This window comes from Schistocerca cancellata, chromosome 9, assembly GCF_023864275.1.
Source record: "Schistocerca cancellata isolate TAMUIC-IGC-003103 chromosome 9, iqSchCanc2.1, whole genome shotgun sequence".
Taxonomy (NCBI): Eukaryota; Metazoa; Arthropoda; class Insecta; order Orthoptera; family Acrididae; genus Schistocerca; species Schistocerca cancellata.
Window position 1 is genome coordinate 498,003,741 of NC_064634.1, and position 144,179 is coordinate 498,147,919.

Consider the following 144,179-nt stretch of genomic DNA (forward strand, 5'->3'; position numbering starts at 1 on the left):
TTCCTGCATAAAAAATTTCAGGATGGGTTTCGACATGTCAGATTGGATCGGTTCCTTGTGAGACCCGCAGCGCTACAATGATATAAACATTAAAACTGAACAAAATACAAATTTCCAGTCCACATGACCCCACCATACCAGTTACGGGTCAATATAACAGACAGTAATGTTGGGAGAGTTGTATTATTTTCATTCTAGACTTCTCCTTCTTCCTCCCCACCATCCTTGTTAATGTCATGAATCATCAGACAAAGAAATTCCATGCCAAATGGAAAGTCATTACAGGACACAAATCTCGTATTCCTTTTGAAATGTAAGAGTCCTGTTCTCGGTCTAGGGCTCAGTATCTTTCTTAATTTGGTCTTCAGTCTGTTTATTGGCAAAAATATCCTTTCGATACCAGCTTATGAATAGGATAAGCACAACAGTGACATCACCATGGCAGATAACTTGGGGAACATAGGTATCCCATCTCCCCATTTCAGCTTATGGACAGCATTTCAGAATTCAGTGCCAATTTCCTGAATGTCATTTTTAACTAAACTTGGAAACTTTGATGAAAGATTAGCAAGAGTCACAATTCTATTGTCTCTAATGCAAATTGGGTAAAGTGGACCCAAATCTTTTAGAATATTATCACTGAAAGGAAACCATTTGAATATATGTTGAGCGCTCTCACTCAAAAAGTCTAAGCATCAAACTTCGAAGTTCTTCAGTCAGATCAGTATTTTTATTAATTTTCACCGTCATCTTTGTCCTAAATACAGTTCATCAAGCTTATGGATGGCATTTCAGAATTCAGCTGGATCTGTACTATTCTGTCCTACCTGCATTTCTCAGAACCCTCCATGCAATGCCAATTTCTTGAATGTCATTTTTAACTAAACTTGGATAAAGTGGACCCAAATCTTTTAGAAAACTATCAGTGAAAGGAAACCATTTGAACATATGTTGAGCACTCTCAGTCAAAAACTCTAAGCATCAAACTTCAAAGTTTTTCAGTTGGTCACAAGTCAGATCTATATTTTCATCAATGTTCACCAAAACCTTTGTCCTAAATACAGTTCAACAAGAGTTTTAAAATGAGTAGGATTTTGAAACTGGACTTTTTTCGTGGGGTTGATTCTAGATAATTTTCCTTCCTGTAACATTCTAACATCATTTTCAATGTTGCCTCAACATCCTGATACATGGTGTGGACTTGAAGAGAATCTGATTGCATCTTAAGATTAACTGTACTGAAAACAAAACCCAAAAAATTAAGAAAGTGTATTGTAGTATCATCATTTCATTTCTGCAGACTTGTGTCGCCTGTCAGAAATCTGTCATTAGCCACAACATCAATGAAAAACAGTTTCAGAGAATAATCCTGCTAAAGAAGCCTAGATGGAACCTTATCTAAAGAGAGACTGCATGTCTGACTGGGATGAAGCAATTTGTGCTGTTTCACTTTTACTAAGTTCTGAAACTCTTTTAGTTAACCAATATATTTAGGTCTACGCTGGAAATAATTATACATATCCCTCACTAGGTCTTCTATGCATTTAGGAAGGGTTTAAGCAAGTATAGGAAGTACATAGCACAAATAATGGCAAATGCATTTCATCATGAACAGGTCTGAAATATCTTGCTCAAACAAAGCATTTGCTGCATCTGCTGCAAAATCAATAATATTCTCTTTGTAAGGAATGTTAGTATCACAGAATAACTTCACAGTCTCCTCATATAATGTATGAGTAGTGGCATCAGTAAGTGGAATCAGTCCAAGAAAGGCATCAGTCGTTTCATTTCCTTTAGTCAGAACATATACTGGCAAACACAATGTTTTATGAACCATGCATCTGTTGAGTCACCAATAGTGAGGCTAAATTTATTTGTCTTAAACATGCCAGTTAGTTTCATAAAACTTGCGTAACATTAGACATGATTCCACCCACATGTGTTATGACACAATGAATATCTTTTGCTACTTGTAAATCAGGACACACTACCTAAATGACTTTCAGTAAATATTCAATAGCCCAAGGTGGTAAGCCATATTCTGCAACAAAACTACGAAGACGAGTTTCACTGGCCTTAACTGTGTCATGTAATCTTAATTTGCCACTAACTGATGACATTTCAGTAAGTTTAGGTTGTCTTTGCTGGGCACCACAATTAATCATATGCTTATCACTCACATGCTCACTTTTTCCAAACTTAATTTTTAGATCACAATCACATCTTTGCCAATCGTTAAACACTGTTTCTTTTTCCCACTGGGAATTATATTTTGTAACACATTCTACCTTTTTGGGTGCTGTCACCACAGGTTCAGAATTCGACTTCAAACTCATATCCAAACGAGTAGGGCACTCCACTACTTTGCACAAATTATGGTGTCACCTGGTAATAGTCACGAACTGCCCACTCCATTACACATGCTTTGTTGCCCATATGCTCCTTTGTTGAATGGGCAAAAGTTTGAACACACCAGCTGGGCAGTGTTTGTTTTTCATGGTTTTGCTGGCCTTTGCATCCAAACAATACTGTAGTAGTACTGTGGTAGTAATTGTTAACACAAGGTATCGTTGTGATCGAATTGATAGGTATGCGATATATAGCCAGTTGCACAGGCTGATCAGGGATTAACTTGGAGTGCACATTCTACGACGCCATTTTATTCCCTGGTTAGTTATTCCCAGAATAGTGTTCATGTCAAGTTAAACAGGCATCAACTGAAGAGTCCTATGAGTATTTTCACGTACGTTTTTTCATATTTACTTGGTAGTTTTTTGCATAACTAGTGTGTCAAACATGAGTGATAAGTTACAGATCGCAATACTATATGCTTGAGGGTATCATGACGTTGGTAGACACTGTGAATGAGATCAAGAGTGTAGCAGAAAACAAAAAAACTGCTGCACTCTCATTCAATGAAGATATTAGTGCAAAACATTTAACTAAATTGGATGGGTTCTTATATGTGTAACAACATAACGATCTAACTTGAAATTAGTTTAATTATCAGATATTTGTTGTTTGCCCACTAAGAGATCTTTCTAGATATCCAAATAAAGTATGGAAAAAAATATGCAACAGTTTCCATTCGTAAACAACTTCACTTAGATCTACAGAACAACTACAACAGACATACTTCTGTATCTTATTTCTTTTCTGAGAAAGAAACACGTAAATATTATGCAAAGTATTTCATAAAGTTGTCGACAGAAGGATGCCACAATCAGTTAGGTTCAGGTGCAAGCGATACTAGTCCATCAAATGTAAGTAGGCATGTAATACCATAAAAGAGGATAAAATGAATCATCTGGGGGGTAAAATCGATCACTTGCGACTTTCTCCATATTGAGTTCTTATCTTTGATAAATTTTAGTATTTCAGTAGATTGCAACAGTAGTTCACAGATAAAATAGTAAGCGCAACTTTATGATTGAAAAAATTCCACTACAATTCGTTGAGATTAGACTAGATTCAGTTTTTTTTCCATAGACCCAAAATGAGATAATTCTCGTGCAAGTGGAGCATGTCAAAAAGTCTAATGTAGAAACCATAAAACATTTGGTTTAATACTTACTATCCTACCTTCAGATTACTGCCTCGCTGCTTGAGTTAATCTTTCGTCATTTACTATACATTTTAACAAAAGGAATAATGTAACAAAATAATTTTATAACAAATAATAAACAAAAACAACTGATATTAACCATTAAAACCACAACAAAATGAAATATGGAGATCTGCATATGGTCATGTTTTGGAAGAAAATGAGCTTGGGTTCATGTGATTGACAATGGACGGATGACATCAACCATCAAAACTTCCTTCCTGAGAAACCTTGATGGTGTCTTGATGTGACGATAGACTCAAAATGAGATAATTCTTGGGTGTGGAACACATAAAACATTTGAATATGTTCCTGATCATTTGTCAGGAGATTGTCAAAATAGGTGAATACATTATAGTAAACTGGAACTGCTAATATTTACAGAATTTATACACTGTCATAATGAAACACTGTTATGGACTTTTGATAAATTTATCATACCCAGAATACCTACTCTTGACTGTTGTAACCAAGTGCTTTCAAACAGCAATTCTGTTTTCCTTAAAGCCATCCGATAAAGAAAGAATTCTGTAATAAACTATTAAATTTCTGGTCATTTGATTTCTTAAGATAACCTCAAAATCAGTCAAAAGTCGTAAAATTTGATCGGCTTTGTCCTCTGTTATGGTACAGAAGCAACTGTGGAATGCAGTCTGCTTCATGAAATAAATTATCTTTTCAGTCTCTCCAACAAACTGTGACAATGCAGACGTCATGGCGATTGATTTGGCTGAAAATTCTTTGAGGTGTTACTTGCTGTTGTATTTACATTTTAGAATAATAATTCATTACAGCAGCAATGGATGTTCTACAGAAAACACCCTTGCAGAATTACTGAACACCATTATGCATCCACTTTTGCACTTAGTAATTGGGAATATATAAATCCTATTTCTATGATGTGGTGATTATTAATTATATTGTGGGTGTATATGAAGAATCAGATGCCAACATTCACAACAAGCAACCATTATTTTTTTATAATCTTGTTGTATAAATGTATAATTGTACATATCAAACTGAAGGTGGTTATAGTATCTCACCCTAAATGTCCAAGGACCAGGAACTATTTCATACATAATTTTTACTTGTCCAATCATCTCTACGAGCTACATGTAATGTGGGAGGGAAGGGGAAATAACTGGAGGCGTGACACCTTCATTGTGTTGTTCCTTCTTTCCCGCAGTCGTCTCAGCTTTGGACTGTAACTTGTGTTTTCAGAATAAAAATACCTGTTTTTAAATGTTAAATAATTAGCAGAGTTTCAGACAGTGTTGTTTCAGAAGTAGCTTTGACCAGAACCACAGAAGGAAGAATTGTAACGGTAAAAAAATAAAAAAAATAAGTAAACTCAAAATTAGGATCAGAAAATAAGAACTAAAACAAATGATTTCAGAATAAAAATGTATTAATCCACATACAGCTGTTCATTTTATTTTCATTTAATTACATCAGAGAACAGAATTTAAGAAAACTGCCTCTTCTGCATGTTGTCCAGGGTCATACAGTGGTGATCCTGCAAGCTGTCCCCCTGCCAATACCAATGAAGTCTCCAATGGACATAAGAAAATCACCAGAGGCTAAATATTTGAGTGTCCATAATAGACAGTTCATTGGTGGAACATCTGAAAAAAATAAAAGAATGAGATGAGGTAATTCAAGAGAAATTCAAAAACTGAACTTGTCAGCTACTCCGTTTACTGTTATGATTGTGTAGATTCAATAACTAAAGATTCCTGTTAGATGAATGAGAAGTACCTATGCTCTTATAACTCAAAGATAACAGTTATTTTATGATGGATGTGGTCATGTGGATAATACTAATAAATGAGAAATACAACAGCTATCTGGTACAGATTCAAAACTGACTTTCCTGTTAATTTTACTGTGTTAAACTGAGCTTGAGCAAGACAAATAAATTATATGTTTATGGGAACAATGCTACGTGGTGGATAATTTTGTTGCTCTGAATCATTCACTGTAAGATGGAAAGTTGCTGTCCTAATGGGAGACAAGAGTGAACTGTCCTAATGGGAGACAAGAGTGAACAGTATTTTCTGTTACAGATATGGTTGAGTGAACTCTCGACATTATGTACTATCGAACTTTTTGTTCCATCAAACATTTATAATAAGCCATCAATTTCAGAAAAAATGACACTTCACACAAGTACAGTATAAGGTATTTCAATTTAATTTATCTTCAGTTTGACATAAGGCCGGACAATGAAAATAAATTGATATTCAAATAAAGTTAAAAACATAGTATTCCAGGCACTCCTCCAGATGCTACCACTGTACAGATTCAGTAACTAGATCACTGTTCTGCTCTTATAAGATACATATATAGTTATTATTTTAGAATAAATATGGCGAGCCTTGTGTGCTTAATCTTATCATGTTAAACTTATCCTGAGTAATCACAAACATTTCACAGACTTCACTGAATAATAATACACGGGAGACAATGTTGTTGCTCCCAAGCATAAAGGAGCCTGTGGTCCTAATATTTTCACTAAAAGGCGGAGCGTTGTTCTGACACTGCTGTGGTGTTTCCAAGAAGGGGGCATTCACAATAAAAAACAGAGTGGAACACTATTTTCTGGTATTGACGTATTGTGTCCGAGTGAAACAGGTATACTACTGTTTTATCAAAACGTTTTGCAACACGAAACTTCGATGTTTGGTCTAAAACAGAAAAAGCTGTGAATAGAAATAGTACAAATAACTGCAATGGTTTTTCAATATGGCGCTGACTGTGAAATGAAACTAAACAGTCCTTTTCACTACCGCAGCCAGTGTAACACAAGCCAAATAAACAAGACTATTGTTGCACGAATCGTCATTTTAATGTGCCTGATTTATATATAAATAACACGAAGGAATTCACAAAGTACTGAAATCAAATGCATATTACTACGGATACACAGTATTATTTAAGAAAACAGACAAATAGTGTCACTTATCCGTCATATCCTCCAGCTTCTCGCATACAAGACTGACAGAGTTTGAGCGCAGGATAGTTCTTGGAACTAAACGCCTTGCAGATTCCTGAAATCGTGAATTACCAGGGCCAGGGAAATTGCATGGAGGAAGACGAAGTACGGTTTCCTTCGATAAGCGAAATGTGAATAAAAATTCGGAATCGGCGTCATCTCTCTTTTTTCTCCTTCCTCATTCTCACGATTCTACAACCAGCCCCATAGCAAAATTATTTGTTGCTATAAAGTTATACCGATGAATTTCTGTCTTAATATGAGAAAGAGGAATTCTATGCAAGGTAATTATTTTTGAATGGGCAACAAATTATCGTGACCCAAGCCAATCCTATTCGAGATCTATCGATACCATCAAAACAATGTTGAGTGTCAAATGTTTGTGCGTACTGTAGCATGTTGTTTATGTTAAATACTATTTGAAAGAAGATGCGGCTAACTTTACAACTTCTGCGGAAGAAACTTCCAAGAGGACACATATGGAGAGGGTTTGTGTTAATCGCAACATGTAATGCAATTGCCTGCCCCTATCACTAACTAATTTACGATTGTTTCTGAGCTGGTATTGTTTAGTAAGTTCTGTGACTTCAAAAATGAGTTGTGATTGTAGGTTATGAGTATCATATGCCATTGGCGCTGTGGCATGAGTATTCGGTAGGCAATAAAAATGCACATTCGACAATGATCCAGGGGGAAGTAGCCCTCCTACGTAGATATCAACATTTCGTAACAGGCCACATACATTGTCAGAAAATATATTCATAGTGCTTCAGAGATTTTGGCAGCTTTGTGAAATCTCTTAAAAGCTAGGTGTGTAGTACCCACACGGCGGAAGGTGGATTGCAGGTACAAATGTTGACATACACATGCAGGTTGCACAGAAACCACCCTCCTCGACAAAATCCAAGCATCAATGGAAGTAAACCATATTTACAGATTATGTAGAAACTGGTATCATATTAAAAAAAAAAATATCACTTCAGACTTATTGAGATGTTTCAAATGCCAGAAATGTGTGAACACCTTTATATGATGTGAATGTGTTTCAAAAGACAGAATATACAACATTGTTTTCTTATGCCTAAAGAACGGCATGCTCTGCTCCTGAGTTGTGTATTGACTGTTTGGGTTGATAGCCAGTGTATAAAAGGAAATACTTTTATCTTCCCACAGTTGAAGAAAATAAAAAAAAACGAAGGTGGCTTAAGTTCATCTAATTTGAGGTGGTTACGTAGATAAGGAGTATATAGAGGGTCTATACAAGGGCGATGTATTGGAGGACAATATTATGGAAATGGAAGAGGATGTAGATGAAGATGAAATGGGAGATATGATACTGTGTGAAGAGTTTGACAGAGCACTGAAAGACCTGAGTCGAAACAAAGCTCCAGGAGTAGACAACATTCCATTAGAACTACTGACAGCCTTAGGAGAGCCAGTCCTGACAAAACCCTACCATCTGGTGAGCAAGATGTATGACACAGGCGAAATACCCTCAAACTTCAAGAAGAATATAATAATTCCAATTCCAAAGAAAGCAGGTGTTGACAGATGTAAAAATTACCGAACAATCAGTTTAATAAGTCACTGCTGCAAAATACTAACGCCAATTGTTTACAGACAAATGGAAAAACTAGTAGAAGCTGACCTCAGGGAAGATCAGTTTGGATTCTGTAGAAATACTGGAACACGTGAGGCAATACTGACCTTACGACTTATCTTAGAAGAAAGATTAAGGAAAGGCAAACCTACATTTCTAGCATTTGTAGACTTAGAGAAAGCTTTTGACAATGTTGACTGGAATACTCTCAAATTCTGAAGGTGGCAGGGGTAAAATACAGGGAGTGAAAGGCTATTTACAATTTGTACAGAAGCCAGATGGCAGTTGTAAGAGTCAAGGGGCATGAAAGGGAAGCAGTGGTTGGAAAGAGAGTGAGACAGGGTTGTAGCCTCTCCCAGATGCTATTCAATCTCCATATTAAGCAAGCAGTGAAGGAAACAAAAGAAAAATTTGGTGTAGGTATTAAAATCCACGGAGAAGAAATAAAAACTGAGGTTCACGGATGACATTGTAATTCTGTCAGAGACAGCAAAGGACTTGGAAGAGCAGTTGAAAGGAATGGATAGTGTCTTGAAAGGAGGATATAAGATGAACATCAACAAAGGCAAAACGAGGATAATGGAATGTAGTCGAATTAAATCGGGTGATGCTGAGGGAATTAGATTAGGAAATGAGTCGCTTGAAGTAGTAAAGGAGTTTTGCTATTTGGGGAGCAAAATAACTGATGACAGTCGAAGTAGAGAAATGCAGATTGGCAATGGCAAGGAAAGCATTTCTGAGGAAGAGAAATTTGTTAACATAGAGTATAGGTTTAAGTGTCAGGAAGTCGTTTCTGAAACCATTTGTATGGAACTGAAACATAGACGATAAATAGTTTGGACGAGAAGAGAATAAGAGCTTTCGAAATGTAGTGCTACAGAAGAATGCTGAAGATTAGATGGGTAGATCACATAACTAATGAGGAAGTATTGAATAGGATTGGGGAGAAGAGAAGTTTGTGGCACAGCTTGACTAGAAGAAGGGATTGGTTGGTAGGACATGTTCTGAGGCATCAAGGGATCACCAGTTTAGTATTGGAGGGCAGCATGGAGGGTAAAAATCGTAGAGGGAGACCAAAAGATGAATACACTAAGCAGATTCAGAAGGATGTAGGTTGCAGTAGGTACTGGGAGATGAAGCAGCTTGCACAGGATAGAGTAGCATGGGGAGAGCTGCATCAAACCAGTCTCAGAACTGAAGACCACAACAACAACAACGTAGATAATGCAAAACTGTTGAATCCCTTTGTTTGCAATATCTTTCCCAGTTAGGATGGGGATAGTGTGGGTGTTCATCAGTTCAGATTGCGGTCATTGACAAAACAAAAGATAAATTGTTAGTGAGCCTATTACATATGCTGAATGAATTAGTTACAAACAGAGTAGGGCATACCTGAAAAATCGTTTAAGACACCAGTGACCTTGGGGGACAACTCCTTAAATATATTGAGGTCTGCTCGAGCAGCCAATTAGATTCCATCAGTTGCCACCCTATTATACAAATGTTGAAGGGAACAGGGAAGACGAAAACCTCATTGAGAAAACACTGCTGTATAATACAATGGAACATGTATGGATTCAGAACGTGTGTGGAGGAAATGTGTTAGTTCAGACATCTCACCTATGAAAAAAGGAGATATTTTGAAGTCAGTGATCCTATCCATAGAGGTTACAAATTTCCCAAAGGGCGTCACTGGGTACAGGGCTAAGACAAGTGGCCATCTGTGGCATATACCACTCGATGTGTGTGCAATACAAGCACCATTGAAGTAGTTGCTACGAAAATGCATGTTTCCTGTAATCTTATGCAGTGTTATCTCTGCCGTCTAATGAAGTCTTGCTTTTGTGTATATGACGTTATATTACAATCATTTCGCTACTTTCTCAAACCACTTTTACTTGTAGGAGATGTTGATATGTATGTAATGTATTAATTGACTGAACTTAGGGGAATGTAATGATATGGTATGTGAGGTCATAGTGTGGAAATAGGATAACAAAATACTGGAAATACTTGTTTTGTGTATACATTAAATTGTCGAATGCTGTCACACAGTAGTACAGCCAAGGTCTAGATTATCTAGTGATTTTTTTTATTGCTTACTTTTTTTATTCTGACCCAGATGAGGCCCGTAAGACAATCTCTTATATATAATAATAATAAATACACTGCTCAGGTTTGCCTTTGGATCATATTGTGTAAATGCCACAATATTTCATCGATGCAACTGCTAGACTTCTTCAGGTGGTGGTAGTTGCTGCTGTCACTGCTGCAAGATGCAACTGATGATAATCACACAGTGGCGTCGAAATTCATGACAGGAGCAGGCAATATGCATGCGCAGGAAGACACTCGCAGTTAGAGGAAAGCGGCATTCAGTCATTCCTAGTGCTCCCAGCTGGGAACCGCCGAAAGATGTTCCGCATGTGACGTGAACAATGATTGTGCTGCTGGGCACTCCTGTAGTTAAAATCTGAATTAAATTTTGGCAGTGCATTGTGTTGAATCGTGAATCGGAAGTTCTTACTTTCCCTGTTCTGGTTTAATGCATTCCTGTTGATAAGATTGTCTGCTGTATGGATATTTAGGGCCATAACAACACAGTCCCAGAAAGATGACACTAAAGATAAAAGTTCTGTCTTTTCATAAAACATCCGATGCTCCATGTCCAGGCAATGCTCCACTATCACTGATTTATCAGGTTGCCCCAGGCTTGCATGACAATGGTGTCCGACGCAACGTTCTTGTGTAGTTTGGCAGATCTGCCCAGTATAACATTTTCCACAGTAACACGGAATCTTATACGGATTAACGGAAACGTCCGATTCCATCCGTCTGCTTTGACCAATGATGTCACCAATATGGTGGAAATGACCATTCACAACTACTCCCATATCACAACTATGACATCATTACGTAAACATGACAACAAACACAAAAATAGATCAGAAAACCATCAAACACATATTCCTCCAAAAATATAATGAAACTACAGCAACTACTGGTATCACACTATAAGTCTCAAAACTTTCACCACCACCACACTTAATCCTACCAAAAAAAAAAACTACCTAGAAAATCAAAATTAGAATCGAACACTTACTCTTGACCTGTTATCCTTACAACATATCCACATATAGCCATTCCTGATCTGAGACGCCGGAACTTTAGTGAGCCTCATTTCTTCACGACACACTGAACGACTTCAGCCAACAGACCAAATAGCTGAAGAAATTAGAGACAACGCACTCCCCCATCATTGCCGACAACCGAAAACTACTGACCTTGTTAGCCATATCCATATCTACCAAAGACATAAACAAAGCGATTTACCTAAATTCACACACGACTAACAGAAACAAAAACTACAATAACATCGACATAACAAAACCAAAATTGTTAACTCACTAAAAAAATATTCTGCTGAAAGCACAGTCACCACCAATACCACACATGTGCAATGCTACCATGCAAATTAACCCCATATGCCACATAACATGCTAACCATAAACACACCACCAGAGAGAACCACCGACCGCAACAATACGCCACCTATAAACGTGCCACACATGCAAACTAAACCAAAATCATCACCTAACACACATCACATAAACACACCACCGGAGAGCTCCACTGATCACATCAAAATGACACCTACAAACACGCCACTCCCACAAACTAAACTCGGCGCCGTCGTGACATCGCACACCACAACAGCCTTACGTCACGGGTCAAAGCTGACGGTTGAAATCGGACGCTTTGGTTGACCCTCTTATACATGCCACGATCCTAAGGCTAAGGTTGTCTTTCACTGAGTACAAAAATTCCTCAGTTTTGCTGGAGGCCGAAAAACACACCTGGCGTCATAATTTTTGAGGATTGTTTCTACTCCTGAAGATGTGCTGCCAAATAAGTCAATAATGCTGTTGCAGTGGGTACCTCCACATCTTTTATGTTCCTGCTTTGAATTTGCTTAGAATGGAATGCATGGTGTATCTGTATCTGAATAGCTATTCTGTTGGAATACAGTTCTTACGTGTTGTAGCTCACTATGTAGACTGTCGGTATCTGAGACCACATGTGCTCTAAGCACCAAAGAGAGTAAGACTTTACTGTGTTGTGCAGGATGTTGACAACTTCTGGCCTGCAAATATAGCTCTGTGTGAGTTGTTTGCAATATACTTTATGTCTCAGTGTACCATCGGCTAATGGAATGGAATGGTAAAATGCCATCTTTTTCCACTTCCATCTTGCTGTTGTATTCAGCTCATGAGAGGAGAACTGTGGCATTCCCCTATTCAGTAGGTAAAATAACAAGGGGTTTGTCCCCTCTTCTGTGTTGCAGATGCTTCATTTTTTGCTGAGCTGATGTTAAACTATCATGGTGGAGCTCTTGTTAAAATTTGGCAGGTCTCTCTCTTAATCTCTTCTGCAATATCAATGGGAAGCTTCAATGTAGCTTGTTCTATGCCAGCCATGATATCACGGATTAGACCTGTCCATGATGTTAGTGCATAGTTCAAACCTTTCTCAAACACTGCAACTTCTGCATTGTCCAGGATTCTGTCTGTGATACTAAACACAGTGCAGTGATGTGGTGCACTCCTTTTTTGTGACTGGGCCTCAAGACTAGTATACTTTGACATTTGGTGAACTTTGGCTTGTTGTTTTGACCACTCAACAAGTGTTCAGTCCCAGGATACAGCTGAGTGTTTCGAAGAGACCTTCAAATACATTGATAGTAATTTCATGGACACCATGCACATTTCCCGTCGTGTGTAACGTGTCCTCTCTCACACAACAGGAAATTTATACAACTTAAAAGGCACAACATCAGGTGTGTTTTTTGGCCATCAGCAAAATTTTGCCTTAGGAAAGGTGGTGTGTATAAGATCCCATTTCACTTTGGAATATCTTGTGTTGTTTTACTATAAGACGGAAATTTTATCCCCAGCATAATTTTTCTGGGACACTGTTGTTAAGGAGACCATATGTATCTGTACAGCAGACAATCTTTTCAACAGGCATGCATGTTTTCAATGAAGACTACCTGGAGTCCACCACTGGGTGCCATTACATCAAGAGGAAAACAAGAACATGATTCAGTGCAACACTTTGCTGAGATTTAATTCCGCTTTTAACCACAGGAGTGTCCAGCAGCACAGTCATTGCCCACGGGCGGAAGAATTTCCTGCGGCTTCCAACAGGGGACAGTAGCAGTGCTACTTTCCTCCAACTGCGAGCGTCTTCCCGCACACACTTACAGCGTGCTCCTGGCCTGATAAATTTAGACTCTACAGTGCGATTATCATCAGTCACCTCTTGCGGCAATGACAGTAGCTACTACTGAAGATGTCGAGCAGTTGCATCGATGAAATATTGTGTGATTCACATAATGTGATCCAGCGGCAAACGTGAGAAGTGTTTTTGCAACAGATTCATCAGGAAAGCCTGAAAAGCCACTAATAATAGTAATAGGCATTTAGAATGATACAGATTAGCTTAGCACATTTGAAAGCATATTTAGTATTGTCAGAAGCAGAATGGATAAAGGAAGAGGAGCAGTTTCAAATGACAGTGAAAGTGGCTGTTAGGAAAGAACAGAATATAAATTGATATCTCTGCTGACAGGGGGTAACAAAAAGTTCTGGGGGAGGGGGACTGGGGAGAATGAGGTGCACAGAATGTAGGAGAGGTGGCTATTCGGTAGGTGGACCATTACCTGTTCTTTGAACTTGAAGAAATTTAATTTATATTTTGAGGAAGATTGTTCCTGATTCAGAAAATGATTTAGAAAACATTGGAGTGCTGTTTGATGGTATGGAGAGGATTTTCCTTAAATGTTAAGAATGAGTATTTTAGATCAAACACGGAGTAGGCCTATATATAACACAATAGAGGTGTTGGAGTTGTCGACAGGCACGTAAATGAATTTGGAAACTTCACTAGCTTTAGGACTTTGTGCACCCCCTCACACACACACACACACACACACACACACACACACACCTTATCTTATGCAGCTCAGCTCGTAACATAGAGATGTGGTTGATTGCTTGTTGTATGTGACCACTTCCCTGATTGGTTCAGTCTACAAAAGAATGCTGTCAAAGCAGATATTCAGTAGGGAAAATTGCATACTGTGCAGTGCACAGCAGGATTTTGTGAGGAGTAACATTAGTGATACACCAGGCTGATGTGTCTGACCCAAACTCCTCAGACTGACTTCAGAGGTAGCATGAAACAAGTTAAGATTAGACATCCTTCTCTGTGGCAGTTGTAATGGCAGCATCTGTTAAGAAACTTGTAGGCTTTAGTTTTACAGTGGTACAGACACAAAGAACAATAAGAGGGCCAGACAAGTGTCTCAGCAATTGTTTCTTGATGCAATAACTTATTTCATTAGTTGTTCATCTGGGAAGGCATAGGGAGTATTTCTATCAAATGTTAGGTCACCAATAATATTGGGTACTGAAGCAGGAGTGTCTCCAAAGTGCACCTGGTGATATAACCAGAAACTGACATTACCACCACTCAAAGACAGGTTCAAGTTTTCCATTACCTTTGGCAGGTAATGGAGAGGGGTAGTTGGTACATCCATTCCAAAAACTCTAACTAGTGTGGTTGCTCAGTTTCATTGAGAAAGTTGGATTCTGCATTCTATTAGGCCAGGGAGACTACATCCCATAACGAACTAATCCACTACGATGTGGTACGCAATAATAAGAAACAGGCAGACTAAATCCTCTTAATTATTTTTAATAAAATTTGGCTTACTGGAGATCATGGGCCCTCTTCTGCTACTAGGGAATGACCGTAATTTGCTCAGTAGCTGAACAGAGAACTCATTAGAACATATGATCAGCAAAAATCAGAACTAGGTCAACTAGAATCCAAGAAATAATGTAACTGCTTCCCGTGTGAACCTATGGGTCATTATGTTTCAGTGCTCGGTTACCTCACCCTGCTGGAGATGGCAATACAACAATCTTTCCTTTGCACATAATACTGCATAGAAGTTTTTTTAAGGCCTATGACTTTTCTGTGTCCTTGGACAGCTTCATACAACTTTGTATGGTCCTTTGACATGCAATTTTTTAAATATCAAATTTGTGATACCTTCAGATTCAAACAAGAGATCACAGCTCAATACAGATCTATTTCATGTATGAATTGGTCACTGCAGCAGTTAATGCTATCAGCCATGGTTCAGTCTCAATGTTCATAGCTTCTGGAAGATGTTGTTGTTGTTGTTGTTGTTGTCGTCGTCGTCATCGTCTTCAGTCCTGAGACTGGTTTTATGCAGCTCTCCATGCTACTCTATCCTCTGCAAGCTTCTTCATCTCCCAGTACCTACTGCTGCCTGCATCCTTCTGAATCTGTTTAGTGTATTCATCTCTTGGTCTCCCCCTACGATTTTTACCCTCTACGCTTCTCTCCAATACTAAATTGGTGATCCCTTGATGCCTCAGAATATGTCCTACCAAGCGATCCCTTCTTCTAGTCAAGTTGTGCCACAAATTTCTCTTCTCCCCAGTTCTATTCAATACTTCCTCATTAGTTATGTGATCTACCCATCTACTCTTCAGCATTCTTCTGTAGCACCACATTTCGAAAGCTTCTATTCGCTACTTGTCCACACTAGTTATCTTCAATGTTTCACTTCCATACATGGCTATGCTCCATACAAATACTTTCAGAAACGAGTTCCTGACACATCTGTACTCGATGTTAACAAATTTCTCTTCATCAGAAACACTTTCCTTGCCATTGCCAGTCTACATTTTATATCCTCTCTACTTCGACCATCATCAGTTATTTTGCTCCCCAAATAACAAAACTCATTGACTACTTTAAGTGTCTCATTTCCTAATCTAATTCCCTCAGCATCACCTGACTTAATGTGACTACATTCCATTATCCTCGTTTCGCTTTTGTTGATGTTCATCTTATACCCTCCTTTCAAGACACTGTCCATTCTGTTCAACTGCTCTTCCGAGCCCTTTGCTGTCTCTGACAGAATTACAATGTCATCGGAGAACCTCAAAGTTTTTATTTCTTCTCCGTGGATTTTAATACCTACTCCAAATTTTTCTTTTGTTTCCTTCACTGCTTGCTCAATATACAGATTGAATAACATTGGGGAGAGGCTACAACCCTGTCTCACTCCCTTCCCAACCCCTGCTTCCCTTTCATGCCCCTTGACTCTTACAACTGCCATCTGGCTTCTGTACAAAATGTAAATAGCCTTTCGCTCCCTATATTTTACCCCTGCCACCTTCAGAATTTGAAAGAGAGTATTCCAGTCAACATTGTCAAAAGCTTTCTCTAAGTCTACAAATGCTAGAAACATAGGTTTGCCTTTCCTTAATCTAGCTTCTGAGATAAGTCGTAGGGTCAGTATTGCCTCATGTGATCCAGTATTTCTACGGAATCCAAACTGATCTTCCCCGAGGTCAGCTTCTACCAGTTTTTCCATTCGTCTGTAAAGAATTCGCGTTACTATTTTGCATCTGTGACTTATTAAACTGATTGTTCGGTAATTTTCACATCTGTCAGCACATCTTGCGGTATTATGGCAATAATATGATTGGAATGGGCAGTTAGCACGGGTTTTATATTTGCCTTGTAGACATGTTCGTCAGCTGTAATTTTTTCCATTGCTCTACTTGTGCACAAAATGAGGTTGACCTTTATTTGAAAAATTGTAACGTTTCTGGGTTCTACTTTTGATGAGGGATGTATGTACAAGCTTGCTACACTTGAATGATTAAAAGGTCAAAGATATAAAAACACGGGATACATTAAATAACATCAGCCACGGGTCATGGGTGAGCAGACCAAACACCTATGCTCTTTTTCTTCAAGACTGTCTGCAGTCCCATCTTAACTTTGGATGCAAGCATTTTGGCTCATGTAGACTAATACTTGAAAATCGTATATCCTGTACACCATGAGGCAATTAGTGATGGAACAGCAGCAAAACTAAACAGTGCAATTCACAAACCATATTTTGAAGCTAGTAAACTGCCATTTGGCTGCAGCTTCCCATGATGCACCATGAATGCAGGACACTGTTGACCTCTTGTCACTAGCATTTACCACTGTTGCTTGCCTGAGAATGTAACAAATCTTCGTGAAAAGACTGGCAGCAGTAAGACCATTAGGGATGCATGTGAAGCAGGTGCTGATAGTTTTAATTTGAAATTTTTGTTTAGAATAAATATAAGTTTATTTCAATAAGGAAACCACTCACCGTAAAACAAAGCATTGGGTTGTTGATAGGCACGCACAAAAAAAAAAGAAAACTTGCCGCCCTCAGATTATCCTTTGAAAGCTTCTATGCTCCTACATGGTGTCAGCTAGACTGACAGTGCAAATGCTATTGTGCAGTAGGTGGACTGGTTCTGTTGGGAATAGTGTTGGATAGGTTGAGTAGATGGAGGCAGGGAGAGGGACGGGTGAGACCCACTAGTGACTCAGAGGGAATGGCCAGTTTGCTGGCTAGGAATGCGGAAGAGAGGGGTGGCAGATATATGGACTGACAGCATTGAAGCAGCCAGTGGGAAGTAGCATATGCTGAAGACGATGTGGGAGCACGAATTGGGAGAGAGTAGTAGGATGTAGGAAGGGGAAACTGTTGTGTGGAGGGTGTATGGGCAGTAGGTTACCTGAGATTGACAACAGGACAGTTCAGAGATGCTGGTGGTGAAGGGGAAGATGTGGATAGCTCGCAGTGAATCCCCTCATCAACCCCTCATAACACCCAGATGCTATCTAACTGATCTCTTCAATTTACCGCATCCTCCAAAACTCCCTCCCAACACTTCACAAAACCAAGAATCCAAGCAAATCCAAAACACTGTTGTTAACCTCTCCATCAAAATCTCAGTCCCAGAGACGTTTCAGTCCTATCAAAGGCTTAAACTTCAGCCCTACCCTTAAATTTAACGATTTTGGTCTTGTCAAAGACCTGTCCTCTTTCTCCCAGTCTCTATAGTGGAAGGAAGCACTAATTTGCAACCAACTCCCCCAACCAAAGCCAACATAATCCTAACACTGAACCTTGCCTCTCCTAGGTCATACCACCATCCATCTGTAACCCTCCCTCTTCTCACCTAACCATCCCCTAGTCAGTTTCCAAGAATTCCTTACCTCAAACTTGGCCTCACCATCCTTCCCCTGGAGCCCTTGCTACAAACACTAACCTTTTGGCAGAAGAAAAGACAGCCATACACAACCTGAAAACAGATCCAGACCTAATTGTCTTTCCTGCAGGTGAAGCCTCCACTACTATTTTAATGAGTCCCAGCGAGTACATGGTGGGATGTCTCTGCCACCTTTCTGACTCCGCCACATACAAGCTCCGCCAGAGTGATTCCATCCTGTAAGTCCAACGTAATCTACAATCCTTACTGAAATCCATTGGCCCTTACCAGAACCTTTCACCTGAGTCCATCTCGTACCTCATCCCAGCAGCACCCTGCACACGTGCTTTCTACCTGTTACCCAAATCGACAAACCCAACAATCCTGGATACCCCTTTGCAGATGGCTATTGTGCTCCCACTGAAAGAATTTCCGCCCTTGTTGACCTACACCCCCAACCTAAAACCCAGCCTCCCATATGAAACATACGAACCACTTCCTTCACCAACTTTCAACCACCGCCACCCCATTACCTCCTGGACCCCTACTCGTCACTGTTGATGCCACCTTCCTAAACATCAGCAATCCCTCATGCCAAGGCCTTACTGCTATTGAACACTACTACTCTCAAGTCTTTCAAACTCCAAACCCGCTACCTCATTCCTTATGCTAACTATATACTGACCCACAAATACTTTTCCTTTGAGGGGAAGGTTTACAAACAAATCTGTGGCACAGCGATGGGCACATGGATGGCACCCTCCTATGCCAACCTGTTTTGGCCATCTTTAGGAAACTTTCCTGTCCTCCCAATACTCCGAACCCATAGTCTGATTCAGGTTCATCAATGATATCTTCATGATCTGGACTCAGGCCCAATACATCTATCCACATTCCATCATAACCTCATCTCCTTTTCCCCAAACCCTTTCACCTGGTCCTTCTCTATCCAGTGTGCCATCTTCATGTACATTGACTTTTACCTCTCTCATGGCTCCATCTGCGCCTTTGTCCACATTCAACTCCTTGACCACCAACAGTACCTGCGTTTCAAAAGCTGCCTTTCCTTCCACAGCAAAAAATTCCTCCTGTACAGCATTGGTAACCAGTGGATGATATATCTGCAGTGTAAAGAACTCCCTTGCCCAGTACACTGAAGGCTTCACAAAGGCCTTCACAGATATGCTATGGCCTCCAAATCTTGTCCAAAGATATCCCATGCCATATTCTCACACACCCTGAATCCTCCTACCACTGCCAAGAAAGCTACAAAGGGTGCTCCCCTTCATTATCCGATGTCGTCCTAGACTGGAACAACTTAACGTCCTTTGCCAGGGCTTCAATTATCTCTCATCCTTTCCTGAAATGAGGGACATCCTACCCAAGATGCTCTCCCCCCCCCCACCCTCCCCTTCTTAAACTGGTATTCCATCACCTGCCCATCTGATACAACATCCTAGCCCATCCATATGCAACTCCCACTCCCAACCCTTTGCCACAGGGATCGTATCCCTGAGGCAGACCAAGGTGCACAACCTGCTGAATCCACCCACCCAGCACCTCCTATTCCAGTCCTGCTCCATCATAGGCTGGGCCACCTGTGAAAGCAGCCATGTCATATACTAACTCTGCTGCAGCCACTGCACAGCCTTTTATGTTGGTGTGCGTACCAACCAGTTGTCCATCAAGGTGAATGATCACCCAGTGGTGCAACATGCATCAAACATAGCACACTTGATTTCAATGCAGTTTATAACTTTCTATCTTTTCTTTCATTTTGATCAGTTTTTCATATGTGAAGGGTCTTGTTAACCATCATATTTATGCAACATAATGTATTGATGAAAGTGGAAATGACACAGTCTACATCTGTTATCATAATGAAGGCATTACAAACTTTCCATGAAAATTATCACTTCTTTTGTTACAGAAAATATCGACTTGTATGGATTCCAGATGACAAAGCAAAGAAGGATCTTGTTGGTGACTACCGCCGTGAAGAGCAGAACATGTTTTACCTACGGCATCCGTACCTCACATTAGTAAGCTATTTTAGTTAAACTGTGGTAATTTTTTTCTCTCTCTACACATACTCTCTCAATGAAAACAGCCACTCTTTTGAGACAAATTGAAGTCGCCTACTATTTGCTTTAAGTATAATTGTAACAGCCTCTTTCATGATGTTTTTACTATTATTAAATGAAATTCATTGATGACATACTGAATTATCAGGTCTTTTGCCAGTTGTTTACATTGTTCTCACAAATTATTTTGACAGTGTGACTCGCAGGTTTTTTTTTCTAAGTACTTCCTGAGATTTGTCCTCGCGTGGATCAGGACCACCTAAGAAAATAGAAATATTGTGTGAGAATGATGATGCCGACAACTGGCAAAAGACCCAGTTATTTAATATGTCAACATATCGCCAGGAAATTCTGAATAACTATAAATTCATTGATGATAATCAGTGTTATCTCCTTAAATGCCTTTTTGTATTGGTATACAGGGTGATACAAAAAGGTACGGCCAAACTTTCAGGAAACATTCCTCACACACAAAGAAAGAAAATATGTTATGTGGACATGTGTCCGGAAACGCTTACTTTCCATGTTAGAGCTCATTTTATTACTTCTCTCCAAATCACATTAATCATGGAATAGAAACACACAGCAACAGAACGTACCAGCATGACTTCAAACACTTTGTTACAGGAAATGTTCAAAATGTCCTCCGTTAGCGAGGATACAGGCATCCTCCCTCCGTCGCATGGAATCCCTGATGTGCTGATGCAGCCCTGGAGAATGGCGTATTGTATCACTGCCGTCCACAATACGAGCACGAAGAGTCTCTACATATGGTACCGGGGTTGCGTAGACAAGACCTTTCAAAAGTGCCCATAAATGAAGGTCAAGAGGGTTGAGGTCAGGAGAGCGTGGAGGCCATGGAATTGTTCCGCCTCTACCAATCCATTGGTCACTGAATCTGTTGTTGAGAAGCATACGAACACTTCGACTGAAATGTGCAGGAGCTCCATCGTGCATGAACCACATGTTGTGTCGTACTTGTAAAGGCACATGTTCTAGCAGCACACGTAGAGTATCCCGTATGAAATCATGATAACGTGCTCCATTGAGCGTAGGTGGACGAAACTAAAATGAGCTCTAACATGGAAATTAAGCGTTTCCGGACACATGTCTACATAACATCTTTTCTTTATTTGTGTGTGAGGAATGTTTCCTGAAAGTTTGGCCGTACTTTTTTGTAACACCCTGTTTTTTTTGATGAGCTGCCTCACCTAGGTATCCTCAGTGCATTAATAGGCTTGTGACTGCATTATGAAACAAATACATTTCAACAAAATGCCAATCCTGTTCTAATATTCTTATTCATGAAGCCAAGTGGAAACCAGTTCTCAAAATGAATGTTCAGTGAGGAAAAGGTGGCAACTCAGAATATAGGTCTACCAATATGTCCTCAAAATGAAAGTGGAATGCTGGATAAGTACACCTTATTCTTTGAAAACGTGCGTCAAGGCCAAGACTGTGAGCTCCCGCGGCCCCTCCTGGCGAGTGGGAACCAGTGTTACCAGCAAGACAGGGCCATTGGCTATAACTGCATTTAACCACTGATGTATGACCAAGTCCACTGCAGTCTTCCGAGAGGCAAATCAGGCCTCCAGCGTTTATTAACACAACTTTTGTAACATGCAAATAACAAATTAGTCCACAAATCAAGCAGAAACAATTCTTGATGGATTTTTCATCACAGTCACAATAGAAATTACTCTGAGATCTTTCCGAAGCGGAAGCATTAAAGTCCAGCATCAATAGCCAGTTACAAGCATTCCATAATTGCAGTTTTATAGGAGTGACTTGATTGAACCCAAAAGTTCAGAGTCTGGTGCAGTAAACACACACAGGATATCTGTGTTGCAGAGTCCACTTCTAGGGACGGTTGAGTATCAACAAAATAAGGCAGAGGGGGGCGGCCTTTTGTATGCCTCACTACGGATGTTTGTGTGACTGGCCTTCAGTAATGGCCTCATTCCTGCTGAGGCACCTTCACTGAACATGTGCGATGTTACACTTATTGATCATTAATTTGCATGTTTGGCAGTGTTATTAGAATTGGAAACTGCTCACAGAATGAAGTGCCTGATTGTTACCATGAAAGACACAAGAAGCAGTCAACGTAATCATTGTTCTCCACATTAAAAAAGTAGTATGGTTATTCTTCCTGTTGTATTCAAATTGGTCATGTAGGTCACCTTTGAAGAAAGGGAGTTGTTTTTCTGATGTTACAATTCTAAAAATCAGTAATGTGTAATTATTGTGCACCAGGGCATATGCCCCCCCCCCCCCCCCGCCCCTTGTCACAATTGGAAGGAAAGTATATGAAAGACAGTAGCAGAAAAATGTGGATTTTATTACAGAATTGCTGGTTGTAATACTTTGAAGGTCTAGAGTAAAGTGAAAGATTGCATCAGTATCTGAAAAACATTGAACTACAGTCTTGCATAACTACTTTTTTTGTCAGTGTGTGTGATTTATTGGTGGATAGCAGATATTCGTCAGGTAAAAAAGTAGTACGTACCCATAAACTAGAAGTATTGTATTTTTTCTGTACTGCATTTGCATGAATACATTAAAACTTAGGTACTCATTCTAAGAAAAGAACTTCGTGATTTTCGTGGTGATTGGCTAACCTTTTTTATATTCGAGTAAGCAAATGACATTTATCTGATGCAAGTGCTTTTATTCAGCATCGGGTGTATGCCAGTGGTAGGCAAACAGCAGCTCACAAGACACATGCAGCTCTTTGGCACCTTGAGTGTGGCTTGACCACAAAATACCATATACAGTGCGGTTGAAGATCCATTTGGCTCATGTGCAAGAGACTAGAACGGTAGTTAAAATTCACATCCGTGCAGTCAGCAATTCCACTTGTGCCTGTCTGATGTGCTTTGTCTCCCCTCTGAAGTTCCTCCAGCAGTGGCACTTTCCCCTCGACTCGCTGCCGTTTTGCGCTTTTAGGGGATATGAGGCTTCAGTTGGCCTGTATGCACTGGGGAGATAACCACGATTCTAGCACAGCTTTAGTGAGCCAGTCATCTCAGCATTTGAACTGTACACAAGTTACAGAAGCACTTTGTGTGCAAACCTTTCCAGAAGAATTTTGCAAAGTTATGAAACTGGTGTTTAGAATTATCAACTCTATTACAGCTGAAGCTCTTAATCATCGCCAGTTTAAAGAATTTTTAGTTTAAATGGGAGTGAATGTACAGATCTTCTGCTGCATTATGATGTATGTTGGTTATCAAGGGGAAACATTTTGAAAAGTTTCACTTTCTTATGAACAGAATTTAAAACATTGCTTCTTGAAAAGAGTGTTCATTATCCTGAGCTGATGATTAGTGGATAAAAACACTTTATTTTGAGATAAACATTACGTCTCATTAGAACCAGCTTAATCGTAAATTGAGGGGTAAAGGAAACAATTGTTTTGGTGGTAGAAGATTTTATTTTATTCAAAAACAAATTCTCTCTTTTAGTGCAAGATTTTGAAAGAAAAAACTTTGATTCACTTTACAAGCCTGTTGAAACATCACCAAGAAAATGATTTAGACATTGACATTTGCTATTTGAAAATAACACTTTTAAATAGGATGGAAGCTTTTCTCAACAGGCTTCAGGAACCACAAAGTGATGTTAGCCTTTTGTAAAAAAAAAAAAAAAAAAAAAAAAAAAAAAAAAAAAAACTTAATGGTACTGTAACAGAACTGTGTTTTTCCCCTGTAAATATTGATATTGGCAACTGTGAAATTCCAATGCTGGATTTAAAAGACAAATAATTTTGAAGCTCAAAATTTGGATGGCTTCATACTGAATTAAAAATACATGTAATATTAGTTCAGAGCACAAGTAGTTTGCTTTGAAAGACTTGGAAAGGAAGATATGTTGATTTTTAAAACTTGAAATAGTATTCCTGTGTCAATCAGCTGAAAGATATAGAATTTGTTGTTCTTTCTGTATTCAGGTGTACATTTTCCTGTGAACAATCATTTTCTAGCTTGAATTGTATCAAAAATAAATTGAGAAATCGCCTTTTGAAAATAACATGAAATCATGCCTAAAATTAAAAACAACAACAGACAAACTTGACTTGCCAAAACTTTCCAAGGAGATGCTAGGCCATTGTTGATGTTAGTGTTTGTCAGTCATTGTCATGGTTTAATTTTATGGACACCTTACAACTTGATTGTATCAGAAGGTAGTATCATTATGAAGTATGGTATCAAGCTTTATTTGATTGGATAGATAAAAAATCTGCTTACCAAACGGCAGCAGAACACATACATAAAAGAAGGTTGTAACTCTGCAAGCTTTCGGAGCCAGTGGCTCCTTTTTCGGGCAGAGGGGTTGAAGGGGAACGAAGAGGGGTGAAGGAAAAGGACTGGAGAGGTCTAGGGAAAAGGGTAGGTCGGGAAAATCACCTAGAATGGCGGGTCAGGGGACTCTTACCACATGGGATGAGAAGGAAAGACTGATTGCTGGTGACTGCATTTGACGAGATTTGGAAAAAAATAGACAGGTAAGACAATGAAAAATGTAGAAAACTAAAACGGGGTGAAGAAAAAAGTAGTTACTTAAAGAAATGCTGAGACAAAAGTAATTAATGCAAGTAAATGCCAGGTGGATGGTGAGAACCAAGGACATGTTGTAGCACTGGTTACTACCTGCGGAGTTCTGAGAAACTGGTGTCGTGGCGAAGAATAGAGATGGCATGTATGGTGAAATAAGTGCCAAGAACTTGATTGTCATGTTGTAGAGCATGTTCTGCAACAGGATATTGCATGTTGTCAGTATACACCCTCTGCTTATGCCCATACATCACAATTGATAATTAGATGGTAGTCATGCTGATGTAAAAGGCCAAACAGTGTTTACATAACAGCTGGTGTACGAAATGTGTCATTTCACAGATGGCTCTAAGTATGACATCCTCCCTATTCACCTTATTCAGCTTTATATTTACCAACTACTACTTCACCTTTGAGGGGCAGACATATAAACAGATCAGGGATATGGCCATGGGAACCAGGATACTTCCTTCCTATGCCAACCTTTTCATGGGTTGCTTGGAGGGGGCTTTCCTGGGATCCATAAGTCTTCAGCCCCTAGTTTGGTTTAGATACATTGATGACATTTTTAGCATATCGACTCGTGGTGAAGCTGACCTGTTAAAATTCCTGAAATCTCTGAATACCTTCTCCCAATTAAATTTCACGTGGTCCTACTCCGAATCCCATGCCACTTTCCTTGATATTGATCTCGTCCTCACCGAAGGCCAGCTACACACTTCCATGCACATTAAACATACCAACAAACAACAGTAGCAGTTGCCATCCTTTCCCTGTCAAACGTTCCCTCCCATCCAGCCTTGACATCTGAGGCAAACGTGTTTGTTCGGATGCATACTCTCTACAGCAAGGCACCACCATTCTCACCTCAGCTTTCACTGCCTGTAATTACCCCACAAGCCTGGTTCAAAGCAAATTTCCTAGACCCTCACATCCAATCCTGGTACTACTGAATCCTCAAAAAAAAAAAAAAAAAAGCTACTTCAGAGCACACCATTGCTGACTCAGTATTATCCTGGTCTGGAAAGTATTAACTAGTTACTTCGAGAGGCCCATACTTCCTAAAATCATGTGCTGAAATGAGATCCATTCTGTCTGAAAGTTTGCCCACCACACCTGGAATAGCTTTTTGTCACCCTCCAAGTCTCCACAATATTCTTGTTAGACCCTGTGCTCCTTCTGCACCCATCTCCCTATCCTATGGCTCCTACTCCTGTGCCCATCCCCACTGCAAGACTTGACCTATGCACCCTCCTACCACCACCTATAGCAGCCCTGTAACTGGAAAAAAGATATACTATCAAAGGGAGAGCCACCTGTGAAATGACATATGCCAAATGACAAATTTCATATAACACTGCTCGGCTTTTTATATTGGCATGACTATGACTAAATTATGAATTAGGGTGAATGGGCATTGGCAGAGGGAGTATACTGACAACACTCAGTATCCTGTTGCAGAGCATGCTCTACAACATGACAGTTGTGACCTTAGCACCTGTTTCACCACACGCATCATCTGGATTGTCCTCCAGACACCAGTTTCTCAGAACTCCACAGGTAGGAACTAGCGCTACAACACGTCCTTGGTTCTCACCACCCACCTGACCTTAATTTGTGTTAATTTTTTCTGCCTCAACATTTTTTCAAGTAACTTCTCTTTTTTCTTCACTCCGTTTTAGTGTCCGCCGCTCGTGGTCTCGCGGTAGCGTTCTCGCTTCCCGAGCACGGGGACCCGGGTTCGATTCCCGGCGGGGTCAGGGATTTTCACCTGCCTCGAGATGACTGGGTGTTTGTCTTGTCCTCATCATTTCATCATCATCCAGGAAAGTGGCGAAATTGGACTGAGCAAAGATTGGGTAATTGTACGGGCGCTGATAACCACGCAGTTGAGCGCCCCGCAAACCGAACATCATCATCATCACTCCGTTTTAGTTTCCTACATTTTTCATTGTCTTACCCATCTATTTTTCACTGCCCCCCCCCCCCTCCCCCCATCTCTGTTACATACAATGCACTTAGCTTTTCACTCTTAATAACTCATGCTTGATATTTATGCGGTGATCTCGTCCTGCATATTACCCTGTCTTCCACCTTTAAGCTCTCAGGTTTTCAAATCTCATCCGATGCAGTCCCCAACAATTAGTCCTTCCTCCTCATTCCAAGCTGTAAGTCTCCCCTGACCTGCAGTTCTGGGTGACTTTCCCAAAATCTACCGCTTTTCCTAGACCTTTCCAGTCCTTTTCTGTCATCCCTCTTCCCTCCCTTTCAACCCTTCTGCCTGAAGGAGGAGCCACTGGATTTGAAAGCTTGCCTAATTACAACCTTCTTTTATGTGTGTATCCTGCTGCCGCTTGATGAGTAGATTTTTTTATGTATGCAATTAAATTATTCCGTCAAAAATTGATTGTATTTGTTGCTATATTATCAAATTTTATTTAACACGCCTGCATTTTAACCAAGTCTTAAAAAGTCAACTATAGTTTTATTCTAGGGAGTGTTGTGGAGTGTAATACAATGTACTGTCGATTGCTGAGAAAGGTATGTTGACATGATTTGGTTATATATAGAGAGGACAAGCAAGAGAGATGAAGCAAGTATGCACAGGGTTGCCACAAGTTTCACCAAGTGAAGTTCCCTGATATTTCCCTGATTTCCAGACAAGTTTTAGCATTTTTCCCAAACAAATTTTGAGAGCTCAAGGGTAAGTAAAGACATAAATTGACAAAAAAAGTAAGGAGTTCTGTATTTTTAAATGTGTGAGTGAAAATCTTAAGTACTAACATCAACATCTTTTGTAGTGAACTGTTTTTAGATGGAGAAAGCAGGCCAAATGGTACATACGTTTCATTAAGACCACTGATGTTATTTCATTTCTATAAAACGAAACACATTTTGTTAGAGTTGCAAGATGGATTTAAAATACCTTCATTGATTTCAGAAATAGCCTCAGGAAAAAAGTAGGCCTCTTGAAAGGGGTGTATAATTCAGGGAAGAGTTGTGTAAACCAACACTATAGGTGACTGCCAATAAAATGTTGGTTCTACTGTATTCATTATTGTTGGCTATTACCCGTGATTTTTCTTTCAAGAAATACATGAGTACATAGTGTACAAACTGCCAACGATTGCCACAATTTTCTTCTTCTTACCATCCACATCAAGTATAGATTTAAGTGTCAGGAAGTCGTTTCTGAAAGTATTTGTATGGAGCGTAGCCATGTATGGAAGTGAAACATGGACGATAAATAGTATGGACAAGAAGAGAATAGAAGCTTTTGAAATGTGGTGCTACAGAAGAATGCTGAAGATTAGATGGGTAGATCACGTAACTAATGAGGAGATATTGAATGGAATTGGGGAGAAGAGGAGTTTGTGGCACAACTTGACAAGAAGAAGGGACCGGTTGGTAGGACATGTTCTGAGGCATCAAGGGATCACAAATTTAGCATTGGAGGGCAGCGTGGAGGGTAAAAATCGTAGAGGGAGACCAAGAGATGAATACAGTAAGCAGATTCAGAAGGATGTAGGTTGCAGTAAGTACTGGGAGATGAAGAAGCTTGCACAGGATAGAGTAGCATGGAGAGCTGCATCAAACCAGTCTCAGGACTGAAGACAACAACAACAAGTTTTTGAAGTGCCAAAATTTACTAGAATAAATAAAATGTCTATAAAATACCACACTGTACAATGCACTTGTGGTGAGACAGTCGCAATTCCTGAAACCCATTGCCCGTGGCCTCTGGCGTGCCGAGGAGCACCCCAGTCCTGGGTCCATGGATAAACCATGAAAATCCACTGCATTACACCAGACACAAACAGACGCAGACTGCTAGCAGATCGGTGACACTAGATCTGATAGGCAGGGCCTGCACATTACTGTGAACCGAATGGCTTCAGATCAGCAGGCCTGATCCATTACAGGTACCCTCAGAAAGGACCTGCAGTTTTGGCCTGTTGCAGAAATCCACTCATGTGGCCAGTTTATTCACGAGCCACAGACAGCATGTTGATGAAATGAGACCACGCTGATAAATCCGTGCAACAGATAACTTGTTCAAATACTCTGAGAATCAGTAATAATTGCTGAGCTGCAGACTGGCTCACAGAAAAGACAATCATACTCCCCCCCCCCAGGGGGTCCACAACTCTTCTGTGGATACGTGCGTAGCGAGCACGGGACCCCGAGCTAATGTGGCCTTCCTTCCTTTCCGGGCTGCATACCTTCCCTTTCTGCATCCTTCCACATCCCCCATCTTCACCCCCCCCCCCCTCACCTCCGCCTCTTTCCTTCCCTTTCTCCCCCTCTGGGAGTATGTTTGGTGCCTATGTCCGGAGATGGACGCTCAAAAATGTAACACATTCTTTGCTTTCTCTGCTTGAAAGTCTTCGTCCTTCCTTTGTCCTTCTCCTTTCCTTACCTCTTCTCTTTGCCCTTTTCTCCGATGCGGCGTTTGAGACCTCTATTCTTTCCTCTCCCTTTGTTTTTTCCCTTCCTTTTTTCCTCCCTGTGCGTGTCTGAAGACCGATCCACACATTTCTATGCGTAGCCGGTGATGGGGTAATGCTTAATTCCCCGCCCCAGGTAGACAGGTAGGACACGTATGTACCCCCTGGTAACGGCCAGGCCCAGGGAGGGGTGATTACCCGAGCTGATACCTTCCGAAAGTGCCGATTGGTCCCTCCGTCCGTTTGTCGGGAGGTGTGACCTGAGGTGTGAACAATCACCTAAGGCGGGAGTGCCCTCAGAGAGGGCCCCCACAAGGAAGGAGCGCGCCATCGGAGACGCCGGTAATCATGGGGAATACTTTCGCATTGGTTTCCTCATCTTCTACTATGTCTGCTCATACGCATAAGTTCAATGAGTCTCAGCCACAGACAGTCCTTCCATTGTTGCCACAGTTCCTTGTTGTTTCTCAGTCTGATGAAGGTCACGACTTCTCCATGGTCAACCCTTTCATTATTCAGAAAGGTGTCAACGCAATTGCAGGTCCTGTAAAGTCTTGTTCCAGATTACGAAATGGCACCTTGTTGTTAGAAACAGTCAGTGCCCTCCAGGCACAAAAATTGCTGCGTACTTCCCTGCTACACACCTTCCCTGTCCGGGTGGAAGTGCACCGCACTTTAAATTCCTCACGTGGGGTCGTTTATACACGCTCCCTCGACAGTTTGTCCGATGAGGACATTCAACACTACCTGTCCGACCAGGGCGTAACGGCTGTTCATAGTCATGAAAAGGGTTGACACGAACATCATTCCAATCCTTACTGTCTTCTTGACATTTGACAAAGTTCAACTCCCATCGAAAATCAAAGCGGGCTATGAGATAATTTCCGTTCGCCCTTACATCCCAAACCCTACGCGTTGCTATCGGTGTCAGTGGTTCAGTCACACCAGCCAGTCCTGTTCCAATCCGGCCAAATGTGTTACGTGTGGCAAGGATGCCCATGAGGGTGCTTGTCCACCTTCATCCCCTCGTTGCATCAACTGTATGGGTGACCACGCTGCTTCCTCTCGAGATTGCCCCATTTTTAAAGATGAAAAGCTCATTCAGGAAATCAGAGTGAAGGAAAAGGTGTCGACCTTTGCTGCTCGAAAATTATTCGCCAGTCGAAAGCCCACTGTGCCTCAGACAGGAAAATGCAGCACTGTCCTTGTCTCTCCTCGGCCAACAAAGGAGGCGGCCACACAGACTTGTGATCTCACCTTTAGTGCCACGGTCGTCAGATCGGCCAGCACAAAGATTGGCCGTTCAACCTCCCCGCTTTCGCCTGCTCACTCTATGGCTCACTCTTCATCGGGTTCTGCTAAATCTCGAGCCCAAAAGTCAGACACCAAGACTTCCAAAAAAGAGCATACTCGTGAAGATTTTTTACGTACCCCAACTTCACAACCATCGGTTCCTCCTTCATCTAATCATCATGTTTCCAAGAAGGCTAATACGAAACCCAGTTCCTCTCCTCCTCCGCCAAGGCGTGTCTCATCTATAGCACCACCTGGCGGTAACCGCCCTCGGCCGTCTTCTGTGTCGCCGAGGCGCACTGCTGGCGGCCGATCAACCGGCCGATCGCTGGTGGCAGGAGCTGCTCCTGAACAACCTATGGATCAGGATCTTCTGCCTTCGGCTGAATGCCGTTCCACGCTGTCGGTCGCAAGCTCTGAGCAGTTGTTGAGTTGACAGCAACCTTGGTCACATTCCTCCATTTTCTGTTCATCCTATGTCCATTATCCACTGGAATATCTGCAGCATTCGCGCCAATCGGGATGAATTGTCGATCCTCTTACGATCCTACTCACCGGTCATCTTCTGTCTTCAGGAAACAAAACTGTGTCCCCACGACTACTTTGTTCTCTCCCATTTTCAGTCCGTCCGATTTGATCTCCCCTCTGTTGAAGGGACTCCAGCACATGGAGGACTTACGATTATTCTCCATGATACTCTCCATTATCACCCAATCCCCTTAAACACTTCCTTCCAAGCTGTCGCTGTCCGTCTTTCCCTTTCTGTATACACCTTCTCTCTTTGTACTGTATACATTCCATCGTCCACACCAATGGCACGAGCTGATCTCCTTCATCTTCTTGGTCAGCTTCCACCATCCTATTTGCTGGTTGGGGACTTCAATGCCCACCACTCGCTTTAAGGATCTCCACATCCTTGTCCGCGTGGCTCACTATTGATAGATGTCTTCCACCAAGCGGATCTTGTTTGCCTCAACACTGGGGACCCTACATTTTTGTCTGCCTCCACGACAAATTTCTCTCATTTGGACCTTTCGGTCAGTACTGTTCCGCTAGCTCAGCGCTTCGAATGGTTCACCCTTGCTGATACACACTTGAGTGACCACTTTCCATGTGTCCTTAGACTGCAGCCTCAACTGTCATATATGTGCCCGCGACACTGGAAGTTTGCCCAAGCCGATTGGACACTTTTTTCGTCTCTAGCGACATTCCATGACCGTCACTTTCCTAGCGTCGACGATGAGGTCACACATATTACAGACGTTATTCTTACAGCTGCGAACGTTCAATACTACACACCTCCGAATTGCCCCGGTGCCCCCCAGTTCCTTGGTGGAACGAGGCGTGCCATGATGCAATACGTGAGCGGCAACATGCTCTTCACGTTTTCTGCCACCATCCTACTTTGGCCAACTGTATCCGCTACAAGCAGTTCCATGCGCGGTGCCGTCGCGTCATCCGCAATAGCAAGAAGGCAAGCTGGGACTTCTTTACTAGCTCATTTAACACCTTCACTCCCTCCTCGGAAGTTTGGAGTCGGATTCAACGGTTATGTGGTGCGCCTAGTTTCTCCCTGGTCTCTGGGCTCACTGTCGCGCATGATACGTTAGTGGACCCCGTCGCAATTTCTAACTCATTGGGTCAACACTTTGCCGAGATTTCGAGCTCTTCAAATTACCCGCCAGCGTTTCTCCCGAAGAAACGTGCAGCGGAAGTGCAACCTCTTGCTTTCTCCTCTCAAAATCGCGAAAGCTATAATACTGTTTTCTCCATGCAGAAACTCCAACATGCACTCTCTTCTTCTCGCTCCTCCGCCCCAGGACGGGATGGTATCCACATCCAAATGTTGCTGCATTTATCAACCCATAGTCTGCGTTACCACCTTCGCCTTTATAATCGAATTTGGACCGACAGTACTTTTCCCAGACAATGGCGGGAAGCTATCGTCGTTCCTGTTCCGAAACCTGGAAAGGACAAACATCTCCCCTCTAGCTATCGCCCCATTTCTCTCAAGAGTAGTGTATGTAAGGTTTTGGAGCGTATGATGAATTGCCGTTTAACTTGGTGGCTGGAGTCCCGCAGTCTTCTAACACCTGCCCAATGCGGTTTCCGAAAGCATCGTTCTGCAGTTGACCATCTTGTTGCTCTCTCCACTTATATCATGAACAATTTTCTCCGGAAACGCCAAACAGTAGCAATATTTTTTGATCTGGAGGGAGCATATGATACCTGTTGGAGGACAGGCATCCTCCGCACACTGTTCTCTTGGGGCTTTCGAGGTCGGCTGTCCCTTTTTCTTCGCAAATTTATGGCAGAGCGCACATTTAGAGTGCGGGTGAACACTACTCTCTCCCGTACTTTCTCCAAAGAAAACGGGGTACCCCAGGGCTCCGTGCTTAATGTAGTACTGTTTGCCATTGCCATAAATCAAATTATGGACTGTCTCCTTCCCGATGTCTCGGGCTCCCTCTTTGTGGATGATTTTGCGATCTACTACAGCTCTCAGCGGACCAGCCTCTTTAAACGACGTCTTCAAGGATGTCTCGATCGCCTCCACTCTTGGAGCATCGCAACAGGCTTCCGCTTTTCTCCTAGTAAGACCTAGTGTTAATTTTTGGTGTCGTACGGAGTTTCTTCCACCTTCCTTACATCTAGGACCTGTCAACCTTCCGTTTTCGGACGTCGCTAAATTCTTGGGTCTTATGTTTGACAGAAACCTGTGCTGGTCCTCCCAAATTTCCTATCTTTCGGCTTGCTGTCTGCGATCCCTCAACACCCTCCGTGTCCTGAATGGTACCTCCTGGGGAGTGGACGGAGTGGTCCTTCTGCGCCTCTATCGCGCCTTAGTGCGCTCGAAATTGGACTATGGAAGCATAGTTTACTCTTCTGCTTGGCCGTCTATTCTTCGGCGTCTCGACTCTATCCACCACCGTGGATTACGTTTAGTGTCTGGAGCTTTTTACACCAGCCCTGTGGATAGCCTTTATGCTGAGACTGCTGAACCTTCGCTGTCCAATCGGTGAGCAGTCCTTCTGAGTCGTAATGCTAGCCATCTGTCTTCCATGCCTGCTAATCCGGCCCATGACATTTTTTCGATGCCTCCTTGGATTTAGGGTATGCAGGCCGCCCTTCCTCCCTACTACCACCAGGAGTCCGCTTCCGTCAGCTGCTCCATTCTCTTTCCTTCCGCTTTCCTAAAACCTTCTTGACAACTTGGGGTACAGCACCGCCTTGGCTCCGTCCCTGGACCTGCCTGCTCCGTGACCTTTGTCAGTTTCCCAAGGATGGTACCCCTTCACTTGTTTATCATCGGGCATTTGCTGCTCTGTGTGCACAAATGAAGGAGGCCACATTTATTTACACTGATGGCTCGAAAACATCGTTAGGTGTAGAGAGTGCCTATATTGTTGGCGACACCCCAAATCGATTTCGGCTTCCCGACCAGTGTTCGGTTTATATTGCGGAGCTTTACGCTGTTCTCCAGGCTGTCCAATACATCCATTGCCATCAGCCGATACAGTATGTTATCTGTTCAGATTCTCTCAGTGCTCTCCTCAGTCTCCAAACTCTGTACCCTGTCCACCCTCTGGTCCACCGGATTGAGGACTGCCTCCACTTGCTCCACGTGGGGGATCCCAGGACACGTTGGTATCTGTGGAAATGAGGCAGCCGATATAGCGGCCAAGGCTGCAGTCTCTCTTCTTCAGCCAGCTCTTCGCACGATTCCCTTCGCCGATATACAGAGTGTTTTATGTCATTGTGTTACTCTTTTATGGCATGCACATTGGTCGACACTTCCCAATAATAAATTGCAGGATGTGGAAGCTCTTCCCTGTGCTTGGACCTCTTCCTCCCGAATGCGTCGTCGGGAGGAGGTAATTTTAACTAGACTCTAGATAGGGCACTGTCTTTTTAGCCATCGACATCTTTTAAGTGGTGATCCTCCCCCACTCTGTCCCCACTGCTCTCAGCTGTGGATGGTAAGACACTTTTTACTTGAGTGCCCCTATTTTACTTCGTTACGCGTCCGTCTACAGCTGTCGCCTGATATATCTTCCATTTTAGCAGATGACACGCGCTCAGCCGATCGCATTCTCGAGTTTATTAGTGCCAGTGAGATGACGTCAGTCATTTGAAGCTCTTTTTGGGGACAACCAACCCACTTCTATAGTGGCTTTTTAAGCTTTCCTTCTATTTTTAGTTTCTCCAATTTTTTGAGTTTCGTTCCCATTTCTGCCTTTTCCTAAGTCACAGACTGGGCGCTAATGACCATAGCAGCTTTGCGCCCTAAAACCATAAACAAACAAACAAAAAAAAGAAGAAAGAAGAAAGAAAGAAACTCTCACAACTAAAGTTTTGGCCATAGCCTTTTTCAGAAAATGAGACCACACACACATCCACACAATCACTCGTACACAACTCCTGAACGTGTTACCACTGTCTCCGGTCACTATGTCAACAGTCTCTGAGAATCAAATCCAAACAAACTACTACTCACACCTCCCTGCCTCTCGTCGGCACCTGCTGGCTAGAGGCAAGGAGTGGTGGCAGCACAGACTGCAAGCTGAGGGAAGTGGTAGAAACAGGAGAAGCAGTAAGAATGAGGGAGTAGGGAAGCAGCTCACATACTCAGTTGCGCCCAGCCAGTGATGATGCATGACACCGCAATAAACAAACCATATCATCTACTGAGACAAAAAACGAGATTTTTCCAGCAATTTTCCAAATTTCCCTGACACATTTGAAATTCCTTGATTTCCAGAACTTGTGGCAACCCTGATACAGGGCGAGTGTAGATGGTGGAGTTGGAAGGGGTCGACCTCACTGAACTTCCCATAATCAGATTGAGGACATTTTTCACAGAAGCCAGCTTTGGAATACTGTAATTAAAATAACAGCAATGTACTTACTAACACAGGTTAAGTTTAAAAAATTTGGCTCTCAAAAAAAATTTCAGTTATTGTACTGTTGGTATTGGCTCAGTTAACTAATTTGTTTGCCAGCTCCTAGTGTATTCAGACAGTGAAAGTGATTTTTGTGTATAAATAACTTCAGTTGGACATAAAAATTAATGAGAGTTCTTAAGCTTTTTTAATTCGTATAGTATAATAATTAAGTCTTTAACTTTATTTTGCTCACAGTGTTTTCCTGTGGATAGTTGTAATTCTTCTTACACTTACTTCTTAAGAGGTCATAATGTTAATGGGTCCTTGACTATATATTCTAAGCGAATTTGACAACTCTCTTTATTGTTGCTAATAGATTTGCTTTGTTAGTGATATTGATCTATTCCATCAGTTCAAATTTTTGGTTTTAGGAACAGTCAAGTGGGCATGCAAAGGAACTGAAGAAACATGAACAGTGGTTGGCTGAGAAAATTAAAGAAAAGCCAAGGAGGTTTCCAGAAAATGTTACTTTAGAGAAAAGGCTCTGCCATCTAAGATTTCAAGAAAGTTGGGAGTGATAAGTGATGTCACACACTGTTTGCGAGGTGGAATAAAACAAATGAGTAGTCTGTGTATTTGTGTTATTGTACTGTCAAGTAATAGATTCTGTATGTTATAATAAATGAACTGTTTGAAATTACTGAACTGTCAGTTTTGTTAGAAACTTGTATTTGTAATTAAATTATGATTCAGAGAACAGGCCAGTTCTCATATTATAAGAGGAAGTGTTGAATATGGCATAGAGGCATGTAGAAATTCCATTTTACATACTCCTCCTTCAGTGCGGATTTGAAAACCGCTACAACATGTACTTCTGATATTGCTGCATACTTCGGTGTGATACAACATATTCTTGGAATATTATATCTATTAACTTTAAGTGGAGATGATTTATATGAGACTTTTTAGACACAGAAAGAAATTATGTCAACTTCTAACTGAATTTTGAAACCAAATGAACCACTGTGCTAACTTCAATCTGTACTTCAAACCCAGGTCCTACAGAGAATTCCTATGCTATCTTGCTGCACAAGACGTAATGGAAGCTTTTAGGTAACAGGACTAAGTTCTTCTCTGAAGCAGTTATGTACTGGTGCAAAATCCATCCATAAGATTGACTGGATTTGCAGCACTTTTCATTGGATCCCAGGTAGGACACAAGCTATGAAAGGGGACATACATAGGTTATATACACCAGTAATTGCAGTCAGGTTGTGACTTTAACAAGATGACAATCATTTAGTCAGTAAGAAGGAATTAAACGAGACACACACACACACACACACACACACACATAGTATGCTCAAGAACGGTGTTTCTTAATCTTTTCCATAAGTGGAACCCAAAAATGTCCACAGTCCTCGTGGAAGTCCTGGTATGTTTTTAATGCAACATTAATTAATTCAAATATTATTTATTTGTTATAAAGAGTAATTCCAAAACTACCCTAAAAATTAAGTAACTTAAATTTAAAATGCATAATCAAACAGGACATTTAAATGGTAATTAGATAAGTGGTACTGGTTTATTAGGCTAAGAATAAAAATGGAGATTTCTACAAACACACAGATACAGGTAGTAATACTGACTATCCAAAATGTCAAGGGGAAGTGAGGATTAATTATTGTTCTACATCTTTTTTTTATTTTTTGGGTGCATTAATTTTTATTTTATTTTTAAAGGTACCTAGTTTTGCAGAACTCTTGAGTGATCTCCCCAATACTCAATGGTTGCAAGAAACACAGTTTAAGAAACACTGCTCTATAACAGAACAGTAGCAACAAATGTGATTTGAATACTTTTCGACAAATGAAATATCCAGTAGTTTGATAGCTGTATTAACGTTCAGCATGAACAATGTTCGAATTTCTCAAAAATTGAACTAGATTAATCTTTCTGCAATTTTCCTACGTCACTTCTGAAGAATGCTTGGATATTTCCTACATCACTACTGAAGAATGCTTTGAGATTCCAGACACAGGCCACAACCATTCCCTTTCCTATTACTCTCCAATTGAGATAAGTCTCCATATTAAATGATGATGCTGCTAATGCTGAGCTTCCTTTTATTGTATGTATCAGATGGGTAATTCACTGAATTATTTTACAACCATAGACTTGCTGTTCAACATGTGTTCTGGTCTCTCATGTTCCTAGTGGCAGTTTTGTGAAAAATTCACAGAAACAGAGGGGCTGGTCAGTGCTTACTTTAGCTCAGTACAGCAAGACAGTCACACAAATTGATGAAAATCAATAAAACCTAGCTTTTGGAAACTTTTTCCTTCATCAGGTTGGAGAGAACAGGGAGAAATAAAGGGAAAAGAAGGAAAATTAGACGCAGACCACTCCACGGTCTACATTATGGAGTAACATGGGGAAGGTAAGCACAGATGGAGTAAAGGGTGTCAAAGGAAAGTCAAAGATAGTACATCATAAGTACTGTGCCACCTTCAAAGGTCAAAAAAATATAGACTGTGAAGCAGAGAGACGTAGATGAGATGAATACCACTAAGAAGAGAAAGAAATTATCTATATATTACACACATGTCTAGGGGGGCAAGAAAGTGTAAAAATAAAGAGGAGTCAGGAGCAGAGGTTTTGCAGTGGGGTCAGTTACAGGGACCTTTACGTAGGGAAGGGTTTGAAAATGATGTTAGAGAGGTTATGTGGATGGTAGAAGTCCACTCTGGGTGGTGTGGGGAGGATGTTGTGAAGGGATGATTTTTAGTTCAGGGCTTGATTTGAAAAGTTGTAGCTGAGGAGACTAACTGAGACATTCAAGGCCAGGAGGGTATTGGGCAACAAAGGGTATAGGAACATTGTGGCTAAAGTGGGGGAATGGATCTGCTGAGGTGAACTGCTTATGGACAGAGTCCACAGGTTAGTTGCAGGAGATGAAATTATTAGACCGGTTATAGATGGAGCTGTTGAGGGATTTGTTGTTAGAGCAGATATGTTTACCACAGATATCTAGGTTGTAGGGAAGGAAGTATTTGATGTGGAAGGGATGGCAGCTATCATAGTGAAGGTACTGCTGTTCATTTGTGGGTTTGATATGGGTAGAGGTTGGGATGTGAGTATCAACAAAATGGTAAAAACATCCAGGAATATGGTGTGAGTTCTAGGGAACCAGGTGAAATTTAGATTATAAAAGAAGTTGAGAACTTGAAGGCACTTAAGGAGTTTTTCTTCGCCAGGAGTCCAGCCCACAAAGATGTCATCAGTAGACCTATAGCAAGCCCGGGGATGCTGCTGTTGGGTCTTAAGGAATGCCTCTTCCAAGCGTTCCACGAAGTGGTTGGCACAGGACAGGGCCATCCTGATCACTAAAGCTAACCCCCTAATTTGTTTGTATACCGTATTTACTCGAATCTAAGCCGCACCTGAAAAATGAGACTCAAAATTCAAGGGGAGAGAAAAGTTTTAGGCCGCACCTCCAAATTGAAACAAAATTGGTCCATTTTAATATGAGACTCAATTTAGGTCGAATGAATGACGATACAGCTACAGTAGTTTGGTTCAAGTCGTAAGCTTAGCAGTTAAGCTTTACCAGGTAGCCATTGCTATGTGTCAGACGCTCCGTCCGTATTTATACAGGTACCCTTCCTTTTTCACGTGCTTCGTCTGGTTTGAATCGATTGCTTATTTTTCTTTGATCTCATAAGTGCCGTTCTCTTTGTTATAGGTGTTAACGTCACTCTAAGCTGAAAATGCATTACTGTACTGTGTCACGCATTGTTTGTCACATTCTGATAATAAGTGTTTACGGCTGTCGCCGCTCGCGGCATAGCTTGCTTTTGTGCGCGCTACCGCCGCTTACAATGCAAAAAAAAAAAAAAAAAAAAAAAAGAAAAGAGAGAGAGAGAGAGAGAGAGAGAGAGAGGAATTGTCTCATGAGCGAAACAATGGCAATAGACTGCTATTTATTGTTACTTACATGACTGCTTTCTTTGATAATGATCAACAAGAACCAAATAACAGACTGCATATGATAGAAGATGTTCTGAATGAGAGTTTAGCGAAAATTTTTCTCCGTTTGAAAATCTTTGCAGACGCCTCTTTAACACATTACATTCTGCACAGAAATTAGTCATCTTAGATTTAAAAATCTAGTCAATTGCCATGCTTCATTTCTGACTGTATCACTGTTAGGCATAATACGAATATAAACATGACACGATATGTATATTCTTCCGCGTTTGCTGTTGTCTCACTCTAGTTTCGTAGTTTATTAGGCAGACAGGATTTAAATGAGATAGCAGCAAACACGAAAGAATACATGGCAAAATGTTTATATTCGTGTTATTCTTATGGTGAAGAGAATACTGCATGTGATTCACAATTCATAAAAGTTCCTATTAGCAACCATCTCTTCTCACAGGTAGGAAAAAATTCAGAATGTAGAGTTGGCCATATTGACAAAAACCCCAAACAGTCTTGCCACTCGGATTTTCGTAGTACATTGAATTGCTGCTACATTCGAAGATGAACAATATGGAATTTGTATTTACTTCGTTGGATAATGTATGAAAATGCAGTGGTAGAAACTCGGGGTGGAGAAAAAAGATCGTCTTCCACCATTTTTTTTTTTTTTTTTTTTTTTTTTAATTTATTTACTGACGCAGAGGTTTTGGCGCCAGTATTTATCTTTGTGCCTGCAAAGCAAGCCTGTGTAGCGCTACGTATATTCGACGTCAGAAGTTAGTTGTGACGGCACCTACCAACATTTTTCAGAACTTCCGCTTACTTTGCACTCGATTCTAAGCCGCATTCAAAACAATATGGTTCATATGGCTCTGAGCACTATGGGACGTAACTTCTGAGGTCGTCAGTCCCCTAGAACTTAGAACTACTTAAACCTAACTAACCTAAGGGCATCACACACATCCATGCCCGAGACAGGATTTGAACCTGCGACTGTTGCGGTCGCGCAGTTCCAGACTGTAGCGCCTAGAACCGACTGGCTCAAAACAATAAACACTGTACATTAACTTCTATCTTTCCATTGTAACATTACTCTCCAACAAAATCATTATTACTTACTTCTTTTCCTTTAGTCAGCAGTTCTTATCATTCGTAACAATTTTTTAAAAATACTGTCAGCGACATCTGCAAGTGGGGATAGGGAAAAAAACCTTTTTAATGTCCCATTTCATTGTTATTTTTTGCCAATTTTGGCATTATTTTTTGCTAGCTTTTACATCAATTACTGACAGCTTATTTTTGCAGTACTGTATAGTCCCTGTTTTTGTCTTATTTCCTTAGTTGTCAGTGTTATGTAGCAAATGAAAATATACCCATCAGTTATATTTTTTGACAACAACAATGTAGGAAAAGACAGATTGCTACTCACTGTAAAGAAGAACATTCTAAGTTGCAGACAGGCACGATTAAAAGACACTTACATAAAGCTTTCAGCCACAGCCTTCATCAGTAAAAGAAACACATGCACCTCACACATACATGACCGGCAACTCCAGCATCTCGGGCCGGAATGCCAGAGACAACGGTCGTGTCTGCGAGAGCTGTGCTTGCTTTTGTGTGTGAATGGTCTGTGTGTCTCTTTTATTGATGAAGGCTATGGCTGAAAGCTTTGTTAGTGTCTTTTAATTGTGCCTGTCTGCAACTTGATGTGTCTCCTTTATGGTAAGTAGCAATCTGTCTTTTCGTACATTGTTGTTATTCCTATCTGGAGTTTCCATTGTTTGATTTGTTGAGGTCACATTTTTCGCATTAATAAAAAAATCATTTATGTTAAACCCCTTTAAATCTTATCAGTTTAATAAAAAATTACTTTACAACTATATACTGCAGAATTTCTCAACAGAAAGCATTGCCTGAACTTAAACGATATCTTCAGAGAAATTACACAGCAAATCCGTTACCACTTCACTAGAGTGTGAAAACATTTGCAGGGAGTCTAGTATGTGACCATTAATGTCTACTTCTGATGTTAACAAGCCATTGTCGCTGGTTACTAATCACATAATATGTACCTTTCTTAGATTAAGACTTGAAAGTGTTGACTTTGACTCACCTGGAGTCCTGTTTGGCTGCCATTTGAACTGTGCTAGGTATGAGCTTGTACCTTTGATTAGTACTATTGTGTCATAAGCAACATTACTTTTTTTGAACCGCCATTTAAAGTCATTGGAAGAGCATTTGTGTAGGTTAGAACAGGAATGAGCCAAGTACCGACCTCTGTGATAATCGCATATCAGTTTCATGCCTGAGATACTCTCTGTTAATGAGATTATCTGCTTCCTGTTACGAAAGTGAGATTCCATCCATGCAAGAGGGATGCCATTAATGTCACAACACTTAAGTGTGTTAAGAATTTTGTGATCCACACAATCAAAGACTTTGGCAAGGTCACATAATATGCCAGCAGGATAATTATACTTGTTTAGCTCAGATACTACTACATATGAGAGGTCTTATACTGCTTTCTGTATTGAGAAACTTCTTTCAAAAGCCATGATGAGAACCAGTTAACATGTTATGTTCAGTTAAATAAGACTGTGCTCTTTTATTCACCATCATAGAAATGCTGAATGAAACATTTTTTACTATCAACAGGGCAATGTGTGAACTGTTCAATGAACACCGTAGCAGAATCTTATAAAAATATCTGAAATTAAGGTAACAAAGCAAATGGAGTAATACTGAATTCCAGTTTCTCTTGCCATTGCATAAGTGATAAAAATACTACTGCATTGAGAAACAGTTAAAATTAAAGACAACTTCAGGGCCAGATGGAATCCCTGTCATTTCCTATAAAGAATTTGCTGTTGAGTTAGCTCCTATTTTAACCATAAAATGGAATTAGTACCTTGAATAAAAAAACTGCACCCAGTGTTTGGAAGAAAGCACAGGTCACACTTGTCTACAAGAACAGTAACAGAAGTAATTCACAAAACTACCGTCGCAACTTGATATCCATCTGTTGTAGACACAGTTTTTCTTGACTTCTGAAAAGCATTTGACTCAGTACCATACAAATGAATATTAACAAAAGTATAATTGTTTGGGGTATCAAACAAATTCTGATGTGATCAAGAATTTCTTGGTGCGGAGGGCACAGCATGTTGTCTTTGGTGGAGAGTCAAAGACAGAAGTAGAAGGAACTTCAAGTATGTCCCAGGTAAGTGGGTTGTGACCGTTAGTGTTCATAGCGTATATCAATGACCTGGCAGACAACATTAACAGCAACCTCAGACTTTCTAAGAGGATGTAGTTGTCTATAATGAAGTACTGTCTGTAAAAAAAACTGCACAAATATCTAGTCAGATATCGATAACATTTCAAAGGGGTGCTAACACTGGCAACTTTTTTTCAGTCATCAGAAATGTAATGTGTGTACTCCACAAAACAAAGAAAGGTAATATCCAATGATTACAGCGTCAATGACAACTGGAATCAGTCAGTTCATAAAAATACCTAGGTGTGACAATTTATAGGGATATGAAATGCATAGGTTCAGTCATAGGTAAGGCTGGTGACAGGTTCATTGGCAGGATGCAGCGAGAATGCAACGAACCTGTAGAGGAGACTGCACACAAAAAGATCCTAGGACCCATACTAGTATGTTGCTCAAGTGTGTAGAACCTACACCAAATATGAGCAATGGAGGGATATTGAATATATAAAAGGAATGGCAGCCTGAATGATCACCTTGCTTGACTCACAGGAAAACATCATGGAAGACAGATATCAGTTACACTTGGAAAATTTCAAGAACTAAGATTAAATGAAGATTCTAGAGATACTTTTCATTCCCGCATATATATATTGCTCCAGTTGGGACTGTGAAGACAAGATTATAATAATTACGGCATACACCAAGGCATTTAAGCAGTCGTTTTTACCATGCTCCATAAATGACTGGAGCAGGGAAAGACCCTAACATGTGGTACCATGCTAAGTCCAGTGTGCCGTGCACTTCAAGGCCATTTGCAGAGCATTTGGGTAGATGAATCTCATGTGAATCCCTGTCTCTGCCACCAGTTTTAATTGTATGACTCTACCATTCTGTAGCAAGTTGAAACATCCCACTATTACAATCGTATGATAAGAAAACTTAGCACATTGTCCACACTGTCTGTGAAGCCCTGTGTGTCTACAGCTCCTGACACAGGTGGATTATAAAAGCATCCAGTTCAATGTTTGACTTAATTTTGATGCTTAATTTCACCAAAATTATTTTGCATTCAGTATCTGTAATAGTCTGACTATAATAATAAATAAATAAATAATAGTAATGCTGTATGACCAGTGGTCAACCTTCCTAGATACAGTAGAGTACAGTAATAAATGTGTTACTACCACTGTGTGTAGCCCATCCTTGCAATGCAGATTACATTCTGAATTAGGGATTCCACTGCTATTCACTTCCAGTTTCAGCCAAATTTCTGATACCAATACTATGCAGATATTATTACCCATACCTGAAAGGAAATAGAAAATTGAGGTTCTCTGGAACTTGAGCAAAGGAATATTCTGAAGTCTTGACTGTATTAAAATTGGATATATGTAAATAAACTATGTGACTGGTAAAGAGAAATTGTGCAGTTGCTGCTATTTCTGATGGGAACCAAAATTTTGCTATTACTAATATTGATGATCCAAACTCATACAGTTCACAGCTGCTCAACTGTTTCAGTACTAAGTTTTTGAAGATCTACTTACCATGGTGGCATGCAGTGGCTGGTGGCAAACAGTGCGCAATCCAGGGGAAGGTAGAGAGAACGTAGAGTGTAATATGTTTTGTCATTCATTTTGATTCAATGTAGTTTTTTGTACAAGAATAATGATGATGATGATGATGATGTTTGGTTTGTGGGGCGCTCAACTGCGTGGTTATCAGCGCCCGTACAATTACCCAATCTTTGCTCAGCCCAATTTCGCCACTTTCCTGGATGATGATGAAATGATGAGGACAACACAAACACCCAGTCATCTCGAGGCAGGTGAAAATCCCTGACCCCGCCGGGAATCGAACCCGGGACCCCGTGCTCGGGAAGCGAGAACGCTACCGCGAGACCACGAGCGGCGGACAAGAATAATGCATTTGTATGCAGTACACCTTGCACTTCCACAAAGAAGATGAAGGCATTACACTCTGCTTAATATCCAGGATAAAAGGATGTTAGTGGTACTTGGTCTATTACAGAACTAATATTTGTGGTTTTTTTCTCTGAGGAAATCTGACTCGGTTCAGAAATGGACCAACACAAGAATTTCTTCTTTGGTAAGTATTGTAGTTTGGTTATGCAAAATACCAACTTTTTTTTTAAATTTACGATTATAGTTTGCCTGTGGACTTGATTATATTTTGTGAGCCATTGGGATAAATATGATGGCGAGGGTTTTTTTTTTTTTTTTATTTTTTTTTTTTATTTATTTTTTTTTTTTTATACAACTTACTTTCCCTACCATTAACAAGTTTTTGAGGCACAATGGACTCATCTGTAGATGGAGATATTACAGGAATGGACCATGTGCTGCTAGATGTGGTCGTGAAGCTGGCTGAAATACTTAAAATTTAGTTGCCAACAACTGAAAGTTTATAAAACACAAAATTTCTGTTATTTTTGCCAGCACGTCACACAGCGTGTAGCTGCCCATTGCCCTGATAATGTTTCTGTTAATGTGCATCTGATGGTGAGCCTACATTGACTGAAAAACTAGTTAATGGTACGAAAAGTAAATTGTATCTAGAATTTAAAAAGGTGACTGGTTACGTATCATGCTCAAACAAAGCTTCACTTTAAACCACAGTCGCAGTTTGCATCAACAAGTAAGTGATAATGGCTGTTATGAGGTGTTGGGTGTGTGTTGGCAACATAAGGATCCATGGTTTGGTTCAGAGAGTTACAGGTTACTGCCTCTTCCTCCTCATACAACCTACTGTCTACCCCATTTAATGTGCTAACACTTTAATGCCTAAAACTTAAACGCCTAACACTTCAATAATAATAATAACAACAATGAAATGTTTTAATATATAATAATAATTACTGTTATTTGTTTACATCCATGTTTAGCACATTGCTTTAGTGTTGCTGCCAAAAAATAGCAGTGCACAAAAATATCTCATCTGAAAAGAATTTGACAAAAAAAATGCATCATGAAATTTATTTACGATCTATAATTCAACAAACACCAGTAAATTTGACATTGTTGTAACTTACACAAAACAAACTCATTGTGTCCACTTACATTACAAATATTTCACTTAACACTATAACTGTGAATGCATACTCACACACTGCAAGTGAGAGAGAGAGAGAGAGAGAGAGAGAGAGGGGAATGGTGTTTCTTTCTGCTGACATTTGGAAAGTCAAGTCTTTTCTCTCTCTCTCTCTCTCTCTCTCTCTCTCTCTCTCTCTTTATGTCTTGCCTTATGCAACTTTCTGTTCATTAATTCATTCATTCGTCATGTTCTATGGATCCTATCGAGAAATGCCAACCTTCAGTGACATGGAATGAGTCAAATTATGATTTAATATGCAAGAAAGACATGATAGGAACATGTGGTTCTTGATGCTACCTGTGAACTCACAAACCTTGTTGTTGACAGGAGACATGGTCAGTCAGAAAATGTGTGCCTTTCCCAGCTGGAATGTTTCCTGCAGGCCTCCCTACAAGGACAGGTCCTCTGACAAGCAACAGTGTTACACAAAACTACTAATTTTCTAGAATTCCTTTTAATTTTTAATACTCTTAGTTTTAAGATAACTGCATTTTTCAAAAACTGACAAGTTTGGAAAATTATATATGTTAAAACTGTAAACACATTTACTGATTTGCACCACATCTGTCTACACCTCACACTCAAAATACAGGTGTGCAAGACATTCAGTGCTCACAAGAATTCATGTGTTTTAAGCAGTAAGCAGCTAGTATGACATACATTGCATTTTTAAAATAATTACCATGTATAAGAATGTTTAGATTAAAACAGTTTTAGTCCCGCCACTCTGATCTAATAAGAATTGTCTTTGGTAGAGCTCACAACTGTAACAACCTAGGAGTTTTTTAACTGTAGATCCAATAGGATTTGTATTTTTATGTAGACTATATTAATTGATAGATTGAAGATGCCACAAAAGTAATTGATTCCAATCTAGAAAGTCTTTGGGAGACAGTGCAGGGCAGAAGAAACTGACGTACTTTAGTTGATGGAGTCGCAGAGGGTCCTAATCGACTAAATGATGAGAGACAGATACATTTCCAAATTTATCAGATAATGTTCAGAGCATAAAGTATAATGAAAACTAAGAACCTCAAAAATGGCAGTTGTATAAAATTACTAGCTGTTTAACTTTGTTTCTTGTCCACACAAATAGGCTTGCTCCTGGCTAATTGTAGGGAATACTCTCCTGGCTCCCATTCGCAGGCTCTGACCACACCTGCTGCCAATAACAAATCCAACCTGGACTGTGGATCTATAGGTAGCACAGACTAACTACAGGAAGTCGATCACTTTTTTTATCGGCATTGAATTATTCTGCAAGTAAATGTCTGGAGAGTGCTATAAGTCTATAGAAGAAATATGCACCAGTTTCGCTTTTATTAAAATACAGGTAACAGAATATTCGGCAGACTGAAGTTCACTCTAACATATTTTTAAAATCTGAAAGAGTGCTTCACTAGCATTTTACATAATAAGGTCCAGGTTGTTAAAATCTGGAGCACGCGATTTTCTACAATGTAGTCCGCGCGTAGGAGTAAAAGGCATTATTTGAAATATTTTTTCCCCTTTCTATTGGCTTCTAGCATACAAACTTTTTAGCCATCTATTTGAAGTGTAATTGAAACCACGTTCAACAGATTATGATTCTGTGGTGTTGTCGATATGCAATGTTAATATAACGAGCTCTCTTGAAAATGCCCGTATTGATTTCGTCCGAATATAGTATGGCTACGACAGCGTATAAATGCAGGAATGCTAATTTTTTCCATCTACATTTTTTTTTAGAATAAAATATGTGTACCATGTAAATATAGCCCACTGGAGAGAAGGCTATCAATCAAAATCATGTAAAGTGGAAGCAACAACAAAACCTGATTATTGTGCAGGGGATAAACCTTTTTACTAAGCAAAACGGGTTAAAATGTTCGACATGAATGATTTGTCTATTTTTACAAGCTAAGTAGATTCGGGACGGTGTCGAGGACAGCAAATTCCGTGCGAGCGACATGGTCTAAAAATATCTAAATGAGAGCAGTGTACTTTGTCGTCGAAGTAATTAGACCGCGTGTAGAACAACTGACGAATATGCCACTGTCGTTCCCATTTTTGTCGAGAACGTTAAATAGAATTTCATTAAACAATTAAAGGTCTTATACAGGCATAGCTATTTTCAGCAGTACGGTTTATTTTAATTTGTGCCGATACTACAAGTACTACCATTGTTTGAATCGGTCAACTCCTACTAGTACTGCATCCTGAGCGAATATATTTAAGAACGGCAAGCGGAGTGCTTTGAAAATTGTAAAGACTGTGACAGGGCTCCCCCGCACTAACGAGCGTAGTTTGTATCGGTGCAGGGAAGTGTGAATGTAAGGTATCGTGTAATAGAAGGTTTTAGCAAATATAGATAGCATCATTGCTTAAATTATTGAGCGACGATGAATGAAAATGAAGTGAAGTATTGTTCTAATTGGTAAGTTAGGTTATTAGCATAGCTGTCATACGGCGCGCTAACAGACGAATTGAATGTTGAAGTAATAACCATGTTTTTGTTTTAGCAAAAGAGAAATCCCAGGGGGAAATTTCATGATGCATATAATTCACTGTCAGCGAAAGCTTGCTCTTTGCCAGAAGTGTGATGAGCCAGTTCCACATAGTGAATATGCGGCTCACAATGCGAATTTTCATTCCATAGTCGAATGTCCGGACTGTGGTCTTCAGTTGGAACAAAGACATTTGCAAGAACATAAGGTGTGTTGTTTATTACAAGTATTTCTGGAATTTTGTGTCGTATTTTTAAACCGTTTTATTTCCGGGTTAGAAATGGGATAGGTTTGCGGAAGTGTTCTGTTCATCAGTGGACTCTGCGCTTTATACGTAATTTACTAAGTCTTCTGTCGCATTTATGCATGAATGAATTCCACCAGTTTCTGAAAGCAGTTGTTACATTATAGTAGCGGTTCGTATATGTGTGTACGTAACTTATTTTTGCGATAGTTGATGGTGGCTTGTTGAGTGTTAAGTTATATTTAGTAGTAGGCCTACCTTGTGTTGTCTAGTTCATGTCACTGATGATACTTTTGTTAAATTCTGCTAACGTAGACTAGTAACCATCGAACATCAAATTGCTTTGTCATCCTCAAGTTTTGGTAGACACGTATTCATGCTTCCACAGATTTGTTATTTCAGCAAATGATTCTCTTATTTTTTTGTATTGGTGAGAGATTCGTGTGACCAATCAAAAATTATGAAAAGATAATGGTAACTACTGATTTTCACCTTTATGCCTGTGGAAATGATACTCCTGAAATGAGGTGGCTGAACCTTTTTGCTCCCATTGAGTGTCAAAGTTCCATATCTAGTGTAAATTTTTGCATGTTTGTAGGCTGATTCTGGTGAATTGATAAACCATTGTCTGAATTATTGCGTTTTCCCTTCATGACTAATAATGACAAGTTGTGTTGTGGTGTGCTCTTCAAATTTATTTGTTTTATGGAGTTAATGTTTCTCCCTGCCTGTTGGAATGCAGGTTCCTGACAAATTCTTTATGTAATAAAACGGAGTAAATACTGCCGTCCTTACGATGTTATTTATTATATGGTTACCAGTTTTGGTGCTTCAGTGCACCGTCATCAGGCCTTTTTTTGAAAATTGTATTTTGTTTGGCCCCTTTACCGTGGTGTCTAATGAATTCTAATGTAAATTGAGATGACAGAAGTCATGGGGTACCTCCTAATATTGCGTTGGACTTCCTTTTGCCCGGCATAGTGCAGCAACTCAACACGATGTGGACTCAGTAAGTCATTCCAAGTACCCTGCAGAAATACTGAGCCATGCTGTGTATACAGCCATCCAAAACTGTTGCTGGCACTGGGTTTTGTGCACAAACTGATCTCTCAGTTATTTCCCATAAATTTATGATAGAATTTGTGTTGAACGATTTGCGTGGCTAAATCATTTGCTTAAATTGTCCAGAATATTCTTCAAACTAATTGTGAAAGTTGTGGCCCAGTGACATGTGCACATTGTCATCCATAAAAATTCTATTGTTGTTCGGAAACATGAAGTTTTGAATGACTGCGCAAGGACTCCAAGAAGCTGAACATACCTGTTTCCAGCCAATGATTGGTTCAGTTGAACCAGAGGACCCACTCCATTCAATGAAAATACAATCCACACGATTATGGAGCCACGACCACCTTGCACAGTGCCTTATTGACAAGTTGGGTCCATGGCTTTATTTGGTATGTGCCATGCTCAAACCCTAGCCTCCACTCTTACCAACTGAAATCGGAACTCAGCTGAGCAGGTCATCTAGGGTCCAACCCGAAATGGTCACAGGCTGAGGAGAGGTGCTGCATACAAGTAGAGGCATTTGTGACTGTCATCTGCTGCCATGGCTCATTAATGCAAAATTTCACTGCACTGTCCTAACATTGATTTCTGTATTTATTTCACCCAGTGTTGCTTGTTTATTAGCACTGACAACACAATGTAACTGCCGCTGCTCTCGGTCATTAAGTGAAGGCTGTCGGCCACTGTATTATACATAGTAATGCCTGAAATTTGCTATTCTTGGCACACCTTTGTCACTGTGGATCTCGGAATATTGACTTCCGTAAATGATTTCCAAAATGGAATGTCCCATGCATCTACCTCCATCTACCATTCTGTGTTCAGAATTCTATTGCCATCTGTATATGTGCACATCACTATCTCATGCCTCTTGTCACATCAGTGTATAATAGGCTACAGTAGTGAACATGGAAGAACCTGTATGTAGTCCACATACGACTATTTCTTATACAATACAAACACTATAGAAATTGGGAAACCATGTATGATTTATAAATAGTTCTTTGTTTTAAAATGATATTTTCTTAGTTTATGTCAAATTTGTAGTGAGATGATTCACGAAACATTTATCAAGATGTAACCCTACATTACACTTTGCAGCATTTCAGAAGATGCATGATGACACTTAGTGCATTGTATTTTAACAAGGTGGAATACTCCAGTATAACGGATATTCAGAGGTACAGAGTTCAGTCTTCTCAGGGTTATAGCACTTGGTGTTCCTATCTTCAGAGCTGTTGATAATCCCAGTGTTGTTCCTCATATCAAATCTAAGTAGGAAATACCAGGTGAAAAGTTCAAGTATAATAATCACGTGTTGACCATCGCATCACTTTGGCAGAATCTGCAGTAGGGCCACCACCACTTATTTGATCTGACTCAAATTCTGTATAGGATTTGATGCTGATGAAGAGATCTGCTGCTCCCATACCATGGTTGTAGAGATGAAAGGTAGTTGGTTGAGGAATGCATAAATTCTGATCCGCATTCTGTGTTTGCCACTATAGGGTGCGGGTTAGCATCTTCTGATATGTTTATACCACTCGTCACCAGACTGCCATCATTCCATCCCAGAAGAGTAATTTCTTTGCCCAAAGTGTGTACTGCATGAAGGGAACCACGTGGACTTTTGGCAAGGTTTCTAAGTGAACCATTTCTTTTGCAAAGGCAACAGAGACAGAGAAATGAAATATTTGTCTGGATAAGTGCAGCTTCCAGGTTAAATAAAACTTGTGGAAAGCTTTTCAGTAACTGAAGTGCCCAACATTTTGCTGATATACGTATCATCGTTTCCTGTATAGAGTGAGAACTCTACTAGATAACTGTAAGGTTTTGCAATAAACCAAAATTTAAAAGCAGATCTATAGGTTTTCGTCTAATGAACTGTCATCAAATGCCCCCACCACTCCCAGTTTAGTCCAGTGGTCCTGGCCAAAAAGAAAGTGGAACCCACGGGTTCAGGATATTCCTTGATCTTAATGTTAGTAGCCTATTTCACACACTTACCTGGTGAATCAATTTCTGAATCATCATTGAGATGTAGAAATCTGTGTATAGTTTCAAATCAATTTCCTTATTACAGCTGTAGAGACAGCACAGTTGTTAGTACCTTTTTCAGTGTCCAATAAAGTGTTTGAAGCGGCAGCGTAATGTATCCAAAAAACAGTAAAATCCCAAATAAGTACGCTATGTAATTTGCCTAGTAACAGTTCAAAATTTGTATAGGCTTTGATTGTAGAACACTTGAAAATTTCCTTACAAATGTGATCCATTATTTCATTGTCAAAAACTATTTTGAGTTAATCAGTAGGTGTGGCATTGTTTTGCTGCATTCTGTGGACAACTATTGGTCTTGGTTCTATATTTAAATCAAAAGGACATTGCTAAATTAGCTTTTTGCATATATTTTTCCTGCCAGGTGAATTCAACTGTAAATGTTTTACTTTTGAAATTTGTTGTAATAAACTTCTGTCAACTAACACCTTCAAAGCTGCATCCTAGTATCTGAAATGAAGATATGAACCATTACCTTCAGTGACTCTCACCTCATCACCCCTTGGTTCCCTGCTCACCACTGTTGATGCTACTTCCCTATAACATCTATATACCCCATGCCCGTGTTCCGCTGTCTTCACTGCTCCAAACCCACCAACTTGTTACATGCTCACACATAACTGCTTTTACTTTGAGGGGGAGGTATACAGGGTGTCCATAGGTAAAGTTCCAGTTTCAAAATGCTGTAGAAAGAAAAGCACTGCTCAGAATGATGTCAAATTTGAACAACATATTATTGACACAGATGGGAAAGATAGTGAACAAAAAGAAATTAATACTAATTTGAGTAATTGGTAGTGCTGTAAGTATCAAAATATGCACACTGATAGGCACATGGCACATGGCTTACCCTCAGTTTGTGTTGGATACACCCAATGTGACTGTCTCTGTGAAGAATCTCTCACTGCTGGTGACACTCTTGTACAAGAATGCTAGTAGCCCTGCAAAAGTTCCGAACACTCAAGGGTATGAAGACAGATTTGGACTGATGTGTGCATAGGATCTGAAGAAAATGATTGCACATTTAAAGAACATGAATTTTCAAATGTGACAGGGAGGAAAGCAGTTAATACGATGTTTGTCGAAAATGTTGCCACAGCATTACAGGAGGGGTCAAGCAGTGGTGTGCAACATGCAGTGCATGATGAATTGCCTGAACGTTTGAACATGTGTGTGAGCACTGTACATAAAATCTTATGAAACATCCGGCACTGCTGTGTATACAAAATCATCCATTTTTGATAGTTACTTCATGCTGACCTGCCAGGAAGACAAGCATTAACTCTGGAATTCCTTGCTCACATGGACATGGGCAGTAATAATCATGGAACATTTTGAAGACGTACGAAGCCATCTCCAAAGACATGTCAGTATGCAGAATTGTAGAATATGGGCAACTGATAATTCACACACACATCAGCTGGTACCACTTCACTCTGCTAAGGTGACTATGCGGTGCAAGATGACGGCATCATTTATCATTGGACAGTATTTTTTCGACGAGATGAATCTTCTGGGTCCTGTTACCTGTACCGTCACTGGTAAATGTGATAAATCTTTTGTGCACAAATGTTATTTCAACCCTTCAACAGTGTGGATGTGCGGGTAGGATCATTTTTATGCCTGGTGACACTCCTCCACACACTGCACAGACAGTGAAGCAGATTCTGCAGAGGCATTTCTGAAATGCTATAATTATCAACTGCCATTTCCCTACAGCCTGGCCATCCAGATCACCCGATCTTAATCGGTGTGACTTCTGGCTGTGTGGTTATGTGAAAGATGTGTTAGGTGCACTAGTTAACAAACGTAGCTGAATTGAAGGCACACATTGCACAATGCATTCTGAATGTGATCCCGAGACACTCCTTTCTGTTGTGGAACATGCTGTTTCGCGATTTCAACTTGTGGCAGAAAACGGGACAGCATATTGAACATGTCTTGTGCCAGTCTCGTGACAGTTAAAAACTGATGCCATTTTGCTTTGTATGTGGTTTTTGGCCTCAGGACAATTAAAAACCGATTTTTCCCATCCAGCGTGATACAGCCTTGTTGCATGAAGGATGGGCTTACCTAACTAACATTGCCACAATTGTTGACTGCTGCACTTGTGCCAATCTTATACATTGAATGGTACAGATGATGTAATGTGCAACTCAAACCAAAGCTGTTGTATTTAGAGTCATATCATTTGTAGCTGACTCCATTCATATTAAGGCATTTACAGTGCTACCTAATGGTCCCACCTCCCCTCCCTCCCCTGCATCAACAATATGTTTTTCAAATTTGATGTCATTCTGAGCAGTGGTCCTCTCTCTATAGTGTTATGAAACTGGAACCTTAATAATTGACACCCTGTACAAACTAATATGCAGCACAGCTATGGGCACCCCATGGCAACCTCCTATGCCAATGTGTTTATGGGCCATCTCAAAGGAGCACCCTGTCATCCCTCAGTATCATCCCAGACTGAAACAGCTGAACCATATCCTTCACCAAGCCTATAACTATCGATACACGTGACTGGAAATGAGGAACATTCAACCCACAATTCTTCCCACTGGTCTAAGTTGTGTTCTGCTGCCCACCCAGTCTGAGCACTATCCTAGTCCCACCCCTATGCCATGCCCACTTTCAACCCCTTTTCACATGGGACATATCCCTGTGAAATACTCCTTGTGCGACACCTGCTTAATTTACCCTCCCAGCATATCCTACTGGTCCTGTCACATGCTTACCCTGTCCCACAACAGGCAGGGCCACATGTGAAAGCAATGTCATGTACTCACTCTGCTGCAATTTCTGCAGGACATTTTATGTAGGCATGACTACCAGCCAATGGTCCATCCAGTGCATGGCCACCGCCAAACTGTAGCCTTGATCAGAGTTGATCTTGCAGTGTCACAATGTGCTGCTGAGCATGTCATGCTCTATTTCAATGGCTGCTGCACAACCCATGCCATCTACCATACGTGCTTGCCCCTAGTAGCTGATTTCCTGAAGTATATAGATGTGAGTTACCGTATTTACTCAAATCTAAGCCGCACCTGAAAAATGAGACTCGAAATCAAGGGTAAAAAAAAATTTCCCGAATCTAAGCCGCACCTGAAAGTTGAGACTCGAAATTCAAGGGGAGAAAAAAGTTTTAGGCCGCACCTCCAAATCAAAACAGTGTTGGTCCATTGTAATATGAGGCACAATTTAGGTCGAATGAATGACTATACAGCTACAGTAGTTCGGTTCGAGTCATAAGCTTAAGCTATACCAGGTAGCCATTGCTATGCATCAGGCACTCCGTCCGTATTTATACGGGTACCCTTCCTTTTTCACGTGCTTCATCTGGTTTGAATTGATTGCTTATTTTTCTTTGATATGATAAGTGCCGTTCTCTTTGTTATAGGTGTTTACGTCACTCTAAGCTAAAAATGTATTACTATACTATGTCATGCATTGTTTGTTGCATTCTGTGTTTACGGCCTGTCGTCGCTCGCGGCATGGCTTGCTTTTGTGCACGCTACCGCCGCTTACAATTAAAGGGAAAAAAAAAGAGAGAGGAATCGTCTCATTAGCGAAACAATGGCAAGAGACTGCTATTTCTTTTTACTTACACTGCTGCTTTCTTTGATAATGATCTACAAGAACCAAATAATAGAATGTGTATGATAGAAGATGTTCTGAATGAGAGTTTAGCGAAAATTTTTCTCCGTTTGAAAATCTTTGCAGACGCCTCTTTAACACATTACATTCTGCACAGAAATTAGTCATCTTAGATTTAAAAATGTAGTCAATTGCCATGCTTCATTTCTGACTGTATCACTATTAGGCATAATACGAATATAAACATGACACGATATGTATATTCTTCCGCGTTTGCTGTTGTCTCACTCTAGTTTCGTAGTTTATTAGGCAGACAGGATTTAAATGAGATAGCAGCAAACACGAAAGAATACATGGCAAAATGTTTATATTCGTGTTATTCTTATGGTGAAGAGAATACTGCATGTGATTCACAATTCATAAAAGTTCTTATTAGCAACCATCTCTTCTCACAGGTAGGAAAAAATTCAGAATGTAGAGTTGGCCATATTGACAAAAAACCCCAAACAGTCTTGCCACTCGGATTTTCGTAGTACATTGAAATGCTGCTAAATTCGAAGATGAACTATACTTAATTTGTATTTACTTCGTTGGATAATGTATGAAAATGCAGTGGTCGAAACTCGGGGCGGAGAAAAAATGCTCATCTTCCACAATTTTTTTTTTTAATGACGCAGAGGTTTTGGCGCCAGTATTTATCTTTGTGCCTGCAAAGCATGCCTGTGTAGCACTACATATATTCGACTGCAGAAGTTAGTTGTGGCGGCACCTACCACCATTTTTCAGAACTTCCGCTTACTTTGCACTCGATTCTAAGCCGCAGGCGGTTTTTTGGATTACAAAAACCAGAAAAAAAGTGCGGCTTAGATTCAAGTAAATACGGTATCCTTGCAACACATTTTTCATTCCCACACTACTACCCCAGGAACCCTTAACTTCACTCATCTTGCACCCACACCCTCCTCCCCACAGTCTCCTCTTCCTCTGTTCTGTCACCCCCTCTCAGTCCAGTGTCCACGTAGTTGTCATCGTGCAGTACACAAACTCACTGTTGTCATGGTACATGTGTCACATTCTTAGCCAATATACTTGCTGCCCTGCTCTCCTTAATTAAAATCCTGGACACCTGCTGCGTCCCTCTGAGTTATCAACCTTCTTTACCCAACCATCCCTCACAGTGCAACCCCTCATCTCAGTTAGTATGACAATCATTTTGTAAGGGGCTGAAATTATGCTGCTTAATTGAACTGGCAACATTTTACCTACATAAGTTTGGTTCCAGTTTAGGACTGTTATGGCCTATACAGTTTCTTTAATGCAGAAGAAAAATCTTATCTAAAGGAGACAGTGTAGATTCTAGACACACAGATCTTGTAAAACTCAACTCACTACATCTACATCTCTGTTCTCAGAGAGACCCAGAGGGCTACTGATAATGGCTCCCCTTTCAGGAGGCATGTAGTACAGTTCTACACTATTTCTTTGTGAGAAATACGAGCTTATGGAATATTGATCGAGCTTTGTGACTAGATTCAGGACTTCCTGCCAGATGGTACTCAAAATGTCATTGTTAATGGGGTGAGATCTTCATTTGCAGAATTAACTTCTTGAGTACCTCGCGGGAGTGATACAGGGCTGTTAACATTAGAAATACATACAAATGATCTGATGGATAGTGGCAGAAGCTCTGTGAGGTGTTTGCAGATGATGCTAATGTATACTGGGAAAGATTGAAGTCAAAAACCAGCAGCAAAATGCAGGACAACCTGCAGAGAATCAACACTTGGCAGAGGGATTGGAAATAGACTCTTAGTATGCATAAAAGTAAAGTACCATGCATAAGTAGTTGTAAGTACTAATTACCCCTCTGATATAATATTGATAACAGATCACAGTAACAACTATTAAATTTGTAGATGTATGCATCTGGGGTGACCTAAAGTAAAGCAGCCATATAAAACGAAAAGTAGGACTGCAGATCCCAAATTGAAAGTAATTGGAACAATCATAAGAAAATGTGATTCATTTATAAAAGAGAATGTATTACTCTCCTTTGACATACTGCTGGACGTAACTTGTCAGTCTGGGAGCCTTATCAGGTATGATTAATAGGAGAAAGAGAGAAGATGTGGAGAATGGCATGTTTCTTCAAGAGTTCATTTATTAAATGTCAGAATGTTGTGGAAATACTCATCAGACTGCCAGATGGTACATGATGTTACATGTCATGGAGATGTTATAAGAAGAGCCAGGCAACACTTCACCTCCTTCAGTATACATTTTGCAAATGGCTGTAATAGGAAATTGGACAGATATAATTTCTCCAAAATTAGACCTCGTATGAGACTTAAAACAGTCATTTATGCTGCATATCATTCATGAACAGAAGAGGGAAGTGGAAGCATAATATAGGTACACTGAAGAGCCAAAGAAACTGGTACACTTGCCTAATATTGTGTAGGACCCCTGCGAGCATGCAGAGGTACCACAATACAACGTGGCATGGACTCAACTAATGTCTGAAGTAGTGCTAGAGGGAACTGACGCCATGAATCATGCAGTGCTGTCCATAAATCCTTAAGAGTACGAGCTGGTGGAGCACAGCACATGGCAAGGCATCCCAGACATTCTGAATAATGTTCATGTCTGGGGAGTTTGGTGGCCAGCAGAAGTGCTTAAACTCAGAGAAGTGTTTCTGGAGCCACTCTGTAGCAGTTCTGGATGTGTGAGGCAAGGCATTGCCCTGCTGAAATTACCCAAATTCATCGGAATGCACAGTGGACGTGAATGAACGCAGATGATCAGACACGATGCTTATGTACATGTCACCTGTAAGAGTCGTATCTAGATGTATTAGGGGTCCCATATCACTCCAACTGCACACATCCCACGCCATTATAAAACCTCCACCAACTTGAAAAGTCCCATGCTGACAAGCAGGGACCATGGATTCATGAAGTTCTCTGCATAACCGTACCCCTCCACCTGCTCAATACAATTTAAAACAACCAGGCAACATGTTTCAAGTCATCAACAGTCCTTTGTTGGTGTTGTCGGGCCCAGGCAAGGCATAAAGCTTTGTGCCGTGCAGTCGTCAAAGGTACACAAGTGAGCTTTTGGCTCCGAAAGCCCATATTGATGTTGTTTCATTGAATGGTTTGCGCACTGACACTTGCTGATGGTCCAGCATTGAAATCTGCAGCAGTTAGCAGAAGGGTTGCACTTCTGTCACATTGAACAATTCTCTTCAGTCGTTGTTGGTCCCGTTCTTGCAGGATCTTTTTCCGGTTGCAGCGATGTCAAAGATTTGATGTTTTACCGGATTCTAGATATTCACGGTACACTCATGAAATGGTCGTACCGGAAATATCTCTACTTTGTCGCTACCTCGGAGATGCCGTGTCCCATAGCTTGTGTGCCGACTGTAGTACCACATTCAAACTCACTTAAATCTTGATAACCTACCATTGTAGCAGCAGTAACCAATCTTAACAGCTGTATCAGACTTTTGGTGTCTTATATAGGTGTTGCCGACTGCTGTGCCTTATTCTGCCTGTTTGCATATGTGTGTATTTGAATACGCATGCCTATACCCGTTTCTTTGGTGCTTCAGTGTAAATGTATATGTATATGAATTTATAAGGGCTAACATGGTAATGCTCTCAGAAAATACTAATAATTTTCGACGTCTACACAAGAATTCTCACTGAAGAATAATTCTAAACTTTTTCCCTAATTTTGCATTAATAAGCTGCTGGTTCTCCCAGGTTGACATTATTGTTTACACATCCCAACTACATATAAGACGGTGTGGGTATGCAAGTAGCTGTATGAGCACCCTAGTGTACAGGAATTGCCCAGTCCCCTCACTATCAGCACTCTTTACCAGGGCAAGAATTCCCACGTCATAAGCTCTCAGGTGGGGTAGTTGGGTCTCGGACAAGCCTACCCATAGTACACTACCATACCAAACCTAATTTTCAGATTCTGCCGTTAATATAAGCAGTTTCCAGATAAAATCTTTTTAAAAATTGAAACCACATTTGATTGCTGTAGATAATAATTATTAGCAATAGAGAAATTACATGAAGGTGCCGTTTTCATCCATAGTTAATGTGGTGTATGGAAAACATATTGCTTAATTTGTATGTGGAACAGTAAAAACTAGTGCTATAAGTAAATTATTATCTGTTTTATTTGGATACCATGGTTTAAACTTGTCAAGTAGGTTGAGAAAATCAATCAATCCTACTGATGCTTAAGATAAACTATCAGGAAATTTGACAATCATTTATTTCATAAATAATGTGCCGCTTGGCAGTAAGTGTGCTTGAAATGTATTCTAGTTGGGTCTCTGGTACCTTAACTGTCAGCCGAAAGGCAGAAAGGCTATATATTGAGTGATCAAAATAAATATTGTATAATCATTCATTATATATGTAAAGGAAAAAGTGTGCAGTGTTTATGAATCGACCTTACAGTTTAAGCATAATTGAAGACATGAAGATTTTAGTCTTGGATCAGTGATTAATACATTTATGTCATTAATAGTATTGGGCCAGAGAGAGGATTTACCAGAACAGCCTAGAAGCTTTATTAGAAAGAATTCAGTTCTGTTGAACTACTATTTTGTTGCTCGTTCTTCAATTTCTTCCTGCTACCTATTTATAATGTCTTGTTTGTTTTCTCGTTTTGTAGTTATCTAATTTCAAATCATTATGTCGTTTCAGAATTCTTCATGCTCAAGGCGTGAGATATGCTGCAGCTATTGTCATATAGAGACAAAAGCTGCAGACCTTGCGGAACATGAGAATTACTGTGGTAGCCGAACAGAAAAATGCGAAGACTGTGGAGAGTATGTAATGCTAAAGTATCAGCAACTGCACAGAGACACAAATCATGGATTCTTGAAACTGGAAGATGGTAAAAATTCTATTGTATTTCTTCTTAAATGTTTGGGTTGGGGGGCTGTTCTGTAGTACATAAGTTACTATCACCACCACCATATGTGTATTTTTGCCATTGTTTGAGTGATATCTGAAGATTGTTTCTGTACTGTTTTTATCACAATAAAAACTGTAGTTGAAAATTAAAAAGCCGTGCAGAAACAGCTATGGTTGGAACATGAAGAGGCTGCTAAAATTAGCACCGGAAACTTTGTTTTGGAATTTGCTTTAGTGTATGAAACAATGAAAGAGCTTGACTGTCAGAGGGCTCTTCAGTTTTTCACCTTAAGTGTTTTGTTACTGCCAGTGAGAAGCCTTTCTTTGCATGACTTCGAGTCCTTTTTACTCAGGCTGTGTTGTAATGAGCGCCATAATAAAAGAACAAAATAATGCTTATGCCAGCACAGTTGTTGGCAAAGTTGCAATTGATTTGCACACGAGCTGCCCCCAACATGTCATATTCAACAGTAGAACTGTGGTTCTACATCCAAACCTATCTTCTACAAATTGTTATTATTAAATGCCTCTTTGTTTGCTGTAATCGGCCCCTATAGGAGGGATCCACAGGGGGCTGCAGGCAGCACTGTGGGTCACAAAGGCAGGTGGGGCTCTCGGAAAGTTAAGATTTGATGCTTTGTATAAATAGAACACCAACATCCAAATATTGGTTTCAAAATGTTCTGTTAAGTTTCACGATCACCAGTTCAGTACTTCAGAGATATATCCATTGTTCTGACTCCATAGCACAGCTATCAGCAGTGCATCTGTGAATTTTCGATGACTTTGAGACGTAATATCTCCAGTAGTATTTTTGTGAAAGAAACAGAACTAGGTCATCTCATACGACTCTCAAACTCTCTTGAGCAAAAAAAATAATTTCATGAGCAATTTTCAGTGGATAATTTCAAGCAGCATTGACCAAAAAAATAGACACTCAAAACAAATGTGAAGTTTAGCTTTCTGTATCTCCAAAAATAAGTGCAGACTAAACATGAAACTTTATACGCAACAGGCTACCAATACAAATAAAATTTCATTCTCCTACCACTGTTCAGTAGTTTACAGGTTGAGGGCAAAGATGGCAATTTTTCTAAGAATACCAAACATTGTTATTTTTGGACTACTTTTACAAACAAGAGTCTTCTGTAAACTCATATAAACTCTTTTCATTGAAAAGACCATGTTCTAAACTACCTAAAAGAAACTGTATGTGGTTTTGAAATGCAAGCATGTAAGGCCCTAAAAAATGATGCCACTGTGGGAGTGCATTGAAAATGGGGTCCATATTCTGCCGGTACTCAAATTAAATCTGACAGCTTTTATTATGTTCCACAATATTTTTTAGTTTCCTCTATGGAAAGTAATATCAGAGGTCCTGATGGCCAGGAAATGAATTGTAGTCATAAAAAACTGCAAATAATTAGTCTTTTTATTTTTTTTTAGACATCTCTACAGCATTCAGCTCTTCAAAATGCATTTATAAAAATATGAAATAGAATAAGGAAAAGAATAGGTCTCTCTCTCTCTCTCTCTCTCTCTCTCTCTCTCTCTCTCTCTCTCTCTTTTTTCCTAATAATTTGAGATAATCACATGTAAAAAGTGTAATTTTATGGTTTGTTTTATTAAAAGTTCTTCTCAAACACTCCCATCAGTGACATCATCTGGCCAGCAGTATGGTTTTCCTTGTGACATGCTACAGCAGATTAATTAAACCTGTAAAAAAGTTCAAGTAGCGTGACATAAACATAAGCTTAAGAGTCCTAAAAGAGACCTTTCGAGCTTCGGCCTCTGACACATATAGAAATATATCATCAGGCTTGGGATCGTGAGTAAAGAAGCGCTTATCAGATTTGGGAACCTGTGGTACAGAAATCTACCTGTGGCTGCTGTTACACAGCTATCGGACATGGCACCTATGATAAGGATGCTGGTTTTCTCACTTTAAAAGGAATCAGCAGTGGACCATAGCAACACATTTGTACAATTCTTCATCAGTACACTAAAGTTCCACATAAAGTGCAGACTATGCTAAATATGCTGTACCTTAACTAACTGTGGCTGCTGTTACACAGCTATAGGTCATATGCTGTACCTTAAATGGGAATTAATCTAACACATCAATGGCATTCCACAATAAAAATACCTACTAATAATTGTCCAAAACATGAATCCATTCCGAAATATGTCATGAAGACTGGTTTGAACTTGTCCAAAATTTTCATACTGTGATGGTTGTGTAAAACCTGAAGGCTGTTTATATGATGTATGCTGCAGCTGTTATGCAACAATTTCACTGCCATGATCTCAAATATCTTGATTATGGACATTTAAATTGTGAAGTTTATAATCAGTTTGATTCCTTAGTTGTAGCAGAAACACAGACTGAAATATGTCACAGTGAGTTGTGGCAAAAATACACCCTTCCTCCCCCCTCCCCCACCCTTTTTAAGTTTTTTAAGTTAGTTGGACTATATCTCATTTCCAAGTTATCAAAACTTCTGATATTGTCTTCCCAGACAGTACCAAATGCATAATACGTAATAAAAATATGTCTGATTCAAGCACCAGCAGAATATAGACCCATTTTTGATGCTCCTCCATAGTGTCATCATTTCTGAGGGCCTTATATGCTTGCATTGTGAAACCAAACACAGTTTTTTGTAAAAGTAGACCAGAAATAACCATTTTAAGCATTTAAAATAAATTGCCATCTTTGCCCTCAGTTTGTAAACTATTGGAAAGCAGTAGGAGAATGAAATTTTGTTTTCTAAGAGGAGAAAGATAATGAAATTTCACATTCTAGGACTTTGTGGTGATAAGGTATGTGTGAAGTTTCAGATTTGTCTCGCAATCACTTCCATAGGTATAAAAGCTAAACTTCACATTTTCAAGCATCAGTTTCCCCCCTCCCCTCCACACACACACACACACACACACACACACACACACACACACACACACACACACACGAGCTACAATGTTCCCACAGCTGCCTTTTTTGCAGGCCACAAACAGTTACACTTGGAAACTATCTACATAGGTGTACAGTTACACTTGGAAACTATCTATGTAGGTGTCTTCAGAGTTGATGACCTAGTTGCCTTTGTCCAGCCAGATCCCCCCCCCCCCCTTCCTCCACCCACCCCACCACCACCACCACCACCACCACCACCACCACCACCAATATCGAAAAGATTTTCTTTTGGTGCAATAGTGTTTTGGCAGTAGTGTATGTGCTACACAAGTAAAATACATCCCTTACTTACAATTATAGGTGGTTAATTTGCCAAAGTGGCAAAGGTGCCAAGGTGGCAGCACCTTTTTCTGTTAACCGAATCATTTTAGTTGGTTCTGACATGTGACTCTTTGACTTCTCTTATGCATAGGAAAAGTATTTACTAGAGTCCAGAGCAGCTGCAAAGGCAGGTCGACAGATGTGCAGAAGTATCAGGAGGTTATGACTCTCGGCCGATTGCTCATCAGTGATGTTCACTAAGCCTGGAACTGGGGAGGCGGGGGCAACAAACTCAGTTGTCTGCTTAGGCGGCAATTTCAGTGGGCACCCAGTTCCTATTCTTGAAGAAAAAAATCTTGTTTCACAAAGTGCCCAGCATCCAGCACACTTACATCTATCAATTATTCATATGATCTTGAAACACATCCCTGTTGATTTTTGAAAATTTTTGAATGCATTCTGAACTAACCATAGGTTAATTTTTGCACGTCTGCAAGGTGTACATGATGTCTCTGCCTGGGGAATCCCCATCGTCGCATCAAGAAATAAAAAACTTCCTGCAGACGAATCGGGACAGGGCTTTATGAGCTGAGCCGAATAAACTCGAACGGTGAATGCCAATCACTGTTAGTTTATATGGTTGATTGGGTGTGCGAATGAAATCCATAAATTCAGACTACCAGGAATCACAGAAAATTTTTGCCAGAATGCTACACTACTAAGGCCCAGTTCTAAAGTCCCAGGTTAGCAGCCACTTAAGTTCTATTCTTGGAACAGTGTGGAAAACGAGTTGTACGAACTCATAGTAACGTCTAAATGGAGAATAAATGCAGGATAACTGAACCGTTGATTCTGGCAGGGTTAGTGAAATTAACTGGAAAGTAAGTTTTGACAATGGCAGGAATAGTTAGAGAATTAGTTATGACAAGATTGGTTGTTAGAATGAGAAAGGAGAAGAAACAGGGACATCACACAAATTATGTGGAAGAATATGACGATTCCAGATATATACAAATATTTCATACTACTACTTGAGGACAATATTATGGAAATGGAAGAGGATGTAGATGAAGGTGAAATGGGAGATACGATACTGCGTGAAGAGTTTGACAGAGCACTGAAAGACCTGAGTCGAAACAAGGCCCCCGGAGTAGACAACATTCCATTGGAACTACTGACGGCCTTGGGAGAGCCAGTCCTGACAAAACTCTACCATCTGGTGAGCAAGATGTATGAGACAGGTGAAATACCCTCAGACTTCAAGAAGAATATAATAATTCCAATCCCAAAGAAAGCAGGTGTTGACAGATGTGAAAATTACCGAACAATCAGTTTAATAAGCCACAGCTTCAAAATACTAACACGAATTCTTTACAGACGAATGGAAAAACTAGTAGAAGCTGACCTCGGGGATGATCAGTTTGGATTCCGTAGAAATGTTGGAACACGTGAGGCAATACTGACCTTACGACTTATCTTAGAAGAAAGATTAAGGAAAGCAAACCTACGTTTCTAGCATTTGTAGACTTAGAGAAAGCTTTTGACAATGTTGACTGGAATACTCTCTTTCAAATTCTAAAGGTGGCAGGGGTAAAATACAGGGAGCGAAAGGCTATTTACAATTTGTACAGAAACCAGATGGCAGTTATAAGAGTCGAGGGACATGAAAGGGAAGCAGTGGTTGGGAAGGGAGTAAGACAGGGTTGTAGCCTCTCCCCGATGTTATTCAATCTGTATATTGAGCAAGCAGTAAAGGAAACAAAAGAAAAATTCGTAGTAGGTATTAAAATCCATGGAGAAGAAATAAAAACTTTGAGGTTCGCCGATGACATTGTAATTCTATCAGAGACAGCAAAGGACTTGGAAGAGCGGTTGAACGGAATGGATGGTGTCTTGACGGGAGGATATAAGATGAACATCAACAAAAGCAAAACGAGGATAATGGAATGTAGTCGAATTAAGTCGGGTGATGTTGAGGGTATTAGATTAGGAAATGAGACACTTAAAGTAGTAAAGGAGTTTTGCTATTTGGGGAGCAAAATAACTGATGATGGTCGAAGTAGAGAGGATATAAAATGTAGACTGGCAATGGCAAGGAAAGCGTTTCTGAAGAAGAGAAATTTGCTAACATCGAGTATAGATTTAAGTGTCAGGAAGTTGTTTCTGAAAGTATTTGTATGGAGTGTAGCCATGCGTGGAAGTGAAACATGGACGGTAAATAGTTTGGACAAGAAGAGAATAGAAGCTTTCAAAATGTGGTGCTACAGAAGAATTATGAAGATTAGATGGGTAGATCACATAACTAATGAGGAGGTATTGAATAGAATTGGGGAGAAGAGAAGTTTGTGGCACAACTTGACCAGAAGAAGGGATCGGTTGGTAGGACATGTTCTGAGGCATCAAGGGATCACCAATTTAGTATTGGAGGGCAGCGTGGAGGGTAAAACTCGTAGGGGAAGACCAAGAGATGAATACACTAAGCAGATTCAGAAGGATGTAGGTTGCAGTAGGTACTGGGAAATGAAGAATCTTGCACAGGATAGAATAGCATGGAGAGCTGCATCAAACCAGTCTCAGGACTGAAGACCACAACAACAACAACAACAACTACTACTACTACTACTACTACTACTACTACTACTACTACTACTACTTTTCGATCTCATGCTTGCAAAAGTGGAGCATGTAACTGAAATATGGAACTATGTCCTAAAATAAAACTTTTTACTTGTAATAGGTGTAATAGGCTTTTGATATTGGTACTTCATGAATTAGATGCTGTCATGTTATTTGTGTAACTGTGGCAGATAAAAAGACCGTTTGTGCCTAAACAGTCTCACTTATTTGGCGTGTGTTATGATTGCTGCAATATTGGAAAGGCCTATTTTGTTTTATCTAGCAGACAGTGACAAAATAGACATAATCAAATTAATAAACCACACTAGTTTTGGGTACTATCTGTATTAATATCTTTCTCAGTATCATATGACAACATTTTGATTTTTCATGTAGCAAAATATTTGACGAACTTTTAGAGTGGTAATAGATCCTTTCACAGAAAGGAAAGCATGCCACGTAAAGCTTTAGCAAGATTAGAAAGGAAAAAATGCTGGGACCTAAGGACTGAAGAAATGTGTACTGTATTGCTTGTCTCTTGTTGTTACTAGTTTTATGTTTCCTGTGTTTAATTTTATGTCACATAAAATAGAAAACTTTTAGCTAATAGGCATTAAAGAGTGCAAATTTTTTGAAGAGTTCTTGTTCTCCTGGCCACAAATAATCCCACCCAGTTTCTTCTTCTCCTTTATTTTGAGGTTGTTAGGATTAGGATGTCAAACCAGCCAACTGGGAGTAGGAGAGGCCTCAACGGACATTTTAATTTCCACTATCCTGAGTATAGGATTGATGGCTTCCATTACAAAATACACACTTTTGAATTCGACAGAGCAGATTACAGTGATGTGCGATAGAAGAATGCTGTGTGAAGATACACGGCACTGCACTTTGTCACACTTAACATCAAATAACATATCTTACATTTCCTCAAACATATATGTTTTATATACCAAACTCTTCAGAAAGATGTGCACTGCAAAAGGAACATATTGTAGAAGAATTTGACCTTTATACAACTCATACCCCCATTTTACACTTATTTCATGAGGCCTACATCTTCCTAAGCTCATTTCTGAAATCGTCAAAGGTGTTTTAAATCCCTCTTTGCAGCTGCAAGGTAATACATATTTTTTGTCACCAAAATCGCCTTTCTTTTTGCAACGTGTATTTTTGTCACACCCGACGGGAGGCCATAGTCACACCAAATGCATTTTGTTTTATTGAAATAAAATATCATCATTGGTTTGTAATGAAACACACATACAATATGGCTTGCTTTCTGCATCTTATAACAATTTGTTGCTAAAGCTGTTGATGTTACTTACAATCTGTTATGTCCCCCCAGGAGGCTTGCTGCTCTTCGGAGTATTCATACTTGGCTACCACGGGCCTCCAGCCTTTGCAGCTTCTTTTCCTTTCCGTGCTGCATATCTGTCCTCTTGCTGATCTTTTTCGCCTCCCTTGAGGAATATGTCTGGGCTGTTTTTGGAAATGTATTATGCATTTTTGGTAGTCAATATCAGAATACTCTCAAATGTTTTTCGTTCCCTTTTTTCACCCCACCTTCTCCTCTCATTTCTCCTCCTCCTCCTCCTCTTCTTCTTCTTCTTCTTCTTTTTCTTCTTCTTCTTTTTCTTCTTCCTCCTGCTCCTCCTCCTCCTCCTCCTCCTCCTCCTGCTCCTCTTCTTCCCTGTGCGCTCCTGAAGGCTGGCCCACGTATCTGACATGTAACGCGTGACTGGGTAACACATAATTCCCAGCCCCGGGTCAATAGATAGGGTTCGCATGTATCCCCTGGTATAGGGCAGGCCCAGGGAGGGGTGATTGCCTCAGCTGCTACCTTCCGAAATTACTGACTGGTCCCTCTGTCAAGTGTTTGAGAGGTGTGACGTGAGATGTGAATAATCACCTAAGGTGGGTGCGCCCCCTTGTGGAGGGGGCTCCCAGTTGGAAGGAGCGCTCCATCGGAGACGCAGGGGATTTTCTAGCAATGAGCCAATCATCTTCACAGTCACCAGCTATAAAACTTAAACAGAGTGAGGCTAACGATTCAAAGACCCTTCCAGCTACACCAAGGTTCCTTATGGTTTCATGTACTGAATGCGGTCAGTCCTTCGCTATGGTAAATACATTTATTATTCAGAAAGGTGTTGATGCAGTTGCTGGCCCTGTCAACTCCTGCTCTTGTTTATGGAATGGCACTTTCTTTTAAAGATTACTTCAGATTATCAGGCACAACTGCTTGCAGCTTTGCTCCTCCATGGCTATCCTGTTCATGTCGAGGCCCATTGAACACTGAATTCTTCTGCTGGTGTTATTTACACAAGGCTGCTCGATTCTCTGACCGAGGCAGAAATCAAAATGTACCTCTCTGATCAGGGTGTCATAGCAGTCTATCGGGTGATGAGAAACGTAGGTGCCTCCTTAGTGTCCACACACACTCTTTTTCACTTTTGATAGAGAGGTTCCTCTGTCAAAGATCAAAGCAAGTTATAAAGTTATCATAATCAGACTGTGTATTTTGAACCTGAAAAGCGCTGCTACCAGTGTCGTCATTACAACCACATTCGATAGTCCTGTTGACACCCAGCCAAGTGTGTAACCTGTGGTAGGGATGCTCACAAGGGTGATTGTCCGCCTCCTTCTCCCCGCTGCATCAACTGCGATGGCAACCATGATGCCTCCTCCCACAGTTGTCCTGTTTATCTCAATGAGCGGGATGTCCAGGAGATCCGGGTTAAGGAGAAAGTGCTTCACCTGGTCGTTCGCAAGTTGTTGACTAGTCAGAAACCCTGCGTTCTACCATCTGGTACCTACAGTACTGTTTCAGCTACATCTCGCTCCGTCAAGGACATGGGCATGGAGACATGTGACCTCAAATTTAGCAGTGCTGTTGTGAAGTTGCCCACCGTCATGGTAGCGTCCCCGTCTCCTCCTCCACCTGTGCAACATGCCATCAAACTTTCGCCTCAGGGGGGTGAAGTTACCAGGTACACAACCAGCAGGCCAGTAAGGACAGAAGGAATACTCCTGTGAAGATTTCCTACGTACCTCAAGCCAACCAGCATCTGAGTCTTCCTGTGCCAACCGCAAAGGCTCCAAGGTGTCAAACGAGGGCAAATGGTGTTGCCACACGATACCCTCACCTGGCTGACCTCCGTGTTGCTGGTGTGCACCACCAACCAGTTTTCTGCCCTAGACTCCGCAGGCCAACAGAAGGACAATGCCAACACTTCTGTAGACCTCATGGAGCAGGATTCTCCTGCCTCTGTGCCCTGTAGCAGTGAGTCCTTGAAGGTTGGCCCTTGGCAGCTGCCGAGGTGACGTCCCTTCATTTTTTCCTTGTCATGACTCTCCTATTTAGAGCTTCTCTTAGAATTGCAGCATCTGTTTGTTCTTGGATTTCTTGTTCTCCGCCTCCAGGAAACAAAAATGCACCTTCTCGACTGCTTTGAGCTCTTGCATTTCTTCCCTAACCATTTTGACCTTCGCCCTAAGGACGTCATTCTGTCTCATGGGGGAGTCGTGCTGCTCACACGGGATGACATTCATAGTCAACCCATCTCCTTGACTACCCACCTTCAAGCCGTTGCACATGTAGAGAGTACGGAGGATATCAGACCTCCAGCATGTGTTGTAGGCTTTCTCCAAATAAAAAAAAAGAAAACATGGCCACTGCCTCGGAGTTCTGCAGAAAACCATTAATGACGTGGGTGGACAAAGTGACGAGATGGTAAACTACAGAATGGCTCACTCAAAATCCACACTGTTCAGTGGTTAGTAAATTGCAAGACTCTAGCCACCATACCAGGTGGGCATGAATCATATGTTCCATCATGTTGCAAACACAGCTGGTGAGAGAAATGGGGCTGTATCTAGAAGGAAGGTGTTTGTCCTTACTAGGCTTAGGTATGGGTACAACAGTGGCATGCTGGCGTCTGCGAAATGTGCCCTCTGCCCAGATGCGGTTGTACGTATGAAGCAGAAAGTGCTTGCCCACAAGAGAAAGGTGCTGCAACATCTGAATGTGAAAATTGTCTAGTCCTGGGGCAGAGGATCGGGATGAAGTGACGCCATGATCTAGCTCCCTCATAGTAAAGGTGGCATTGTAGCACTCACGATTCTGAGAAGAAAAGGGTGACGCCCAAGCTGCCTCAGCTCGTTTCCACTGGAGGAAGGCAAGGTGATGGTGGGAGGAGCTCAAAATCTCCACAAAATGATGACCCAGTGTTGGAGATAGCAATAGTGTCCAAGATGACATCGTCTGCTACTATCAGGCCGGAAATTGGGGAATGGATTTTGGTCCCAGAGAACCATCGGAGGTTGTCCCCACGATGGAAGAGGGAGTGGAACTGTTAAAAGAACTAGTGAATCAAGTCCAGCTAGCTTTTTTGCTATCCAGAAGAATGTGATGACACTGTGCACACAACTGTTTATAATGAATGCAGTTTGCCTTGGTAGGATGATGGTTAAAAACGCTGAGATCATGTCTCTGTGCGCGAATTCCATTGCGGCATGCCTCAGTCCACCAAGGTACCTGGACATGGCGTGGTAAAGAGGAAGTGCAAGGAATGGAACATTCTGTGGTTGTAAGGACAATATTTCATTAATACATTTGTACATCCATCACTCTTACACCGTCTCAGTACTATTCACCATCGTGGCATCCATTTTGCCACTGGCACCTTTTACACTAGCCCGGTTGAGAGTCTGTATGAAGACGCTGCCAAACTCCCACTGTCCTAACACCATGACTTTCTCCTCAGCAGGTATGCATGCTGTTTGTCTGCCATGCATGGCCACCCATCCTATGCTGCCTCCTTTGATTGCCAGTATGTGGCATGTCCCTCTTCTGTTACTTCCTGGAGTTCGCTTTTGGCTCTTGCTCTTTCAGTTTAACTTCACACTACCTGCAACGTTCCCGGTGGGTGTAAACCCTTCACCACCATGGCTTCGTGCAGCGGCCCATGTTCATCTTAGCCTTTATTCGCTTCCTTAGGACACTACTCCAGCCTCACTCTATCGCCTTAAGTTTTGCGAGCTTAGAACAGAACTTTGCGATAATATCTTTGTGTACAGTGGTGGCTCTCGCACTGACCGTGGTGTCGGGTGTGCCTTCGTTATTGCCACCGATGTTTTTTGGTTTTGGCTTCCGGAACACTGCTCAGTATTTACAGCAGAGCTCTTCATCCTGTATCAGGCCGCACAGTATATCCAGCGACACAGGCTTTTCAGTTGTGTCATCTGCTCTGACACTCTGTGCCCTTCAGAGCCTCTGTGTGCTGTGCAGCGCCCATCCCTTAGTGCAATGGGTCCAGGGAAGCTGTCACTTGCTCACTCTTTATGGAGCCACTGTCATGTTTATGTGGGTTCCTGGTCACGTCGGTCTGACTGGAAATGAGGCTGCTAACGCTCCTGCCAAGGCTGCAGTCCTCATACCTCGGTCCCCTAGTTCTTCCAATGCCTCTGATGATGTTTGTGTTGCCATCTGTCAACCGGTAGTGTCACTTTGGCATCACCACTGGTCCTCCCTTCATGGGAATAAGCTCCGTGAAGTGAAGTCCCTCCCAGCAGTTTAGATGACCTTCTCTTGGCCCTCTCGCTGTGAGGGGATTATTTTAGCTAGGTTGCACATTGGGCACTGTCTTTTTACCCATCACCATTTGTTAAGTGGTGCTCCCCTATCACCTTGTACTCATTGCACTCAACCTTTGACAGTCTGCTATTTCCTGACGGAATATCCTTTTTTTAACCACTTACATTCTCATTTGTGTTTGCCATCTGAGTTATGGGTCGTTTTAGTGAATGATGCGTGGGCTGTCGACCTCATTGTACTTTTTATCCATTGTAGTAATATGGCGAAGGCCATTTAATTTTTAGTTCTGAACCTCAGTTTATCTGTGGCGTATTTTATTGACCTTTCTCCATGTCCCTTTTTTTTTTTTTTTTTTACCTATCTTGTCTTCTGTCAGTTGAGATTAACGTGTAGTCATCTTTAACTCCTCTTTATCTTCGTGTTTTACAGTTTTGACATGGGCATGTATGACTCTAGTTGTTTTTGCACCCTAAAACAAAGCAAACGAGCAATCTGTTATGTCCGACCTTTACTCACTTGTGTAATGTTTGTGTCAATTTCATGATATGATAGTATAAGTTTGTCAAAGTGGTCATTGGTCCAGCACCATCATTATACTTGTAGCAACTAAAAGTTGCTGTCACCTGACAACCACTCGTTCATCAGTGGCAAATTTAGAGTATCACCTACATTTCTCTCATTGCCATGTTAAAATTTGCTTCTTCTGGCAAAACAAAATTGAGTTTACATAATGTCACATCACTTACATTCTAATGCTGTTCCAATTGTGACAGAATCCTGAAACAGTGCATTATTAAATGAGAAACTGAGTACCTCGTCTCCTACTTTCCAAACTTTACAGAAGCTCTCCTGCAGGTGTCTCGGTTCGGCACACAGTTTTAATCTGCAGGAAGTTTCACATTTTTGATATTGGTACAAATGTGTAATTTCTTCTCTTATCTTGTGGCAAAGCCACACTAATTCTTGTTTCATCAGCTATCCAAAGACTTAAGAAATTACATCTATTCCATTGCAAAAGTCTACAGTTACTCAAATATCAGAGTACATAAGAAAGTTCTGCATGTTGATCATATAACAAATATTCTCCTCTTTTCATGCTATCATGTGCCAAAATCTTGTTTCGATACCTCAAACTATTTATGATCCTAAGGGATGTTGCGGATACTCCACTCTAGTTCACGCACTTGCAGAAATGAACACACTATATTGCAACCCATTTTACTGAGCAAAGTGACTTGGTTGTTAGGACACTGAACTCGCATCTGGGAGGATGACGGTTTAAACCCAATCCCGCCATCCTGATGTAGGTTTTCTGCGATTTTCCTAAATCGCTTCAGGCAAATGTCGGGATGGTTCCTTTGAAAGGCTACGGCAAACTTCCTTCTTTAATCCGATGGGACCAATGACCTTGCTGTTTGGTCCCCTCCCCCAAATTTCATGAGCAGCAGTACATGGTCTAATATGCACCAAATGCAAATTCATAGCAACCCCTACGTTTTATTACAACAAATTTGAATTTCACACTGCACCATTAATGGAATGATAGGCACTTCATCATGAAGTTAACATATAAAGCTATAATTATTGAAAAAAATGTTTTTCACCAAATAGTATCTTTAAAATTGTGTGAAAAAGTTTGTGGGGTACTTGGCACGAGTGCAGTGCTGCGAGAGTGACGGAAACCAATGTGTTCACAGAGAGCAGCTCAGCGTACTTCCTGACTGGCTGTGGCCTGTTGCAAGGTCTGCACATGTGTTTAGTTGGCTGTCAGGCCAGATAACCAGTCGCAAAAACTGCGTGGACAGTCTCAAGGTTGGACTGCCACAAAGCTCAGGCTGGGACTGCAGATTCCCAAGAATCAGCCAGAAATATGCGCAGCCCATTGGGAAAATCCACTCGTGTGTGGCTAGCTAATGTGGAAGGGGGTGTAATTTGAACCACAGCCCTTGTACCTCACAAGGCTTTCTGCAACACTTGGAGTGTTTGACAGGATCACTATCTGTCCATTTGCCCATGTTTGGACTCACCTTCAAAGGCACAGCAGCTTTTGCTTGCTGTGGGAATATTGTCAACAAACAACTTTCCATCCTCAGTATTGTGACAGCTCTTGCACTGTTCAGGTTGTAGATCATGGTGAAACCAGGCAAGTGAAATTCAGTGCTAAATGGCTAAATGACTGAAATTTTGAGCATATAGAGGCCGACATTACGTTAGAGTTCTAGGTGTACTGCGCACTGTTCAGCAAGTATTTCACTCTAAGCAGCATATGGAAAATGGTCCTCATCGGCCATATGGAAAGAACAAAGCACTCGGAGGCAGTTGCGGCAGTCAAGAAGACAGCGGAAATTCATCCTTTTCATCAGTCCTCAGCAGGTGAAGTGAAGTGCTACAATCTTTAAGTGACATGTAGATTCTTAGAGGTTGCCTGTGTAACGCAACACCTACGGTCAGTGATAGTGAACAAAGTTAAAGGAAATACATTAAATGTATTCACAGTTGTGAATATGGTCAACTGTCGGTTGTATAATGGAATGACGACAATGAAAATTTGTGCTGGATTGGGAATCGAACCCATATTTCTCACTTATGAGTGGTCACTTTACCATTGGCTATCCAAGTAAGACTCATGGCTAGACCCAAACTTCCATGTCACCAGCTACGTGTCTACAAACTGTACTCATGCAGCCATTGTGAGTATTCCCGTATTGGGGAGACATTTTACTTGAAAGTCACTTGCCCAGTGTTGGCAACATTGCATTGTAATTTTGAATAATACAGGCGCTACAACAATACAGGTGCTACAATATTGTAGTTCAAGGAAAGGAAAAGCACCACTCTAAAGTTGGTATTTGAACTGAGGACTGACACTTTGGGGCAATTTTTGAGTAAGGTCGTCATCTCTCATTGCCCCATATTTGTGTAGGCCCTCACGGTCTGAGTTTTGTAAACCAGCTCTACAGTGTGTTTTTGTTCATATCCAGTGCTCTGTATACTCTCACTGATCCTTATGGGATTTTATTTTCAACAATTGTGTTGTTTTTACCCTGCCTTTCTGGTGATACATTATGCCGTGACAGGGGTATTCTAATAATGCTTTAAAATGTTAGTGAGAACAGGGCCATCAGGTGAGCTGGGAACCCTCACCAACAGGGTGATGCTCCAAAATGACTGTGTGACTTTAGCATTCTTGATGTATCCTTGCATAGCTTGATGTAACCTACCCTTTCCTTTTACAATTTAAAGTTTTGCTTCTCTTTCCCGATGTAAAGCTTTGGCACTTAATGAAAACTTGCCATTAGTTTTGCAGTGAATAGTGACAAGCAGGAAGGTATGCCACACCATCCCAATTTCCCAATGTTTTTGTTTCTCTCTCTTCCTCTTTAGACAAAGGGACTGATTTCATTAAGCCCTTCTTAATTGTGCAAAAACTGGACATACCCATCTGTTGACGACCACTGTTCTTCTGCTGATAGTATCACATAGGTGATATCATCTTATTTGGATACTTGTAACAATGTAATTAAAACGATAGTTGCTATTCACCATATAGCGGACACACTGAGTTGCAGAAAGGCACAACAAAATGACTGTCACACAAGTAGCTTTCAGCGGATAAGGCCTTTCTCAGAATTAGACGGTATACACACGCTCACAGTAACATGACTCACACATGACCACAGTCTCTATCAGCTGGAGCCAGACTGCGAGCAGCAAGTGCTGCAAGGAGAGTGCAGGTGGAGAATAGGGCAGCTAGGTGCAGTCAGGAGGTGAGACAGAGGGCGGGGAGGGGTGGATGACTGGCGGCATTGGTGATATAGACGGCAGTGTGGTGCTGGAATGCAAATAGGGAAGGGATGACATAGGGTAAAGACAATGATTAATGTGGATTGAGACCAGGATGGTTACTGGAATGTAGAATTTATTGCTGGAAGAGTTCACTCCTGCGCAGTTCAGAAGAGCTGGTGGTAGCAAGAAGGATCCAGATGACACAGGCTGTGAAGCAGTCATTGAAATGAAGGACATCGTGTTGGCGGCGTACTCAGCAACAGGGTTATCCACATGTTTCTTGGCCACAGTTGGCCATTCATGCAAGCAGACAGCTTGTTGGTTGGTTGTGACAGGACTCTAGTAGGTGGTGGTGGGAGGGATAGGTAATATTTGTGGCAAGACTGGAGTAGGTGGTGGCGGGAGGATGTATGGGACAGCTATTGCATCTAGATGTGTTACAGGGATATGAGGCCATCTTCAGACAGGCTACCTGTGATCAACTCATTCTCTTCTGCAGGAATGAAATTTTGTGATACCGGCAGCAAAGTTAAAGTAAGGTAGGTAATGGCAGATAAAACTGTGTTCAGAAACTGGGTATTCCAATAGTTCTGCAGGATCAAGACTTTGGTGTGTTACATTAGCCTGTGATAAGGAACTGATGAAAACATTTTTTCAAAAACTTGTTTTTCTCTTAGTATTTTCATCCCAGTCATTAATATACACATACTGTGGCTATTGATGGCCAATCTATCATTCAAACCAAAACAAAAACCATCATCTATTTGAGTCATGGTCACCTTTAAGGACAGTTTTTTCTCTGAAATAATGACACACACTGTCAACATCAACATCCATCATCATCATCATCACCATCACCATCTTTTATGTTTGTCATATCTTGTGATTTGTGGCTGAGAGTACACGCATGAATCAGTACCATTAAGACCTCTTCCTGTTCTACTCTCTAAGATACGTCTTTTTCTGTGCAGTTGTATATATCTCAATTAAATAACCGTATCAGCCTGGAACTCTCAGTTGAAGAACGTTGACTGCTATGTTGTCTTTTAAAAGAAATTTTTAAAAAAAGTATTAGTGCATAAGTCCGTGTCATTTATCATCAGGTTAGCACCGCTGCATTGAGAAGCTTCCATTTATCATTATTCGGCTGTGTTTCTTCGGTTTAGTGTTTTATTGTTGTGAACAGCCACTTTTATGTTGATAACAGCTCGTTTTGATCATTTTCAAGGCTAATCGGTATGGAACGTCAAGTAGACAAAAATGAACACTTAAGACACAATTTGCTCTGTGAATTTAATTGAGAATCTACTGGTGCAGAAACCACAAGAAGTATTTACTATGTGTATGGAAGGGAACATAGTGGAAGCCTTCTCTTTACGATGAAAATTGCCTGAATAAGTTGATCCATAATAGTCATTGCCAAATGACACAGGAATTGACACAAATTATGGAATACAATCACACAGCCATTATGCACCATTTGCAGAAGGACCAGTGAAAAAATGTACAAATAACTATGTTTGTCCTTTGCCGGGCCATTACTACGTGGCTTGTGAAAGGCACAAACCATTCCTCAGTAACATTGTTAAAGAGGCGACGAGAGATTATCTGTATGTAAAACTGAAGAAGAGGAAGGAATGGCTTGAAAATCAAACAACACTTGTAGAGGATGGTGCACACATTCAAAAAATAACGTGCCATGCTTTCAGTGGAACCAGACAAAAATCCTTAATTACAAATTGCTACCTAATAATGAAACAATAAGAGCTGCCACCTGTATTGAACAGCTGAGATGACTCGCTGTTGCTATTGAAAAGGAAACTCTCATTAAACTCATGTTCTCTCTCCACAAAAAACCACTCCCGAGTATGGTCAGGATTGCCATGGGTGTAATGGCTGAATGACACACACACACACACACACACACACACACACACACACACACACACACACACACACACAACTTCCAGGAAAAAGTGTTTCATGATGAAGCTTCTCTTAGCAACTGTCTAATAGATTTCTTCAATTCGAAGGAGACGTTACAATTTCTGTTTGAACATTGGCAGACAGTCATTGACAAAGATGATGCTGATTGCATCACCAAGTATTGTATCACTCTTGTTATTGTATGTTGTATTACCGTATTTACGCAAATCTAGTGAACACTTTTTTTTACCATACGAAGTACTCAAAATTGGGGTGTGCATAAGATTTGATGGCGCATTAGATTTGAGTACAAACTTGAATCATTCACTGGTATTTCTTACTGGTAACAAAACGTTTATTAAACTCTAGCAGGAAAATACAGGAATGGTATCTGTGAATTAAAGTAAGGAAGACATAAATTGAGTAGGAGGTTATCGAGTTGAGAGCTGGTATACACACACATAAAAAAAAGTTTTGCATCATCCTGGTTCCCAGACTCCGGAAGATAGACGTTGACTGTGGATATTGTATCACAGACACAGTCCCTGTGAGTGTTCAGAGATGTCACTAAACCCGCCCAAAGATGTAAACAACCATGTATGAGCAGCACCTATTAGATGGAGGGGGTTTGACAGCTGATCAGTTCCTCATTCCACCAAGAAGGAAGTACACAGCTCGTGTTGTTTATAGTTCAACCATGCCTATACGGTCAATACCAGTTAGATCCCACCATCACGCCACCGTCTAGTACTGCCCCAGTTCGGAAATATCGTAGATCTGGAGCTGATGCACAGAGCAGTCTGAGTTGTAGTGGGGAGGTGACCCGTGTTTACAGTTAGTGATTTTGCTGTTTCCTCTTCGTTTCTTGCTCTTATGCCAAATGGAAACAAATCGTGTTTTTGTGACCGGGTACTATCAAGTGAATTAAAATACATTCACATAATTACGGAAGGCTAAAATATGTTGCTAGTTTTAGATTTTATTTTATTTCGGCCTTTCTAACAGTCGAGCATTAATCGCCTTGCAGAACAATTAAGTTATTTTTGTCAGTTTGCTAAAGATATGTGGCTTTTATTAGTCTTTTCCGCAGAGGTAGTAAATTTATTTGAAACGAAGTGTTTATTCCACACTACTGGCTAGTTTCAACTGTTCGCTGCATTTCAAGTGCATGTTTTCATGCTCTAGCACATACAGCATTATGCCATAATAAGGAACCAAACATGAGATAAACTGGTACTCCACAAAAGTTTACATTCGAATCTGGACATAAACTACATGATCAGAAGTATCCTGACACCCCCAAAAACATACATTTTTCGTATTAAGTGCATTGTGTTGCCAGCTACTGCATATCAGCTACATCAGTAGTCATTAGACAACGTGAGAGAGCAAAATGGGGTGCTCCGCGGAACTCACGGACTTCGAACGTGGTCAGGTGATTGGGTGTCACTTGTGTCATATGTCTATGCGAGATTTCCACACTCCTAAACATCCCTAGGTCCACTGTTTCCGATGTGATAGTGAAGTGGAAACATGAAGGGACACACATAGCACAAAAGCGTACCGGCCGACCTCGTCTGTTGACTGACAGAGACTGCTGTCAGTTGAAGACAGTCGTAATGTGTAATAGGCAGACATCTATCCAGACTGTCACACAGGAAATCCAAACTGCATCAGGATCCACTGCAGGTACTATGACACTTACGCGGGAGGTGAGAAAACTAGATTTCATGCTTGAGCGGCTGCTCATAAACCACATACCATGCCGGCAAAGGCCAAACGATGCCTTGCTCCGTGTAAGGAGCGTAAACATTGGACAATTGAACAGTGGAAAAAAAGTTGTGTGGGGTGACAGATCACAGTACAAAATGTGGTGATCTGCCAGCGTATGTAGTGCCAACAGTAAAATTTGGAGGCGGTGGTGTTATTGTGTGGTCGTGTTTTTCATGGAGGGGGCTTGCACCCCTTCTTGTTTTGGGTGGCACCTTCTTGCTTCCCACTTTTGAGCAATTCGGGGATGGCGATTGCATCTTTCAACATGATCGAGCAACTGTTCATAATGCACGGCCTGTGGCTGAGTGGTTACACGACAATAACATCCCTGTAGTGGACTGGCCTGCACAGACTCCTGACTTCAATCCTATAGAACAACATTGGGATGTTTTGGTATGCCGACATCGTGCCAGGCCTCACTGACCAACATAGATACCTTTCCTCAGTGCAGCACTCCGAGAAAAATGGGCTGCCATTCCCCAAGAAACCTTCCAGCACATGATTGAACGTATGCCTGCGAGAGTGGAAGCTGTTATCAAGGCTAAGGTTGGATTAACACCATATAGAATTCCATCATTACCGATGGAGGGCACCACGAACTTGTAAGTTATTTTCAGCCAGGTGTCTGGATGCTTTTGATCACATAGTGTACGAATGTGCACTGTAAGCCGAATTATGCATTTTAGTATGGTTCACAAAATTCCATTGTTCTTGGAGTATCATCTAATGTCTTGTTCTTTTTATGGCATAATGTTAGATCTTTTAATGTTTTACACATATGAACATACGGGCTTGCAGCATGATCGTAGCTGCGCAAGCGCGGTGACGCCATTATCTGGTGCTCTCTGGCAACTGCTGAAATGAACCTATTTCTGATTGGTAGCCAGAAAATATTGCGAATGGTTGTTCGAAAAGCTTTACTTACAAAGTGAATTTCCTTTTACGTAAGATGAACTCTGTACGAGAATGTACGATGAATTTCTTAACAGAGCGTTTGACTCTCATTTAAAAATAAATTCTTTGAGAGACCATTTAGAAGAATTTTGAGCCAAGAAGATTAATGTTGTTGTTAAAAATTTTACTGGCACATTTGTGTGATATATCTTAAAGTGTAACATGCGCAAAAAAGTTCAACATTGTATGTGAAATATTAACTTTTCTTGTGGCTTATTAATCTTAGAGACAATATTTTGTGTGAAAGCTTCTTTTTTTCTGCAGTAACACTGTGTACATTAAGTTAAACCATTAAATTTTCATGTTTGTGTGTTTGTGCTACTTCATATTGATGTGCTATTGGCTGACTACATCACGTGTCCTATGCTCTGCATATCCACTGTCATCGGCTGGCGAGATCATGTGCATCGCTATCTCAATTTTAATGCTTCAGAAAGTAATATGCGGTGTTTAGTGAAATTCGAATTTATACTCTCGTAATATGAAAATATGCAATGTACACGTTCCTGCACATCAAAAATCTTTCCAAAATGTGCACATTACATTTGACGGCACATTAGATTCCCATAAATAAAATCAATCGTAGCATTGTAAAAATGACTGAAACTTGTACACTGGTGTCCAAATTAAAGCAACAGATGAAAATTTTGCAAAATTGTGTCTTATTTTGCCACAAAACAGTATAAAAGGGTAATAGTTAAGTACAAACAATGTAAAGAATACAGAATGTAAACAACTGCAACATGCATAACAGTGATAAAAATGTTCATTTTTTCCAATATAATGGATTTGCACACACGTTTCGATAACTGGTTATTGTGCTCAGTATGGGGTGTGACTACCTCTGGCAGCAGTACAGGCCTGACAGCAGTAGGACATGCTGTAAATGATGTCATCAATCTCATTTTGAGGCAATAATGGCCATTCTTCCAACAGGCTTGGAGAGTGGTTGGTGGATGCTGATGTGACAGATTGTCTCCATAATGCATCTCAGACATGATCTGTGGGATTCAAATCGGTAGAGCGAGCAGACCACACTCTGTGTGCAGTATCTTCCATTTCCAAAAAAAACCTCAACCACGCGTGCTCTGTGATGTCGAGCATTTTCGTCCATCAATACGAAGTCTGGTCCCACGGCACCTCGCAACAACCGCAAGATCAAGATCTCAACACAATACATGCCGATCCACCCATACAATTTCTGGAAGAGATGCTCAAGTGATCTTCATAATCCCTGCCTGCACCATAAGGGATCCTCGTAGATATCAGTCTCTTTCCACAATGTTTGGGTTTTGAAATCATGCTCCGTGCTCCCTACAGATGGGAATCCAAGAATTACTCTTCAGACCAAATTGGGTCTCATCTGTGGAAAGAACATTGACTCATTGTGTGAACATCCAGGTGGCTTGTTGACGACTCCATTGTAGATGCTCCCTTTTGTGAAGATGTATCAGAGTTACGCATAATGCAGGTCTCCAACAATAAAGACCACTCTGCCGAAGCCTTCTGTATCCGATTTGCCTCAATACAACACACCCAGTGGGTGCTGCAAGGTCAGATGCCAGTTGCCGTGCAGTGCTAAAGCAGTACCATCGTGCACTTACAGCTGAAAATGGTACTCTGTTTCTGATGTCACAAGTGATTGGACATTCCCCGGTCTATTTCTGATGTCACAAGTGATTGACCATGCCCTGGTCTTCCGGATACAGTTTTGGTCTCTGTGAACTGTCGTCACATCTGAGAAACAATGGAATGATTCAAATTAACCCGTTGGGCCACATCAGTCTGAGTCAGTCCTGTTTCCATTCTTCCTACGGCCCTCCAGCACAAAGAGTCTTGTAGGCATCTTCTCTGTGCTGTGACTGTGTACACAGTGATTGTGGATGTGGGAGTACCCAGCAAATGCTACCCCATTTGATAGCTACCCTGACTTTATTGTTGGCATGATTGTCCGTTGACTGGAATGCTGCCTTACGTGCAGTACACGATCGTATGGACAAGTGTTGACTGTTTGTATGATTATATCAACTAGATACAGGACTGAGAAATAGTGGTCTGTTGCTTTAATTTTTATGCCACTGTATTTAACTCTCATACTTCAGCATTGCACAACTACAGAGAGAATGAATGTTGGAACAGGAAGTGAGATTCCAATACTGTTTACATGTACATTTATGGAATTTTGTCTCCTGAAGGAAAGTACTGCCCAGCCAATCTGCGTGTAATTATAATTTTCTCAAGTGAACTTTCTTTTTAAACAATACTTTAGTATTATTCAGTAACAATTTGAACAAAATCTCTTTGCTTCAGAACCTGGTCCAGCACCATCATGGTTACATTCTCGCAGTGTTCCTACTAGTGTTCTCAACGATTTGGGGCTACAGCGTAAAGTTTCAAATGCCAGTCAGGATGTTGTGAGGCCAACAGCCACTTCCAATAGGCTGTCACCAAGTAAACGCACCAATGACATGCCACAACTTAATTCATCAACAGCTTTGAGTGCCCCCAAAGCAGTGCACAAACAAAGCATTCAGAAAGGTAAAATTTTTGTCTGATGGTATACATGTAATGAAAAGGAAAGTTACCACTCACCATATAGCGGAGATGCTGAGTCGCAGATAGGCACAACAAAAAGACTGTTCCAAATAAAGCTTTCGTCTTGTAAGGCCTTCGTCAAAAATATGCGTGCGCGCGCCTACACACACACACACACACACCTACCTATGTGAGATGCGTTTGTGTGTGTGTGTGTGTGTGTGTGTGTGTGTGTGTGTGTGTGTGTGTGTGTGTGTCGTCTATTTTGACAAAGGCCTTACAGGCCAAAAGCTTTATTTGGAACAGTCTTTTTGTTGTGCCTATCTGCAAGTCAGCATCTCCACTGTATGGTGAGTGGCAACTTTCCTTTTCATAATATGGTTACATTCCATCCTCGATTTTCCATTGTTCGTAGTATACATGTAATTTGCTTTATAATTACTATGAAGGGTGTTTCTGGTACATTTCTGTTTTATGCCTCTGTGGTTGTTGCTTTATACATAATACTTATTTTATTTGGGGAATGGCATTATATAACATTATAAACTGCTGTTTAAACAACAGCCTACAGTGTTATATAACGTCATTTCTAAAGTCAGAGCTGTGGAACACAATGTACAAAAAAAAAAAAAAAAAAAAAAAAAAAAAAAAAAAAAAAAAAACAATTAATTCAGGCTATTGTTGGCGTTTAATTTAATTCTCTGCACTGATTACTGCAATTTCATCAGTGTTTTCCTAGATAGTATACACAACATAATGAGGGATAATAACAAGTAATCTTCATAGAAAGCAAAGTTAATATCAAAATTTAGCATTTTCCTAAGTTTGAAATCTTGTATATTAAGAGACAATGCCTTTATGTTGTTTCTTTTTTTATGTAGGGAAGGGAATGTTCACTTTTCTGCAGTCTTTTTTCTACTGAGGGTTTAGGAATCGGATTACTGAATACTTCTTGTGATACTGTCAAATATTCTCGCAGTTGAGATGGTGGGCAGTATAATTCTGCTATTAGATCTTAGGGTTGTCTCCACGTACATTTGTCTGGTACTGCAGTAACTTCCATTGCACACACAGTAATTTTGATAATGTGTTCATTGTCTTTGTTAACGAGTGAACGTCTGACTGGTGAAACAGTGATGCTGGCAAACCAACGAATGGCAAGAAATTGACCAACGTTGATAAAAATTTTATGTTCATCACTAAGTGGACACCAATTTCTTATCCATAGTTTCCTCTGCTTCATTTCACGTGATAATGCTACAATTCAATAATTATAGGTAATTATTGGTTACATATATAAACAATGAATTTGATGATGGAATAGTGGTAATAGACCTTTTGGAAAGTAATTTAGTCTCATGACTGGATCATCATAAACTTCTCTATATTAGAGAACATATCCATAATATTTTGTTGATAGTGAGCTGAAAATTACAAATATTAGGTAGTTTAGATTAAACTGGCTTTGTGTCAGTAACAGAAATGTGACTCGGCTGAAGCAATTCTATGTGGACGTCAAAAGAACCTCATGTCTAGATATGTATCACAAATGCAGAATAATTATACTGATTAGGCAGCATGAAGAGGTTATGAGAGCAGCACCAAAAAAAGGCCTTAGGAGGATATAGAATAACAGCACATATGTTAGAAGGTAAGAAAGCAAAGGTTACTGAGAGAATAGTACAATATTCTGCAGACATTGTGAGCACAGGAACAAATAAGCAGAGGAGCAGAAACCAGTGACTACAGTTGTTGCTGTAAGCAGCTAAAATAATGAAGGGATTGTAAAACCTATAAAGGGATTTCACTGTCTAGTGTGTTGCACATTACTTCCATTAAAATATTTGTGACGAGGCAGATTTTGGAGAAGTATAGTAAGTTAAAGCAATTATGGTAACTGTTATCTGAAGGAACTTGAGATATCGGGAATTAAGTGCACATGATCATAGAGTATTCTCTCTCTCTCTCTCTCTCTCTCTCTCTCTCTCTCTCTCTCTCTCTCACACACACACACACACACACACACACACACACACACACACCCTGCGGGTCCGGGCATTTCTTCTCCTGCGCCAACCAGCGGTTGCCGCCCCAGGCCGTCATTCGTTTCGCCTGGCCGCACCGCTGGTAGCCGAACATCTGGCCATTCACCGGCGGAGGAAGGCTCCCCCTCCCGGCCATCCTCCCAAGATGGCCGATGAACCTATAGACCCAATGGACGATGACTGTCCGCCTACTGATAGCGGTGGCAGTGCTCGCTCGAAGCCAGGCCCTCAGCGGCCTTCGAGGTGACCCCTTCTTTCATCTTCCTTTTCTTACGATGGCACTTATTCACTGGAATATTCGCAGCATTCGCTCCAACCGAGAGGACTTGAAGTTGCTGCTCCGCTTGCACCGTCCGCTCGTCGTAGCCCTCCAGGAAACGAAGCTACGCCCATGCGATCAAATTGCCTTGGCACACTACACCTCTGTGCGTTTTGACCTACCCCCTGTGGTAGGTATCCCAGCTCATGGAGGGGTTATGTTGCTGGTCCGGGATGATATTTACTACGATCCCATCACGTTGCACACCGGCCTGCAGGCAGTTGCCATCCGCATTACTCTCCCCACTTTAACATTCTCCATTTGTACCGTTTACACTCCATCGTCATCTGCCGTTACCAGGGCAGACATGATGCAACTTATTGCTCAGCTACCTGCACCATTTTTGTTAACTGGAGACTTCAATGCCCACCATCCCCTTCGGGGCTCTCCAGCATCCTGCCCGAGGGGCTCCTTGTTAGCAGACCTTTTCAACCAGCTCAATCTTGTCTGCCTCAATACAGGCGCCCCTACTTTTCTTTCGGACACATCTCACACCTATTCCCATTTAGACCTCTCTATATGTACTCCCCAACTTGCACGCCGGTTTGAGTGGTATGCACTTTCTGATACATATTCGAGCGACCACTTCCCGTGTGTTATCCATCTCCTGCAGCATACCCCCTCTCCGTGCTCCTCTAGTTGGACCATCTCCAAGGCAGACTGGGGGCTCTTCTCTTCCAGGGCGACCTTTCAGGATCAAACCTTCCCAAGCTGCGATCGTCAGGTCGCACACCTCACGGAAGTCATTCTCGCTGCTGCTGAATATTCCATCCCTCACCCTACTTCTTCTCCACGTCGCTTACCGGTCCCCTGGTGGTCCGCAGCATGTAGAGACGCTTTACGTGCTCGTCGACGTGCTTTACGCACCTTTAAATGCCACCCTACAGTGGCGAATTGTATCAATTATAAACGATTACATGCTCAGTGTCGTCGTATTATTAAAGAAAGCAAGAAAGCCAGCTGGGCTGCTTTCACAAGCACCTTCAACAGTTTTACTCCTTCTTCTGTTGTCTGGGGTAGCCTGCGCCGGCTATCTGGCACTAAGGTCCACTCAACCAGTTTCTGGCTTGATGGTCGTGAATGACGTCCTTGTGGCGCCTGAGGCTGTCTCCAATGCCTTCGGCCGCTTTTTCGCAGAGGTTTCGAGCTCCGCTCATTACCACCCTGCCTTCCTTCCCCGCAAACAGGCAGAGGAGGCTAGGCCACCTAACTTCCGCTCCTCGAATTGTGAAAGTTATAATGCCCCAGCACCATGCGGGAACTCGAAAATGCACTTGGCCGATCACGGTCCTCTGCTCCAGAGCCTGATTCTATTCATATTCAGATGCTGAAGAACCTTTCTCCTGCGGGTAAAGGTTTTCTTCTTCTGACATACAATCGCATCTGGATTGAGGGACATGTTCCCGCATGCTGGCGCGAGTCTGTTGTTGTCCCGATTCCTAAGCCGGGGAAGGACAAGCACTTGCCTTCCAGTTATCGACCTATCTCGCTTACCAGCTGTGTCTGTAAAGTGATGGAGCGAATGGTTAACTCTCGATTGGTTTGGCTGCTCGAGTCTCGACGCCTACTTACCAATGTACAATGTGGATTTCGTAGGCGCCGCTCTGCTGTTGACCATCTGGTTACCTTGTCGACCTTCATTATGAACAACTTCTTGCGGAAGCGCCCGACCGCGGCTGTGTTCTTTGATTTGGAGAAGGCTTACGACACCTGTTGGAGGGCGGGCATTCTCCGCACCATGCATACATGGGGCCTTCGCGGTCGCCTCCCTCTTTTTATTCGTTCCTTTTTAATGGATCGACAGTTCAGGGTACGTGTGGGTTCTGTCCTGTCAGACACCTTTCGCCAGGAGAATGGGGTCCCACAGGGCTCAGTTTTGAGCGTCGCTCTCTTCGCCATCGCGATCAATCCAATAATGGATTGCCTCCCAGATGATGTATCAGGCTCCCTTTTCGTGGACGATTTTACCATCTATTGCAGTGCGCAGTGTACACGTGTCCTGGAGCGCTGTCTTCAGCGTTCTCTTGACCGTCTTTACTCCTGGAGTGTCGCCAATGGCTTCCGTTTTTCTGCCGAGAATACGGTCTGTATTAACTTCTGGCGCTACAAAGAGTTTCTCCCACCGTCCTTACGACTCGGTCCCGTTGCTCTCCCAATCGTGGAGACAACCAAATTTTTAGGCCTTACATTTGACAGGAAACTTAGCTGGTCTCCACATGTGTCATATTTGGCCGCCCGTTGTACCCGTTCTTTAAATGTCCTCCGTGTTCTCAGTGGTATGTCGTGGGGAGCGGATCGAACCGTCCTACTTCGTCTATATCGGTCGATCGTCCGCTCCAAGCTGGATTATGGGAGCTTCGTATACTCCTCTGCACGGCCATCCATCTTACGCCGCCTCAACTCCATACAACATCGGGGTTTACGACTTGCGATCGGAGCATTTTATACTAGTCCCGTAGAGAGTCTTCATGCTGACGCTGGCGAATTGCCACTCACCTACCGGCGCGATATACTGCTTTGTCGGTATGCCTGTCGGCTACTGTCAATGCTCGACCATCCGTCTTATCGTTCCTTTTTTGACGACTCTCTCAACCGTCAATACGGGTTGTATGTCTCTGCCCTGCTACCCCCTGGAGTTCGCTTTCGTCGCCTCCTTCAACACCTTAATTTTTCACTCCCTGCAACCTTTCGAGTGGGCGAGAGCCACACGCCACCTTGGCTCCAGGCTCAGGTCCACGTTCACCTTGACCTCAGCTCGCTCCCAAAAGAGGTTACCCCCGGTTCGGTCTACCACTCCCGTTTTTTGGAACTTCGTTGGAAGTTCATCAACATGACTTTCATTTATACAGACGGCTCTAAGACCAATGACGGGGTCGGGTGTTCGTTTATTGTCGGGGCACAAAGTTTCAAATACCGGCTCCATGGCCATTGTTCGGTCTTCACAGCTGAGCTCTTTGCCCTCTACCAGGCTGTTCTTTACATCTGCCGCCACCGACATTCTGCTTATGTCATCTGCTCCGACTCCCTGAGTGCCATCCAGAGCCTCAGTGATCCGTATCCGGTTCACCCTTTCGTGCACCGGATCCAAAGCTCTCTTCGGCAGCTGGTGGACGTCGGTTCTCCGGTTAGCTTTATGTGGGTCCCTGGCCATGTCGGTATCCCTGGGAACGAAGCTGCATATGCCGCGGCCAAGACTGCGGTCCTCCAGCCTCGGACAGCTTCTTGTTGTGTCCCTTCGTCAGATTTTAGCCGGGTTATTTGTCGGCGCATTTTATCGCTGTGGCATGCCGATTGGGCTGCCCTTACAGCCAACAAGCTTCGGGCCTTGAAACCTCTTCCTGTGGCTTGGACGTCCTCCTCACGCCCTTCTCTGTGGGAGGAGGTAGTTTTGGCCCGGTTAAGAATTGGACACTGCCGGTTCAGCCATCGCCATCTGCTGACGGCTGTGCCGGCACCGTTCTGCCCATGTGGGCAATTGCTGACGGTCCGCCACATTTTAATGTTGTGTCCGGATTTTAACGCACTGCGTCTCGATCTTAACCTGCCATGTACTTTAGATGCCATTTTAGCGGATGACCCACGAGCAGCTGCTCGTGTTCTTCGTTTTATCAATTTGACAAACCTCACTAAGGACATTTGGTGATGCTGTTTTTAATCCTATGCCTGTCAGTCTGTCTTTTATCGTGTTTTCCCTTTTAGTTGTTGTTTTAAACTTGTGCCTCGCGGTGCATTCTTAACGTCGTCAGGGCGCTAATGACCATTGAAGTTGTGCGCCCTAAAACAACAAAAAAAAAAAAAAAAAAAAAAAAAAAAAAAAAAAAAAAAAAAAAAAAAAAAAAAACACCACCCACACACACACACACACACACACACACACACACACACACACACACAAAGTAATTGAAAATCTGTAGATTCATTGTAGTTATTTTCCATCTTAATTTTTTTATCTAGGCTTTGGATTGGGATTAGTAAAGTTGCAAGGCAGAAATGTAATTTCTTGTGTAATAGATAAAACATTTCACCAAAATTCTGATAGTCATTAAATTAAAATAATTAATGAAACAACTGTATTTCGTATTGGGTTTGAGGTTAAACAATTTTGTTACTATCACCACTTTCTTTAGATGGTGGAAACATATTTCTGTTGCTGCACCTTTGTTTGGTTTGAATAAAATGTCTGAAGGATATTTGCACTCTGCATTACATAATAGTTTGTTAGTGCAGAGTTTTTTGGTATATTTGAAATATGCTGTAAACAAGCCCAGATCACGGGGGAGAAGGGGGGGGGGGCTGGGATACCTACCCTGGGTGGTAGTTTCAGAGGGCACCAAATTTATATTCTTGAAGGAAAAAACATTGTTTCACAAGCACGTAGCATCCAGCATGCTTTGGTCTATCAATTATTCATATGATTTTGAAATGCATCCCAGTTGGTTTTTGAACATTTTTTAACACAGTTTAAGAATCATAAGTTGATTTTTTAATGTGTGCATAGTGTATGTGATGTGTCTGCCATGGGAGTCCTCGTCGCATCTAGAAATTAAAAAAAAAAGTTCCCCCAGACAAAAGGGTTGAGCTGAGAAAATAAACTCGAATGGATGAATGCCAATCGGTGTTTGTTTATGTGGTTGATTGGGTGTGCAAATGATCAGTGTTGTTATAATAATTAGCGAAATTCATAGATTTAGACTATGATAGTGGAAATAAAAGACAAACAGGAATAATAGGCAAGAAAGATTACATATTTCTTCTCAGTGTATCCAAGGCAATGAACTCCTGACAGAAAATTTTTGTCAGATCACTGCACTACTAGTTATGCAGTCCCTGGTTAGCAGGTGCGTTAAGTTCTACTTCGGAGTAACATAGAAAATGTGTTGTACGAATGCGTAGTGACACCTAACCAGAGAATATGTTGGAATTACTGAAGTTAACCAGCCAATAAGTTTTGACAGTGGCAGGAACCATTACAGAATGAGTGATGACAAGATTGTTTGTTAGAATGGGGCAGGAGAAGAAACGGGGACATCTCACAAATTATACAGATGAACATGATGATCTCAATTTTATATAAAAATGTGGTACTATTACTTTCAGATCTCATGCTTGAGAAACTGGAGCATATGAATGAAATTTGGAACTATTTCCTAATGTAAAACTTTTTGCTTGTGGTAGGCCTAATAGGCATTTGATATTGGTAAATCATGAATTATGTTCTGTTGTGTTATTTATGTAAATGAGGTGCATAAAAATGACAATTTGTGCCAAAACAGTCTCGCTTATTTGGCACGTGTTACAACTGCTGCAATATTAAGAAGGCCTGTTTCAGTTAACTAGTAGACAATGATGAAATAGATGCAGTCAAATCAAGGAACCACACCAGTTTTTGGTACTATTCATATTAAAAGCTTTTTCAGTATTAGACAACAACATTTTGGGTTTTCAAGTAGCAAAACGTTTGATGAAGTTTAATGAGATAATAGATTCTTTTGCAGAAAGGAAAGCACGCCATGTAAAGCTGTAGCAAGATTAAAGAGAAAAAAATGCTGGGGCACAAGAACTGAAGAAATGTGTACTGTCTTGCTTGCCTCTTCTCTTTACTGTTTTTATGTTTCCTGTATTTAATTTTATGTCACACAAAAGAGAAAATTATTAGCTAATAGACAATAAAGAGTGCAAATTTTCTGAGGAATTCTGATTCTCCTGGTTAAAAGAGATATTCTCCCAGTCATAAATAATCTCACCCAGTATTAATTGTGAGTTATTTTTTAAAGGGGGTAGGATGTCAAGGATGTCGTGAATATAGTTTTGATGGCTTCCACTACAAAAGACACACGTTTGAATTCCACAGAGGGAAATACAGTGACATGCAACAGAAGAATGCTGTGTGAAGAGGCATGGCATGGCATGGCATGGCATGGCATGGCGTGGCATGGCACTGCACTTCGGCACACTTAAGATCGAATAATGTCTTACATTTCCTTGAACATATATGTTGTATACATCAAACTCTTCAGAAATATGTTTGCTACATAATGAACACAGTTTCGAAATATCAGTCTACCCACCCCTCCTGCGGGTTCGGGGGTTAGAATAGGTCCGCGGTACTCCTGCCTGTCGTAAGAGGCAACTGAATGGAGTCTCAAACGTTTCGGCCTATATGTGATTGTCCCCTCTTGGGTTTGACCTCCATATTTCCAAATTCTTCTGAAGAGCGAGCCAATTGGGGAAGGGCGCCTTACATGGTACATTGTGACCATTGTGCATTGAGACCTTTAGCCATCCTTCTCGTCGTCGCATTGCCGTCCCGCTCGTTCTCCATCTCTTGGCCAGGATTCATTCCTGGGTGCGATTTCCACCTTGCAGTGTTGCTTTTTGCAGAGACGACAACCGTGGGCTTCCTTGCACCTGATACCCAGCACGGTAACCAGTCCATTGTGGTGGGGCCGCCATGTACCCTGTTGGTTGTAGCCCCGTGACAACACACGGATCGCTCTGCTGATGCCTGCGCCGTTAACTCCCCATGTATGCCAAGGAGTAGATGCCTATCTCCATGGGGCATCGGGACTCGCGGCAGTGGCCATCCTGCCAGGTGGCCCTTGCTGAGGCAGGGTGGCGCCCGTGGAGAGCGCCCTTGGTCAGAATGGGTGGCATCAGGGTATATGACCCGCAATGAAGGTTACCGGTGATGCGAACCCCCGCCTTCTATGGCTATCGGGGTTATTATAGGAACCGGGCAGCTTATGAGAGGGTATCTGGTGGCGTCTGCATCTACGTCCTTTACTCCCTTTACACATTGAAATAAGTGTCCAAGGAATAGAAAAGCAACTGGAATCACTCAACAGAGGAAAGTCCACTGGACCTGACGGGATACCAATTCGATTCTACACAGAGTACGCGAAAGAACTTGCCCCCCTTCTAACAGCCGTGTACCGCAAGTCTCTAGAGGAACAGAAGGTTCCAAATGATTGGAAAAGAGCACAGGTAGTCCCAGTCTTCAAGAAGGGTCGTCGAGCAGATGCGCAAAACTATAGACCTATCTCTCTGACGTCGATCTGTTGTAGAATTTTAGAACATGTCTTTTGCTCGAGTATCATGTCGTTTTTGGAAACTCAGAATCTACTATGTAGGAATCAACATGGATTCCGGAAACAGCGATCGTGTGAAACCCAACTCGCATTATTTGTTCATGAAACCCAGAAAATATTAGATACAGGCTCCCAGGTAGATGCCATTTTCCTTGACTTCCGGAAGGCGTTCGATACAGTTCCGCACTGTCGTCTGATAAACAAAGTAAGAGCCTACGGAATATCAGACCAGCTGTGTGGCTGGATTGAAGAGTTTTTAGCAAACAGAACACAGCATGTTGTTCTCAATGGAGAGACATCTACAGACGTTAAAGTAACCTCTGGCGTGCCACAGGGGAGTGTTATGGGACCATTGCTTTTCACAATATATATAAATGACCTAGTAGATAGTGTCGGAAGTTCCATGCGGCTTTTCGCGGATGATGCTGTAGTATACAGAGAAGTTGCAGCATTAGAAAATTGTAGCGAAATGCAGGAAGATCTGCAGCGGATAGGCACTTGGTGCAGGGAGTGGCAACTGACCCTTAACATAGACAAATGTAATGTATTGCGAATACATAGAAAGAAGGATCCTTTATTGTATGATTATATGATAGCGGAACAAACACTGGTAGCAGTTACTTCTGTAAAATATCTGGGAGTATGCGTGCGGAACGATTTGAAGTGGAATGATCATATAAAATTAATTGTTGGTAAGGCGGGTACCAGGTTGAGATTCATTGGGAGAGTCCTTAGAAAATGTAGTCCATCAACAAAGGAGGTGGCTTACAAAACACTCGTTCGACCTATACTTGAGTATTGCTCATCAGTGTGGGATCCGTACCAGATCGGGTTGACGGAGGAGATAGAGAAGATCCAAAGAAGAGCGGCGCGTTTCGTCACAGGGTTATTTGGTAACCGTGATAGCGTTACGGAGATGTTTAACAAACTCAAGTGGCAGACTCTGCAAGAGAGGCGCTCTGCATCGCGGTGTAGCTTGCTCGCCAGGTTTCGAGAGGGTGCGTTTCTGGATGAGGTATCAAATATATTGCTTCCCCCTACTTATACCTCCCGAGGAGATCACGAATGTAAAATTAGAGAGATTAGAGCGCGCACAGAGGCTTTCAGACAGTCGTTCTTCCCGCGAACCATACGCGACTGGAACAGGAAAGGGAGATAATGACAGTGGCACGTAAAGTGCCCTCCGCCACACACCGTTGGGTGGCTTGCGGAGTATAACAGGAAAGGGAGATAATGACAGTGGCACGTAAAGTGCCCTCCGCCACACACCGTTGGGTGGCTTGCGGAGTATAAATGTAGATGTAGATGTAGATGTAGAGTGAGTCTGTCCCTCTACAAACACCTTTAGAGGCTGTCGCTGTTAAGGTGTGGACGCCTCGGGCTGTTACTGTCTGCACTGTCTATCTTCCACCGGATGGTGATGCCCCGCAGCATGTCCTGGCTGCACTGATAGCCCAATTGCCACCACCTTTTCTGTTATTGGGCGACTTCAGCGCCCATAACCCTGTGTAGGGTGGATCAGTGGCAGCAGGCCGAGGCAGCATCGTTGAGCAAGTATTGAAGTATTGTAACAGCTCGACCTTTCTCTTTTAAATAATGGTGCATTCTCACATTTCAATGTGGCGCATGGCACGTACTCCGCCATCAACCTTTCTATCTGCAGCCCTAGCGTATTACCATCTGTCCACTGGAGTGTGCATAACGATTTGTGCGGTAGTGACTGCTTTCTGATCTTTCTGTCACTGCCACTGCCACAGCGTCACTCTTCTGGGTGCCCCTGCAGATGGGCCATGAATAAGGCCAACGGGGACTTGTTCACCACCATTGCCACTATTGAACCTCTTCCCAATGACTCCATTGATGTGGTTGTTCACTCGACCACCACCAGCATCGTTACTACCACAGAATCTGCCATTCGCTGTTCTTCCAGGTCCCCTTGGTGGAGGACTGTGCCTTGGTGGTCGCCCGAGATCGCTGAGGTGATTAAAGATCGTAGGCAGGCACTCCAGCGTCACAAGTGGCATCACTCATTGGAACACCTCATCATCTTTAAACAGCTCTGTGCGCGAGCTCACCAACTCATTCGCCAATGCAAGCAGGACTGCTGGGAGAGGTATGTCTCCACCATTGGCCTCCGTACCTCTCCATCGCAGGTTTGGGCCAAGATTAGGCGACTCTTTGGCTATCAGACCCCTGTCAGCGTACCTGCACTTTCCCTGAATGGAGCAGTCTGTATTGACTTCAACACAATTGCAAACCGCTTAGTGGAGCGTTTTGCTCAGAGTTCCGCTTCTGCAAATTATCGACTGGCCTTCTGCTCCCTGAAAGAGCGGTTGGAACGTCAGAGCCTTTCCTTTCACACGCGCCACCCTGAATCGTACAATGCTCTGTTCAGTGACTGGGAATTCCAAAGTGCCCTAGCCGCTTGCCCTGGTACGGTTCCCGGGCCAGATTGCATCTACTGTCAGATGCTCAAACAACTCTCGGTGGACAGCCAGCGACACCTCCTATACCTTTTCAACCATATCAGGGTTGAGGGTGAGTTCCCGTTGCAATGGCGGGAAAGCATCGTAATTCCTGTGTTGAAACCTGGCAAGAACCCACTGGAGGTGGACAGCCACTGCCCCATTAGCCTCATCAACATTCTGTGCAAGTTGCTCAAACGCATGGTGAGCCGTAGGTCGAGTTGGCTACTTGAGTCTCGGGGCCTTCTGGCTCTGTCTCAGGGTGGGTTCCGTAAGGGCCGCTCTGCCGCCAATAATCTGGTGTGCCTGGAGACTGCCATCCGACAGCATCTGGTCACCATCTTTTTTGACATGCGGGAGGCATACAATACGACACGGCGACATCACATCCTCTCTACGCTTCATGTTTGGGGTCTTCGGGGTCTGCCCCCCGATTTTCATACAAAATTTTCTGTCGCTTTGTTCCTTCCGTGTGCAAGTTGCGGCCTCCCATAGTTCCCCCGATTTCAGGAGAATGGGGTACCGCAAGGATCTGCCTTAAGTGTCTGCCTCTTTTTGATTACAATTAATGGGCTAGCAGCGGCGGTGGGAACATCTGTCCCATCTTCCTTGTATGCTGATGACTTCTGCCTATACTATAGTGCCACCAGCGTTGCAGCTGGTGACAGCAACTGCAGGGTGCTATCCGAAAGGTGCAGTCTTGGGCAATAGTGCAGGGCTTCCAATTTTCAGCTGCCAAGACCTGCGTTGTGCATTTCTGCTGGCGACGCACTGTTCACCCTGAGCCACGTCTCTATCTTGACGATGAACCTCTTGCTGTGGTGGAGACGCATCAGTTTTTGGTGTTGGTTTTCGATACCCGGTTGACTTGGCTGCCTCATACTAAGCAGCTTAAGCAAACATGCTGGAGGCATCTTAACGCTCTTTGTTGCTTGAGTCACACCAGCTGGGTTGGCGATCGGTCTACCCTTCTACGGTTGTACCAGGCGTTAATACCGTCCCGTCTAGATTATGGGAACCTGGCTTATGGTTCAGCATCCCCTTCTGCATTGCCTTTGCTGGACCCCATTCTTCACAGTGGGATCTGACTCGCCACTGGAGTTTTCCGGACAAGTCCTGTCAACAGCATACTTGTGGAGGCACGTGACCCTCCATTGCAGACCTAGCACCAATGATTACTGGCCGCTTATGATACACACATTTGTAGCTTGCCCAGGCATCCCAATTATCGTCTCCTGTTCCCTCAGTCGGTCATCCACCTTCCGGAATGGCGGCTCCGGTCAGGGTGTATGATCACAGTTCGCATCAGAGCTCTTCTCTCTAGGCTTGAGGTTTTCCATCTTCACCTCTTTTCCGGGCCCCTATGCATATACCCCCAGGGTGTGTGCCCCGCCCATGCCTTGGCTCGATTTAGCACAGGGCCCGAAGGCCTCAGTCCCTCCTGGGGCCCTACGCCGTCGCTTTCTTTCAATTCTTGCTGCATTTCAAGGCTCTGACGTCATCTATACTGACGGTTTAATGGTTGCTGGTCGTGTCGGTTTTGCTCTTACTCTAGGGGATCATTATGAACAACCCCAATTGCCGGCTGGCTGCAGTGTTTTCACTGCCAAGCTGGTCGCCATTTCTTGCGCTCTAGAGTATATCCGCTTCTGCTCAGGTGAGTCCTTCGTTAGCTGTAGTGACTCCCTGAGCAGTTTACGAGCTATCGATCAGTGTTTCTCTCACTCTCGTCTGGTGATGGCTATCCAGGAGTCCTTCCATACTTGTGCCCATTGCGGCCGCTCTGTGGTCTTTCTGTGGACCCCGGGTCATGTAGGCATCCTGGGAAATGAACGTGTTGACACGCTGGCCAAACAGGCTGTCAGTGCACCAGCCTTGGAGATTGGCCTTTCTGAGAGTGACCTCAGGTCACTTTTGCGGCAGAAGGTACGGTACTTGGCAGCTGGGGTGAAGAATGGCGCACCTTTCCTTCATCCAACAAGCTTCGGACCATCAAGGAGGCTACCGGTAAGTGGTGCTCCTACTTGCTGGTCTCTCGCAAGGACTCTGTTGTCCCCTGCCGGCTTCACATTGGCTAAACCTGGATAACGCGCTCCTATTTATTGCGCCATGACGACCCACCTTTATGTCGCTGCGGGTCAGCTTTTTGACTGTGGTCCACATTTTGTTGGACTGCCCGCTCTTAACTCTGCTCAGGCAAACGTTTGCGCTGCCTGATACTCTTCCTGCACTTTTATCAGATGATGCTGCGATGGCAGATTTAGTTTTGAATTTTATTCATGCAGGGGGTTTTTATCGCTTGATCTACGTGTTTGACCTCCTTCATCTCTCTCTCTCTCTCTCTCTCTCTCTCTCTCTCTCTCTCTCTCTCTCTTTTTTGTCTGCCCTTTGGCCTACGATTTTAGACTGGGGTTTTTAGTGCTTTTCTTGGTGGTTGGCTTTTCCCTTTTTTCTATGGTCAGCCAGCCAGTCACACTCTGTGTGATTTTAATTCGTTTTCTCTGGTCTCTGTCAGTGCCTTGCTTGTCTTGTGTTGTCTCTTGTCATCTCCATTGTTTGTTTTTATTCCTTGTGGGGGTTTCAAGTTCATGGAAAAAGGGACCGATGGCCCTAGTAGTCTGGTTCCTTCAATCCCACAAATCAAACACCCCCTCCCCCCCCTGCCCCCCCCCCCCCTCCCGCCCCCCATGAGGCTGCATTGGTGGGTGGATGGGGCACCACTTTCAAGTTTTTGCCCCGGTTTGGAAATATCGTAGATCTGGGGATGGCTGTAGAACACTGTCCAGCTTCACTAATAGTGTTCCTAATTTTGAAATTGTCTGTGTCAGCATTGATGAAAGTGCCACTTTACTGAACTATGAAAGTTAACCAAAAATAGTCTCTGGACATAATATAACTGACAAATTGATGTCCAAAGTACTCCCACAGGGTCTATAATCACTTGAAATTCCCAGTTTTTCTGCCTTTGAACAGCCATGGTAATGAGTCATCCTCTTTGTTAAAAAGAAAAGTACTCCACCAATAAAAAGAACTGGGGAATAATAGGACTAACTATAGGATACCACTCTCGTATAATGTGTTGCGACCTGGGGAGATGGGGTCCCTTTGTGTGCAGGAGGCTGAGCACGGAGTGTGAGAGAGTGGGCCAGAGTACACACGGAGGCATTAGTGACACAGCAGTATTTTCTAAAGTATATCAGTGTGTCGGAAGGTGGGCTGGTACATGCGTGAGCCACAAGGAAGTGTTGACACGTCCTGTCGTAGACTGCCCATCTTGCGTCTAGGTCGAGATGACTGACTGTGGTGCAGGATGTTGATTGTCGTGAAGACTAGGCCCTGGTCATCCACCACAAATCAACTGAGACTGCTGCAGATGTTCACAAATTGGCTAGGGAGCTGCTCAGAAGTGCCACACCTGGACGGTGTAGAGATGACAGCTTGTAGATATCCATGATTGACCCTTAGTGGAGGAAGGCTAATGCATGGCTGTGGTTTGTCAGATTAGCTGTGTCTCGATGTTTAAGTTGTCAAGTGTGTAGCAGGTGGACCACCATTAGCTTTTTGTGGTTTCGCTGAAACTCGATATACCGTCATTCTCTCTGGTTCTAGTGGCAAGGACAGAACAACGGCACGACTGCTCGTGTATTTGAGCTCTAAAAGCCTCATTATTTGAAGAGCCAAGCCTGCATTGGAGGTTCAAGCTCACCACAATGGTTCGGTAATTACTCTGTGTCGCTGAGCTCAGGTTTTTCTGCAGCATTTGACTATTGCAGTGGAGCACTGTATGCAACCTCATTTGGAGGTTGTGTGGCGATACTTGCTTGGTGCGTCCACTATATTGGCGGTGTGCCGTGTTGATATTCTGATTGGCATATTGGCCGAGACTAGCCACCTCAACTCTGAGCTTAGTGGGTAGAACCTTAAAAAAAATTAGGCATGTACACAGAAATTATTCTGTGGCATAACAACAGGAACATACACTGGACTTTGAACCAGCAACATCTGCACTGGAAAACGTGCAAATTCTCCAACAACTTTCAGCGTCCAAAGAAAGAACAGGTAGAAGTTCAGCTGCGTGTCAACACATCTGCAGTCAACATGCAACTGAGACGCAGAGCATCTAAATACATTTGAAGCGCATGGCATTGGGTGCGATGGTGCAAGCAAATACATCTGTGACACTGGAAGTTTTAAACACACTTAACACATGGGGCAAGGTACTCTGCAGTGTTAATACATCCACAGCTGTCTCAGGATTAACTGCTCAGGCAGGAGAAGGTCTTAATAACATATATGATTGTGCCGTTTCTACTGCATCAAGAAGTAAAAATGCATCTTCAATGTTTCAATGTAAACTGATATTACTTTGATGTAGATAAAGCTACTTCATCAAAAATGGGGAAAGATTTGGGGGGGGGGGGGGGGGGGGGTTGTGGAGAGGTTTTCTTGACTACTGATATTAACGTGGAGACTGTTTGCACTAATTGCCCCAATTATTGTAAAGTAGTAACCACATGCTTTCTTTTCTAGGGCAGGAAGAAGTTGATATCGATCGTCTTCTGGCACTGCGGCTGTCTGAACAGGAACAGGAGACGACGTCTTCATTACAACGTCAGCACACACCACCATATGAAAGAGATGAGACTGAATTAGTGGCACTGCCATGTGAATTTTGCCATGCCATGGTCCCTGCCAATCAGTTAGTTCTCCATGAGGTTTGTAATTTTTGTATTTTTGAGTCTTGTGCTTAGAATGTTTGTGAAATTGTGTTGATCTTATCTGCCCAAAAAGATCAAAACATCGCCAGTAATAGACGCGATAAAACATTTACTCAGAGATGTGAAATTAGCCATGATTGATTTGTTTGCAAATATCTCTGTATTGTACAGGCGCTTTAAGGTAACACTTTCCAGTGGGAGTTGTGGGGGGGAGGGGGGCAAGTTCTGAGCTAGGGCGGTATAAGATACTGCTAGAGGTCAGACCTAAAGTACCTCTTATATGACACTGCCGACGTAAGGAAGCAGTTGTGTGGTAGATGTACGAATGAACACCTTGAATAGGCTTATGCATAACTCATTGTTTTCTTTCTTATTTTGAAATGAATGAAGAGACTAATCCTGGTCCTTCATGGGGTTTCAGTACAGTTTTCACAACAGAAGGGGCTGATGATACCCATGACCCCTCATCAGTTCAGCTTTTGTAGAAGTGTAAACAACATGTGTAGGCTGCCAGTCCTGCAATGAGTAGGTGGATTTGTTTCCCTGCACTGATCCTCTCCTCTCAGGTGGCTCAAGTTCTAGTTTGTTTACACTCATAACCGACTGCCACAACATTGTGCCCGCAGTATATAATGTGTTGTATTCTGATAGTTGCAGAAGAAATGGAACTGCCATGCATTGCTACTTTTCAGGTTTTAGAAGCATCCTTTCTGATATAGCACTATATCAGTCATTTGGGATTTTTGGCTAATCAGTTCAGTGATAATGTGTCAGTAATGATAATCCGGAGCCAGATTTTAAATTGTAAGACATTTCCAGGGTCAGATGTGGACTCTGACCACAACCTGTTGGTTATGAACTGTAGATTAAAACTGAAGAAACTGCAAAAAGGTGGGAATTTAAGATGGGATCTGGATAAACTGAATGAACCAGAGGTTGTAGAGTGTTTCAGAGAGAGCATTAGGGAACAACTGACAAGAACGGGGGAAAGAAATACAGAAGAAGAAGAATGGGTAGTGTTGAGAGATGAAATAGTGAAGGCAGCAGAGGATCAAGTGGGTAAAAAGATGAGGGCTAGTAGAAATCCTTGGGGTAACAGAAGAGACACTGAATTTAATTGATGAAAGGAGAAAATATAAAAATTCAGTAAATGAAGCAGGCAAAATGGAATATAAACGTCTCAAAAATCAGATAGGCAGGAAGTGCAAAAAAGCTAAGCAGGGATGGCTACAGGACAAATGTAAGGATGTAGAGGCATATATCACTAGGGCTAAGATAGATACTGCCTACATGAAAATTAAAGAGGTGTTTGGAGAAGAGAGAATGACTTGTATGAATATCAAGAGCTCGGATGGAAAACCAGTTCTAAGCAAAGAAGTGAAACAGAAAGGTGGAAGGAGTATATAGAGTGTCTATACAAGGGCACTGTCCTGAGGGCAATATTATGGAAATGGAAGAGGATGTCGATGAAGATGAAATAAAAAAATGTAGTGAGACAGGGTTGTAGCCTATCCCCGATGTTATTCAATCTGTATATTGAGCAAACTATAAAGGAAACAAAATAAAAATTTGGAATTGGAATTAAAATCCATGGAGAAGAAATAAAAACTTTGAGGTTCACTGATGACATTGTAATTCTGTCAGAGACAGCAAAGGACTTTGAAGAGCAGTTGAACGGGATGGACAGTGTCTTGAAAGGAGGATATAAGATGAACATCAACAAAAGCAATACGAGGATAATGGAATGTAGTTGAATTAAGTCGGGTGATGCTGAGGGAATTAGATTAGGAAATGAGACACTTAAAGTAGTAAAGGAATTTTGCTATTTGGGGAGCAAAATAACTGATGATGGTCGAAGTGGAGAGGATATGAAATGTAGACTGCAATGACAAGGGTAGCGTTTCTGAAGAAGAGAAAGTTCTTAACATCGAGCATAGATTGAAATGTCAGGAAGCCTTTTCTGAAAGTATTTGTATGGAGTGTAGCAGTGTAGCTATGTATGGAAGTGAAACATGGGCAATAAATAGTTTAGACAAGAAGAGAATAGAAGGTTTCGAAATTTAGTGTTACAGAAGAATGCTGAGGATTAAATGGATAGATCACATAACTAATGAGGAAGTACTGAACAGAATTGGGGAGAAGAGGAATTTGTGGCACAGCTTGACTAGAAGAAGCGATCAGTTGGTAGGACATGTTCTGAGGCATCAAAGGATCACCAGTTTAGTATTGGAGGGCGTCATAGAGGGTAAAATCGTAGAGGGAGACCAAGAGATGAATACACTAAGCACATTCAGAAGGATGTAGGTTGCCGTAGTTCTTTGGAGATGCAGACGCTTGCACGGTATAGAGTAGCATGGAGAGCTGCATCAAACCAGTCTCTGAAGTGAAGACCACAACAACAACATCAGTGATAAATTTACCTGTGACACGTTACACTGCCATTAATGGTGATGTATGTACCAGCCAACCCACGTAAAACTTTGTGCCCACATAGTACTTTAAAGAGAAAGATGTACATAGATGTAGACATCACCCAACAAATACCTGGGAAGTAGATGACTGGATGAGAAAGCTACCGTATACAGTTGTGTGCAGTACAGGATATGGGGATCTATTGGGAATTCTGTTTCTTTCTATTTCTTAGACAGTACTTTACCAGTCAGGGAATGCATCTCTTGATCGAAAAACTAGAAATACCTGAGCCAAATGGTGAGAAGTGAAAGAATGACTGAATTGAAAGCAAAAGACTAGTTCATAATGTTATAGCAAGAATTTTTTCTCAGATATGGAAACTATAGTGATCACTTGTTAAATTTAGGCAATGAATGTATTGTACATTTTGAGCTCTGTTGTACTACTCCATGACACATTTCATGTATAAAAGGACTCATTCAGGTGTTTGTTATGTTGGTTACACACGCATCGATATTACCTGCATTTAACCAACAAATGTTTACTGAGACTATAGTTTTGTAATATTTCCAGGCGGTAAGTGTTAATGAGTGAATTCCATTAGAACCTGTGGTACAATGATTGTGAAGTCAAAGCTACACCCATTAAATATACTTGGTCCACTTATAATATGTTTAACTACATGTGTATCATCTTAGTTGAGCTCCGCAGCACTCGTTGTGTTGCAGATTTGATATCTGGCTCCTTGCTGCTGTGTATAAGGTGTATTATGTGCTTGTGGCTGGCAAGCCTGTTACTAAGAGTGTTAGACGACCAGTGCATATCAATTAAAAGTTTCTAATTAGGGTTTTGCATGTGACTTACATTTTGTTTCCTCACATTACTACACGAGTTTCTTTGTAAAGCAGTCTCCTTGTTCTCATGGTATGCAGTCGATCATGACTTGATGCTTTGACTAAAGTTAAATATCTTTACACAATACCACCAAAACAGATTTTCACTTTTATACACATCTATTATCTTATCCTCAATTATGAGCTTTTATGTCATGAACTTATACAAGTGACTGTAGATGACTTAAGCTCAGTGGTGACTATACACATGTAGCTATATGCCATCCTGGCTCTTCATAGATCACTGAAAGGAAACTTAAATTTAGTTTCAGAATGCTAGACACAGATTCACTAAGTTCATTCCGCTAATCTTTGATGTAAATTTTTCCAGCATATATGCCCACCTGGGGTTAGCAGAGTGGGCAAGAACACAGGTGCACATGGGTAGGCGAACAGCAGACACGCAGGCAGTCTTGCAAGCAATCCGTAGCATACGTTATTGTCCTGCACTGACCAAATACATGCTAGTAGGATTGGTTGATCAGCCCACGCCAGCACAAAATGTGTGCAGTAAGTCTGTCTGGCTGAGAAGGGAAAGCACTGTGTGGGTGTCTTGGAGAAATAGAAGGCATGTGCGGGACTTGAGTGGAAGTGGGAAAGGTGATACAGGCAGTTGGAGGATGGAGGGGAGATGGGCGGGTGGGGGGTGGGATTATCACGGGAAGGGACAATTTGTAGCAGAGAGAGTTTCCATGTTCACAGTTCAGAAAACATGTTATTGGTGGGAGGATCCAGATGGCATGCATTGTGAAGCACCCATTGAAGTTGAACACACTGTTTGTCCACAGCATACTCAGCAAGTGAGAGGTCTTGCTGTCTCTCATCCACAGTTCATCTGTACCCATTCTTGCAGACAGATAGCATGTTCATGTAGAATACCACTGTGATTGATGCGAGTTGGACATCGTGACCCTGCCTTTGATGGAATAGGAAATGGCTGTGACAGAAATGGAGTAGATGGTAGTGGAAGGATTTATGGGACAGCTCTTGAAACTAGGTCTTCTATAGAGATTTGAACTGTGGTGCAAGAGGCAGGGAGCAGGGGTGGACTAGGGACAGGTACAGATATTATGTAGATTTGGTGGGCAGTGGAGTAGTCAAAACCCAGGCAGAGAACATGATTCAGTTGCTCAAGTCCTGGGTGCTATTGAATCATAAGACACATCCTTGTTGCTAGCCAGTGGGTAAATGGGGAGTGGTGGGGTAAATGACTAGGGAAACAAGGTATGGGAGATCTATTTTTGTGCAAGATGGGAGGGTAATTTACATCTGTGAAGACTTCGACGTGACTCTCGACAAATTAGGAGAGAGGCAGCTCGTCCCTGCACATATGATATCAATGGCTGGCTAAGCTATCTGGAAACGACTCCTCAGTGTGTAATGAGTGGTAGCTGTTGAAGTGGATGGTGTTGGTAGGTGTGATATGGAGGGAGCTACTGACTGAACCATCCATGTGGTGTAGATTGAAAATATTTTTCAAATGTCATAAATAATAGGTACTATTTTTATGTATCAGAATATTCAGCATGCACTTTTGTCCCTGGGTTCTTGAAATTCAGATTTTCTAATTAATATCTTATATTGACTAATACAGTACTGTAGTAACTTTAGACATCTTGGCAACAGAGAAATTAAGGTTATAAGACAATGATGATGAATTTTTGAAAAATTACATTCAAAGATTCAAACATTCTGGAAACCAACAATCTAACTTTTTAATTACTCGTTTTCAGAAAAGATAAGATGTTCTTTAGTGGGGAAAGGATGAGTGCTTTAAGATAAGATAAGTCATTTATAAAAGAACTATTTGCAGAGCCAAATTTTGATATGCACATGGATGTAAGAAAATGTAAATTTTGAATATTTCTTTAAATTTAATGTTTGTTTACGATGTATTTATACTGTTATTAGTAGTCTATAAATTATACACTGAATAACAGTCTTTGTGAAAAATTGGATAAGAATTTGTATATTTCGTATGTACATTATGCATAGGAAAGAGTATAGAAAAAAAATGGTGTCCATATTAGGAGTGGTATTACAGCAAGTTGGGCTATTCCTCTTTTGTGTGATTCAAGCAATCTTGCAGTAGACTATGCTTTGATTTGACTAACTTTATGGCTACTTTCCTACATTGCAATTATTTTGGAATATTCAGTCCATAAGAAATGTAAAACAAACACTGAAATTGACGTAATTGAAGATGGGTATTCAGAGAAATCTTTGATAAGTCAAGATGCAATTTATTTTATTTGATAACTAGTTTAGACACACATACAAGCCATCTTCAGATCAAAAGAATATACGTTGAATAGTGTAAGCTGCCAAAAGGCAGGATACATCGTCATAATTTGTGTGAGCAAGGTGGCTTGTTGTACAATACAATTGAACGACGATGTAAAATATCCCAGAATAATATGTCATTACATGTGTTGTACACAGACAGAATCAGGCACTTTTCTTATGCTGACATTGTGTTGATATTTGCCACATTGTCTATATAAATTATTATCAGATGTCTGTTTCACATTAATAATTAGTACATAAGTGTATCACTCGTATCACAGTTCTCTGTAAATGAGGAAATGTCTGTGTCTGGGCAGACAGAAAACTCTGATAATTGAGATTTGACTTCACAGGTCATATCTACATTTTAATACATACTTAGCAAATCACTGTGAAGTGCATACCAGAGGGGTACTTAGTGTCATACCAATATTAGGGTGTCTTCTCGTACCAATAGTTTGTGGAGCACAGGAAGAATGATTACTTAATTGCCTCTGTGTGTGCTGTAATTAGTATGATCTCTTCTCTGTGGCCGCTGTGGGAGTAGTACGTTGTGGGTGGAGAATATTTGTAGACTGTTCATTTAATACTGTTCACAAAACTTTTTAAATAGATTTTCACAGGATAATTTCTGCCTGTCTCTGAGTGTCTGCCATTCAGGTTTTTCAATATTTATGTCACTCTCTGACAAGCATCAAACAAAATTTTAGCTATTCTTGGTAGCTTTCTTTGAATTCCTCAAAATCCCCCACTAGTACCAGTTGGTGTGGGTCTCACACTCTTGAACAATATTTTAAGATGGGACACACAAGTGTTTTCTAAGTAGTCTCCTATGTGGGGTGATTACATTTTGCCTGTCTCCTATGTGGACTGATTATATTTTGCCCATATCCTGCTCATGAGCTGAAGACTGCCCCTGATTTATCGAAGTGGTCATTTCATTCTGTATCACTAGAAATTGTTATGTCCAGGAATATGTATGAATTTACCAGTTAGGACTCATTGATAACTGCAGTTATAGGATACTATTTTTCTGAATTGCAAACTTTTATGTATCCCTTTATTTAAAGCAGCTTGCCAGGCTTTGCACAGCGTCATAATATCATCATGACCTGACAATACTTGTGCAGATTTTGTTATGGTCAGTACATCATTGTAGATAACTGCATCATCTGCAGAAACTCTTAGGTTACTATTAACGTTTTCTGCCAGGTAGTTAGTACACAGTAAGAACAGCCAAGTGTCCCAACAGACTTCTCTGGAACATGTGTGAAGTTGCTTCTGCTTCTCTCTCTCTCTCTCTCTCTCTCTCTCTCTCTCTCTCTCCCTCCCCTCTCCCCCTCCCCCTCTCCATCCAAGATACAGGCTGTATTCTCCCTACAGGAAATTCTCAGTCCATTTACTAATTTTGTGTCATACCTCATACAATAATACTTTTATGAATAAATGTTGTGCATTACTGTGCCTATGCTTTTTGAAAGTCAAGAAGTACTGCAGACCACCTGATTGTCTTGTTACATGGCTTTATGTCCTGGAGTCTACAATGGATGGATGTCGACAAGATTGGCCAGTATTTTGTGGATGGCTCCTGCTTGCCTTTATACAGACAATTGTGACCTGTGCATTCTTCAAACCACTTCAGAGTTCTTTGTGTGCAGAATGTACAGTATGTTGTGGTTAAAATGGCAGCTGACTCAGCTGTCAATGCCATATGGAATCTGACAGTGATACTGTCTGACCTTTGAGTGCTTTTTAATTCTGTTGACTTCAGTTGTTTCTGAACTCCACATACACGAACATCTACGTCATTCATCTTTACAGAGGAATGAGAATTAAACTGGGGCACAGCTTCTGTACCATCCATTGAAAGGGATCATTTGTTACAGCATTCATCGTTTCGTGCTATTATAGTTACTGAAGGCTTCGCACATTGCTTATCTGATAACCAAACACTTTTCATTAGACATCTTTAGCCCTTTGCTTCGTTTTACACCTATTATGCAGTAGTAACTATACCTTTAGAAGTTTTGTAGCATTTACTGTATAGCATGGAGTATCCCTCTAGTCATGAACTGTTCTACTAGGTACAGATCTATCCAGTGCATGGTCAATTATTATTCTGAACTTGAGCAATGGTTCCTCTGTATCTTCCTGCCCAGGGATAAATGTTAGGAGTTCCTATTTGAGATATAACACAACTGCCTCTCCATCTTTTTTACTAAAGATATGTAAATCTTCCTACTTATTTTAACTGTGTACTTGTGGCAATCACTGTTGCTACAACTGTCTCATGTTCACTGACACAACCTTCATACTGGAATCCTCAAAGAGCTTTTTTGTTAGTGTAAGTTTTAACATTTTCCAATGTGAGTGTGCTTCCGAACTGTCTGAGGTAATTTTCAGATAAGGCATTTAATAGTGTCTCACAGGATGTCGTGTTACCCACACAATTCACAAAACTGTAATTGTTCGTGTTAATATTTGGGCGATTAAAATGTTTTCCAGTTATGAGAATATGGATTCAAATGCATGTACTTGTTAGCTCTTCTTTTTTGTTACATCTGGGAATCAGTCTGGTAGTCAATAGAAGGACCTAATTGTAAGTTTATGCCCACCCATGATACTGAATCTAGCCCAGACAATTTCTTGCAGCTTCAATTTATGTCACTATGGATACAAGTTTGTCTTCCATAACAAAACACAACCGCATTTTTGACAACTGCAACCATGAAATGAGGCAGTAAGATTGTTGATGTACAGTTAGGAACCCTACTTAAGAAAAGTCTAGCATTGTTGAGCAAGTGCTTTAGGATTTCAGACATTTTCTTATTGCAAGAAATTATCAGAAGAGAGGCTGGGTGTACAAAGTTACTCTGAACCAAAGAAGATACTTTCTGTTGTCTGTTTGTGAGGAGATGTTTTTTACAGCTAGACAGTGTGGGTACTGATCACCAGCTGTTGTGTGTCCTAACCACAGTTATCTTTGATTTCTTTTTATTTTATAATGTCAGCTAGACTTGAAGGTAAGTGTACTGTCATCCTTACTTTTTGTGGTTGTTATGGGTAGTGTTATCCACAAGGTGTCAGAGTGAGTTACAGAGGATAATGAGAGTTAATGGCCTTTGCTGATGGCCTAATGATCTGAAGAATAAGGAAGGTGAAGTTCCAACAGCAGTTAGGTTCATGGGCAGAGTAGTTGAACTATATGGTACAAACATTAAGTGAGGGTAAAGCACCTCATGGTAGTGATCAGGAAGAGGGTGACTCCAGGTCTCATGCTCATGCAGTTGACAGCTTCAGATATGTCAGAAAGTGTAGTGGGAACAAATGGAAGAAATGATAAGTCAGTGTGAGAGGGAGCCAAGTGGCAGCAGCAAGAATTCCTTAGAAGTGTCAGGAACTTGTTGTGGAATAAAGATGTAACACAGAAGACCAAAGGAATAATATGTTGATCCTATTAGCCCTGTGCTTCAGAAATGTGGACACTGAAGGGGAAAAAATTGTTTAAATATGATATAGGTGCATGAAATGAAATTTCACAGAAGCACAGTAGAGTAATGAGGAGGGACAGAATAAGAAATTCCCGATTATGTTGATAATGTCAGTTAGATTCATCTACAGATTATATGAAATACATATATGTGTCACAGTTGCATAAGTATGTGATGGTGCTGTAGACTAAAAGACCTTGAAACAGTCCAGGAAATACAATGCCTAAGGAAACCTCTAACTCCAGTTATATGCAGAGCAACAGACATTTTTACTATCAACAGAAACTACTGAATGTTACTACAACAGCATAGAGTTGAAGATGGAGTATACAAAATTACCAGTGAACACATTGCTTTGATAAGCTTTTATAATGATAATATATTATAGGGATCATGTAGATAGAAAATGGGATGGGCATTGTATAGGCATTGAAGCCTAGTATAACTGGAAGGAACATCTGACTTTGATTCAAAAATTGTTGGTGTTGAAAATTGTGATATTCAGTTTGCATGTACTTCAATAACAAAAGGTATATATCATCCTGAGTGATTGTACTTAGAATGATAAATAGCTAACTTACTGTGATGAGTTGTTGTAGAGAAACATAGGATCTCACATTGAATTACTAAAATTTTTGCCCTTGTAAGCAGAATTACTTACATAAATTTGTATGATATCGCCTATTTTACAGACTGGTTGCGAGCCACAGCTGACAACGTATTTGTCTCAGGCGACATCAGTACCTAAAAATAGAAAGATGCCAGAACCTCAGGATGATGGGCTTCCTTGTGAGTTTTGTGGAGCTCTTTTCCCACCGCATGCACTTCTTCAGCATCAGGTTTGTGTGTTTCACTTTAGTTACATAATGAAAAGTCTTTTTCTCCTGCAAACTTCGTGCCTGTAACAAGGTATTTTTTCTCTAGGACATCTGTGAATCATCCTTCTTGTCTGGTGACACTATGTTTGTAAATCATCTCAGACCAGGAACATCATCTTCAAATATTGGTACGAAAAAGTTCTTGAATCAGTCCAGTGAGCACAGACTTTTCCCACCAAGACGACAAACTTCACCAACTTCAAGTGGAGAATTGGATGATAGAAACCCGTACCTCATGGAAGTGCGAGCAGCTCTTCGAAGACCAATGAATAATATATCTTCAGAACGTAAGTATGTTTTTTCTTTCAAGATTGCTGGAGAGTGCATCTCCACCTGTTTCTTAACTTAATGTACTGCCATATGACAAGGTGACTTATTTTCTCTTGTTTCTTCTTATAATTTCAGCGTACTCTATGGCTTCTGTAAGTGAGAGGTCAGGAAATGACTTGTCATCAAGCCTTTTGAATACTCGCACAAAGTAAGGCTCTTCCTAACCCTTATTCGTAATTTTTAAATTTCTGACAATATTATGGACAGGATAGGTTGATACTCACTATATAGAGGAGATGTTGAGTCCCAGGTAGGTACAACAAAAGTACTGACACACACACACACGTACAGCAGCACTATCTGTGGATGCTGAGGCCTCTGGCCTCAACAGCCAGAGACAGTAGCCTCATGTGTGTGCACACGAGCATGTGTACGTGTGCGTGCAAGCACACCTGTGTGCGCATACGTCTTCTAATTTGGAAGAAGGCTTTTTTGGCCAAAAGTTTACTTGTTTAACAGTCTTTTTGTTGTGCCTATGTGCAACTCAACTTCTCCGCTATATGGTGAGCAGCAATCTATCCTTTCCATATCGTTGTCATTATTCCATCCTGTATTTTCCAATTTGATTTTTAAATTTCTGCAGTAACATTGGCAGTCATTAATATGGTTATGTTTGTTTACAGTTATACAAATGGATACACACGTCGAAATGGCTCAACGGGAGCAGTTCCTAAGCAGAAGGCAGGGAAACGTTCTGGCATGTGTGTGTATATAACATACTAACGTAGTTAATGATCTGAATTGCATGGTTTTGTGAATTTCAGGCATACAGATGAATTCCTGGAAAATTACTCTCTTCATTTTATGACTATTGTTTTTTCTTGATTATGTTCTTAATGGACACAGCATTTGTTATCAGACCAATAGTATTTTGTTCCTTATGCACAGTTTTATTAAGAACTGAATATTTATTTAAATAAAGTTGATGGATTACATTTCATCAAACACAAGGCCATTTAGTCAGAGACGCCTTTTCGCGCCACATTTTGTAAAAAATACGATTAAATGAGAAAATTCATGATATCAAAGGCGAATTGAAGCACATTGTAAGAGTCATACAATACTAGGTAGTCAAAACTTTGCAGAAACATTCTACATTATAAAGGGCATAAATCTTCAAAAATGATTTCGACAATATGGTAAAAAGAGCTCTAAGGAAAACATTTCACATACCTTGTCGATGTTAAATCGGCTGTAAGTTGGGTTTTTGTTCCTGAGCGTCTTCGGTTGGTATGACTGCTCCCATGCTGCTAGTATGCTTGGAGGGGGTGATAAGGAATAGATGTCAGAGCAACATGTGCACTCCTCTGTTGCACAACGCTTAATTATACAATTTCTTGCTTGTGAAGGACTTCGGGCAATGGTAATTTTTTGTGGATTGGCCGCACAGTTGGGGGACAAAATATTGTCAAGGACTTCTGTGTTTGTGGCATAAAGAATTCAAGGAAGGACGAGAATAAGAACAAGTGAATCAGGAACACAGTCACTGTCCTCGGACCAGCATTATGGATGAAAACATTCGCGCAGTTTGAGACATTCTCGAAGAAGATTTATAGGTGAGTGTACCCGAAGTTGTAGAACAGATTGGAGTAAGTTACAGGAGCTGTCAAGTGATCATCACAAATGACCTTAAGTTCGCTAAAGTTTGTAACAGGTGCATCCCTTGCCTTTTGAGCACAGATCAAAAGTTGAGACATTTCTCAAAATGTCAGAAGCTTACAGCATCGTCACCTGCAATTAAACGTCAGTCCACCACTACAATCCTGACTCCAGACGAGCCAGTACAGAATGGCGAAGGAAAGGAAGATAGCCGTAACAAAAGTGGAGACTCGGCTGTCAGCTGGCATGGTTCTTTCAACTGTTTTCTTCGACCGATAAGGCATTTTTCTCATTGATTTTTTGCATGAGTGATGCACAATCAGTGCCACTTACAACTGCAAGGTTTTGGGCCAGGTGTGGGCCGCATGTCACACTAAAATACAAGGACAATTTGTTCAAGGGGTCAACCTCCCCCACGGCAATGCCAGGTCCTATGCTGCATCTCTAATAATCTCGAAGTGAGAAGTAATACACTGGACCATCTTCCCTACAGCCCGTACCCATCACTTTCCAATCTACGTTTATTTGGGTCACTTTAAGAAGTTGTAGGACAACAATTTGAAGTTGTGAGGGTGTGGGCAGATTCATGCTCAATTGGTTCCTGGTGCAACCAGCTGCATTCTTCAATGCTGGGATGACAAAAAAGAAAAGAAACTTCCTCCTCACTGGGGGAAAACATATTTATAATGGAGGGAACTATGTAGAAAAATAATATTTTATTTGCCTTTTATTTTTCAATAAATAATATTTTTAAATAAAATCCTTTGTATATTTGATTTACAACTGTATTATGACAAGAGTGCACATTATTTTCCAAGAGTCAAAACACTTCTTTTCATGTTTTCCATTGGGACTCGGTCATAAGTGTGTACATAGGAGAAATCTGCATATTACTACTGTAAATCTACAAATGTGACTTGTTAGATGGGTGAGTGGGGAGCATCAGACTAAAATCACTTATGATCCACATTATATTGCTATGCAGCTTTAGGATTTTGTCCACCACCTTTGTCTATTTTTATTTCTAGTAATGATCTATGTACGAAAAAGTGTAAAGTTGCTGCATGTTTATCATTTAGATCACATCTTAAGCTCCAGCAATTGTCTGGGTCATTCAGGTTACAGGTAACAAGAAGGCAAGGGCATACTTTTCTGAACTACATAAAGGGAGATAAGAATTGGACACCCTGTTGCTGACAGATGATATTAGAGGTGGTGCAAGAGTTTGGATTGTACAGTGATGCTGTTTACAACCACAGGGTGCAAGAGAGTGGGGGGGGGGGGGGGATTAATGGAGTGGAATGGAATAAAAATCAAGTGATGCTGACGAAATTGGAAAAGAGACACAAAAGTGTTACATGAATCTTGCTATTTGGTCAGAGAAATATCTAATATTTATGAAGTAAAGAGGATATAAAATGTAGGCTTGCAATAGCAAGAAAATGAGAAATATGTTAGCACTGAATATAAACTTACTTACATGTAAGTTTTTTTCTGAAATTATTTGTCCGGAGTGCAGCTGTATATGGAAGTGAATTGGTACAGACAAGAGGAGAATAGAAGGTTTCTTAAGGGGGAGGGCACAGAAAATTTGTGAAAATACGATGATCTCTAATGAAGAGATACTGAATTGAATGAAGAAAAGAAATTTATGACACAACTTGACCTTAACACTTGGTAGGTTGATAGGACACAACATTGGTCATCTAGGAATAACAAATTTGATAGAGGGAGGGGATGTGGGATAAGAATGTTAAAGACAGACCATAGATGACAGTGCTTTGCAGTAGTGTGTACATGGATATGAAGGGGTTCTTTCTTAGATATGGTTAGGTGCTTATTTCAGTTGGTCAGGGATTTTTATTTTTGTGGAGAGTTAAAAGTTAACACTGTTATGTTCTGGAGATATGTAAAAGTTAACAAGTTTGGAAATTCACTTGCTGGCCGGCCAGGTGGACGAGCGGTTCTAGGCGCTACAATCTGGAACCGCGTGACTGCTATGGTCGCAGGTTCGAATCCTGCCTCAGGCATGGATGTGTGTGATGTCCTTAGGTTAGTTAGGTTTAAGTAGTTCTAAGTTCTAGGGGACTGAAGACCTCAGACGTTAAGTCCCGTAGTGCTCAGAGCCATTTGAACCAGTTCACTTGCTGGGAAAGTTGTATAAGTATTTGCAGTTTAGTGTGGATAGCACTTGCAGAATCATGGGAACAGACTTCACATGTGGGACACACTCACTCACTCACTCAGTGTTATTAGTGCATGTATAGTTTTCTGAATATAGCAAAATCCCATCGCTAATGACCCCAGTCTTAACGGAACATTGAACGCTGATCATAGTTCCTTAATAGCATAATCTTGCTTTATTTATCATTGTCTCCTTTTGCATGGTTTCAGTGCCTTATTAAATTCATGTGAGCTGCATGTAGAACAATAATGGAACAAGTGCACACACTTGTGGACTCAGGAGTGTGTGTGTGTGTGTGTGTGTGTGTGTGTAAGTACTTTGGGTAGAAAAAGAGCTAGTGCTCGAAAGTTAGTGTGAATGATGTTTTCTGATGTGTGTTTCTGTGCTCCATACACCGCTCTGCTGTAGGTGAGTGGTTGCCTTTTCCTTATTTTATGAACTGCATGTAGATACTTTAGCATTCATAATTTTCATTACATTATTGGGAAAATTACCAAACATACATCCTAAATTTTTCACAGTAATGAAACATTAACTATTAATAACATGGATACAATTAAATTTACTATACGAGGTGTGATAAAAAAAATGCAATTGTTTTAATTTTGGAGGCTTTATAAATCCTATTTTCAAAATTTATTTATCTTGGTATGCATGTATATGATATATGTTTGTGTTTTCAGCTGTGTTGAATACTTAGTTAACAATCAAAGAGGTTATACATGTTTTCAAGTCCTCAGTGAATTTTTACTTTCAAAAAAGATGGATCAAACAACTTGCATCAAAGTTGCTTGAAGAATGGAATAAGTGCATCATCACGTTTAAAATATTGACTGTAGCTTTTTGGCAAATCTACTGGGAGTAAGACAAGAGTATACAAGTGGTACAAACGTTTCATAGACGGTCAAGACAATGTTGAAGGCAGTGACTGCCCTGGATGCCCTAGAACATCAATTACTGATGACAATGTCGAAGAAATAAAGAAAATGGTTCAAGGACATTGCTGACTCACCATTTAGAGAGGTTGCTGATGATGTCGGCGTATCCTTTGGCTTGTCCCAAGCAATTTTTTTGGGTGTTTTGGGCATGACATGTGTAGCTGCAAAATTTGTTCCAAAATTATTGAATTTCAACCAAAAATGACGTCACATAGACATCACTCAGGAACTACTCAATTAATTCTACAATGATCCAGAACTTATAAAGAAGATTATAACAGGTGACAAAACATGGGTACACATGTATGACATCAAAACTGAGGCTCAATAGAAAGTGCCTGAAGAGCCATAACTTCACTTTTATGGCCATTGTAGTGCAGCAGCTGGCAACTTGAGTGTAAAAATGTTACTGTGTCTGAGTATACAGTAATGTGCACATGCCCCAGTCGAGGCCATATAGTCAATACGCAGAGGTTAATGACTGTTTAGGACAAGGATTTAATTCTAATGTATAAAAAGTTTCCTTTGTGTGAAATACCAGAAGCCATACCTTGGGGTTAGACTAATTGTTCGGCCCTGTTTCCAGTGACAACCTGCAAAAGTGGTTTCACATGTTGAAGATTTCACTTGCTTTTGGATTGCATAGTTAGAGCATTGTGGGATTTAAAAAAGAAACATTGGGTTAGTTACTAATTGACAGCTGTTAAAGACATTTAGCAAGGTAAGATAAAGCACCTTCCACATTAGTAAATTTAGACTGGTGGTGTTATGTGTAGGCCCATAACTTAATGAAATACAATAATGTATACAGAATGTGTGCTTGAATTTTGGTACACTTTGGATCACCTGGTACTGAAGGGTCAGGCTTTTTGCATCGGTATTATACCTTCAAAACATAGAAAAAATAAAATGGTGTAGTGGCAATTACATCCCAGGGAGAAGACATATTAAGAGCTAAAATAGTTTTTTTATGTCTGGTAGTTTATTTCATCTTCTTACTAATTACCCATTGTTGCAATGTTTCAGTGCTGGGCATATTACTCTTTCTGGACATTTGAGTTTAACATACTGTAATGTCTGCTGAGACATCTCTTTTTCTCATATATCCATTCCTCCTCTGTATCATTTATTCCTTTACACTTACCTTCCCTGTTATCTCCTCATTAAAAGTTGTTCTTTTTTCCTCCCCCCTCTCCTCTCTCTCTGCTTGTAACAGTGCTATGAGGCCTGTTACGTGCTCGAAGATGAGATTAAAATGTTATCACTTTAGTTGGCATGATACTTGTTGGGAACATAAATTTAACTTTAAATTGAATTTTCATCTTTGCTAACGATGCTGCATAATTCTTCATAAATGTGTTGGTATTAACACATTTAAAGATAGTTAAAGAACATCCTGTGTAAATATAAACTACCGTTGTTGTACATATTCCAGGATCATTTAGTTTATGTAATTACAATGATGTAAGAGACTCTTCAGGAGTTTGCTTCATTTTTAAAATGTGAAATATTTAATTTTCACAGGTGAAGTCAACAAAGAAATACCGTGCACCTCTTCCACCACGGTAACATGTATTCCTCGGAACAGTGTGTCAAGAAAGTGAGTGGTTATAAACAAGAACATACACACATGGAAAGATTCTCTTCCATTATATAGAGAAATCAGCGTGTTGTGGGTGTGAATTGGAAATAATATTATTATATGCGATGGTAAAGTGTTGTTAACCATGACAGAGAAAGGGGACATTATATACAAGCCTTTCGTTGCATCATATACACAAGCGTATTTGGCTGCATTTAAGAACCTGTGTAGTGAGTCATTGATATTTGTCTTCTTGGGACAGAAAACAGTTAGTAGTTTGTAGTGTAAAGCAGTTCATATTTGATTATTCCATTTTGTACTTGCCTGTATTTTTAATAATTCTGCCAAAGTTGTTGATTAATGTGAGTTGTGAAACGTTTTCATATTCAAGTCCCTCTGTCAGTTTGTAAACTTGACTGCCTCTGGACATTGTGTGTGTTTTATCAAACAGAAAGTGGTTTTCATTATAATAAAGAACTGTGTGGTAATTGTGTGACAGACATTACTACCAGTTTAGAATAACTGCTGTTCAAATGCCAATAAAGTGGAAGTTATTGTATCCCATCAAAAATTGTACATGACATTGTTGTTCCTGACCCTTGTCTTTCAAAATGTGGGAAAATAAAGATATATACAACAACAACATTTCTTGAAATAATAGTGAAAGTGAGTTAACAACAATTGTGGAACATAGAACAGTTGAAGATTAATTTCAAACAGAGCTATTTCCATGTACATGATTTGAATATAACTTACTGGCCTGTGCACTTCGTAGTGCTTGTAACAATGGATGTGAAAATGTTACCGTATTAACTCGAATCTAAGCCGCACTTTTTTTCCGGTTTTCGTAATCCAAAAAACCGCCTGCGGCTTAGAATCGAGTGCAAAGCAAGCGGAAGTTACGAAAAATGTTGGTACGTGCCGCCACAGCTAACTTCTGCCGTCGAATATATGTAGCGCGACACAGGCATGCTTTGTAGGCACAAAGATAAATACTGGCGCCAAAACCTCTGCGTCAGTAAATAAATTAAAAAAAAAAAAGTGGAAGACGAGTTTTTTCTCCGCCACGAGTTTCGACCACTGCATTTTCATACATTATCCAACAAAGTAAATACAAATTCCGTATTGTTCATCTTCGAATGTAGCACAATTTCAGTGTACTATGAAAATCTGACTGGAAAGACTGTTTGGGATGTTTGTCAATATGGCCAACTCCACGTTCTGAATTTTTTCCTATCTGTGAGAAGAGATGGTTGCTAATAGGAACCTGATGAAATTTGAATCACATACAGTATTCTCTTGACCATAAGAATAATACGAATATAAACATTTTGCCATGTATTCTTTCGTGTTTGCTGCTATCTCATTCAAATCCTGTCTGCCTAATAAACTACGAAACTAGAGTGAGACAACAGCAAACGCGGAAGAATATACGTATCGTGTCATGTTTATATTCGTATTATTCTTATGCCTAATAATGATACAGTCTGAAATGAAGCACGGCAAGTGACTAGATTTTTAAATCTAAGATGACTAATTTCTGTGCAGAATTTGATGTAATAAAGAAGCGGCCGCAAAGATTTTCAAACGGAGAAAAATTTTCGCCTAACTCCCGTTCAGAACATGTTCTATCATACGCAGTCTATTATTTGATTCTTGTTGATCATTATCAAAGAAAGCAGCAGTGTAAGTAACAACAAATAGCAGTATCTTGCCATTGTTTCGCTAATGAGACAATTCCTCTCTTTTTTGTTTTAATTGTACGCGGCGGTAGCGCGCACAAAAGCAAGCCATGCCGCGAGCCGCGACAGGCCGTAAACACGCACTATCAGAATGCGACAAACCATGCATGACACAGTGCAGTAATGCATTTTCAGCTTAAGAGTGACGCAAACACCTATAACAAAGAAAACGGCACTTATCAGATCAAAGCAAAATAGGCAATCGATTCAAACCAGACGAAGCACGTGAAAAAGGAAGGATACCCGTATAAATACGGACGGAGCGCCTGACGCATAGCAATGGCTACGTGGTAAAGCTTAACTGCTAAGCTTACGATTCGAACCAAACTACTGTAGCTGTATTGTCATTCATTCGACCTCAATTGTGTCTCATATTACAATGGACCAACTTTGTTTCGATTTGGAGGTGTGGCCTAAAACTTTTCTCTCTCCTTGAATTTCGAGTCTCAAATTTCAGGTGCGGCTTAGATTCGGGAATCTTTTTTTTTTTTTCCTTGATTTCGAGTCTCATTTTTCAGGCGCGGCTTAGATTCGAGTGCGGCTTAGATTCGAGTAAATACGGTAATTAGTTTGTTATTTGGAAAAAGAAAATTTGCAGAAAACAATTTTAAGTTACAAAATGTAACGAACTACCAAGTACAGAATCTCCAGTTTTAATATGAATTTAGGTTGTCTCATGGCCTTGAACATAAGCATCTTGTTGAGTTATTTTTGTATTTGTTGTAAAGGAATAAATGGTATGTTGTTCCTTATTCATCATCAGTAACAGTTTTCATACACTTAACATGTTTGGAATAGTTAATTTTTCTTCTTTAGTGTATGCCTTACGAAAGGTTTCAATTGGAGGCTCCCCACTGTGTCCTCTGCTGAGCATCTTCCTTCATCTGTTTGTACGTTTGCCCATCTCAAACATTGTCAATCATGCCAGTTCTCTTCTTACCTGTTCCTCTCATTCCTTCCATGTTTCCCTCTATAATTCCTTGTTACAAATAATTCCTATGCAGGTTATATCCTCCTCTTTGTGATAGCTTCCAATAATCTAATGTCTTTTCCTATTTTCTCCCTCTATTCTTCAGTTTCAGTCCACTTCATCTTAAGCATTCTTCTCCACAGCCACATTTCAAAATTTTATAATAATTTTTATTCTATCTTTTCAACAGGCCATGATTCACTGCTAAATAACACACAACATTTAGCAAATTGTTTTCATCAACTCCGTTGGAATTCCTCTGTCAGTAACTGCTTTATATTTTCAAATGCTATATTTTCATGGATATCCTCCTCCTTATTTCTTCTGTACAGCTTCAATTCCATGTCATTAAATTTTGTGGATTCAAAAAGGATTGTTCTACCTTTTTTTCTATCTTAAGAGTATGTTAACTAGCACGTCCTTGCTTATCATCATCACTTCTGTGTTTCATGTATTTCTCTTGGTTCCATACTCCTCACTCCTTGCAATACTCTTCATCTGCTGTAGCTCGCCTTCTGATTCCACCACCACAGCTTTTCATAAGTGTATTTTGTATTCCTTATCCTCTTCCATTTACCTATCTGTTCTTCTCCTTATATACAGAACAGCCTCGGTGACAACGTCAAGCCTGATACCCCTTTCAATCCTCGTTTCTCCTGTTTCTTAATGTCATTCTGTCAGTTCCTGTTTTGTGTAAATCACTTTAATTAACCCACCTTCAAGTCTATACCAACATCTTTTAAAATTCTCAGCAGAGTACTCCATTTGACTCTCAGATGCCTGCTTCCAGCTGATGATACAGCTCCTTGTTGATTTGTATCATTCCATTCTCCACTTTTCCTCAGAGAACATGTTGCATCTTTTCTTCATTTACACTTTCTGTATCTGAACTGCTCTTTTTCAGTTATCTTTTGTAGTTCTCCTTAGTACTACTCTCATCAGAACCTTTGTAACATGGATGATAAAACTATTGTTATACTATAGTCTTTACATTCTTTTGCATTTCAGTTTTTAGGTTAAGGTACTAGAATGGTCTTAAACAGATCTTGGGGTAAAATTCTGTTCACTACTCCTGTCAATCTGACTGTTAAATTTGGACCTCAGGTTTCAGTGCCTCAAATGGTATTGTGTTACAGCCAAATTCCTTCTTTCCCAAGAGTGCCAGAATTAATGTCTCCAATTCCCATTTCAATATCTTCATTCTGCTGCCCTTCATCTTCCAAAACCAGTCTGGTGTTATTCACCTGTGCACCATATAATTGTTACATATGATTCATCCAAACTTCCTTGTCCTCTTTTACAAATACCATCTTCTTCCCATGTTTATTTAACATTCCTTGTTTGCTTATGTTTCTTGATTCCTTTTTTGTTAAAGATTTCTTTGTTCTACACATTTCTTCCAATTTTTCATTCTTTTCCAATTATTCTAACTCCTCTCAAGTTGATCGGCTAATCTTCATAGTTCATTGTTAAGTTTTCAGTACTGTCTTCTGCCTTCTTCTGAATTGTCATTTTTCCACTTCCTGCACTCATGCATTTTATCCAATATACTTCATATGATCCACTCTTTCTTATTCCTTTTTCTTTTCACTTCTACAATTTCTATCTCAAATCCTTTAAATATTGTATTTATAAAGGTATTCCACTTTTCAGTGATTTCTACCCTTTGCCGTATGTTGTCCAAAATATTTTTGATGTAGTGACTGTACGCTTCTTGAAAGTTGTAATACTTTAATTGCCCAGCATCTCACTATTTATCTCTTGTCTTTTGCTTTAATCTTGTCGTTATATGTGCTATGAGTAAATTGTGGACCGTATCAGCATCTGCTCTTGGAACATTTTCTCCATCTTAATACTGTTTTTGAATTTCTCGTTGATTATAACAAAATGTATTTGACAGCTAGCAATACCATCTGAAACTGTCCACATAGGTAATCTGTTTGTGATGCTTAAACTAAGTATTTGCAATCTAGAGATTAAATCATTCACAGAAGGTTATCAGTTTTTTTCGCCTTTCATTAGTCTTTCCCAGTTCATTGTCCCCTGCCATGTTGTTTCTTCTTTCCTTTCCCAATGTATTATTCCAGTTGTCAATAATGACTGTTTTTTTTTTTATATGTCCTTTCCCATTTTCTCCACAGACTTCCTTAGTCTGCTCATATCGTTTGTCCACTTCCTATTTGTTTGCAATTGATGTTGGCATGTAAATTTGAATAATCACTGTATCTGCAGGGTTACTGTTTAATTTCCCTAACCTGTCCCTGTCGCTAACTGAAATAAGTAACGTTTTGTTATTGCCTGTATGTTTCTTGTATAGAATTCCAACTATGCTTTCCTTTCCTTTCTGTTCCTTTGTAAATTGTTCTCCAGATCAAAATTATCCTTGACTGGTATTATCTCTCTCCATTTCTCTCTTCCTTTGTCTAATTATCCTTTCTTTTTCATTGTTTTCACATTCCATGCAGCAGTCTTTAATAGAGATGTTACCCTTTTCCAGTTTTATTTTAGTTTAATTCAGTGCACAGTTATCCTGGGCAAAAGTCCAAAGTTGCAAAATTGTGGGCCTATTCTGGAATTTCTTAAGAACAACCATATTTGAGAACACAGTCCAGTGGGACTAGTGATACCATTTGGATCTTTAATGTGGTGGTTTCCCCTTGCCCTCAATATTTTTTGCTGTTGGTCTTTTGTTCATCCACCTTTAGGAGCTGTTTCCCACTCCAACAGCAAGAGTATGACCTGCCTTTTACCTGCTCATCCACACTTCAAGGAGGCACTTGGCAGAAAGTACCTCCTTATCACAGAAATTTGGTTCCTGCATCATTATAGGTAGGAAATCAGTTGGTCCGACATCTATCAATGATGTGGCCATAGAATTGCAGGAGAGGTTGAGTGGTGGTGTGCGAACATGCAGTGCACAGGGAATTTCCGAATGTTGGACATGCCTGCAAGCACAATGTGTAAAATTGTATTAAACATCCTGCTCTGCTATCCATACAAAGTCACCCATGTTCAGGAGTTGCTTCCTGATGACCTGCCAGCAGGACAAATGTTCTCTCTGAAATTTCTTGCTTGCATGGAAGTGGATTGTGAATGACCATGCAGCATTCTGTGGACAGACAAAGCCCATTTCAACTTCAAGGACATGTCAGTACATATGATTGCAGACTATATGGGTAACGCACATCCACTGGTGCTGCTGCATTCTACAAAGGTGATTGTGTGGTGTGGAATGATGGCATCTTTCATTGTAGGGCTGTACTTTTTTGAGGAGATGTTCCTTGTACCGTCACTGGTAAATGCTATGAGAATGTTTTGTGTACCATGTCATTTTGATCCTTCAACAGTGTGGGTATGTGAGTATAATCCTTTTTATGCAACACGGCACTCCTCCACATTTTGCACAGCCAGTGCAGAGGCATTTTGGAATGCTATAATTATCAGCCATTGTTTTCCAATGGCCTACCCGTCCAGATCACCTGATCTTAATCCCTGTGTCTTCTGGATGTTTGGTTACCAAAAAGATGGTGTGTTCAGTGCTCAAGTTAACAAACATAGCTGAATTGAAGCACACATTGCACAACGCATTTTGAATGTAACCTCCGAGAGATAACAATAAGCTGTGGAACTTGCTGTTTCTCAATTTCAATTTGTGGCAGAAAACGGGGAACGGCATATTGAACATGGCTTGCGTCAACCGTGAGACAATTAGAAATTGATTGCATTTTGCATTTTATGCAGTTTTTGGCCCCAATTAAAAACCATTGTCATTTGTGGTTTTTGGTCTCTGGAGAATTAAAGACAGATTTTTCCCATCCAGTGTGATAAGACATTGCTGCAGTTAGTGGGCTTAGCTAACTAGCAGTGTCATTGTTGACTGCCAAACGTGCAGTCATTCACATCGAACAGTACGGATGGCATAATGTTCAACTCAAACCATAGCTGTCGTATTTCAATTCATCAGTCATTTGTAGCCTATCTCATTTACATTAAGACACTTACAGCTCCGTCTATTGGTAAAATTTTAGTTTAATTTATTTTGCTTCCACATTGACTGCAGTCTGGCCAATGCTGGCCACAGCAGAGCTGTGTGCCTGGCCTGGCAGTGAACAGTCCGTCACTAAGTGTGCAGATGTCAGTGTTGTAATGAAAAATTTCATTAAGGAATAAATATATTAAGAAGCAGTAATTGGTATCCATAATTCACTAAACAGCCCTCTGTAGGAGGTTCTTGAGTTCACACCACAAATAATTCCTATTACCCGTTTTCGGACTTGGAAATCTTTGCTTGACTTGGAAAGTTATCCCATATGATGTTATGGAATGAAGGAAGCACCATGTGCTAGCTTTCTTATATCACCTACATCTGACAATATTCACATTGTTAATATATATTTGATTAGTTGTCTCAGTAGTACTCTGGTTTGCTCCTGCCAATTGAATTTATCATCAAACTGAAATGCCAAGAATTTAACACTATAAACTTCTGTCTGCTTGTCACATTGTACGCGTTTCCTGCTGTGAAACTCCTTTCTAGTTCTAAAAGTTTAGTGACAAGGAATTGGCTAGGAACTATTTGTTAATGTCTTTTAAAATTTTGTTAACCGATCTTTTTAAGACTAGTTGATTTGCTATTTATTGGAATATTTATATCATCTGTAAACAAAACAAACTTGGCATCTGGTAATGTTACAGATGAAAGGTCATTTATATACACAAGAAAAAGTAAGAGCCCTAAAATGGTAACTTGTGGGACTCTGCATGTAATTAGTTTCCAGTTGGATGATGCCTGATAGCTTAATTAATACCACTGACACAATCATCTACTGTGTCAAGTGATTTCAGTTTGGTCACCAGCTAGCATTGACGGTAACTGTACAGTTAAATGTTGAAATATCAGAAGTGATGGAATACTAATGTTCATGTCTTTGTGTAGCCATGCTCCATTTGCTCATAAAATTACCGTGCAAGGTACAGAGGGGATAAATCTAACAATTATGCAAGCAATTCTGACAGGATGCCAAAAGATACTTTTGTGTAGAGGTCTAGCTGGACAAAATTGTTTGCTCTTGCTTGCAATTGTCTTCATGCCATTTTATTTTATTGCTAGCTGACAGAACTCGGCATTGCCCAGATATTCATTTTACCAATTTTCTATTAGAAACTAAAACAAAAAGTGAACTGTTTTTGTAGTGTAATATAAAAAATACGGGCAGTTAAGAAAGAACGAAGGAGAGGACCAGAAAATGATTGACTAAAGTGGTCCAATGAGGCCGTAAAAGGAAATAATAATAATAATAATAATAATAATAATAATAATAATAATAATAATAATTCATTTCCATGTATTCAAAAAACACCTTTGAAATTATGACGTACTTGTGCAAGAAAATATGCTGAGGGTAATGTCTTTAAGTACAGTATCTAAATTGAGAAACATAATATGTAGAATACATGTTCTCAGTAATGTTTATTGAACTCTAATTTGGTTATAAACAATATTTCTAGTTACACGTTCAGTAGCTACCGCACAACTTTGTAAAAGTATCTGTGGTAATGCCACTTCATAGCTCTATAGACAGCTACCATTTCATAGCTCTATAGACAGCAATTGCTTTCACCTACAGCGGTTTGCGATTCACAGTTGAACGGTGTCGGATTTCATTAACTTGACTCGACTGTAGGAGTGACTTTGCAGTAAAGAGTAAATATATTAAAGTTGATGCATGATGCGACATTTTTTGTGCATCTCGATGTTTATGCGCTGATTTCTCTTTAACTATGTGTTGTACAATGATATATTTGTTTAGATACATTCAGCAGTATATGTGAATAATGTGTGTGAAATATGTTTCGAATAGAATTAGGAGCAAAGAAGTAATAAATTTAAACATCAAGCACAATGCAGCAGTTTTTCACACATTTAATTGTTTATGACATCACATATCTCTTGAACTATGGTAGTTGGGTGGTTGTTGCCCCCACAGTGATTGTTGCCTGAGAATAAGGGATATGTGTACCAAGTTTGGCTGAAATCGGCCCTTTGGTTTAGGAGGTGGTGTGGAACATACACATATTCATACATACATTTTTGTTAACTGTTGGGATTTAGCTGGGACATGTGTGAATAGCATTAAGCAGTGTGGTGATAGTTTATTGTTCTTACAGTACACAGAAAAAGTTTTTCTAATGTGCTTGTCTTATGTTAATGTGCACCTCGACTCATTCCAGATCACTAAAGGTTCTCTTTTTCAGTGAACACTATGAATAAAGTAATTATTGTTCCTCTGAAGTGATCGGGTGCCGAGAGCCGATAGGACAATTAATGAGTCAGACATTATCGGCACTTCATTCAGTCCAGGACAATTAATGAGTCAGACATTATCGGCACTTCATTCAGTCCAAGAAGTCTGTTGAACTGGAAATTTTGCGTGATGGCCATTTCAGAGCATATGAGGTTTTCCGTGCTTTTATAAGTAATAATTTTGGTTAAAGTTAGTGGACTGCTTGGAAACACCCATTTTGTAATATACGAACAAGCTTGAAGAATTTCACATTAATGGGAAATTGGATATCATTTTCTCAATGATTAAAGTTATTCCTGTATTTGAAATCAGTGTTAATTTAGATTACTCTCTGTTGCTGTTCTGTCTGTCTGCCTGAGGTATTCCTCTTAGGCTTCACGCAGTGCCAAGTGTAGTCAAGCTGAGCCTCATGTCATCACAAGTACAGAAGGCCCATGAGAAATACGGGCTCTTCAACAAACTTGTGACACTGGTTGGCTTGCCCAACTTACTTTGCGAACACTCAATTCCATGCATGACCCACAGAAAATCAATATATCAATGAAAAGGTACCCACTATAGGTCTTAACTTTGTCACATGCTGTCGAGAGCTTTCATGCATTTAAATAAGCAGTTAAGAATTTTTGAACTGGTCTGAAACAGCTGCTCACTCCCTGCTAGAAATGGCTACTGGCAATGGTAAGATCTGCAGTGTCACATTCTTGATGTACATTCTGCGGCTTGTCTTTTGCGTGCGTCTTGAAGTGTAGCAGAGACACCTCTGCGCCGTATATTGCTTCAAAGAGTATCGACAACTCAAATGTCCTACAGACAATAATGTCGACTACATCGATGCTTTTCATAACAGCATTTGTTTGATCATTTAAATTTTACAATCGGCACAAGTCAGTCACTGTATGTCAGAGAAGATTAAATAATGTGTTTATCTTCAAGTTGTTGAAGTACTCCTTTAGTAGAGTTGCTAACTAATGGATAACTAAAGAGCATTTGTGAGAGTCTGTCAACTTTACTGAGAGCAGAAGTGTTTAAGAGCAGTGAACTCTCGCAAATAAATACGTAGTGTTGGAACTAAGATTGCGTTAATGACGGCAAGACTTAAATCAGTGTTGTGTCTTGAGGCGTGTGAGCTGGTTGCGGGTAAAATCGACGCCAGTTTGACACATTCAGTTGATACTTTCTACAGTGTGCCATTGCACAATATGTATATGACAGGGATACATTTGCTGAACACTGCAAAAGGGCTAGTGTACCATGGCTGTCGAGACAATCTGATTGACTTCATTCCCTGCATCACATGTAAGCAGCTCTTAAAATCTTTATGTACAAACATCTGATGGTCACCATGGCGAGAAGGTGGCAGGCAGTGTATATTGTTGCAGTGTTGCCTTAACTGTTGTACCAACTGTGGAAGCTCCTCTGTATCTGGCAGTGATGCTGGTACTAAATAGAATCTCATAAATCATTTTTGCCATGGATGCTCTAATTTTGGGTTTGATGTGCCACTCAAAAGCCTAAGGGAAGTGTGTATGTCCATTTTTCTTGGTGACATATTAGGGATACTTTCAATGTTCTGTGCCAATGGTCTACCGTACCAGTATTAGCAGGATGGAAGCTGGCTGTGTGATATCTTGGGAAATGGCACAGTCGAGCCACGAACTGAAACTGGTGTCCTTGATCAGTCGTAAAATGAAGAGGACACCAAAGTGTGCAATCCTTGTACTCACAAATGTTTTTGCTGTGTTTAAGCTGAGAGATCTGTTATAACACTAATGTCGTCAGATGGTAACAAATAATTATTCAAAGCCACAGAAAGATGTACAGTGTGGGGAGATCTGTCACAAACAGGCCTCCACAGCAGGAGGAGACATGCATTTGTCATCAGGCCTTCCTTGATGTGTTGCAGCACCTCATCTGCACATACATAAAAAGAGCACATGCACAATGTGATGTTCATTCTTTGCAACTGCCTTAATTACATTCTCAGTTTCTACAAAAGTCTTTTGTCAGTGTACAAGGATGAAAGTGGAACGTCAGTAACTACACAAAAGTTAGGTGCGACGCTTATAGTAGAACCTAGATTAGTGAGTAAAATCAAAGGATTCCATAATTATAATTTACAATAGGAGCAAATGATATAATTACTAACATTAGGAATTAAAAAGATCTTAACACAAAAGTAAGAGATGTGGTTACATTATTAGATAAAGTACATAGATTCTACAACTGTATCTATACTCTGTGAACCACTGTGCAGTGCATGGCAGAGGGCACGTCCCATTGATCTGATTATTGGCACTTCTTCCCACTCTATTCACATTTGGAGTGTGAGAAAAAGGTTGTTTAAATGGCTCTGTGATGATACCTATGGGAGTGATATGTAGGGTGTTTTAACATATCCCCTGATTCATCATTTAAGGCCAGATCTTGAAATTTTATAGTTTCTGTCTACCTTCAAGAGTCTGCCAGTTCAGTTCATTCAACCTCTCAGTGATGCTCTCCCATGGATCAAACAAACCTGTGACCATTCACACTGTCCTCCTCCATATACATTCAATATCCCCTCAAATTCTATTTGGTATGGGTCCCACAACACACTTGAGCAATATTCTGGAACCAGTCACACAAATGATTTGTAAGCAATCTGCTTTGTAGACTGTTGTTCTAACCCCAGTATTCTACCAATAAACCGCAGTCTACCACCTGCCTTATCAATGACTGAACATATGTGATCATTCCATTTGATATCCCTACAGAGTGCTGCACCCAGGTATTTGTATGAGTTGGCCAATTCCAACAATGACTCATTGATTTTATATTCATAGGACCCTATGTTGTTTTCATTCTGCAAAGTGCATAATTTAACATTTTTGAACATTTAAAGCAAGCTGGTAGTGAGTGCACCACTTTGAAATCTTATCAAGATCTGATTGAATATTTGTATAGCTTTGTTCAGACTGTATTTCGTTGTAGATAACTGCATCATCTGCAAAAAGTCTGAAGTTTAAAAAAATATAGAGCTAGGCTTAGTGTTATTTTGTAAGGAAACACATCAAGTTTTTTTACCTTATACTAAAGATGTTGTTTGTGGCTTCCATTGGTTATCCTGCACACACCCCATCAGAAGTCAGTTTCTTCCCAAACTTGCTGTTGCATTGCAGGTGTAATCTGCTCAGTGGTGGAATAAATTCTTGATCTAAGTTCAGGTAGAGAAATTGGCATAGGGGGTACAAACACGATATCCTTGATGAATCCCCATTTTAAAAAATCAAGTGGTGTCAGATCTGGGGAATGTGGGGGCTATGCTATTGGCGCACCACAGCCAATCCATGGACCTGGAAAGCAGTCACTGAGAAAATCCCAGACATTAGACAGGTAGTGGGGTGGTGCACCATCTTGCATGAAGTTCACGAGATGCACACCAGGTCAGTTTCGTAGGGCTGTTGACGAAACGTTGTCTCACTCGCTCAACGACATTACAGATGTACTTGGATGGCCTGATGATTTCCCATGTTTTACTGAGCATCCTGTTTCTACAAAACATTTATGTCACTCATAAATATTATACCTACTAGGAGGATCTTTAGCGTACTTGGTATGGAAAATATGCTGAACTGTTGACGCCGACTTCAATTGTTCAAACCAAAACACACAGCTAGCATGTTTGGGTCCAGTGAAGGCAGCCACCTTTAACACAGCAGCCGCTAGCACTCAAAACTTGATGTATTTCCCTAAAAATTAACACTACAATCACCTCTGTAGGTACTATGAATTAAATTACATGAATTTTCAAAGTTGTGTAGTCCTTTCGAAACACCCTGTATTGTCTGTAAGATCATAAATGTACGACATGAACAGGGAGGCAACCAATACGCTTCCCTGTAGTACATGTCAAGTAACTTCTGTATCTGTTCATCCAAGATAACACACCGTGTGCTCCCTACCAAGAAATCCTCAAACCAGCCACATATTTCATTTGATACCCCATATCATCAAATTTTTGATAAGAGTCATGGTATTGGATGGTAGTTTTGTGGATTACTTCTGCTACCCGTTTTGTAGAGAGGTGTGACCTGCTCTTCCTTCTAACTACTTTGCACAGATTTTTGTTTGAGGGACATACAATAGATTGTAGTTACCAGAGGGACCAATTCAGCTGTGAACTGGGTATAGAATCTGCTAGGGATTCCATAGGGCCTCGTTCAGGTTTTAACAATTCCAGCTGTTGCTCAATGCCACTGACACTAATATCTTTTTCACTTATGTTTTCAGTGGTACGAGAATTTAGTTGAGGCAATACTTCCCGGTTTTCCGTTGTAAAAGAAAACAGAGTTAAGCAGTCCTGCTTTTGCGTTGCTACTCTCAACTGCAATTCGAGTCTTATCCATGAGTGACTGAACACTGTCTTTGGTGGCACTAAGGGCCTTTACATAGTACTAAAATTTCTTTGGGTTTTGTGGAAGTGCATTTGACAATATTCTGCTATGGTAGTGATTGAAGGTGTCACACATTGCCCTCTTGACAGCCAAACAACTTTTCATTTAGCATCTCTCTATCTATAGACCTGTGCTTTGTTTCATACCTATGATACAGGAGTTTCTGTTTCCTTGGAAGTTTCTTTACAGTGACTGTACACCATGGAGGATCTCTCCCATTATGAATCATCCTACTGAGTACATATCTGTCCACTCAGTACCAATGTCTATGAAGATATTAGTACAAAAAAATATCAACAATGTAGGTAAAGACAGACTGCTACTTACCGTAAAGAAGACATGTCAGGTTGCAGACGGGCACAATTAAAAGACACTTATATAAAGCTTTTAGCCAAAGCCTTTATCTGTACAACAAACACACACACACACACACACACACACACACACACACACAAAAGCAAGAACATCTCATGCACACATGACCTCGAACTTCAGCATCTTGGACCGAAAAGAAGAAAAAGAAATTGACAGAATGATTAAGCGGAATATCGTTGAACACACTGATAGTTATGACGAGCCATGAGTCCTATTTAAGAAACTCATACATGAGGACCATTAGTAAAATAACTGAACCTGAAAGAGGTAGACCACTTATAATAGATGAAATTTGTAAGAGCAAAATACATTAACACAATGGGTCTCACATAGGATACTGGCAAATAGCTCTATAAAAGGATTCCAAAAAGTACACAGCTTTTCTATTTGAAGGTAGGCCATATCTACTTCAAGTAGTACCTTCTGGACTGAACATCTCAGTATGAGTATTTATATGAGCATTAGACAGAGCCTTTGGCAGCGAGTTCAGAGATAAAGTTTTAATTTACATTAATGACGCAGTAGTTGTATATACATCATGGAGTGAAAATGTTCAAACTTTGGACAAATTTTTCAAAATGCCAAGTTCATAGGGGATTATTAATAAACTAACAAAATTGCAATTTGGTTGACAGAAGGTAAAATTTTTGGAAAACATTGTGAATACAATTGGAATCAGTCCTGGCCCACACAGACTAGATACCATTAAACTTTTCCCTGTACTATCAAATAGAAAGCATCATCATCTAGGGGAGTGTTCAGTGGTTAGGATGACCGCTCGTGACAAGCAGGAAATCTGGATTCGAGTCCTGGTGTGGCACAAATTTTCATTTTCCACAAGTAGCTGATGCTAATATGTGTTCACAATATGTAAGTGTATTTCATGAAAGTCCTGTCTTGAAATGGTAGGATTCTATAGGAAGTTCCTTCCAAATGCAACTAACTGCACTGTAGAACTGGAATACACACTGTACAAAGGAATTCAACAAAAAAAGGGAACATTTAGCTCAGCCATCACTACTAGTCGTGGGGTGTTCATTGTGGTAGCAGCATAGCCCTAGGATGCACAAAACCAAATTCTGGTGCCCACCAGTATGAGAAACCATCCCAAATGATCATACAAATAAAATAAAATGAGGATACTTGTCAAACAACAGAAAACATCTTATTTAGGTGAATATTAATAGAGTTGGCCCAAGTAGGCATGAAACAAATGGATACCACACCACTCACATAGATATATTAATGGGAGTAGGAATCTTCTAGCTGAGACTAGAAACAAATAGGATACTATAACAAATAGATTTATTGAACTTCGAAAATGAAAGTAGTCCACAGACCTCTTAAAATGGACAAGAGAATACAACATAAAGTACAATCAGGTTGGTAGGGAGGATAAAACACATTTATGTTAACAATTCACAGACACAGCCAGTGACTGCATGAGTTGTTAATCAGATGAGAAAGTACATGGAAAGATGAGATTAAATACCATAAGAGTGCCAAAAATGTGCAGTGAGACAAGAAGCTGGATACATAGTTGGATCCTGAAGGGAGAGAGTTAGATTATCTATAGACTCCTTTGGCAGATGTGACGATGTGCCATCTTACCAAAAAGTCAGTGTGTAAATAAACAGGTTGGCAGTGACAGCAGCTGGAGGATGTGATCTCAGCCCTCTTTTTGTACTTATTGCTTTAGAGCAGACATTCTTCCCAGCGGTAGCAAGGCTCATTTCATCAGCGTGCTCTCCTGTCCTAACCTGAGGTGTTTACTTTGCCAAATTCTAAACTGAAGTGTACTTATGAAAGCCTGAAAAGAACTATTTACTCTACAACAACCTGACAAAAAGTGTGTTGTCCAACATGTGTCTGATACTCGGCAGTCTTGCTTCCAGAACTGGAACTCACCACCAACGAGTGCGGAGTTTCCAAGTTCTGACAAATGAAAAATATGGAACAATGTTACACAATGTCTTACTATTTTCTATATCACTATACTTCATCCAATTGCACAGAGACAGGCAGCTAGAGCCAGGAGACTATTCCCACTCCATGACATGATTCTGAAGTTGACAAATGAAAAACTCCGCAAAAATGTGCGCTCTACTGAAAAATACAGAATGACTGAATCAAAATGTGATATTCTGAAAGTTGAAACTAGACATTACTCTTAGGCATTGTATTGAACACTCACACGCCTTGAGAGATGCCACACTTGCCTAGAGACCTCTTATCTGGCTAAAAAAGCTTTCGTGAAGAATTCCATGTTTCCTTTGAAAGAAGAATGTGGGTTCCATAACCCTCCTGCAATGCGAGCTAGGGGAACAACAAGGCCACATTTACTACATGTGCATGAGCCTCTTGCCCAGAGTACAACAGTTTTTATAGTGTCAAATTCCTTTTAAGAGGCCCTTTATCTCGCGCATCCAACTTGTGAGCCTTCAGCTCTATAAAACTTCCACCAAAAGCAAAAAAACAAACAATGAAGCAAAAACAGTCATTGGTAATGCTAACCCAGATTGGCAATCACAGAGCAGTGCAATGAAGAACTACATGACCAAAGGCAATGTCTATCATCCTCTGAAATACGTTAGAGGCCCTTTTCAAAGAAAAATGGCCATGTTACATCACACCTCTGTTGTGAATTGAAATGCATCCATACAAAATTGTGCTAAGATTCATTGGTAGCAGAAGCTCATGAAAGACATTTTCAACTGGTTTGGCTTATTTTTGTTTCTGTTGGCTAACTAGAGAAGTGCTGTAGTCAAGAATTCAACATAGTGCCAAGCAGTATATCCTAATATTCCTCAAGCACTCTCCATTGGAGACCATCTCACACTCAATGAAATATACTGGTGTAATGGAGACTTTATTTCAACTCATAATAAGAAAGGAACAGCAGTAATTACAATATCAGACATTCATGGAGATGGTTTGTTGTTAATTTTTACAAATACTCAGTGTTGTTTACAATAAATGACCTCAGTTCATACCTCTTACTTTATAGGTTCATCCTATCATTCAGTCTGAACCATAGCCTACTACATAATACATAATGTCACAAAAAGTTCTAATTTTACAGGAAATATGAACAAAATTATGAAAAATAAAAATCATACAGGAATATACATTGTATAGAAAGGCAATCAAATGACAGAAAAACACATTTCCAAAACAAAACAAAATGTACGTAAAAATTATTCTTAACATACTTGCATTACTATGTGTTCATATATCAAACAATGGAAAATCCAGGATGGAATGTAACAATACCAGAGAAGGAAAGTTGCTACTCACCATATAGCGAAGACGCTGAGTCACGATAGGCACAATAAAAAGATTCACACAATCAAAGCTTTCGGCCATTAAGGCCTTTGTCAGCAGTAGACACACACACACACACACACACACACACACACACACACACATGAACACAACTTGCACACAAATCTGCAGTCTCAGAGAGCTGAGACCAGACTGCGAACAGCAGCACCAGTGCATGATGAAAGTGGTGACTAGGTGGGGATAGGAGGAGGCTGGGGCGAGGAGGAGGATGGATAGTATGTCGGGAGTGGCGAACAGTCAAGTGTTGCAGTTTAAACGGAATGCAGGAGAGAAGGTGTGGAGGGGGGAGGGGGTAAGTAGTGGAAAGGAGAGAAATAAAAGAAATTAAAAGACTGGGTGTGGCAGTGAAATGATAGCTGTGTAGTGCTGTAATGGGAACAGAGGGGACTGGATGGGTGAGGACAGTGACTAAAGGAGGTTGAGGCCAGGAGGGTTACAGGAACGTAGGATGTATTGCAGGGAAAGTTCCCACCTGCGCAATTCAGAAAAGCTGGTGTTGGTGGGAAGGATCCATATGACACAAGCATGATATCCCTCATCTTAATGACTGCTTCACAGCCTGTGCCATATGGATCCTTCCCACCAACACCAGCTTTTCTGAATTGTACAGGTGGGAACTATCCCTGCAATACATCCTATGTTCTCGTAACCCTCCTGGCCTCAACCTTCATTAGCCACTGACCTCACTCATCCAGCCCCCTCCCTGTTCCCATTCCAGCACTACACAGCCGTCATTTCACCACCACACCCAGTCTTTTAATTTCTTTATTTCTCTCCTTTCTGCTATTTACCCTCTCCCCCCTCTGCACCTTCTCTCCTGCCCTCCATCTAAACTGCAACACTTGACTGTCCGCCACTCCCACCATACTATCCCTCCCCCTCCCTGCCCCAGCCTCCTCCTTACCCCCACCTAGTCGCCAGTCCCATCACAGTCTGGTCTCACCACTCTGAGACTGCAGATTTGTGTGCAAGTTGCATTTATGTGAGTGTGTGTGTGTGTGCATGTGTGTATGTGTGTCTACTGCTGACAAAGGCCTTAATGGCCGAAAGATTTGATTGTGTGAATCTTTTTATTGTGCCTATCGTGACTCAGCGTCTCCACTATATGGTGAGCAGCAACTTTCCTTCTCTGGTATTGTTATGTGTTTGTATAGAAGTACAAGTCTATAAATACACAAGAATCAACACAGAATAAATTAAAATTCTGTTAATGGATATTAATCTTGCAAATGCTTGCAATAACCGCTCCTCAGCAAACAGTTGTGACTATAAGTAATTACAAAAAGAGTCAAAGGCAGTATGAGAAAATTACAGTATCGAGAAAATTATCAGTACATACTGACGATAATTTTTAAAAATAATTGTGGCATGTCTGAGGGCAAGTGATAAAAAATGTTACTTGAGTGCATGATTAAACAAAAGATAGGCATTTGTTGCAACCAATATAACGCAACATTGATGCATGCTTAAAAACTTCAGATAATAATGAATGTTGGCAACCAGAACAGTTTCTACAATGGTCGCAAGGCATGGCCAGTCTTTTACCAATTATATCTGAAAAGTTCATGAGAGTCACACAAAATACAAAGTGCAATGCACAAATTACATCACTGTTCATCATTACAACACTGTTCATCACACAGAAAGTAACAGTACAACATTCGACACACGAGATGAGCATACAAATTATTGAGTGTTGACAGTTCAATCCAAAACTTCTTGTGGATGTGCGACACAAATCACAATTCCAAAGTCTGTTCCTTGTGCAAATAACAAACCTTGACAAGAGTTAATGGGCTGACTAGTATATCATTTATGTTTATAGTCTACTCTTCATGGTAATTAGTCTATCTCCACACCACTCACAGCAAGCAGCAACATAGAGTACAGAGTTACTATTTTAAAACTTATCAAGACTTCAGTAGTTTATGTGAGCAATCACAACAGTATTCATGACTCACAAGTGGTGTGGCAAGTGTGATATAAAATGTTCATTCTACCACAAATACACAATATGGAAGATGTTAAGAACAACAACAATGTTCTACATGTCTCTGATTGACATGACTTAGGGTCATAGCATACCGTAGGAGTTCATGTTTGTTGTCAGGTGATTAACATCTACATACGTAGCATGACATTGTGCTTCAATGATCATAGAAAATTCTCTGAATACCATTCCCCACAGGATTGCTTACATTCAGGTCATCAAAAAGCCTGCCTGACAGTCATATTTTGCCATGGGTTTGGTGACCTCTGTAGTGTTATCTTGTAGTCTGCTGAACCGACGGGTGTGACATCTGATGGCACCATTTATCTGTAGCAGTGAGGTGCAGATTCTCATGTCAGTAGGGCAAAATATTTTCCTCGTATAATTGATTTAGAAATTTTAAGGACACTGTTAATGGCTTATCATTTTCTCCTATTGGTTTCTACATTGCACTTTTACTACCTGGTCAATGACACAATCATAAACAGGCTAACAGCATAATTACAGTAAAACCTGATCCTAACCTCGCAGATTTTCTGTTCTTCTGCCATTCATGTTATTTTCTGTTGGTCCCATCATAAGCCATATTCTCTCAATAAAAATTTCGTGTGGGTGACGTTTCCTATATCTTGTGTTTTTTAGCCACTGAGACAAGCTTGAACACTGATTTCACTTGAAAGAATCATTTGCAATTACTACACAATGTAATTGTAGAATGCTATTGTTGGTGCATTAAACATAGCTTTCACACCAATAAAAATAACTTGGAACAACATTACAGAGTGTATCATAATGACCTGTATTTTTTTCCAATTGTTAATTTAAATCATATTGTGTGCTACTCCTCCATTTTGGAGTACCAATATACATGTCCCTGAATGGGATTCTTGCAGTTGGAACACAGTATTAGGGCCCAGTTACTGTGTCAGTTACTGTCCTCCCACTGAGAGAATCTCTACTCTCGAACACCAACACTTTCAGCCTATTACCCGCAACCTATGCTCCTATGTAAAAGATACCATCAATTTCCTCCACGACAATCTACAGTTCCTGTTACCTTAACACATTGTGCCCTGCTTGTCACTATTGATGCCATCTCCCTTTACACAAACATTCCTAATGCCCACGGCCAAGCCGCTATTCAATGCTACCTTTGCTAACGCCTGATGGATTTCAAACCTACAAGCTCCTTCCTGGTCACATCATCCACAATTACTTCTTCCTTGAAGGCATCACCTAGAAACAAATCCAAGGTACAGGAATAGCCACCCTCATAGCACCATCCTATGCCAAACTATTCATCGGGCATCTAGAGGAATCCTTCCTATATACCCAGAATCTGGTTCAGATTCATTGATGACACCTTTGTGATCTGGATTCAGGGTGAGGATACTGAGCGGACGATTTGGATGGGATTCGGTTAATGAAAAGGGGACATACAATTCAAGGTTTATTTCCTCAAAACAATTAATTAATTGTAATAAATTACACTGTGGCTTACAAATTACAGTGACACAAACAAATCAAGCTTCTTACAACATGAGCTAATAAAAATGTTATATACCCCAGGTAAACAGAGAAACTTCAAAACTGTTTACAATTTGATACATTAACAAATACTCATTGTGCATTAAACTACATACTTTCACCTAATACAGTTAAATATTTAAATGTGAAGCACAAAAGTATAATTTACAATTAAATTTTCAGTTGAAGTTACTCCTTCCTATACCTTCTTTAAAAGAGTGATAAAATTTCCAACAGGTATCTCAATTAAAAATGCCCTAAAATCCTTAACACAACAACATGTACATGATTAAATATATGTACGGCAAAGCCCAACATCAACAGCGCAAAACACATTCAAAGTCTCGCCAACATGGGCCGCTTGCCGGTCAAAACATGTTACGACTACACCAGCGGGCAAACTTACATAGGTAATAACACAGGCCACCTAGCAATCTTGCCAAAATCAGTTTACACGAAGGAGGAAGAGGGGGGGGAGGGGGGGACGCAATAAATACCATACACAAGTGCACTTGCCAAACCTAGTACTGAAAATACAGTATAAAAGGCTCTCGGTTAATGACAAATCCAGGATAGGCCCGGCAATATTGCACCTGAGCACTAGTAGCCAAAATAAGGTTGACAGATACCAAGGTCCGACATCATCTTAGGGCCAACTGGCACAACAAATAAATAAGAGTAAAAGAACAAGCAAATGCCAAAGCCCAAGAATTTAAATAGTACACACGAGGCTAAAATCAATTACTAGCACCCTGGACATCGTCTTAGGCTTAATTGACACTACAAATAAATAAAGGTAAAAGAACAGACAAATGACAATACCCAGCAATTTAAATAAAAATAAGTAAGCACAAAGCTAAAAGCAATTGTTAGCAACTTAACAAGCACACATAAAAATATCAGACTGCTGCCACATCACAAATGGAACAGGCGTGCGCGCAGTCCCCAGCAAACCATAAAACCAATAACACACACTCCAGCAACCGAGCCAGCCTGACCACAGTAATTTCAACTCAGAATCAGGGCGTGTGAGCACACCGGGTTCACGCAAAACACACACTGCCAAATAATTCCCACCAACAGATACGGCTGCCCCTCAGGTGGGAAAACAGGGGCGACGACCTGGTACACACCAGCACAAAACTCGACACCCAGACTCCAGCTAAAATGGAATCATGCAGAAAATATAAACAACAGGTGAAGTAAGGTGAAATGAGCCCCGCCACTTAAACCGGACAGAGCAAACACACAGAAAGCCTGCCCTGCAGTCCTTACAACTCCTGGGTGCGGAAACCCAAGCGATATCGTGGCACCCTTTTCAGAGGCAGAGAACCTCGAGCGATCGTGTGCGGGGATCCACCAGTTGTCCACTACACCACATCATCAACACGCCACACTGCCCAACACCCATATCAACGAGGCCTGCCAACAACGAGATCACACCTCCGTGCCGGGGCAGAAGGCAAAATACGTACCATCACATTTCCGACTTTGATAAAGGTCGGATTGTAGCCTGTCGTGATTGCGGTTTATCGTATCGCAACATTGCTGCTCGTGTTGGTCAAGATCCAATGACTATTAGCAGAATATGGAATCGGTGGGTTCAGGAGGGTAATACGGAACGCCGTGCTGGATCTCAATGGCCTCGTATCACTAGCAGTCAAGATGACAGGCATCTTATCCGCATGGTTGTAATGGATCGTGCAGCCACATCTTGATCCCTGAGTCAACAGATGGGGATGTTTGCAAGATAACAACCATCTGCACGAACAGTTCAATGATGTTTGCAGCAACATGGACTGTCAGCTCGGATACCATGGCTGCGGTTACCCTTCATGGTGCATCACAGACAGGAGCGCCTGTGATGGTGTACTCAATGACGAACCTGGGTGCACAAAAGGCAAAACGTCATTTTTTCGGATGAATTCAGGTTCTGTTTACAGCATCATGATGGTCGCATCCGTGTTTGGCGACATCATGGTAAACACAAATTGGAAGCGTGTATTCGTCATTGTCATACTGGCATATCACCGGCGTGATGGTTTGGGGTGCCATTGGTTACACGTCTCGGTCACCTCTTGTTCGCATTGACGGCACTTTGAACAGTGGACATTACATTTCAGATGTGTTACGACCTGTGGCTCTATCCTTCATTCGATCACTCTGAAACCCTACATTTCAGCAGGATAATGCATGACCGCATATTGCCTTTCTGGATACAGAAAATGTTCGACTGCTGCCCTGGCCAGCACAGTCTCCAGATCTCTCACCAATTGTAAACATCTGGTCAATGGTGGCTGAGCAACTGGTTCGCCACAATATGCCAGTCACTACTCTAGATGAACTGTGGTATCGTGTTGAAGCTGCATGGGCAGCTGTACCTATACATGCCATCCAAGCTCTGTTTGACTCAATGCCCAGGCGTATCAAGGCCGTTATTACTGCCAGAGGTGGTTGTTCTGGGTACTGATTTCTCAGGATCTATGCACCCAAATTGCATGAAAATGTAATCACATGTCAGTTCTAGTATAATATATTTGTCCAATGAATACCCGTTTATCATCTGCATTTCTTCTTGGTGTAGCAATTTTAATGGCCAGTAGTGTAGTTCATCGCGGCAATCGCAAATGTTCAAAATTTCACAATACAAATGGGTATTGATGCAATCAGTGAAAGATTACGCAGAAGCGACACGAACAGTAAAATATTCGAAAATAGAACTTTAAATCAACACACGATCTGGTACAAGCGATCTCACATATGAGAAAAATTCGGGTTTCAGAAGGATGTAGGCTGCAGTAGGTACTGGGAGATGAAGAAGCTTGCACAGGATAGAGTAGCATGGAGAGCTGCATCAAACCAGTCTCAGGACTGAAGACCACAACAACAACAACAACAACATATAAATAAACATGCGTATTGCGCGGGTTTTGCACTGAGCTGATTCTGTGCACACTTCTACACTGGCTTGCCAAAGAAGAACACTGTGGTGTGAGTTTATCTCAAACAAAAATCACTAAACTGTGCAGCACCAACAAAGCAAATCATCTGCCTTTTGCAGCTAATAATGTGGTGAGTAAGATCGTAGTACTTAGCGAACCTGCAACTGTTTACTTCCAATAACACATGTCAGCGGCACAGCCTCGCATCCAGCTTATCATTGTCTACAAGTTCTCTTGTCTCCTCGAAACTGGCATACTTAATTATTCATTGATGTGTGGAAACTTCCGCTAGTATGGCATCTAATATTCTTGCTTTTTGTAATTAATCACAAATCATAGCACCCAAAATTCTGCAAAACTGACAAACATCCTGACACAGCAGATGACACACAACACACACAACTTGTACTCAGTTTGCATAGTTTGTCAACACAAACATGATGATCACAGAGATAATATACAAATCTTACAGATTCAATTTATATGTACAGAAATTTCACACCCTAAGCCTATATGCAACACAAACTGTCCTCTGTCATACTTAATATTCTCTGTATGATGACTCCTGTCCATCCATTTCATGCACAAATCTTAATTCTCCCAACCATTCTTGAAATTCATCCTTTGCACACATGCCTCTACTGATCAACACTGCGGAATCGGCTGCTATCCGGTCACCTGCACTTTCAAATACACGTGTCACAAGTTACGCCACTGTGTTTCCTACAGTCGCAACTGTGGCATGAAGGTGCTTCCACTATCAATTGCATAGCTGCCAATGAGAAGGAAGCTTCCCCTTCCTGGAATTGCAGCGGCAGGTGTACAGAGAAAAATGTATGAACTGAAAAGGTGCGTACTCAGCGCTGTCGTACAAGTGCCCAGAAAGACTGAAAACGGCAACGAACACCAAAACGCACGTCCCCATAAAATCAGCAGATGAATACGCAACAATCTCAAAAGATGAAGACATGTTCAGGCACCAGGTGCTCCTAACAGACGACTTCATAAGAGTCATAATAAACACACTACTAAACATCTTCCAAGCTAGGAAAGAGGAAGTTGTGGAAGTGGTAGGTCAGGCAGTTGACCAGAGACTTGAAAGAAAAATACATGGAACATAAACAGGAAACAAAATGCATATAAGCATTAAAGAGCATCGGCAGTCTGAAAACACCTACACCAAGCAGACATCTCACATGCGCACATCCAGGGAACCTAAATATCACACAAAACAAACAGCGCCATAGACCACTAAAAACAAATATGGCTGCGTAAGCCAAACAATGAAATGCACACTAAAGATAAAAACATCCACATGGCATGTCTCAATGAAACATGCATCACACTAAGAAAAAAATTACACATACCACAGAAAAGACAGGAACAAAGCACAGTACCATACCAGCAGCAGAACTCACTCTCCCAGCATACTTTAGAAATGAAGAGGCAACATTAATTAAAATCAAAGGACCCGATGGATGAACAGTCGCCATTGTTAACATGTACAACCCTCTAGGAACACCTCTACCAACAAAATTTGTAAGGTACATAATGACAGTGGGATGCTTCATACTTCTGGGTGACTTGAACGCCAGGCATTCGATGCTAGGCAATAAAACACACAATGCTGATGCCCAAATACTGTATTACTTACTATTAACAGAACTGATAATGAGACTGCCTATATACCAGCCAACATTTGTGGTACATAGAGGAATCTCAGCCCCTGACCACTTACTACACAACCCCCAACTAGTAAACACCATCACCGACTACAGTATGGGCAACTCAGTGACAAGTGACAATTTACCTATTATGCTCTCCACAGATGTTACAGTTCCCCATGACCTTCTCCCAAACAGACAGACCATAAGACTATACATGAAAGCCGGCTGGGACAAGTACAGAGATATTCTAAAAAGTCAACTCTCCCTCCCAATCAGCATAACAGATTTAAAAAAAAAACAGACATACCAACAATCCAGAATTCTTGAACCAATTCTAGAACAGACTCAATGCACACATCAAACGAATCATAACAGAACACAAACAAACACAATGGGACTAGACCTGCAGCAAACTAAACTACAGACAAATGAACACTACTGGGGCTGGTTAAAGACACTAACAGGACAGAAACAAAAAATGGATATCCCCTAATAGACAATAATCAACCAATGATTGACAACTAAGAGCAAGCTAACGTATTCAAATGGGTACTACAGCTACAACAAACACTCACAACACTAACAAGCAAAACTGAAAATGGGCAAGAACTAACAGGACTTATAACAAATGAGGAAACAGAAAACGGGGTATTTACAAGAAAAAACTGCACACCAGATGAAAACGACATCCAATCCATACACTTCCAGAAAGTATCACTACACATACTGACACCAATACTAACGATAATATTCAACTACTGCCTGACAAATGAGACTATTCCCACTACATGGAATGCAAGTAAGAGAATACTGGTGCCAAAACCAGACAAACCATGCACAGACCTGAAATCATACTGATCGATCTCTCTGTTAGACATCACAGGAAAGACGTATGAACACATCATCACAACACAGACTCAAAAAACGCGTAGAAAACAAAGACCTAATCCCCACAACAGAATCCAGCTTCTGACCCAACCAGCCAACAAATGACCCCCTGTTTAAACTAACAAACACTGTGACAAAAGGCTACAATACAGGCAAATGCACACTCGCTGTCTTCCTCAACATTGACCATGCCTTTGATAAACTGTGGCTTTGGGGCCTTCTATTCAAACTGTCACAACTAAAAATACCAACGAAAATGATCTGCTCAATAAATTCTTACATAAGCAACAGAATCTGCAAAATACATGTAGGAGACCAAAGTTCAGACCTCTTTACCCCACAAGCAGGAACCTCCCAAGGAGGAATACAATCACAGCTACTGTACATGCAGTACACTATAAATATATCAAAAACCATTACAACAGATGAGACAGTAGCAATGTATGTGCATGATATACTGGTGTACCAGACTGAAAACAAGAACAATACAACATAAGACAGGAACATGTCTCGGAAAATTAGAGACACGGATGACAAAATGGCAGATAAAACCAAACCCTACTAAAACACAATCCTTTTCAGACATAGAAACATGACAAGAAAACAAACACAACTAAATGAAGAAAGTTGACTAACACTGTGGGACACACCACTAAGTAGAACAGCCAAATACCTAGTGGTCCAACTGGACAAATACATGAACTGGAGCACTCATTTAACTCACCTACTAGACAAAATAAGAAGAAGACAAAACCTAATAAGACTAATCCAAGGACACTTCCATGGATGTGACAGCAAGATGACGATATATACATACAAGACTTTCATCAGACCACTAAAAGAATACACCACAGCACCCCTAGGAGGCATCTCAAGACCAGTTGCAAACCTACTCTACAGCACTAAAAGATGACTGCTTCAAAGTATACAAAGACTACCCCCACTAACTCCCAGGAATGATGGATACTGAATCACAAAAATAGAGTCCTTACAGACAAGACTTACCTGACTCAGACCAAACTACGGCAAACACATCCTACAAAGATGCTCCAACATGGATGACATAATCACAACTAGACCGTCAACCAAAAGAATACCTTGACACAAATACATAGTGCCAACATGTACAGTACCACATAATACATCGAAAATATTTCCAAGAACCGCCACCACCATGGAACCTATAACACAAAATGTGGCACAATACCCACACCCAGACGAACGACCAGAGCCATGAAACAACACAGAAGGATACACAGACGCATAGGCACAAACATGCACACATGCACACACACGCGCACACACACACACACACACACACACACACACACAAAAACCAACTGCCCACACATTTGCATAACCATACACCTAATACCCTCATGTATGACTCAACCAATATTAAGTAACAATGTAAATGTATATACATCTCGCAAAACCCAAATAAGTCCAAACTCAATCCATGTATTGTATACTCCAAACAAAATCCTACATAAAATACTGTATATATGCACATTACTTCTGTATGCATCCTCTTTGGTTTGAAGCTGGCACAGTACTTACAGTAGAATATCTTTGGCTTCCCTCTGACAACCATGCCTTCATCCTTGCTACCCTCCCTATTTTCCTTTCCCTGTTGCTTCATAGCCTGGGTTGTGAGTAACTGAATCTCCTTTCCCTTCTTCCCTTTCTTTCCCCTCTCTCCTCCCTGATGAAGGAACATTTGTTCCGAAAGCTAGGAATGTAAATTTTCGGTTCTGTTTTATGTGTCTCTATCGGCTGTACTGAGCTGAGGTAAGTACTGGCCAGCCCCTCTATCTCTTTGTTAGTATTTGTTTCACATCTTTACATAGATTAAGTTTCTTAGATTATGATTTTCTTATTAATCATAAAACCAATTTCAATGAAATGTAATGTAAATATAATGACAAGGCACTTTTGTAAACGAATTTCAAAAATTATGAAAGAAAGTAATAGACAACTACGAATGGCTGAGAAGGGCAACACAAGCCTTGAAACAGCC

General features: G+C 40.8%; 2 protein-coding genes across 5 annotated transcripts; both read left to right on the forward strand.

Moving 5' to 3' along the window:
• Positions 1-6,932: 6,932 nt before the first annotated feature.
• Positions 6,933-36,314, forward strand: LOC126100984 (ribosomal protein 63, mitochondrial). Its single transcript, XM_049911648.1, has 3 exons — positions 6,933-7,087; positions 20,278-20,389; positions 36,046-36,314. The coding sequence occupies exons 1-3, from the start codon at positions 7,029-7,031 to the stop codon at positions 36,190-36,192; spliced, it is 318 nt and encodes a 105-aa protein (XP_049767605.1). The 5' UTR covers positions 6,933-7,028; the 3' UTR covers positions 36,193-36,314.
• Positions 36,315-47,916: 11,602 nt separating this feature from the next.
• LOC126100753 (TRAF-type zinc finger domain-containing protein 1-like) lies at positions 47,917-116,620 on the forward strand. 4 transcript variants are annotated; one of them, XM_049911374.1, is made up of 10 exons: positions 47,917-48,345; positions 48,431-48,623; positions 60,110-60,302; positions 82,522-82,749; positions 99,194-99,378; positions 109,156-109,302; positions 109,388-109,628; positions 109,747-109,819; positions 110,295-110,352; positions 115,918-116,620. In XM_049911374.1, the coding sequence occupies exons 1-10, from the start codon at positions 48,311-48,313 to the stop codon at positions 115,960-115,962; spliced, it is 1,398 nt and encodes a 465-aa protein (XP_049767331.1). In that variant the 5' UTR covers positions 47,917-48,310; the 3' UTR covers positions 115,963-116,620. The 4 variants fall into 4 exon arrangements, with proteins under 4 accessions (XP_049767331.1, XP_049767332.1, XP_049767334.1 ...); XM_049911375.1 differs by having other exon boundaries at positions 47,918-48,345; positions 110,295-110,372; XM_049911377.1 differs by lacking the exons at positions 47,917-48,345; positions 48,431-48,623 and adding an exon at positions 48,727-48,831 and having other exon boundaries at positions 110,295-110,374.
• The last annotated feature ends 27,559 nt before the right edge of the window (positions 116,621-144,179 follow it).

Bases quoted from the DNA above. Each gene is read 5' to 3' on its own strand.
- LOC126100984 (XM_049911648.1), top strand. From the start codon at position 7,029: ATGCGGCTAACTTTACAACTTCTGCGGAAGAAACTTCCAAGAGGACAC. The intron at 7,088-20,277 runs GTTTGTGTTAAT...CTTTTGTTACAG, and splicing joins AGAGGACACATATGGAGAGG to AAAATATCGACTTGTATGGA. The intron at 20,390-36,045 runs GTAAGCTATTTT...TTTTGGTTTTAG, and splicing joins GGCATCCGTACCTCACATTA to GAACAGTCAAGTGGGCATGC.
- LOC126100753 (XM_049911374.1), top strand. From the start codon at position 48,311: ATGAATGAAAATGAAGTGAAGTATTGTTCTAATTG. The intron at 82,750-99,193 runs GTAAAATTTTTG...TTTCTTTTCTAG, and splicing joins CAAACAAAGCATTCAGAAAG to GGCAGGAAGAAGTTGATATC. The intron at 110,353-115,917 runs GCAGGGAAACGT...TAATTTTCACAG, and splicing joins GAGCAGTTCCTAAGCAGAAG to GTGAAGTCAACAAAGAAATA.